General features: G+C 40.7%; 4 protein-coding genes across 5 annotated transcripts; all 4 read right to left on the bottom strand.

Moving 5' to 3' along the window:
• Positions 1-24,000: 24,000 nt before the first annotated feature.
• Positions 24,001-26,739, bottom strand: LOC6613311. Its single transcript, XM_002037751.2, has 4 exons — positions 26,170-26,739; positions 25,546-26,083; positions 24,672-25,420; positions 24,001-24,603 (listed from the first exon to the last, which is right to left on the bottom strand). The coding sequence occupies exons 1-4, from the start codon at positions 26,387-26,389 to the stop codon at positions 24,245-24,247; spliced, it is 1,866 nt and encodes a 621-aa protein (XP_002037787.1). The 5' UTR covers positions 26,390-26,739; the 3' UTR covers positions 24,001-24,244.
• LOC6613310 lies at positions 26,625-27,812 on the bottom strand. The gene is made up of 3 exons (XM_002037750.2): positions 27,574-27,812; positions 26,983-27,523; positions 26,625-26,926 (listed from the first exon to the last, which is right to left on the bottom strand). Exons 1-3 carry the CDS (start codon positions 27,803-27,805, stop codon positions 26,740-26,742), a joined length of 960 nt encoding a protein of 319 aa, XP_002037786.1. The 5' UTR covers positions 27,806-27,812; the 3' UTR covers positions 26,625-26,739.
• A 5,863-nt stretch (positions 27,813-33,675) lies between these two features.
• Positions 33,676-112,791, bottom strand: LOC6613308 (hemicentin-2). 2 transcript variants are annotated; one of them, XM_032722554.1, is made up of 10 exons: positions 112,610-112,791; positions 111,393-111,743; positions 73,173-73,371; positions 68,096-68,356; positions 67,836-68,032; positions 47,915-50,104; positions 46,853-47,359; positions 40,228-40,596; positions 34,812-34,858; positions 34,459-34,549 (listed from the first exon to the last, which is right to left on the bottom strand). In XM_032722554.1, exons 2-9 carry the CDS (start codon positions 111,484-111,486, stop codon positions 34,830-34,832), a joined length of 3,846 nt encoding a protein of 1,281 aa, XP_032578445.1. In that variant the 5' UTR covers positions 111,487-111,743; positions 112,610-112,791; the 3' UTR covers positions 34,459-34,549; positions 34,812-34,829. The 2 variants fall into 2 exon arrangements, with proteins under 2 accessions (XP_002037785.1, XP_032578445.1); XM_002037749.2 differs by lacking the exon at positions 34,812-34,858 and having other exon boundaries at positions 33,676-34,549; positions 112,610-112,790.
• A 21,828-nt stretch (positions 112,792-134,619) lies between these two features.
• Positions 134,620-135,028, bottom strand: LOC6613306. The gene has a single exon (XM_032727449.1). It carries the CDS (start codon positions 134,976-134,978, stop codon positions 134,691-134,693), a length of 288 nt encoding a protein of 95 aa, XP_032583340.1. The 5' UTR covers positions 134,979-135,028; the 3' UTR covers positions 134,620-134,690.
• Positions 135,029-135,286: the final 258 nt, after the last annotated feature.

The raw sequence follows: 135,286 nt of genomic DNA, 5'->3' as shown, positions 1-135,286 counted from the left end.
TATATGCGTATATGTTTAAACTTTAAAGGGTATATGCGTGCATTCCTCAATCTGTTTTTCTTGCGTGTTAACTTTTGTGTTGTATTTTTTGCGGTTCCTCGCTGTTTCGTTATATTTTATTTTTTTTGCCGTATTTTCACTGATAATTTGCACGCTTGTTGATTTGGCAGCTAATTACATAGTTGCTGCACTTTACGTTTTTTACATTCAACAATTTTATAATTTTACGAGTTATTTGTGTTTAATTTAATGTGCAATTTGTTGGCCGGCAAATGGCCCTCGGGGCCCTCAATGAGTTCACATGAAATCGGGCTGGTGGGCGGGGGGCGAAAATGTGGAAAATGTGAAGGAAAGCTCGGAGGAAATTGGGGAAAGCGGCGCCGAGTGGGAGTGGGAAAAGGAAGAATTAAGCCAAAGGGCAACAGTTACTGGCCGCTGGCTGTTGTGTCAAGTGCTTAAAGTGCCCGAAACAGTTGCGCAGCAACATAAAATAACAATTACGCAATTAATTGCAGCATTTCAATAATATTTAATGAAGCGTAAACAAAATTAAATGACAGCGGTACAAAGCCGGGTTCAACATGGCAAAATAATTGCAAATGACAAAAGTGGAAAACAAATTTCACATATTACTTAATGTATTTCATAGATAGGCGTACGTGCGTATTACTTTGTATACACACTTATTATAAATGGTGTGCCCAATTTATGTGTTTGGCTTATTATATAATATGTGAAATGATGCGCACGGAATGCTCAAATTTATGCACAATGGGTATATTTTAATAAATGACTCATAAGATTCAAATCGAATAAGAGATTGACTATTTTTCTCTTTTTGGCGGAGGATTCTTTTGAAGTTTGACTCATGGAAACTACAAGAATGTTCCTCGTCCTCGTGGCCACACCTTCACTCCTGCTGGTGGTGGTCACATAAATCTCAGCCACTTAATAGACGACTGCATAATTTAACAGATAAACAAACAGGCGAGCGAAGCGACGAGTCGGCAGAATGCATGTGCCAATTGAATGGCAGGAAAATGCTGGGAAAAACCAGGCGACAGGAATGGGTGGTGAAGTGGGAAATGAAGCCCGAGAAAGGAGAATTTCTTTCGCTGGAGAGCCGAAAGCAAAAGCTAATTGCCAAATACTAAATTACCCATTCAGCAGTAAAAACATTTCGAGCTGCAAGCTCATGCGGCCCGTTGAAAGCCCTGAAAATGTGGTGCAAAACGTGGCTGGAAAGGAAACAAGTCGGCCAGTGGGCAAATATATTTCGAATTTGCTGTCAATGCGAAAAAAACACTTCTCACAAATACACACACATGCTTCTTAGGCACTGTGAACAAAAATTGTTAAGAAGAGTCTTGATTTAATGGTATTTATTAATAAATTCAATGAAAATTTTCATCTTTTATAACTTCATGTGTGAATTTGAGTATTTGTTGAGCTATGAGATTTTATTTTCCTATTTTATATCGAATATAATCGTGATATTTCCCAGTGTACATACATACATAAAGAGCAAGTTCTGTCGAACGAGCCCAACGAGAAGGGCGTGGTATTTGGAGTGGTTTGGGCTCGGATTTGCTGATATGGAGTAAATGGCAGTAACTGCGGAAAGTAGCCAAAAGAAATGGCCGAAAGGGGGCCGAATCGGAGTACGGGCATGGGATTTGGCCAAGTGTTGAGCGCGTCCATGGTTGACCAAGCGAATGCGCTGCTTGGGCCAAGAAATTAGCCGTAGATTTCGACTCGAGTGGCTCGAAGGAATGGGCGAATATGTGCTCATTGATATCGATGTTTTATGACTTTTTTATGTCCACTAGCTCGGGCATAAAAAGTTGTCACTATCGCAATGATGTGGGTTTGGTATTTGCCGAGGATTGAATATAAATATATGATATATTCGGTTATCATTAATAGTTCACATAAAATACATGTGTATATACAAAGGGCGATCAAAGTATTTGATTACCTCTATTGTCGCTGAAATATGTAAATATTATTTCGACTAATTATTTGTTTAGGAGATTTTTCCCAACGTTCGCCATCTTTTAACCCATTTGTATACAAGCTGTTTGAGAATATGCGAATTCTTTTATAGAAGTGATTTGAATGCTTATAATATTATTTTCCGTTGGCTTTCTTCGCTTCGCTCTGCAGTTGAACTTCGGCCAAGTGGCGCAGCTGAAAGGCCATTGGAAGGACTCAAAAGGGTATTTCTGAGGGATAATCGCTCGTTCGATGGTCGTATAAGTAAGTGCATACTTACATGGGAAAGTAGTTCAAAGTGTAGTTTCCAAATGTAAAATTATAAGCAATGGCTATGCTATTTCGGTCATATCCGCTTCCTACCGCCCCGCTCCGACCACCCGCTTAATGTGCTTCTGGCCTCCTTTGGGTCACGAGCCCACCACCCCGCCACTCCCCTCCACACCCCGCTCCTGTGCAATCATCGACCCCTTTTGCACTCGGCTCGTCGCTTCCGTTTGTCAACGAGTTCCGGAAATGATGATAAAAAATGGCTGCTGCAGCTGCAGCTGCTGTTCAGCACTCTCTATCTCTCCCCCTCCCACTCTCTGTGTGTGTGTTTATGACATGTGTGTGTGTGTAAGTGTGTTTGTGTGTGCAGATAGAAAAATAGTTGGCCTCTCTTCTGATCATGACAGCCATAAAACTGATTGCACTTCTTTTGAACATTGATAGCGTTGCTTGACATTCGAAGATATATTCTTGACAATTAAAAGGAATAAATTCTTTGCATTTTCCATGCTAAGTAAACTGCTGATTGGCATGGCCTTTAAAATTAAAGTGATGGAGATAGTAGTAGTCGATTGCTAATAAAACACCAAAAGGTAAATCTCTTCCGGATATTGATTGTAACTTGAAAAATGTTTCCACGCTGGCATCTTTGCAGGCCCAAAATTTCGGAAAGTTTTTGGATTTTTCTACGTGTTCATGTAAGTTTGACTTAGTAGCTGTGCTCGAAACGCCAGCTGAGGCAGCAGCTAAAATTTCATTGCACTCGACTGCTGTGACTACTTAGCACAAGTGAGCCCCCGAAGGCATCTGGAATTTGTGGGGTGCGGGGGTTGGGGGTTGTGGACCTGGCTTAAACTTGAACGGGGCTCTTTTTCCTTCCTTACTTGCCATTGAGGAGAATTGGTAGAAAGTTAGGGGGCACACGGGGGGCAAAGCAGGCCAAGACAGCTGCTCATTTCCGCACGCTCAGCGACGATGACTTGGCAATGGAAAGCTGGCGAGAGGGGGTTGCATAATAAGCAACTAAGAAAGCTTAGAACTGTGGCCATGTCCTGCTCTTACAGCATGAACTCACTGGCTTTTCACAGATGGGGTGAAAGATATAGTTGCGACATCAGAAAGTTGAGAAATTTAAGGGGAACTATGAAAATTAATCACTTTAAAATGGCTTAAAACATCTGCAGATGTAACTGCTTTTTATTTAAGTTCAACTGGGAACTAGGAATTGTTTAATTTCTAAACTTCAACGAAGCTAACATTTTACATTCATCATAATTTTTTTTGCTGGCCGCTGCTGTTGGAATGCTTTTGGTTTTATTTTTGCTTGTGTGCCCCCCGTGACAGGCACTTTCGGATGCATTCCTCCGCCTTCAGATCTCGCATCCTCGACTGCCACAATAAATGTAAAGTGCTGCCAAGTGTCGGCTGAGTCCACAACCCCCTTTCTAAGCCCCTGGTCCACCCACACATGCATAGATTATTACCTGCCACTTGCCACTTGGCACCTCTTTTTTTTCTTCCTACAACTTTGAAGGAGTTTTCTTCGACATTTTTCTCTCGCCTTTCGACCAAAAAGCTGCCAACACATGTTGAAAAGTTTTCGCTTCGTTTTGCCATTTTTTTTGTTTGTGTGTGCGACATGAAAATGCTTTGAATCCATTCAGCAGACGGCAGGCGGGAGACAGCAGACAGGAAAGAGCAGAAAAGCCGGTGCAATGGGCTCGGAAAATTAAATTTGGCAGCTGCTGCCAAACTCTGACTAATTGACATGTTGCATGCTGCAACTCCAAGTGAAAAGTAGTGAAAAGGTGTTGACTGGCGAGACCCGAGAATGTGTTTAAACATTTCTTAGCATTTCAATTAGAAATCTCTTTGGCAACCGCAGACACATGAAGGGGCAAAAGGGGAGGGCTTGGTGCAGAGATTTAACTTTGAATGCCATGTTAATTACAAAAGACTAGGCAACTGAACTCGGCTTAAGGGTTCAGCTTGGCACTGCAAACAAATATTTTCACATAACACATTGCCATACATGTATACATGTACGCGTGTGTTCAAAGTTTTCTAGAAATAAAATTGTTGCTTTGCTAAAGAAACTTGAACATATTGTTTGGGCATTTAGTTAGTTATCCGCCTCATCATTTTTGTTTTTCGTTCAGTGCACACCAGTTAAGTGTTCCAGCTTCTGTACAAATGGGTAGAGGCCTTAAGCTTTCGCATTAGTCCACCACTAAGCGGAAACACAATGCACTTGGCCACATATCCACACACAGTTCTCACACATCCGAGATCCAAAAATTGCGAACAGGGGCTTCTAAAACATGTCCGACAACATTGGTTTCAAGTGAAGTAGTAGCCTTCGAGTGGAAATGAGGCTAAGTGTAAAGGCCGAAATGTTTACTTACTTTTCTTTGGTCTGCCCACAGCACTCGAGCTTAAACGAAAGTTCTTTAAAATGTTTGTGAGTTTGCATTCTGGGAAAAATGTAATCTAGCGATTTGTATGGGGCTTTTCAATTAACTAGGACTTTAATGAAATATATTAGACACAGCAAATTAATTTGAGCAAAACATTTACTCTATATCTTTGTTAAAAGGGTATATATTTCAATTTGTTGATTTGGTCTTGTTTTGTTGCACAGAATTAGATTGATATTCTATGTTATTATCCTATATTTGCATATACAATCCTCCTAGTTTTTTAGATCCATCTCAATCCCTCCTATCAACGGTAATCCCTATTTAGACCCGATGATTGCCTCGTTTAACTGACTTTTAAAAACATTTTGATGGACCAAGAACAGGAACATTATCGCAAACCAGCTGCGAAAGCCAAAGGCTCAACACCTGCAGGAGTCCTTAGCGGGCAATCCTTAAAGCTCCCCAGAAACTTTTGCAATGTCCTGCGGGTTATTTATGTCCACAGATTGACTTAATGACCTCCACTGAGGAAAAAGAAGGGTGATAGTGCAGGAATAATAAAGTATGGAAGGGGGGTGCGAAAAGGGAAAGACAAAGAAGCGGTCAAGTCAAAAGGCGTTGAAGGCACTTTATGAGCCGGCAGTCTGGAGTCCTGGTCAGTTTCCATGGACTCTGGACCCTGGACAGCGGTCTGTGGACTGTGGACAATCACTGAGCAAATCCCGGCCATTGAAATCAATAAAACTTAACGGCTTCGGACGTTGCAGGACGATGACTACGATTGATGTGCCATAAAAGTCGCAATTGAGTCGCACGCCCGCAGAGAACTTCAGCTTCGGTTGACCATCAGTGGTGAGGCGGGGAGAATCAAGGGAAGAGCTGGGGGAATGGAAACGACTCCGTAGACAGACAGGAATTGGCAACCGGAAACCGGGGAACCGGCCGGAAGTGCGTCATCATAAAATGCTTTCACAGCTCCTGACTTGCGCCAACTGCTTATTGTGGCGCATAATTTATTATTAAACTGGCTTAATAGTTCCGCTAAATTGAAAATCTTTTTGGTCAGGGGGGAAATTTGCGATTATATTTGTTTATATGGTTGTTCATTACATATAGTAATGTATATGTTTCAAGTAGTTATGATTTCTTATTAAAGAATCTGCATTTCTGTTATTGTCTTCTGTTGTGTAACTTGTGACCAGGCTACAAGTCAATTTCTGGTGACTCCCTCAGTTTGTTATTGTGGCAGTTGTCGAAATTTATGAACTACACATCCGTTCTGCTGTTGCTCTTTCTGTTTATTTGGCTACAATATCCGTTGTGACCAAAACTCAGCTTCAGTTTTTGTGAAAAACTGAGCTTTCAGTTGAACTCCGCACGTGTCCTAAATCTCAAGCGAACCGTCTACACCGACACCTGTATTCCCATATAAATACATATCTATAGGGCAATGTGTTGGAACTTACACGACCACATATGAAGGTTTTTGAGTTTCTGAGGAAGATGTTTAAATTAGTTATATGGATATACAATTTCTTAGAGCCAAAGATTATCCCTAGTAGCCCGCAGGTTTTTCGGTTAGTTGGTCAAATCCGTGCTGGCCGAAAGTCACACAATCACAGGGAAAGCGAGACCAAGGCAACAATTTGGCCACAGACAACAGAAAGTAATATGAAACACAAGGCGGGACGGATAAGACATAAGACAGCCCCAAGGACATTCACACCCACACATTGATAAGCAGGAAGCCGCTGCGTATGTGTGCGTACGTGTGCAGCCCATTTGATTGCTGAGATTTACGGCATAACAATTTATGGAATGACGAAATGATTTCCTGTTTTTTACGATTCCAACTGGGAGAAATGGGGCCACAATCGCAACGAAACGGGGAGCTCTGCTCAGGACCAGAGAGCCCACGCATGTACAGAGAAAAGATTTCTTTTGTAAAGAAAACTCACGCGGATTTATACTAGTACAAGTATTTGTATTTGGTATTTGTTGCAAGTCACAGGATCAATTGTAATAGAACGTAGATAAGCTAAAGTTTTAATCAAATATAAAATCTCTTAATCAATATATGTGATTTTCTTTCAGTGTATGCACACGTCTATGCCAATCAATTTTAAGCCAGGAATTTCTTTTTCTCAGCTCTCTCGTTGGATTCGGGACAGGGAATCGAATAAAATTAAAACGTCAGCGGCGTTTGGGAATCGGAATGTATTTCCTCTGTGTTAGCCAGTGTGTGAATGGATGTATAATGATATACATGCCACGTATGCAATTCGGGGTCGTGCCAAGTCCACTATTTCCTTTCATCCCCGCCCGGCTCTTTGGCCACTCGGTTTCGATGGAGGGCAGGAAGTTCAATCGAATTTCAACGGAAATTGCCGACATTTCATGAGGTGTGAAATGATTTTATTACATCATTACGTGCAGGGAGAGGCATTGCTTTGAAATCTCCATCCCATTTCCCTTTAGGAACCTCTGTTTTTTGCTGTCCTATTTCGCATCTTCTTGCATTTCCCACTTTCCGGCAAAAGGAAATCCCTGCTGCCGCTGTATAGCATACTTTCCAGCGCCGCGTTGCATGTCGACATTTAATTATGGCCACGTACTGTCCGCGGAGTGTTGCAAATGTTGCACGCAGCACACTAGTTCACGTACTCACCCACACACGCTACCCATACATTCAGCACAAGGGCACACGCACACACACAAAAGGGGTCAAGGGGGCAAGTACAGTAGGTACCATTTGGGTTAGAACAACCAACACTTTCAGATCAAAATTATTTAACAAGATTTTTCTATAAATATTATAGGTCTTCGGCAATCAAAACTAACTAAGTTTGCATGCCCAATTTTTCATTTTGATATACTATGCCATTAATAGCCAGGAAGTGTTGCTGCATCCTTCGAAGTTGAATAAATTTCAGTTATATTTTATTTAATTAACAAGGTTTTACTTGCCTAGAATTTGCTATCCCAGCTGTAGAGAAATATGGCAAAAAAAATTAAAAAATTAAGAGCTGCTCGGCTCGTGTAAATACACGTGAAAATTCTTTATTCCAGTGTTCAGTTCAATCGGGTATTGACACACCGGCGAATATTGGAAATAGCGCAGAAAGTAAAGCAATTCCATTTCATTTCATTCATTTTGCTGCTGTGTATTGTTTATGGTCGACAAAGTTATTGGAAAAAAACGATATTTAGCTAAGGACAAATTGTGATTTTGCCAACTGTACCGCAAAGGGAGCCAGAGGTTTTCCATTTTCGCTGTGGCAGTTCGCGGGCTAAAATTCATCAACCCTTCAATCCGGATCCCACATTATTCACACATTCGATCCAACAAGACTCTGGCATTATTTTTGGAGAGGCCAAAGCTCGCCCAACCGCAGTCACTTTTGCAATTAGAGCGTAATTATTTAATAAACCAAATGTGTGTGCATGTGGTTTTCGTCGAGTGTTTGAGCGTTGGCCATTGAATGAATCGAACAGCATCCATTTGGTCGAATCGAAATGGTTGAATGGAAAGTGGCGAAAGCACTTGGCAAATGTGACTGAATACGTTGAAATGTGACTAAATGGCAAAGTATCCTGTCTCACGAAGCTCCGGAAATGGCTGTCAGTTGCACAGCATCTGTGTGTCTGTATTAGTAGGTTAGTCGTCGTCCTTCACGTGTAATTATTTCGAAATGAGCTTTTGCCAAGCCGAGAACTGCACGACCAGATACATCAGAATCTGTTAATCACTAACCTCAATTCGAATTCAACGAAATTGAATAAACTCTTTAAAATAGAAACCAAATGTGATACTATGTGTATATTTTATTTTCTTAATTATCTTATTAGTTTATGTTATTTTGCATAAAATAAGGGTAGAATGTGTGTGTTCTGTTACAGAATAGTTGCCTTAAAGGCTCGGAAGTTTCCAGTTTCATTCATTAAGATTACAAATAAATATGTCGAACATCTCCCTTCGACTGGAGAGCATTATCCCTCTGCAGGATAATGCAATTTCGATTCCTCTTTCTCCGCACTCGAGCTCGGAAATGCATCCCCTGATTGGCATTCCATTATCTGCATCTCCTCGAGCATCTCCATTACAGTGGGATTCTTCATTATGCTGATTCCTGGTTCCTGAGTACGAGTGTTGCGTTTTGGGTAAATCGTTGAAGGTCGCAGGAGGCGTGTCGCACGGTGGTCGGGCGACGGGCGGGGCTGTCCTGTGGGCTGGCAGCCAAGTCTCATGTGCATAATTCAAGTTGTTGCACATGCCACACATGCGGGACACTCGAGAGTCCTGGGCTACAAGTCCCGGGCTTCGAGTCCTGCGCTGCCAGGATGCCAAGTGTCATTTGGCAGGCGCAAGATGAAAGCAAAAGGCGGCTGAAATTAAATTAAAATGAAATGCATGCAAAGTGCCACAGCGACAGCGGCAAAAAAAATATGACAGCAGCTGCATGGCCTTCGTCCTTTTTTTTGTGCACTGAAAAGAAAACTAAACGTATTTTTCAACAGAGCCTTAGGTACACAATAAAAATTAATAATTCACTGAGTTAATCTGAATTTTAAAGTCAGTGAAATATTATCTCAACAACATGGCATTTAACTTGTGCAAAACAGCCACATAGTTTGGGTATTTGCATTTTCCTCTGTATTGTCGAGGGTCCTGAGTGTGTACTTTAAGCTTGCAATTAAATTGCAGGACGAGTCGCACGGGGAATTGCGCACGAGAAGGGAGCAGCTGAGCGGGTGAAGTGAGGGAAATGCATATGCATTGCAATTAAGCAATCAATGGCATAATTATCGACACATGAGAGTCACTCGATTTATTAACACGCCCAGGGCAACAAGGACAACAACGTCGGCAATCGATTGCCAACTTGTTCAATTTAAATGCTCAATAAACAATGGCCACAAAAAACGTTAACGGTTTGTGCCAAACGTGCTATCAGGGGGTCACAGGTCGTAAGAAGCCCTTGCGTCCATTTTACAATCAGTCAACAGCCGCCGCCAGCCAGACAAAAACTGTCGCGACATGAATGCGGCCAAAGAAGTGCTAGCCAAGTGGTAAAAGTCAAAGGAATGGGCCAAACTCGCCGACACTCAGTGCAATGTCCTTTGGCGCAACTGGAAAGCCTTCAAATTTAGCAAATTTAAATGGAAAATAAAACTATATATGCAGATATAAATCTAATTCGCTGGATTCATTCGCTTTAAGACCCTTGAAAAAGGATCACAACAAAGGACTTGAAGCGAGTCCTATTCACAGTACTGTCTTGATAAATTCCACGGTCGATTATTCCGGCTAACTGGGGCATTAAAGAACCCGATGGCGACATTAATGGCTCAAAAATATCCAGCCAGCTGTTGGAATTGAACTCCAGCTTAATGCCCAAAAGCCAGGATGGCTTGCTTCTTATCTGTGCTAATTACAAGAGAGCAGCAAGCAGCCAGGTCTTGACCCAAATGCTGAAGCAGCAGCGATTGATTTTCCAGTTTTCCGCAGCTGGGGATAGAAGGGGTTTTCCCCAGGGCAGCCACCCTGCAAAAGCCATAAATGATGACAATAAAAAGGAAAATATACCACCAGGCAGCCAGTCAGCCACGCGTTGCAGCTTAGCTGGCAAAAAAAGCTGGAAGTTAGGGCTTTCAATTTGATGACAATTCCGCAGATGATTTGACGGTTGCCTCAGCATTTGGCATTTTTTAATATGATTCTGCTGGTATTTCAGTTGCTGGGCGTATAAAAAACCAGACGACGACAGCTGAGCTCATCCTTTCTCGGTTTCCTCCATCGCCATTCTTTCATTTTTTTATGTTGAACAATAACAGTTTCTGGTGCGGCTTAAGTTTCAACCCCACTGAAAAGTGCATTCTCGTACAACCCTCTGCTTTTATATCATATCACTCGTATTCTTAATCGCATAAATCGTCAAGTATGCGTAATAATCTAATCGTCGTAATTCCTTTTTTGCCGGAAAATCTCAGCATGAAAATGCGAATATATCCGGCGAAAATGGGGAGTGGCCTTAGCCTACTTATGACTTGCGGTCCGGGCCAGAATTGAATTACTTGCCCGTTTCGTATTTCGTATTTCGCATTTTGCAAATTTTTAAATGCTTTTGATGACATTTTTATTTATACTCAGTGTGTGTGTGTGTGGCGTTTGCCTTATTTATGTGCGGGATTTCTTTTCTCAGCTTTTCCCCGCTTAAGAGCCTTAAGTGCCATCTGGGGAAATCATTGCGAGAACATGTCCGAGCTTGGTTTAAATGGAAAATGGATCTCCGGAAATTGCCGGAAAATATCTCGGGCCTTTACGGTGACATTCGGTGGGATAATGAGTGAAGATAAGATCGTATAGTAATAAATGTATAGTATTCGATAAATAATAATAATAAATACGTAATGAAACAGAAAAACTATTGTCTAAATGTCAGCCAAAAAATATAAATATTTACTTAGTCTTAGCCTAAAAGCCTATTCATTTTGGTATTGATTTCAAAATTCAAATTGAAATCATTTTCCCAGTAATTTAGTGTCCATCCCCTTCTGTCCTGTTGTTTATACTGCTCTCATAGATTATTCATCCTTTGTTTAAACTGCAAATGATTTCTTTGCCATGCTTTATAATTAATGGCAAAACGTTCGATTTGCAACGCTAATTGCAACTTTGTATCCATTGTGCCGCAGGGGCGCGCCAAAGGGGGGTTGGTTTTGGTGGGTGGAAACTGGGCGGTGAAAAGTCTGCTGATGATTGGTTACATTTTCCGACTGATATTTTCGGTTGCTGCCAAGTAACAAAGCGAATGAAATTTAGAGCACCAAATGTGAGAAGTCCTGCGGCCATTCTGGTGCACATGCAAATAGACATTGCATCCCTTCAAAAATAGTCCGGTGGCATATGTTTGCCTCCTGCTCCTATTTAAGTTGCAGTGATTTGTTGACTTTGTTGCTTGCAGCTAATCGAAAGCAAATGCACAAAAACGAAGTGCATTGCTCTAATAAGCACAATAAAAGGCAGCACAATAAAGCTGGCATTTTCATTTGTCTCTTATTAAATTCTCTATGGTAAAAATAAGAAAAAAAATGTCAAAACAATAACCATTTTTACACAGAATTTTTTTTGGCCATAACCGGTTGCTCTCGAATGTGTGGCAATTATTTTGCAACTAATTGCTAGCTCTGCTATTATTCTGACCGCAGCTGTTCATGCATGATATATTTGTGGAGACAAAGGCATTTTTGCCACGCGTTGATTTTGGCTCATAATTAACGCAGAACTTTGGCAAATTGGCAAACAGGACAGCAAGGACATTCGCAATGTCCAAGACAGACACGCCAAATGAATGACAATTACCTTTGTGTGCGAGTGCCCATGGCAGTTTGCAGGACAAAGGACATGGGTGGGCATGGTGTTTTTCTCACTGCGGTATCGATCAAATATAAATATTTCAATTACGCTTCGAAATTATCAAAATTAGACCCTCTACGAAGCACAGTGTACACAAATCGTGAGCCCAAATAGACAATATGACAAAAGCAAAAATTCAATTAATATGCTAAATGTAAATTGATATTCTACGTGGCATTTGTAAATGCATTGATTACACTTGTTTGTGCTTGTTTCCTTTTTTTTTTAATCGTTATCATTATGTGGTCCATAATACACTTTTATGCCCCGCCATGAATATAATACGCTGAAAAGCACATTACAACGAAGCAGCATTTTGCATTCAAAGCTTTTCCAGCCATGGCCATTTTTGGGCGCATCGCATTTTAATAGAATTAAGCTAATTGCCACAGAAAAGCCGTTTTTCCCGCGCCGCCCGCACAAAATGCCAATGCGAGCGAATCAAATGAAATGGGCAAACTGATTGAAAACTGATTGAAATTCGGTAATGGCGAAACTTTGCCATATTTATGGGCAGATGAAGGTGTTCCCGCAAAGAAAATCCGCTTGGAAAGAAAATCGTATCATTTCAAAGAAGTGTCTACAAATATGCAACCTTTATATATTTATTAAATGTATAAAACTTTTATAGGTATCTTAAATAAAACATTAGACTCAAAAAGAAGTATTTTTGGGAACTGCAGGCCTGGGAAAAACATGCATGGTATGTACCAAGCTGAGCTCAGCAGAAAAAGAAAGCCATTTTCCTTTAGCCAGTATTATTGGGCCAGCTGCCCCGCTCGTCTCTAGATTTTATTGAAAGCAAATATTTTTGCAAATTACATATTGAAGGCTGAGCCGGAAAAGACGCGGCTCCAATAACAAAATACCCATTTCGCTGGCGAATGTAGAAGCGTCAGAGATCCATGGCAAAAGCAATTTGTTTGATTAATTTGCTGAGCAAGGGTAGGATGGTCAGGGGGGATCAGGAGGGCGACCTTCATTATGTAAATTGTATGCGAAATTTAAATAATCATCTGCAATTTAAATGCACAACAACACTTTGGCTAGATCCCCGACAATTAATCGTTGAAATGCCACTCGCTCCATCGACCCATTATGTATATCCTCATAAAATATGCCAAATGTGCGCCTTATGTTTATTTTCTATTTTAAGACAGTTAATATATATTGCTGCCGGTTGGCATTAACTGCCTACGCATATTCGTAGTATAAGCCAGTGTCTGTTTCTCTTGCCTGTGTCTGCCATAAGTAATTATTCATATTTGTATTAAATACACGCAGAATTTAATTAAAAATTGTTCGTTGCGAGCGAAAGGGGGAGGAGTCGTCATCTCCATTTTCATTGGCATTGGCATAATTCCCTTTGTCCTTTGGACACTTCCTTACACTTGTTTCGCCCATGTTTTTGTTTGTTTTGCCAGAGAACAACGATGAAGTTGGGCCAGTGGAGTGCCATTGCCATTTTGGCTCATAACAAAATTAAAACGAAATGAAACGAGATGAAAAAGTAATAAAGTCCTTATGGAAAATGCCAGCCAAGATGGTCAAAGCTTCTGTTTTAGCTCTCGCTTCGGTTCCCACTGGCTTTTCCTTTCCCTTTTCCACTTTTGTTTCTCTTATTGCCTGGACTGTAACATTAGCTCCTTCCTCCATCCTGCGATCCTGCCATGGCTACAAACATTGAATAGACGAGAGGACAGGACAGCAGACGGTAATGATAAATATGGAAGGAGTTATGCCGACCAGGCGACCAACCCTTCAGTCCGTATTCATTTTATATTACCATAAATATTCGGGGAGTATTCGAACTGTCAAAGATGGAAGTCCCTTACCAAATGTCATATATACAAATTATAATAATCCATTTGTATATATATATACAAATATGATATCATGCCAGATAGATATCATCGCCTTGATTATGCAGGGTATTCCAGTAGTTCGTACTTATCAGATACCGCCCTTGCCTTACACCCATTAATAATTGTTGCTAGTTGTCTTTGAGCCTTTGCGCACAAATTTTTGAAATGCCAAACCGTGTCCTTCATCCCACTTTTGAGTCTATCTGGGGGGGTTCCCACTTTTATATCCCGGTTTTTGGGCATGAGTTTTGGGCTTTGGGTTTCGGTCTGGCTTCTGCCTGCGCATAATTAAGGGGCAATCGCACTCCATTGTGAAATATCCTTGGCCATTGCGTTTAAGTGTTTTGCTCGTAAAAGCGAACAAAATGGGGACTTTCAATGGAAGTGGGTGGGAGGGTGTCCGGGCAGAATTGGGAGGCCAGACAGTGAATTCATTAAACCATTAGACAGACTCCTCCGTCTGTAATGGAAGCGATTAACGAAAGACGCTTTCCGGCAAAGAGCTGCAAAACTCTGCGCGAACAAATCAAACGGAAATCAAAACCCAAACAAGTAAATCAAGCAAATCCAGTGGCTCCCCGAATGGGGGCGGTCTATGGAAAAGTGGGCGCAACCGGCAAACATACAGGCTGCGTCATCAGAAAATTGTTGCAATTACGTCGTTGTAAGCAACCAACAATGAGTGGAGAAGCAAAAATGGAACAAGCTGGGGAAAAAGAGAAGCTGCCCGGAATTTCCATAAGCACAATGCCGAAATGATGCCCTCCGACCATTCAAATTGGAATCGCCCAGGGCTTCGAAAGAAGCACCTCCCGTCAAACGCTCCCAATATACTGGGAAAATAATAAGGAAGGGAATTCTTACAAATGTCTAAAACTTCCAAATATCAAATTCGATGAAAAATCAATAGTAATCAAAACCGAACATTGTTTTTAGAGACTTGGCAGAATTTCTATTGAAAGGTAAAAGTTATTTGGGCTTCGAGCAGTGTATTTTTGAAACCACTGACAGGGGCAGAAAACTGCCGTTCGCCGCCAGTTGTTGCTACGGTAAATATGGGTGCTTGCCACCCCTCTCAATTGTGGGTGGGGGTGGGGGCGTGCCAAGGGGTGCATACATTTGCGTGATTTACGAGCTGTCTCATATAGGCCGGCGGATCTGATCCGATGGAGATGAGTTGACGATGATGACGACGACTGTGACCGAGCTTTGGATCCAAGAAGGATGGTCACATCGCATGGAACATGCGGCGTGACACGAGATGATTAAAAAGGGGGATTCCCTCAAGGTTATAGGTCGCTTTGTGGTGGAAAATTACAATCAAACGAAAAGATAAGATGAATGAAAAGAACGGATATTATAATAAGCATACAGATAATTGTAGCTAAGCTAAGATGCCTGAGAATGTTAGGGTAACTATGATTTTACAGGAACTTCTGCAGGTCCTGAGTGATCTGATTGGCCCATCTCTACTTGCGTTATGTCCTGGCACACAATGTCACAAAGTTGTCAACGCAATCAGCAGCCCACAGTGGTAGTTGCTACTCATGTTGTTCGCCCCCTTGTGTTAGTTGTTGCAGAACAAAAGTGTACGGGACAAGTGGACAGAGGATAGTGTTCCTCATCGAAGGAGCAGCGCTGCAGATGAATGAATGCGTCATGCTGGGCAAATGTGGCTGAGCGGTGGAGTTACGACTTTCAAATTGAATTGTTGCCAACACGTGACCGGGCGGACGCCCCGTCAATAAAGTCGGAGTGAATGACAGGCCTACAAACAGTCTACAAGTGGCTTCCCTCGCATCTCTCCTGATGAATGGCATATTAAAAACTGTATAGCAAATGGTTTTGCCTTTTGTGGTTTTTTCCGCTCGGTTTTCGGGGTTGACCGACCAGCGCAACGCAAAATGTAATTTGCGTAAAATGAGTGCGGAATTTGGTGGGGGAGCTCAGCTAGTTGATGTTTTGTGAAGAAGTGTTCTTCCCATTTTACCCAGGAATAATACACTGCAGGGCAACAGACTATATACACCAAAATATTATTGCTTATATTACGTAGTATGCACAGTGACATATTCTGTTGGATTTAGAGTACTACATAAATTTGCAATATAAAAGAGAGCTCTTAAATGTTTTAGTAGGTTATGCTTTAAATTTGCTTGCGCCATTTCAGCGATCGCAAAGAATAGATGCATATGTGCTTTATTTTATATATGGGTTTTTTATGCACCAGGTGTTAATCCTTAATGCATCCATTTCGGCTTTTTTGCGGTGCACCCCCTGCACGCATTTGTCGAGTGCCTGGTGCAATCAATTCCCAAATCGCATTATGCCGCTGCCAGAAGCAAGAGTCCTGAGGAAAATTGCTTGGTGGCTTTTCCGCCAGCGAAAGTGGGCGGGGGAAAGTGGCGTCAGTGGGGTAAGCTGGAATATACCGGCAACAGACGCAGTATCTAAAGTAGGAGGAGCCCCAGCAGAAGCACGAGCACGAGCACGAGCGCCGCCATCGACATCCTTCACAGCATTTGGCATTTTATGTGCGTCAACATCAGCAAGTCGCCAAGTGCATTGCGTGCCAAATAGTTTACGTGTCAGTGGCGACAAGAGTTCTCGATGGCTGGGAGTTGGGTTCGGGAATTCGGTGGATGCTGCACTGTGGAGTGTGGTGCAACTGCGATGTTGTGGCATTATGCCTCTGCCCGTGGCAGATGCGCCCCAATACCCACTACTTTATGGCATTTTGTTGCCCGTTTCTAGTCATCTCCGCAATGTCCACACGGCAATTTTCCCCCAGAATGCAAATGGGAATGCCAAGTACTCGATTCCTCAGATCGAAGACTCTTTGGAGACGGACTTTGTTGTGCCCACAAAATCGTGGCCGAACGGCACTTTGTTGCACAATTGTTCAATTGAAAGTGGAGCTTATGATTATTTGATTAGTTTAACTATACACGGCACTTGTCTTGGGCACGAAATTGCAAACAAAGTTTTATCGAAGAGAATTATCTATGATACTTTGTAAGTGTTTTATAACCCTCCAAAACAAACATACATCATTGCGATATATTTACTTAGACTTCAGCAACTTGTCTTAAAATCTAAGATGCTGGAATCGAACACGAGGCGTATACTTAACCTTAAACTATCGCAGTGTTGGAAGTTATTATTATCTTTTTACCGCATTTTAATATCTCATAACATTACTTTTTTGAATGTTGACTGTCCCATTTTGCGGTATATTTCCGTTCCTTTTGACATCAGAGCATTTCCGTTGCTCGAGCACTTGCCAAAATCCATCATCATTGAATGACACATCATCATCAACATTGACATCTATCCATAGATGGTGATCCCCTGCCCGAATCCATCACTATTCATCTGTCGCCTTCAGTAAGCGTGTACGTTTTATAATTCATTTGCAGTTCCTTCAACAATTTCGTGAATATTTCATTCGGTTTCGTGTGGAACAATTTTTACAGCTCGTTTGTCACTTTCCCACCTCGAACCGCTCGTTTTCTCCGCTTTTCCCCCACATTTCCCATTTTCCGCCTCGGAACCGCATGCAGTCTGCATGAATAATGTGATCCGATCTGTGGGCGGAATCTGTCACAGATACTCAGATGCCCAGATACTCACCCACGGAACTGCATACTTATGCATCCGTCAGATACATTTGAATTGACTCGGTTTATTCACCGTCAAGGGGCAAAGACGATTAGCTAATGGACTAATTGTAGTTGTATTCATTAGGGCCAAAGCGGACAGGTGGTCAGCTATTAGGCATTCATAATCTATCAATTAATTAGAATTCCGGTTGGGTTAGTTGATGGAAGAGCGTCGTGTAATTTGTAGTGCTAATAGTTGCAGTTTTTTCTGCGATCAATAGTACAGCCCTTCCTTTTCTTAGCATGCAAACTGATGTGGTAAGAACTTCTAAATATTGTCATCTGATAACGGAATTACCAATTTCCTAATACCTGTATTTTTGGCTTCCCTATTCAGTCGGTGTACTTTCGCAAAAACCAATCCAATCCATTACACGACCACCTTCATAGATAGAGTCGCATGCTCGGGCCTTCCTGGACTTTTGCCTAATATTGAATTTGATTGGATTATTACGGAGTGCAGCACACTCCTGTGAGTTCTGAGCCAATCACCGTGGCATATGCACAATCCCAGACTTTCCTACAGAGTCGAACCGGGAGAAAAGCCTTGGGCAACTGTCCTCCCGACTTTCCTTCGCATCAATTGGCTTCTCACAGAATTTTTCATTCTGCTACTAATACTGGACACTTGGACATAACCTAATTATTAAATCAAACAAATTATTTACAAGTTCCTTAAATACTTTTGCACTTAAGTGAAAAATGCACATGAGTAATAACATGGTACAAAGGAAAACCACATTTTTATATCAATATTTAATCATCTTATTCCCATTAAGGTATTATTACTTGTTTATTTGTTTAATAATTTTATATTATTATTATATTATTCTCCAAGTGCATTCCGCTTTCACTGTTTCGGCCCCTTACTTTTAATTTCGCATGTTGGCTAAACACAAAGTTTGTGATGGCTTGCCGTAAGACTTCTCCTGCCTGCCACTTTCCTTCACTTTTCCTGCACCAAAGTATCCACCTTCATCTGAACTTTCATGGTTTTTTGGGAAGTTTGAGGTTCATGTATAATGCATGCAGTTGCAGAGGACCCAAAACCTCCAGCAAATGTCGAAGGCTGTCAACGCAACTTCGATGCGGAGACAATGTAACTCAAAGCTAGATACAATGTTGCAGGCTCCAGGGGCGGACAAAAGGGGGTGGCTCAAACCCCTGTAGCAACAACCAATCCGTCGAGCTGTGGAACAGAAACTGCAATGACTGAACGATTATGCCAATGGCAGGCCATGTCTAAAGCAAACGATTTGTCACAGTGCCAATGGAGTTGAGTCGGGTTCTCCGGCGGTGTGGAGTTCTGAATTTGGGTGGAGTTGGATGTGGGGCATCGGGTTTTATTGCCAATAACGGGTGAAGGCAGCGGGAGGGGAAGTGGGACCGTAGGGATGCAGAACCGCAAACACTTTACCCCAAAATGCGGCAGAGTGAGAACTTTCTCCTTGGCACCTGAACAGCAGCAAATGGAGATTACACTGGAGGAATAAACGATTGGTACGATTAAGACTTGTACTTTAAATAGAAAAATGCATATAGCCATATTCAGCACCCTAAAACCTTTGAGGCTTGAAAAATAACTCATCAATCTATTTCCAACAATTTTCCTACTTATACAAGTTTTGTTCCGGAGCTTCCACCTGATTTCTGCCAGTGCATCCTGCTCGGCGTGTGGGCGGGTTTTTGTTGAGTGGCCAGCCCGCTTCGATTTGAAAACTCCAGCTGGGACAACTGCAGGAGAACCACGTCCTTCGTCCTTCGTCCTCCGTCCATCGTTCTTTGCTGCTCCCTTGACTCCCTTTTGCAGCTACTCGAACATGACACCAAGTCCAAAGTCGTTGGCTGTTCATCCTTTTCATCCCGCTGCCACTCCCACGCCCAACGCTCACCGCTCACATCCCACATTTCCAGCCCTTTTCCCTTTCGGTTGTCCTTGCCTGTTGCCCAGCTGCAAGTGACAGTAATTGTTTTATTGACATTGATTGACATGGCAGGGGAGTGGGAATGCTGCAGGAGAATGGGAAACGGAGCTGGCAGCATCCTGCAGAACCAGGAGCTGGTTCTGGAGAGGAGCACAGTTGCTGGAGCAGCCAAGTCAGGCCAAAGACAAACTGCAATGCCAAATGCGAGTTTCAATCCCAATTTTTGTATCTTTCTTCCCCGACCCGAGAATTCCTTTCATCCCCGATTTGCAAAGCTCAAAAATGAGCAAAAGATTTCAATTTCATTTTGATTGATCGCATTTGACCACCCACTTTTCTGCCCACTTTTCCACGATTCATGCACTTTTTGGCTTTCCTTTCCCTTTGTTTGCCCTTGTAAGCTGCTGATTAAACCATGCAATGTTGCAGCTTCGTTTGGCTTTTCTCTCCGTTTCCCGGCTTTCCCGCCAGATTTTCCTTTGGCTTTTACAGCTACTTCAGCAGCTGGTGGAAAAACAACACATCAATTGCCGGGTGTGCCAGCACAATGAATGTTGTGTGCCATTGTAAGAAAGACAATTGTTTGATTTTCGATATGTTTTTGAAAGGAGCAGTGAGAGAAAATCATTTCAATTATATTTACTAAGCACGTAGCTTTGTTTCGCAAAATTAGGATTTTAATAAAATTAAGTTGCATCAAAATAAAAAAGTTTTACAACATTTGCAACTCAACAAGAACATTGACAATATTCTTCAAATTTAACTAAAAATGTGCTTATGTGCATTCAACCTTTGCAAATTCAAATAGCTTATAAACGAACAAATATTGATTGCAGTGTGGCCAAAACTCTTAGCAATTCTGCCTTCGCTGCATTTTTCGTTCTGTTGAGGCAGCGAGAGCAGATTAGTCCTTGTGTAATCCACATCAATCCGGAAGCCCAGACCCTGAAAATATTGAAGGAAGGAAAACTTGCGCACTCCCGCCATCCATTTTCCCTTTTCATTTTCATTTGTTGTCATGGCAGCAATGACTTTGCTACTTGCTTCTCCTTCTCCTGTTTTTCATATTAATTATGAAAGCGCATTTGGTGAACGGAAAATTTATTTGGCTTATATTTCGATTACGGTTTTGTTTTTCCTTTCCGCTGCTTACATTTTTTTTTTTTTGCAAGATTATTTTCCTGCCATTTGCGGATACTCAGGGGACCGAGATGCCGAATTGGAATGAAATGTGATGCTTAATTAGTTTTATGCTGCTCCTGGTGATTTCGCCGATGATCCTGATCCCGATGATGACGCCGATGGAAATGGCAAGTGGAAATCGGTCAGAAAAACTTGGTTTCCAAAAGATTGGTTCATTCGGCTTGGCCTGTAAGCGGATTTCTGACGAAATAAATAACACAATAAAATCATTGTGGTAGTAAACACTTTTACAAATTCGTTTGAGTATAAAAATTGATTTTAAATGAATACGAAGGTCAATTTTTCAACAATTTATTGGAAAAACTTCTGCCTCTATGTACATAGTTAAATGCACTCCACCGTCCTGTGCAAAAATACTGCCTGACATACACAAGAAGTGCAAAAGATCTGCAGTCGACAACAACTTTGGAAAACTGATAACGGACGGCAACAGGAAATGTCGAGACCAGGCAACAACAACAACTGCAGTTAAGGGGACGGTCGGAAAATCGGGGTGTAGGGAACTAGAACCTTTGGTCGAGCTGGCAAAGGGAAAACTGGCTGTGTACAGCACAAAAAAAAACATTATTTTATTAAGTCTTATATGCTATACTTTCTACTGATAACATAACTAATTGTATGTTTGCTCTTGAACAGAAGAGCGAAGTTCGAGATTCACTTATTTTGCACATGTTTTTTGCTGAATGTTTTTCTCCAAGTGTAAAGTCCCAGTGCCACCGATAAAGTTGCAGTCTGCTTCGCCATAACTTGAGTGCATAAATCTTGGCCGGGCTCGGTGTGTTGCCTGAAACAGCCCTGGCCAGCCAGTATCGTGAACCATTCTATCCCTTTGGCCCCCTGAAGGGCCGCACAAGGTGACATCTTTGGTGAGTGGCACGTTAAAGTAGCCAAAACTGGACTCCACTCCAATTTCGCTTCCACTTCCACTGACCAATGTCCAGACACTGCATAATAAATTGCAGCCGTAGTGTTATAAATATTCGCAGGTCCCCGCGTCGCCCATATTCCATATTCCTGCCTCGATTGCGATCTAAGGCAACAGTTTCGCACATGGAGATTAAAGGACGAAACTGAAATGCTGACGCAGCTGATAGAATTGAGAAAACAATAAAAACGTAATGCAGAGACATTTTTATGTCCTGGGACGTATTGCGGAATGATATATACCCTGCCATCGAAGCACATGCATAAATAAGTTGTTGCAAATAAAATTCAAAAACTTTGTTTTTAAAGTATAATTCTAATTCTTGTTACTAACGTCTTCGGATTGCCTATTCTCCCCATGTTGCATTTGCCAACTTGAAAACAATAATATTGCAGTTGCTGTCGTTTTTCCCCAAAACCCTAACATTTCCACCAGTTAGTGGACAAGCCCATTAAGGGAAAAAAAGTCTGAGTGGGTGGGGATTTTCACCGTACCGCCAAATATGCGGCGACAACAATAAATTAATGCGATTTATTGCCGCGATAAGAACGGGACAGCAAGAGGCCTAGGGACTTGGCAAGAAAAAAAAAACAGGGTGTCAAGGGTGCGTCCCCTTTTTATGGCAATGTGTGTGGGCTTGTTCGGAATGCGGCAGATAAGGTGAGCCCCTTGGTGCGCCCATTACCACGCCATTTTCCATGCAAAAATTTGTCCCCTGGAAATTAACGATGCTCCACAGGCAATGCAGCCAAATAAAATATACTCGTATACAGCCCAGCGATTCGTCAACCATCCTTAACCCCTCCAGTTCGCAGATAAGCCGACTTACTTACCATTTAATTAGGGCCTCAATGAGCATTAGGGTGAAAATGCGGCAACAGCAACTCGAGGCACGCCCCCTGTCTGGGCCATCAAAATGCCTTTTTAATTAAAACCCGAAGCGTACGAAAAAAAACAGGAAAATTTTCGCCGTCAAATGATGTGTGAGAAGTCGATAGAGAGCGACGGTGGGCGTTAAATCACAATGGCAAACAGGAAGTCATGGAAAAATCGAGCTTTAGAGAGGGGAAAATCCCAAATACCGGACAAGGGTGCATGCAAAACGCTGCGGAAAACTCAAGGCTGGAAAATCTTGTGTGAAATTCTGTTGAGCCTGCAAACTTGCTATTTCGTTGGGTTGCGTTGGGGTTTTCGGTCTGGGGATCGTCTGGCCAGGAGCTATAATTGCATAAAATGCCCAGAAAAATAATTCTGCTGAGAGCCGCACAAATCGTTCTTTCACGGAGAACAAACGATTATAATTTAGATACAAATTCAAAAATAGGAAATATTAATTGGAAACCAAACTTAATCTAGTTATCACACGTTTCATTTAAAGAAGAAACAATTTTATGCTGAAGGTTTTAAATTAGGCTTTTATTCTATTACTTCTCGGTATTAATTATTTCGTGCAGTGCATTGGAAGGGGTGTGATAGCGGTTGTCTGGTTGCTGGTAACTGGTCCCGTGCCAGACGCTAAGCTGCCAGTAAATCACAACCGAAAGCCGCTGTTAAAACACGAGCCTGCCCCGGAAAACTCGGAAAACTCTGTTGGTGGTTGCTTTGGCTTGGGTTTTCGGTTAGGTTATTGGGTCCTTGGGTCTCCAGCGTTTTCTTTTTACACGATGGCAGTCGGTGGTTGCAACAGCCGCTGGCAGGACACGTGCAACATCCGGAATCGAAGGAGGGGGGCGGTGAAAGTGAACGGTACGGGGTGACTGCCAGACAGCAGCATCAGAATCCGCAGGAACTCAGAGCCGGAGGGCATTTCCTAGTAACTGACACTCCCCACAAGATTTGATTATGGATAGAGATCGGGGAAAGTGCGGAACTCCTTCAATGCTCGTTTAATGCGCCCAAAAGTGATTCATATTCGAGGGGTTAACTTTCCGGCCTCATAACACACATACATATATCAGCTACTTTCCACCTGCCCTTCGCGAATTCAATTTTCTTGCCTTTTTCGCAAACACAATATAACCTAATTTGATTGGGTTATTCACATAGTTATTCTTAGGGGTGGTCCGATAGGGGGAACGAAGGTCTTGAAGGCACTTTCAACAAAATTAAATGGAAACTGCAACATTTTATTATGAATAAAGATGTAGACTTCAAAACTAGTGCGCTTTTATATACAATCGCCTCTCTCCCTATTCTTATAATGTCATTCATTTCGATTGTTAAACGCAAAGCGACATAAGAGAGTTTACAGCACGACGTCTGGGTCGATAAGGCATCCGCTACCCATTCAAATCAAAAAATGACAAATGACGCAATTCTTTAGTATTTGGGTTTCCAAAGCCATACGTTATCTCGTATCAGTGGTTTGGCAGATTTTATTTACAAATTATTTTTAAGCGCTCCAAAAGTGTAAAACAATAAAGTCATGAATGTGAGCACAAAATTATCTTTGCAATTTATCTGGAAAGTAGGCGTTGCATATTTTCTTTTATTCTATTCTTCCATACTCTTTTAGAAACTTCCTATACAATAGGCACAAGCAAAACGGAAAGAGAATTACCCTTATAGATCGGTCCTATGGCGTATGTCCACGCCCATTTCCTCGAAATAATCTCCATCCTCGTTATCGGAGTCGCATAACGGCTGATCCATGCTGTTTCTCCTCCGATGCTTCTTCAGACTCTCGAATGCCTTCTTGAATCTCACAGCCTTTTCGCTGCTGGTCCTCGATCCAGTGATTGGTATTATCCAGCGATTAACGACGTTGGCCAGAACAATCACAAGAACCACGCCGATGAGCAGGTAAAGCACGACTAAAGCTGGATTGGGGGTACTTTCACCCGTGTCCGTGTGACCCTCGATGTCCTGAGGATCAACCTTCCAAGTGATGCGGTTCCGTGTCTTCTTTGTGGTGTTGATGCCTAGGGTATCATATTAAGTTTCTGTTAACGCATAAATCATAAAAAACAAAAAAAGGCTTATGACTTACCTGTAGTCTTTTCCGTACTGGAAGTAGGGACTATTGTTGTTGTTTTCCTTGTTGTAAAAACATTTCTTGTGTTTGTTGTCGTTGGTGTTGTTGAAGTTGTAGACTTTGGTGTGGTTGACGTCGTTGTTGTTGGCTTCGGCGTTGTTGAAGTTGTTGTCGGTTTTTTAATGGTTGTTGTTCGCTTTGTGGTTGTGGCCTTTGTTGTTGTTGTTGTTGTGGTTGGCCTTTTAGTTGTCGTTGTACTTGTAGAAGTTGTGCTTGTGGTTGTTGTTGTTGGCTTCTTGGTAGTGCTTGTGGTTGTTGATGTGACCGTTGGTGGCATGGAACTTATATCATCCTCGGTCGTGGTGAGCAGCTCTTTTGTGCACTCCTCCAAATAGTTTAGGCAACAAGTCTCATCCAAAAGGCACTCGTCATTACATCCACATCCCATGACTATACCATTGATAGTTGCTCTGGAGGCCGAGATTGAGGTTCCGCATCGACCTGAGCAGCTCATCATGTCGTAGACCAGTGGTTGCTCGCTGCTGCCTGTCGGAGCTGGTGGTTCGGTGGTGGTGGTAAATTCGTTTGTGCCACACTCGCTGCCTGTCATTAGCTTTACATCATCGATGGCAATATCTCCGAATTTGGATCTTGCATCCGTTGCCGTGAAGATCACGTGGAAGTCCTCTTCCATCTCGTCAATGGTGATCGTGTGCTCTAGCCACTGGCTTCCCTGCTGACCAGATATCTCAAATTTGCTGCAACTAAGATAAAATAGAAACAGAACCAATCAGTATAATTGTTGCCATGCTTTCGAAATTATTTGCCACTTTTATCTAGTTGACTGCGCTCTTTAATCTAAAACCGCTTCCGCTCCGGCAAAACTCACTTGGCTCTGAACCTATTCCACATGGTTTCCATTGGCATCGAAACGGGCTTGACGGACACCACCAGACTATCCACACCAGCGCCAAACATGAAGTAGTGAAATCGGAAGCAGCAGGCGGTCTTCAGGGTGAGGGCTCTGGGATAGATCGGCGATATCAGATGGTAGCTTCCATAAGCCCCCAATTGGGTTTCCATGCGCATGTAGTGACCACCGGATTCGTGTTTAAAGGTGTGATCGTGGAGGGGTCCCGTTCTTAGGGAGTGAATATCGGATACCGTGCTGACCCGCTTCCAGGGTCGTCGGAAGGTCGTCTCCGCCTCCCAACCGCACTGATCCTCGCTCTCGAAATCGCAAGAATGATCTCTTGTGTGGTTGCTCCTACGACACGATCCCAGCTGGGTGCTCCACCTTTCTCCATCGCAGTAGGCAGTGCGACCTCCAACCAAAACATAGCCATCGTGGCACACGACATCCGCCCTTAGGAAAAGATTTTCGACGTGTCCGTTCTCAGGATCCTCGGGCCTCGTACATCCTCCACCTTACAAATACAAGTTATTAAAAGGCAAGAAACTTAGTAATTTTCCATAAAGAACCAATATATTATATGGATTTTGTGGCACTTACTGGCACAGAAAGGCTTTTCGCCTCGAAGGCGGCCATGTCGATCGCAAGTTTGCATTACTAATCCCTGCAAAGTGTAGCCGCGATTGCATCTGAATCTCACTAAATTTCTCGTTCGATAATTTATAATTCCATGATCCAAATCTATAGAGTTTTCACATCGTCCATGAATGTGACCTATACAATATAACACAATCACAGCCAGAGTCCAGAAAAATTCCATGCCGCAGCGATATTACGAACTTAATGTATAGATATGGTCGAAGGCTGTCAAAAGACTGAGAGTCGGTTGCAGCTGCAGCATTTTTTTCTCGTATCGAAACTTATCCACTCGGAGCAACGAAGAGCGGGAGACTCACACATTTGCAAGATGGATGAAGTCGGAGACCAGATAACCGCTCATTCGTTCTTTTTCCATTCTTAATTCACTCTTATTTTTATACAAATATATATAAATATAAATTCAAACCTCGTCTTATTTTCTTGCGCTGCACTTATACACACTTTTTAAACTTATACTATGGGTAAATCTTATAAGCCCAAAATGATAATAGATTTTACGACTCGTCCGTGTTAAAAATGAGGTTCGGTGGTTTCGGATTTTATAAATTTTACATCGTCGATACCAATGTCTCCATGTAGAGAACTTGGGTCAACGACTGTAAAGACCACCTGGAAGTCCGAATCCATCTCGTCGATGGCGATGGACTGGCTTTTCCAGTTTGAGCCTTGATCGCCAGAAACGATGAGTTTGGTGCAGCTGGAGGATAACATAGAATGTATTTAAAGCATTGGCGATTTGGATAGATCGCTTACATATCTCTGAAAGAATTCCACATATCCTCGACCGCCATTGAAGATGGTTTCACGGAGATCGTCAGGTTTCTTACTTCCGGGCCAAACATAAAGAGTTGGAACTGAAACCATAAGGAATGGCCCACCGTGAGGTTCCTGGGATAGATCGGCGATATGAAGTGGTAGGTCCTGGAAGCATGTACCTGCGATTGCAAGCGAATAAAGTGTCCTTCGACGTCGCTCTGGAATGTGTGATCCTGTTGGAGGCACTTATCCTTGCGAAAATCTGCCGCAGCACTTATCCGCTTCCATGGTTGGGGTATGGCTTTGCTGGCCCTCCAACCGCACATATCCTCCCGTTCGAAGTCACAGGAATGGTCAACGGCGCTGCTGGCCAACTGACAGGTTCCCAGCTTCATGATCCACTTCGTTCCATTGCAGTAGGTAACGGAATTTCCGCTGAGAACAAATTCTTCATCGCATTCGATTTCCGCCTTTAAGCCATCGGTGGCCGTAAAAATGGTTCCGATGGCTCGTTTCTCAATATCATTGCAACCCGCTTCTGAAAGTTTTACATTTTTATTTTATGTTTTATTGCTTATTTTAACTCACTGGCGCAGTAACGCTTCTTCATATTTCCATTGCCAAGGTGCCATGACTTTCCCTGCAAAGAAAATCCGCGATTGCACTCGAACTTGATGCTATCGCCTAGGAACCAACTAGATGACTCTGTAACTTGTCCGTTGGGCAACAGAATGTCGGGATCACAACTGGCAATCGGTTGGATCACGATATATATCATAAATATCAGTGCCCACAAAACTCCAACAGAAACCAATGCCATTGTATAAATTTGGATGCCAAATAACGACTGAACTGAGTAAAGCTTTTGTATAAAAATGTTTACGTTTCCTTATCTGGCATTTACTTTTTTGTACCAAAAATCTCATTTGAATTAATTACTCATGGATCTTAAAATTTTTGAGTGCTTATCGCTTATTTTTCGCGTATTTCCACATTATATTTGCTTGTACAAATATTGAACAAACCTCTGCGTACTTCATACTCTTTTTTTCTATATAAAATAAACACTTCTCTTTACTTTCAGAACTTGGCGATATTTGTATGCGAAATGATCCAAATGTTTCTTAATTGTAGCTGGGGTATTTTTTATTAGGCCATGTTAACAAATATTACCATCTTACCATATGTTATTCTCAATAAAATGAAATGAACTATGACCTAAATAATTGTAGAAATGTTACTTGTACGATATTGCAAAATCGCTGATAAACTTTATTGCTCCGAAAAGGGTATGGGAAATCCCTAGATCGGTTGAACCTGGGCGATATCTTATTATCAGTGAGTGATATATTATTCGTTTAGTTCATCCCCATATAACACCACTAAACTGGCTGTATCGTTTTGTCCTGGGACGCCATTCAAATGCAATTATTCGCATCTCCGGTCGGAATTGGATTGCAGGGCGATAGAACTAAATAGAAGCATCTTCTTCCTGTCGCCTGCAAGCTTAAATTACGGGCATCTGCTGGAAGGTCCTGGGAAATAATTGTCGAGGGTTCGGGTGGCGCTTCTTGCTGTGATTTATGTTTACTTCCGCTTAAGACTCAAACAACTCGCAATCATGACGGTCGCTCTCTCCGCATCTCTTTCCAAATCTCCCCCACTTTCGCAGTGTCGAGATAATCAGTCAATATTGACAACTACTTATTGGCACTTCCGATGAGCGCGGATTGGGGCGGAATGGGCGGAATGGGCGGAATGGTAGGGTTGGGGTGCCGAAGGACACGTGACCGGGGATCAGGAGCTGCCACGTGTCCGGCTATATGCAACGGAAAGTGTAGCGAATTCCCTTTCTCCGATTTCCCGATTCAATGTAAGCAATTCAAATTTCATTCATAATTACAATCAGTGCAAAGGAAAACGAAGGGATGGAACTTAAGGGAGTTTTCTGACTGTGGGACTCTTAAAAGCGAGCATAATTCTGAGTACACTGAAAAATGTTAGCCAGCGGCACATCAAAACAAAATTTATGTTAAAATAAGGCATATAATTGTTATTTGAAAATCCTAAAAGTTGTTATATACCACTATTTGTGATTTTATGTGCAATATTTGCAATACATCAGATAAAAGTAAAATAACAATTTTTTAATGCGGAATGTTTTATTTTTTTTACGGTGTAGCTTGATCGGCAGCTTGGCCCCTGACTGCCGCTGCTTCACTGATAAGTTCCCGGCTGCTTAAATATTTGCTCATTATTATTATTATTCTTTTATTTGCGGCGCAGCCACTGTTGCCAGTGGTTTTGAAACTCCAATATTTGCGCTCAAATTACGAAGCTCAACCACCGGACTGCTGGTTGTGTAGTTGCCGGGCAATGAAGGTGGTTCGGATGCTAGGAATCCTTTCAGAGGTCTCAGGATTAGCGGCAAATGAGCAGCTGTTGGCAGGGAAGGTCTGTTGATAGGGCAAAGGTCACTGGGGCTGTTTCCGAGAGGTAGAAAGTTTCGGGAAATGCCTGGCATAGCAACGCATCGAATCAAATTGGCACATTGTTGCTAACCATTTATAGAAATTACCTAAAAGTGGAATCTGTTCGGATAGAAATTAATACTCCTTTTTTATGAACGTATAAATTAATTATAGTAAATAGTTTAAACAAGACAAGTCGATTTCCTAATAATAATTGAAAGCTATTTAATTTGAATGTATTTGCTTGCTGATAATAAAATAACACGCTTTGTGCATTAATTTTATTCATACTGACTGAAGTCTTATTGCATTTAAATATAACTTACCCATCTTTCATTCTTTTGTTCATGTTTAGCGATTAATGTTTATATAATTCGCTTGAGTAAAAATGATGTCATTAATATTAAGCAAGTATTTGTAACAAAATCAAGCATACAGAAAATTTTCTCGGATTTCGCTTACGCTTTTTATTTGCATTTCAAAATAACTTGCCATGCATGCATAAATATTTTTATACGACTATCTTCGATTGGGTAAAAATGATGTGATTAATATAAAGCAAGAGAGATTTGTAACAAAATCAAGCATACAGAAAATTTCCTCGGACTTCGTTTACGCCCATCAAACAATATTTTGAAATCATGTTCTTTGCTCATTGTGTTATCTCTGTGATATCTGTGGTTAATGGCACTAAATAATGAATCGAGCATTAAATTGAGTTAAACCAAAACTTAACTTGCTCGTCAGCTGCTCACTCCTTGCATATGCCAAAAACCTAATTGCGTTTTGCTGGAACTTTCGCTTCCAAGTTGTGTAGGCGAATTTCACGCCCGGAACTGGCACACACGTTCGAATTAACACGTTTAATGGAGGCGCCTTGCTCATCGGAGAGATGGGAGGCGCGAAAGTTGAAGTTCCACGGGAGTTGGGTACGCAAACTTCAAAGATTACCTCGATAATTAATAAAATTAAACATAAAAGCACTCAACGAGCCATCGGAGGACGCCCCCTCCTCCTTATCACCGAAGGACGACCGCAGACAGCTGGTGGATTCCGGCAATTTGCTCCAACTCCGGCGCTTTGGGGTCGGTTCGACCCTTGGACCCGCGACGCATTAGGCCGCCTCGGGCGTGCCAAGTCCCTCTTTGGTCAGCTTCTGGTCGCATTAATTACAAAGCAATGACCGCAGAGCACACACAAACAGAATGCACGATGGGAATAGGTGACATTCCCTTTCGGAATACCAGCGGAAATAGAGCATGCAACTACCTTCTTTGTTTTAACTTAGACCTAAAAAAAATATTTAAAAAAATGAGAAAGTTAATTGCTAAAACATGTTTTAATATATGTGGTAAAATTTGCCTTTGTCCGCTTAATAATCACTATTCGTGCGGGTTCCAGGTGACATCCACTCGTGAACAAGGATGTCTATGCCTACTCAACGGGTCTTTAATTTGCGGCAGTTTATGGAACTCATTATGTTGGCGGGCGTGCCATCGGCTGCAGACGTGGGATTCGGTTGCCATACCGCGCGGCGATCTCTTGAAAAAGTTGCCATTCCTGATGGCAGTCCGAAAGTTTTCGCGTAATTTCATTTAAAGTCCTCGAAAGTTGCAATTGTTGCTGTGCGGACGCTGACGAGAAGGCACTAAGTTTGTGGTTCTTAGTGTTTTTCCCGCACCAACCGAATGGCAGCAGAGCAGTTCCTCGCTCATTATCCTGCTGATTTTTAGCACGATTCCGTGAATTTGCACCTACACACATAAATGTGGCATAAATCCAATTAGGCGCCACCGGCAGCGCTTTAATTGACGGTGGTTGCCGCCTACGTGCTGGATGAGCCACCCTTGGTCACGGGCGGGTTAAGGTGTTCGGGGGGACATGGGTTAAGGGGTAACGGATGGAGCCGAGCGGAGTAAATGAATTTCCATATGCCGCTTTTGTTTTCGCCACCGAGATATGAATGAATGAATGACTGCGGTGCGCTTCAGTTCAGTGTGGTGTGGTGCAGCAGTTCCCTGGCTCTTTGTGGGCTCATATGGGTCTAGATGGGACGACTGACAGCTCCTGTTCCTGTTCTGTGGCCTACATTTCACAAATTGCAGCTGGAGCACGACGAGAAATGGGAAGACATTAGTTGGCGTTCCATTTCAAACAGAATAATGGGGCGCCTTTAAAATTCATTGAATTTTGCCTTGGTACTTGGATTTGGTGTACGCGTACAATTTGTTTATCTTCTTAAATAAACTCAATTTAATCCACTTATCTGCTTGTTAATGCTTTCATTTTGATTTCGAGCCGACGCGTCAGCTGGAATTTTCCTCCGCTCGGATTTTTCCGCTTTTCCCAGCTGTCAGCGGTATTCGAAGTGGCTGACTTTCGTTTCTTACGCAAAACTGTAGAAGTGACACGAACAGGAAGGGGAAATCGCTGAGGAGGCGGTGCGCGGAGTGGAGAACCAGGTCCTGCGCTTGGCACTAAATTAAAATGTCAGTGTCGTGTTACTTCCGGCGCCAGGATTGCCCGCCAGGGTTGCCAGAGTGCCAGAGTGCCGGAGTGCAGCACTGCCACTTAAGTCAAATTGCATGCTATAAATTTGGTGCCAATCAACTTAAACATGGCACATTATGCACCGCCTGCAGCTGCAGCTGCCTTTCTTCTTTGTTATAAATGCGGATGTCTCCCGCCACGCCCACCAGCCTCTTTTCGGACGACCCATCCGTTTTCCCGCCTGAGAAAAAATGACTGCGAGGTCCCAAAACTTTCGTATTTTACGGAAATAATACATATATTTGTGCCTATTAACTTTAATTTCACTGTATTTATTGCAAATCAAAACTCCGGCCAATAAATTTGAGCTATACTTGCATTTGATTCCAATTTACCGCAATTTCGATATAAAAATGCCCAACCACAGCAAATCAAAACACAGGGCATTCAATTTAAATTCTTCGTTTTTGATGTTTTGCTTTATTTTTACCATTCGTTTTAAAACTGAATAAAAAAATATTATATGTTTTGTTTTTATGAGTGTGACTGCATGAGAGTGTTTGTGTGTATGCATAATAATTTTAGCTTATGTTTTCTTTTCTGTTTTGTGGGGTGGCAATTTGTTGAATTGAATGAAATCAGAAATGCATACAAAATAGTTAACAAAGTGTTTTATTGTTTGAATAGCCCTGGGGCCTCAAATTCTGTCTCTAGTTTTTTGTTCATGGATTTATCGCTTGTGTGCCACTTCCACTGCCGTCAGCCAAATTGCAAAAAATATATATGTATATATAAATATTTTTGCTAAATAAAACATTTACTTTGATTTTTGTTTCGCCTTTTTGTAGTGTTTGGAAATATAGATTTAATGGATTCCGATTTGTTTCGGGTGTTTTAAATGAAAAATTATGCTTTACTTATTTACAAATAATAAGTAGATGTATATGTAAGTGTATATGTATATATATATAATGTATATCCGCTTATCTGGTTTAGAGTGTATAATTTATATCATAAAGTTTCTCGTTTTCGCTCTTCTTGTTTATATTTTGTTTTGTTCATTCGACAAGATTTTCCTTATTTGCTTAAGAGTTCTTAATTCGTTTTTTCGCTTTATTTTGTGGCATTTGCTCTTAAACACTTGCTTACTAATTAAATTCATTTCAAAATTGTTTAAAATTAACTACAATTTAATTTAAGTTGCCGCTTCTGCTTATTTACTTTGCAAGTCAAGTAAATATATACAATTACACATGTATTTACATTTAAATCTTAGCTACATAAAATGTTGTTCTCTCGATCTTCTCACTTTGTGTCTGTGCCATTGTCAAAAAGTTGCAAAACACATGATAAGGGTTAAAACACAACGTAATGCACAAACAAAACATTTATATTAACTTAACCAATCCTTTTCTAGTTGACCTAACGATAATTACAATTAAAATTTTGAATTTCAACACAAAGTTCGAACAAATGGAAAACAGAACAAATAGTTTCGTTAGTTGGTAAAGTTTGTAAATTAAATTAAAGTTTTCAGAATGGAGGAGCTGGTTTCTTTTTTGTTTTACTTTTTATCTTAATATTTTTCAATTATTTTCAATAATTTTTTTAAAGTTTTCTGTACTTTTTTTGTATTTTTTTTATATATATCTTACTTAAAGCAACGTTTTCTTTTTTCTCGTATTTATTTAAAAGTTTAAAATTAAGTTAAGGTAAGTTTTGTTTCCTTTTGTTTCGATTTCTTTTTATATATTTTCTTGATTTTTTTGTGGCAGGTCGTACTGTTTATGTATATATTTTATATTGTCGATCTGTGCTGGTAATATTGCACAGAACCAACAAGAATCACTTACGAGTTAATTAATTAATTAATTAATTAGCCTAAGCCTAGGTGAAAAGTGAGATTTTGTTTTCGATCGCCTGCCCTCTGAAATTCCGCCTTACAATTTAAAGTTCGTTTGTTGCAACTGGGACCTAGATGACCATTATTATTAACTACTACTTAGCGCTATGCTACCTGGTAAATCGTAACATTTAGTGCTTGTCCAGTGATGGTTTTAGTCCGTGTGTGTATCTTGGGCTGTATTTCTCTCAGTGTATTATGTCAACAAAGTGCTGAACTAAAACAATGATAGATCGGAACTCTAATCCTATGGTATATGGTATTCGTTTCGTTGCCAATAAAACTCAACACACGTTTGTCTCGTTTCCTCAAACTAAGCTTACATCGAAGTCATATATTAAAAAGTATTCAAAATGGCCACTTTTCAAAAGATCTGCTGCTGGCAGTCGAGCAGGAATTAAAATGATAATTAGAATGGGTTTAGAGTCGATGATCATGATCATGGAATTTAGCGTGTGTGTGTGGAAAATATTTGAGTGCTGATTTTCAGTTGTTTGCGATTTCCCAACTAGAATTTCCTAGACAATAATCTCGCGTATGACGCGACGATTTCTGGCATTCGGCGTTGTCGAATATTCGCCCTCAAAGCTGTCGTCGTAGCTCAAGGACATGTGCTGCTGCGGGGGAAGGACCTCGTCCTGTTCCAAGTGCTCCATGTTGTAGGGATTGGGCAGACCGCTTACGTCGTGATATGGTGAATCTGGCGAGTGAAAAGATTGTGGGAATTGTTTAAATTAGTTTACCAAAATGGGCGGAAAAGAGGCAAAGTCATGCGCAAACAATTAAAAACAAAATGCTAATCAAAACCGTGTTTTTTTTTTTTTGGGTGTGCTGGGCTGTGTACTAGGCTCTCTGTGAAAAATCATAGCAAACTTAGGCAACTCAAAAATTCTGCATCATCACAGTAATGGAACCAAATTTTTTTTCATTTTCGTACGAAATCCTTGCCGACTTTAACTTACTTCAGCCTGCGCGCTCCGTTAGAGCGTAACATCCTGTATAATGTCCGCTATAGATTTGTTTATGGTATGTGATACATTTTTGGTTTTTTGATTTATGAGTGGGCAAGACATGTGTGAGAGTAGTAGAGAAAAATAGCCATGTTAGGGAAGATATATTACACGCTAATACTTAAGGTCTAGCTTAGAATGAAAGCAAACACACTTAAAGACTCAAAAACCTAAGAATGCAGCGGTGTTTTTCAATTAACTATTGCGTTTATTGAAGCTTTAAACTGTCAGCGGTTTTTTGTTTTTGGTTCGAAAAGCAATTGTTTTAATTTACCAGTTGATTGGTCTCACTAACGACATCCAATTGCAGTGCAGATTGCTGAATTTGTCGTCCCCATTGAAATGGTAAACGAATTAGAGGCATTTTCTGGCATTTGGTTGGTGCTGGTCGCACACTGTCTCTGGTAAACAGGACATTAATTTATAATCAAAGGACTTAGCTGTTGAAACGGCACTGTACCCAGCCCCCGCCACTTTGGCAAACATCTTTGTCTGCTACAAATTGTTGCATATTTAAGCGCATCCCCATCTCCACTTCGAGCCATGTCCGCAGCTCTTTTGGCCATGCAAATCCGGCAAAGGATTCAGCACTAACAACCCCCACGCATTCCCACACTTAAGCCCCCTTTTTTTTGGCTGCCCTGCTTTGGATTGCTTTGTGTGCCAAATCGTTGGAAAATTTATTGGAATTTGAATTTCAAAATAAGGGGAAAAGAGGAGCTGGAACGAAATCGCCGCATCGAAAGGTTTTTTGGCAAAATACCAATGTCTGAACTTCTCACTACTGGTTATCTTTTTTGACCTATTTGTGCACAGAGAACAAAACTAGGCATGTTGTTTGCAACATGATATTTCTAAAAATTTACGACTATGACCTGTTTTAGATTTATGCGCTTATTGAAGTTGAAAGAATATGTTTAACTACAGAGCTTTTTAAATTTGCTTAATTTTAGTTCTTTATTATAGTTTCGGGTTTATATACTTCCGAATCTTGATAGATATTTCATGCAGACTAAAATCAAACCATTTTATAGTAATTTGTTTCAAAATCTAAGAATAAAAATTCAGGTCCTTTCTCCCTGTGCTTGCAAATGTAAAACGTAAATCCTTTTTAACAACTGCTTTTTAACATATTCCGTCTCGTTCGACTAGCTTTTCTTCACCGAACTTCCTCCCGTTTTCCCGGCTTCTCGGTCGTGTGAAAATTCCTAAGCGCGTTTGTCGCCATCGCCCCATCTCTTCGGATTTTTTCCACTCCACTTTGGCATCTGCATAAACTTGACCCAAAAAGCGATGGGGAAAAAAGGGAAAGCCAGCTAGCCAGGAAAGCGAATCCTTTTCTCCCAACTATTTCCTTTCGTAGATTTTCAACTGTTCAAAGATTTGGCTCCTGTTTGCAATCCTCTCCTGCCCGCATTTTATGGCCAATACGTGAGCTGTGGATATTATGCGCATAACTTTATTGTGCCCATACCCCCTTTGGCTAGTGGTTTTTGCTGCTGTTTTTCAATTTCCATTCAGACTCTCTCTCTCAACAACTTAATCGTTTCTGCGTTAAGCATACGCACTGTTGCCTTTTTTCCCAGCTGTCTTTGCATGCAAATTGTGTTAGTGTGTGTTGGCCCCTTTTGGCCAAGTTTTTTGGCACAGCTAAGCTCGTAATAACCCATTCTTTTTTTAGTAAATTTTCGGAAACGTCGAAAGTAAACAAATTGCAGATGAGTTTATCCCAGCAACACACAAATAGCAAACTGGCTAGTTGCCTGGCAGCAACATTTTCTCATGCATAGAACAAGGGGTTAAAACGCTTATCATTTGTTGCCTTTTGGACAGTGGATTTCTCCGGTCTTCCCACCGATTCTTCTGGGCTTTGGGCCCCCTTCCCATTTCTCAAATCCACTTAGTGTGTGTTTAGTGCTGTGGAGTGTGTGTTTCGCCTCCTGCTGCTTCTGCCTCACTTTTTTCATGTTGCGAAAATCCTGACACATGTGATTTATGTGTTTCCCTTTTCCCACATCCTTGCAACTATTTGGAATCTATCCAGAAGCGAGGAGAAAGCGAATAAGCTGCGGCAGCCAGGACTAGATTCTTATAGCACTTTGAATAAGTTTTCTTGGCATTTATTATTGCTCAGCCCAAAAGCGAACTGCATTATGAGCCTTTCAGCGAAACGATAAGAAGGTAGAAAGATGTCTTCCAAGTGGCGAAAACAGATTTTTGCTGATATAAATCAGATAGTTGGCAAAGACCAGGAACAGGTTACTCATAGTTCTGAATTGAATATATAGTTACGATTTTATGAAGCACGAAGCCAGCGAAATAAAACCTCTAATTTTCCCGAGTCATACATTTGGCCCAATTACATTCCAGAAAAGAAATATGTCAAGCATATGTTTCGATATTAATCAAAATCGTTTATGTGTATATTCATGAAGTAGCAATTTGAATAATCTGCTAAAAGCCCGGGATAATCTCCGCCCCTGTGCCCCATCTTGTGGTTGGCTTCCTCTACTCCTTGCCCTGCCTTAATGATGAATTAAAGCCATTTCCTTTGGGCCAATGTGTGTGCGAGAGAGTGTTTGACAAAAGACCAAACAAAGGCGCTCAACCAACTGACACAAAAGTCTGCATAATCAATCAGTCGGTCTGTCGGTCGTTCGGTCTTTCGGTCTTTCTCACCCCCCCCCCCCCCAAAATTTCCCCTCACATACGTACGTATATATGCATGCCCCAATCCTTATTCTGTGCAGCCTTCTTTGCATGTTAACAGATGAGCAAAAAATTTGCTTACGCAGCTTTTTGGCGCCTTCCGCAGACTTCCTTCCGGCCATGGCCAGCACCCCCCGATCATCCCTTATGCATCCTCCGAACACCATTATACACGGGAAAATATATTCGACCTTTCTAGCTAACAATATTTTAAAAGAACCCTAAGAATATGTGAGTTCATTAAGGCGACGTAACATTTTCACAGCAGACTTTTGGGCAGAAGATATAAAAACGCAAGACTACAACATTGTTTTTATCGCACTTCAAAGTGCACATCTTTTCTCTCAATGTATTCTGACTGCATTTTGCATGGCGCAAAAGTCAGCTGGGGGTTTTGCAAGTCTGGGGAAGGGAATAGCAGGTCGTGGGATGAGCGATGAGGGGTCTCAAATGTGAGTTTGGCAAGTGTAAAAGCTTTTAAACATACAAACACAGACAGGCGGACACACATTCTCCCAGTCACACACACACACACACAAAGAGATACGACATTCAGTTGCATTTGCAAGCTGTGCATAAGCTGACATCAATGTAATGAAGATGTATTTGCATATTGTAGCACTGTCAATCTGCTGGCTGCACTCTTCCACTCCAAGTCCTTCTTGTCCTCCCTGCCCTACTCTTAACCCCCGACAGTCTACATTAACCCTCTTCAGAGGCACTTCCCCTTGAGTTTGCTTTGCTTTTTATGGCTCTCAGGGGGGATATATCTTGTATCTGCTGGATTGTAAATTGTGGGGTGCGCTTCTTCGATAGTGCTGTTTTAATTTATTGTTTAGCCAGTTTATAGTAGAGTTAAAGGGCCTTCTGTGTTCGTGCAAAAGTGTGAGCGTTAAAATCTTAAGAATTATTAAGCATGTAAATTCTAGAGATTATACATACATAAAAAAATAACACACACTTAAAAATGAGATCACTATACCCTCTGCAAGAGTATAAAAACGGGTAAGACACATAAAGGGAAGTCTCCAGTGTTTTTTGCCTCCCTTTTTATTGCATTTTATATGCAAGAAGTGAGTAACAGCAGAACTGAAAAAAAGGAGAGCAGTATTCAACAACAGCCAGCAACAACAAAAACAATAATAACGTCCTGCGAGTCCAGGGCAATAAAAAACGGCCAAGAACAACAAGAAGCTGCTACCAAAAATGTATTTTTTCGAGTTTTGGTGCTCATAAAGCGTAAAGATAACACACAAGCACACCGCTCATAGTTGTGGCCAACATATACACACAGAGAAACACAACCACACACACACTCAAAAAACGAGGGGGATATTACGCATACGACCCGTGGGCGCTTTACAGTCACCACTGCTGCTGATCCAACTCAAAACTCTCACAGTGGCTGTTAATCTTGGGTTTTCATTCGGTTCGGTTCAGTTCGTTTCGTTTTTTATTATTTAATATTTTAAAACACTTGCGGTGTTATTGGCATTACAATAACAAAAACAAACAATATGGAAAGTAAGTTACGGGTGTATACAACATTTGATTACTCTAGTACTTTGGCATTAAACAAGTTTCTGCAACATATTTAGAATTAATTCAGAACTGCTCAGTTAAATCATTTAAATTAGAATCAAACTTGTTTCCTTATCGAAAAAAAATACGGAAAAGTTAAGTAAGGCCATGTTATTATATAAACCATTTTAGAGTGTACAATGTACTTTTGAGCAAAGTAGAGTATACAAATAATAAAACACACATAACAACATGTGCCATGCGGCAGAAATGGATTCGACAAAAAATCGAGTACACACATACACAGAGGAGAGACACACTCGCACATCCATAGACAATCCCAAAAAACAAGCTGTGGATGCTAAAGGGCATCCTCATCCTCCTCGACCACATCCTGCCACCCACTTGGTCCTTGCTGCTTTTGCTGTGGTTGGTGTTTCGTGCTCGGCTGAACTTTAAGCAAGCTCTACGAAGACTTTAAGCCGACTCCAAATGTTCGAACAGCACGTTGCCGAATAATATTTACTTGCAACATGTTTCGCCCCCTTGAACTCCCATAATTAGCATGGAAAAGGGCGCAAAACATTTTAGATGCCCAGTGCTTAACTTGTCATAACTGAAAGCGAGCCAAAGCCCAAAACGCCAACAGAAATGTTGGCCAGAAAATGTTTCCCCCTTCACTGTGTTCGGTCCACAGCTTCTGACATAGGCTAACGAAAACTTACAGAATGTGGAAGCCAGGACCTTACTCTTTTCCTAGGACAGGCTCTGAAAGTCTACCAGCTTAATGTGTCAGAAAATAGAAACTTTGGGTAGTCGTTGGCTGGTTCCTGGGCTCGACAAAAGTTTATCAATCAAAATGAGGCAAAAGTTACTCGAACAAATCTCTTCGCAATCTATGTGTAATTTTCTCCAGTTTGCTTTCTTTCTCATTATATCATCGGCATTTCTTCACTAATAATAAGTTTCGTTATCCATGCTTCAACGGATTTTCCTTTGCAAAGTTTTTACACAGATGCAAATATGATTTTGCAAACTCATTTCTACACATTCACACAGAATGGAAATTGTACGGATTCTGAATCACTATCTCGCATTATGAATTAGTTCGTATTAAGAAAACACATAGATGACTTACCTAAATGCTGATCGACTCGCTTTTTGGGCTTTTGCACGGATGCATAGGGATCGCTGCAGTAGTCCTGCCGGGACGGATTCTGGCTGTTGCGCAAGTTGTGGTACTCATCGCCCACCTGGCTGGGCGTGGCCGTGAGGTGGGGATAGGGGGCGTAGTCGTCCACCGCCCCGTAGCCTCCATGGGTCAGCGGATCGTATCCGTAGGCGGGCTGCTGCTCCACATACTGATTCATTGGGGCCTGCACCATGCCCTGCTGGTTGCCCACCGCCGCGGCTGACATCTTCACCTGCCACAGAGAGTCCTGCGAGTTGACACTGCCGCCGTTGTTCGAATTCGAATAGTTGTTCTCCATGTAGCCCATGTTGACCCCTGGAAAAGCAAGAACAAAAATAACAGATAAATTATGAATGGATATTTATCGAACAATGCATGAATACATGAAGGAGTTGTACTCGTACGCAGAAAATACTGCGATACCAAATAGGCACAAACATTCAAGTTTATTTATAATATATTTTTACAGAATTAACGTTGGACGTTGCTCAGCGGACCGCCTACTTTTGTAACCTCCATCGCTCGCATGTAAAACATTGACTATTTGGCCTTTGGCCAAGAAAACTTTCCCTCGTTTGGCAGTAAAATAAAATTTAATTAAAATTAAGCCAAAGTTTGGTCCCAAAACAAAGTTGAAGTTCTCTTTTGGGGCCAACTTTTGGGCCGGATTTTTATTGATTAACACATAAAAACGACATCGGGATACAATTTATGAACTTCGAGTCGTAGACAAGGCGTAATTAATAGTTTATCACATTGCGTATACGCCGCGAGCGCCACTTAAAATCCATCCTAATGTCGTAAATCCTTGAGGAGCACCGAATTCGAATTCTTCTTCTTCTCAAACCACCTTCCCTCAGCCATTTTGACAAATTTTTATGGGGTAAGCGAATGGAGAAGCCTTTGTCCTTCAACAAGGAGCAGCTGGTGTTCCCATTTTCCCACTCCTGCCAACCGATTTTTCCATTTTCATTCATTGTTCCCTATGCCTTGGCTGGTGCGTGCTCGTTGGCTGGACGCATTTATTATTATTTTTATATCGTGATAAATCACTCATAAATATTAAACGCACGCTTGCCGGCAAACAAAAACTTTTTGAGTTTAGAGCTGCCAGCGGAAAAAGTGTTCCCAAAAGTAAATAATCTACGGCATTTTAGGGGATTTGTCACTTTTGAAAGGATGTGACGACTTTTCATTTTACGCAAACGGTACTTTTCTCGTTGCGTGTTTACGCAGAATCCCTCGTTATTTAATTATTTAAAGATATAAGTTAATTTTTTGTTCTAGAACAAACACCGCAACACCTTTTTGCAACAAAAAGTATGCAATAAAAATGTTCGATACTAGTGAGTTTCCACAGAGTGCCATGTAATCGAGGGTATGAAGTAATGGGTGATTCAGGATATGGGATCATATACCCTCACTTATGTGTGTTGCGTGGCCTTCTTGGCGACCATTTTCATGGCAAGTTTGGTCCTTTTTTGCGTGTCCTCAGCTGGAACTGCTGTTCGAGTTTAGGGCCGCGATTTTATGCCTCGTTTTGGTGGGCGTGATAATTTTTATGATCAGACATAAAACTAAAACAGTAATAATATTAACTTCATTTACATTTCATGCGGCCAACTTTTCCTTGCTCTTTATTTGCTCAGCCAATTTACATATTTGCTTGAGTAATTTTATTCCGCAACATTCTGCTTATACACATTTTCCAATTGCAATTCGCAGGAAAAAAAAGACTGAAACTTTTCAATTTGATAAGCATCAAATCTTTTGTCGGCGGCAACTTTTGATTGCTCAAGTTTGCCAAAATATTTGACCGAAATAACAAAATTTCCCCTCCCTAGCTGATGAAAATTTTAATGCATTTTCATTGTCTGGAGGAAAGCATTTTGCCTACTACTTATTTTGCATTTTTTTTAGCAATTAAAGTTTGTCAAAGTTTTGTGCATTGATTTGAGCAAATAACAACAACAGTTGCGGCATACTTCTGGCCCAGTCACGCCTCCATTTCCCGCCGTTTTCCCGTCCTCCTCGCCAAACAGCTTATTATTAAACCCACTCCCCAACTCGGAAAATCTTTTCATGTAAAAGTGCCTGGGCTGGTGGAAAGTTTTCCCTCTAATTCACTCGACAAACTTTTCAACCGGAAGCGCTTACAATTATGCAACATTTTTGTGCAGCAGAAACAGCAGAGCAGCACTACCAGCACCAGCAGACGCACAATAAAAACAGTTTCAAATGCCATTAACGGTTAACTAAATAGCAGGCCGTGGCTCGGGAACCACAAGGGTTAAGGATGGGGCTAACTCCTGCTGCCTCACTTTTGCTGCCCCAGTCACTTGGCCGGCCCAACTTAACCCATTGCATTCAAAACTCAACTCAACTCATTCGAACTGAACTCGACCCCAGTTCGCTGTTTTTGGGGTGTTAATAGCACCAGCTCGCTCCTTATCTAGGTTTCTCACCTTACACTGAGAGAAACTTGAACAAACACTTAATATATATTAGTTAATATATGACGATCTGAAAATTACATCATATTCGTATTCAAACGTTGCTTAGGTACTTTATCTTTGATTTTGTGCAACCTATTTTGGTTTGAGTTTTATAGCTGATTTTCCCATGCAGCTGTGATTTTCCTTACGACCTCACCAGCCCCTGGTGACCTTTTCCTTGTTGCACTTTTAATTAGCGACGCGACTCGCAGACTCCGAGATTCGAGAGTTGAGAGTTGGAGGCTGCTTGGCATTTGCCCTGAATGCGCTTAAATGTAGCAGGCACAACAAGGGTCGTATTTTGAGGGAAAACGGGCGCGGGAAAGCGGCGGGAAAACCGGGGAAAGTGCCAGTGGAAGGCAGCGCACTAGTGCCGAGTTCCTGCACTTGCCGTGTTGCACTTTTCCACCGCTCCATCCGCTCCATTCCTGCCAGCTCCTTTTGTGCGCCCGAGTTGGCCAAAAAGTTTGGCTCGCTGCGCTGCAACAGCTTCAGTTTCTCAGATTTTTTCCCTCCCCAGGATAATGAATGAAAAGCCTGTGGAGGCGCGTGGAAAGGAAAGTAACATAAGTTTGTTAGCGCAACTCTCCCCGGAATTCGCCTTGTTGTTCCTGGCCAGCTGAGCATGACAGAATTTCCAGCCCAGAAAGCGAGTTGATAGAAACGCCAGCGAGACAGGTCAAGGGTATTGATGAGTTTTCCAGTAATAATTTAAAGTCATCGTCTTTGCACTGCCCCAAAGGGTCTTTAGTTTTAAGCCAATTAGTTGGGCCAGCTGCAAAAAAAAAAAAATGCCAGCAAATTGGAACTCATAGATGGATGGATGGTGTCTTCGAAAAGTTGCTTGTGTGCGGTCGGATTTTGGTTTGTTTTGGTTTAGCTGGGGTCGGTTGGCTGTCCAGTTGGTTGGATGGTCGGTTGCCTGGTTAGTTGGTCATTCAGTCAGCTGTGCCAAGGCTGACGATGACCCCCCTTGAACCCAACGCGTTAACCCTTCACTACAACTGAACACAAGAAGAACAAACATGTTCGACAGACAATCACTGCAAAAAAAGAAGGAGAATTGGTTGGAAAAAAGGCTGCAAAATGCTGGCCTAAAACGTGGCATTAGGCATGCACTCAAAGAAATGCATTAAATGGGTTTGGGAAATGTTGTTGTGTACTAGTTACTTTTTAGAATCCATTTCCAAACTCAATTTATTATATTTTGTTTATTTGTAATATAATATTTTTTAGAACTTGTGCATGATCCTCTTTTTCTCTTATTTTGGGCTACGTTTTTGGTGCGCGCAAAACTATTTTGCGGCTATTTGCTTTGTGGGGCCGCATGTTAAGCCCAGAATACTGGAGACCTGAACTGAACTGAACTGAACTGAACAGCATGGAGCACCGAAACCCGAGCCCCCAGAATTGCATTGAAAATACCCCCCACCAGTAGAATCCCCAACGAACTAAACTAAACCAAACCCAACTAAAACATGGCAGACATTTGTTGGACCGACGCGCGGGTTCATGGCTTTATTTATTTAGCGCATAAATTTGCCGAGCGCGGGATTCCTTTCTACTGTTCGGTTTTTTTTTTTATTTTTTCCCCAGCTATTTTTTCCTATTTTCTATTTTTTTTACCTTCTCTCTATTTTCGACGCTTGGTTGCCTCTTCAGTGTGTGTGACGACATTTGTTTGCATTTATTTGGTTTTCCAAATTCCAGCTGCTTGTTTTGTTGCGCATTTATTTGCGGGAACATGTCCTAGCCGTCGTCTAGCCGTGGGCGTATTCCATATTTAAATGTATATACAGATGTAAATACAAATATGTGTATATGTACATACCCCAGAGAGCATGACTTGTGATTCTTTATCTGCAGAGTGCAAGAAACTTTGCAGCAAGTCTGACCGGCATAACTTACGCCGAGAGATTTGATAAGAGCTGGTGTTTAAGTTTATGGAAAACAGCACACAGAGTAAGAAAGTCTAATAGTACAAGCAGTTTGTTAAGCAATTCAATTACTGAGATACATTACTGGTTAAATTTCAGCTACACTTGTATGCCATTCCCAAACTCCAGTTGACCCCTTGCCCCACTCCCTTCATTGGCTGAACTTTCGCTTGATTGTTTTTATTGCCGTCGCCGGTTTACATGCAAAGTTCATTAGGTTTTTGGCCTAGGTCGAAAGCAATTGTGGCCAAGAGGGCAAGCAGAGGGGGTTCGAAAAAGGGGGTGGCACGCCAAAGGACCTGAATTGGGCGGCTGTTAACGAGCCCGAAAAGTGCAGGCAACTACAACAAAGAACCGACAGAACTCTCAGTCGCAGACAAAGTGTAAAATGAAGGGGTTCCTACACGCAGAAAAATTAATGGAATCAAGCACCAATAAATGTGAATAAAAAACCCATGAAACTTCTGTTGTATAGTTGCCACATTATTGTTATTATCATTAATATTAGTAATATTGTGTTGATATATGTACTTGCAATTAATTAAACAATTAAGTTACTTTTGCTGCAGTGCACACGACTTTGTTGGATGGACGCGGGGGGAGCATCTGCATCGGGCAAAGGACATTTTGGTCGGGAGCCGTGTGTTTTGGCTCTTCGCTTGTGGCTGCTCTGCTCCTTAAGCGGCAATTAGCGCTCACAATGCATCGGAGGGGGGAAAGGGGGTGCTGAGGGAAGTGGGGAAAAGGGAGCTTTCCGACACTCTGGCTCCTTTTTCGTTTCGTGCACTTGCAACCCTTTATTATTCATGCCACTTTCACTTGGCAAATTAGCTGTTACTGCAACTCCTTCTCTTTCCTTTCTCCCACAATCGTTTTTAAATGCAATTAAGTGGCAGCCCCCTTAGCCCCTTAATGCCCCCTAAGTGAGTCAGACTAAGCGCCTTAAAATTTTAATTGGCCTTCGAAAACAATTGAAACACGAAATTGGCAAAGCAAATTGCTGCTATTTGGAGGCTTAAAATATGTAAAAGCAAATTGATGCTTACGCCGTCCACTTATCGAAGATTTTTTCCGCTATCTGTGTGGTTGGAAAAAGAATTTTTAATTTTTACATTATTAGAAAGTGCCCTACGTTTTTTACCTCCTCCAAGTGAAAGGTTACAATGTGTGGGTGAGTGGGCAAAAAAAGGAAGTAAACGAAAACCAGCACAATTAATAATGAATTGTGTAAAACCGCTGAGGGGGAAAACGAGGGAGGTTGTTACTTTTTCTGAACGGAAAGCTTCAGTCCAGTTTTACGCATTCAAACCGAGTACAAGAGTCACGGTGAAAAGAAACAGGGGGATTCCCCCACTCGAAGGGACTCCAGAAAAATGGGAGGACAAGTGGGCGGAAAGGACGTCACGATGAATGGACGACAGCTACAATTGCAAAATGGAAAGTGTATTACAAAATGCTACCGACCAACAACAAACAGTGTGCGGAGGAAAAAAACGTGGCAGCAAATGTTGAAGCGTTTAGAAAAAATTGCTGTTTCAACAAATTTACATCGGAAGTGGAAAGTGCTTTTCCCCGCTTTTCCAGGTGCGTAGAAGGGGGCAGGGTGCCTGACAGAACACAAACCGCGCTTGATGAATGCTCTCGCCGCCATCGATTTGCACTAAACTCCATTTCGCACTTTTCCATTCCAGACCGTTTTCAGGGGCAGCATAATTTCGAGACAAAAAAAAATCGCCGTGGAAATCCCCCCTTCGGATAGCAGCACACCCCATCATTCCAATTTCACTCCGAAAATGTTCCTTTTAAACGTCAGCACGGATTTCATTTTGTGCGGAAGTGTACGTATTTGTGTGGACAATGAAAAATCACCGCAAACCAAACGGAGGTGAGTGCCCCAATACCTTTGGATTAAAAAAAGGACCCTAAGGACACGTCCCAACCGGAAGTATTTCACACTTTAGTTTTCGATCTTTTAGTTTTGTGTGTTGACACCTGCACGTGGGTAACACTTAAAGTTTTACAAAGGTATTAAATTAAAGGGGTTTGAAAAATCCCCATCCTATCTTGTCCACATAACATCCAAAAAGTACTGTGATGAAAATCCTGAAACCTTCTAGTGATTTTTTTGTATGTACTCACATTCATTTCCGGGCATCGTGTGTGCGCTCAGTCCAGGTATTCCATTGACGCCGACGCCACTGCCTCCGATTCCGCCCACTCCGCCGCCCATTCCGCTGACCACGCTGCCGCCAACACCCACGCCCACCACGCCGCCGCCCATGCCAACGCCCACCACACCACTTCCCGGGTGATAGCTGTATCCATTCTGGGTGGCGTACAGTGCCGTTTTCTGATCCTCCATGCTGAGGGCGAGATCCATTGAGTGTTCCAATGCCTTGTTGTCCAGCCCAGAGGCGGGGTAGTAGGGGGGTGGCGCCTGGTTCTGCTGGGCGGCCACAATCGAAGGACGCACCGAGTCCATCTCGTAATCCTTGGCGGCGGCGCTCTTCTTCGATTGATTGCGCTTGCAGCGGCAGAACATCAGGATTAGGCCGGCGAAGAGGGCAAAGACCACGCAGGACACGATTATCGCAATGAGAGTGGGCGTGGCCAGGGCACTAGCCTCCGCTATATACGGCCTGCCGACTATCGGGGTAAAAAAAGAGGAGGGATTAGTTTGGCAAGTAACATATATCAACATATCTTTTATAATATTGAAAATCGTGCTATTTCCAAGTCAAATTCTTAATTTCATTCCAGTTTTTGGCTCTGTAATCGAGAGCGGGTTGAAATGAAGCCATGAAAAATGCATCGCGAGGAGCTGAAGTGGATGGATGAATGGTTGGTTGCTTGGTGGATGGTTGGATAGATGGTTCCCAGTTTGAAAGATGGGTGGCAAGGAGTGAAGAGACCACTGACGGGATGAGTGATTGATGGTCCGCCGGCAGCCGGTCATTCAAGTGGTGCAATTGCTCGTAATGGCTTTGCATATAATGGAAATCATCAGCACCGGCGGGAATTTCCAGCCATCCAGCCAACCAATCCTCGCTATTTTCGTTAAAATACTCTATTCATTTTCCACCCACTTCACTTCAGCGCATTCCTCATTTCGAGAATCTCAATTTTTAACTGCGAGTCTTTGTTGTGATTGTTTCGATTTAAAGATTAACTTACTATAGTGAAATGCATTTTTGTACTCACTTTCTGCGTCCGTGTAATCGCCGCAGTGGTCTGGATTGGTCCTGAGGCACAATTTGACCCGCACAGTGGGACTGTTTTCGTCCTCGAGGGCCAGCGAGTTCAGACCATTGTCATCCTCGTCCTCGCTGATGGTGTGCCCCAGAGCACGTCCACCGCCGACTCGCCGGGCTCCAATTATCCTTTCGATGATCTTCTCCTTGTGGGTGGGTCCATTTCCGGACAGCTGCAGGTTATCCATGGTGGTCACCACCTCCCAGGCGGCCATCGGAGAATCTGCATTCACCATGGACTCCACAACGGCCACCAGGTTCAAGCACGTGGCCCCCACATCGATGCCGAGAGTTCGAGTACTCGGCTCATAGGTCACCTGCAATGGTGGCGGAATCCTGCTGACCTTTGTCGTCACCATGATTTCACTCGAGTACGGGGAATCGCTCTTGGGATTCAGGGCCTTGACCTTAAAGGCATAGCTCTGGTGTTGCTCCAGGGCTGTCACCTTGCAGGGAATATCCCGCTGGCAATCGACTTCCACCCAAGCCGAATTCGAGTTGGCCAAAGTGGCGCAATCCGGTATCAATTGTTCCTCCCTCGGCATGGCCACACGGCGATAGCTAACAAAGAACTTGGTCTTGCTCAGACCACCATCGAATCCGGGATCCCAGCTCAGTGATACGTAATTGTGACCCACCTCGGTGGCTCGCAGGTTTGTGGGTTTCTCTGGGGGTCCTTTCTGCTGCAGTCTAATGGGAGCTCGAATCGTATCCAAGGTGTTGGCCACCCGGCAGGTGTACTCTCCGTAATCCGAATGAGTCAGCGAGTTGATCTTGAGCACGGAGGTATAGATGTCGTTGTTATCGGTGGTGGTACTTATCTCGTAGTGACCATCAGAGGACATGGTCAGGGGCGATGGATTATTGCCAAACTGCCATTGGAATTCGGGTTTGGGATAGGCCTGAACCTTGCAAACCACCTCGGCTGTCTCCCTGATATCAAAGGCCACCTTGTTATACTGATGGAGTACAATGGGCTCATGTTCGATTCTCAGTTGCATGGATGAGTTGGCCGAATTGACCTCGTTCTGGTACAAGCAGGTGTACAAGCCACGATCTCCGGGCACTAAAGCATTTCCATTCGGTCTGGCCTTTCCACGGAACTTAAGTTGACTCTGCACCGTGACCATGCCGTTCAAACCCTGATCGGGATTGGTTTGCACTTCATAGAGATTTTCCTCGGGCAGAATTTCCACTGCGTCCTTCAGCCATTTCACACTGGGTGCTGGCTTTCCCTTGGCACTGCAGGTGACCGTGTAATCCGTATCGGCCACTCTTCGAGTCATATGCTGCTGTAACTTGGCCAAGAACTGCGGAGGCTGGTGGATCTCCAGGACAATGGTGGCCATCATTCCGATGCCCAGTTCATTCACAGCATGGCAATGGTATTTGCCCTCGTTACCCAAGTGAGCTTTGGGTATCGAGTACTGAGGGCCTTGTGCAAGGATTTTCTGCGTGCTGGAGAACTCACCATCCATATCCCTGAACCATCTGTACTGGGGCACTGGCCAGCCTGGAGGATTGGCGGAGCAGGTCAAGGTGACACCATTACCCACATGAACCACGGGCTTGTTGGGGGTGATGTACGCCTGTCCTGGTCGGTGGCGAACTAGCAGGGCCACCGTGGAGTTACCCACTCGTTCACTGCGCTCCATTCCCTGGCTCTGCATTATGTTCACGGCACGGCAGATGTAGTTTCCGGCATGATCGGCTCGCACGGAGTTCAGGGTCAGTACGTCGCCATTGTAGCGGAAGTCGGGGCTGTTCTCCTTGAGCCACTCAATGGTCACGGGTGCAGGATTGGCTGTGACATTGCAGCGAATGGTCACCGTATCGCCCTCTTCGGCCTCTCGCGTCTTGGACTCTATCACCACCATGGGTGGGTACAGGATGTCCAGGATGAGCTCCTGTTCTCCAGTCTTTCCAAGACCGTTGTCCGCAATGCAGGAGTACTTGCCGGCATCTTGAACGCTCACCCGATGGATCGTGTGAACTAATGAGGAGCTGATGAACCGACCATTGCGATTCCAACGGACATTGGGAACCTTCGGCTTGGCATCCACATTACACTCCAGCTTGGCAGTCCGGTCACGTTCCACCCGCAAAGGATTCTCGGGTCCAACCTCGACTCGGGGGTAATCTGAAAAAAGCCGAGGCAAAAACAGAAAAGTAGGCAAAATTAGTCAAGTCACACAGGCTGAATTGGAATCAAAGCAAACCGCTGGATGAAAATTAATAAACACGCAGCATTTTTGGCATAATCAGGCGGCATAATCCGAAACTTCTAATTGAATTAGTCAGGGAAAACGAGAGCGGGAGCACTGGTTATGATTAGCCTGCTGATTAGACACGAAATTTGTCAATTATTAATTAAACTAATGAAGTGTCTGAAGGTCGGCCAACGCCAAAGACTCCAAGAGACTCATTAGCAAAGTTGAAAGAGAGCAGGAGCCAGGGCTTTACGGAGATAATTTGTTGTTAATGGAAGTGGTAACCTATTTAGATGGGGTCAGCCTTTCGATATTTCCATGAACAAAAGGGGTAGGAATGTTTAAATTTATTATTATTCCAGTAAATTTTACTAAATATTCTGAGTAAATTAAATTACCCCACTTTAATGAACTTAAGGATATCCGTGGCTCTTAAAAATAAGTTTAGCACAGTAATCTTATTCACCTGCAGTTAATTTCCCTCCCACTTTCCCGGCTCCCTCGGCAAACTCCGCCCCTACACTTCATCGCCGAGTTAGTGGCCAAGTTGGAGTTGCTGACTGCAAGTCATAGTCCAGCATTAGCAACCTCTTGTGCACCGCAAATGGCGTGAAATTATGTCTGAGCCACCGCAACCACTTTGTAATTAACTGCTCCCTGGATAAGTGTCGCCAGCTGCCTAATGACTTTGCCCATAAGCCCGCACTCCGCACCATTGACGGCCGGCGAAAAAAAAAATGTGGAAATGTGGCGGCAGTCTAGAGAACTTTAGCAGCCGCAATCTTGAGAAACTGGAGCACGGTCTTCGACTAGGACCCTTTACCCCATCCATCCACCCAACCATCCATCTCCACTTGCGCAATCTCCTCCTGCAAATTATAGTAAATTGCGCGATTCTCTCGTGGCTACCTCTTATGAAAGCTCTAAAAGGTGGGTTCAGGTGTCTCAGCACTCCACGAAATTGTTGTGACAAAGAACTTCATAGAAGTACACTTCTTAATTAAGCAAAAAGTGAAAGCTAAACTAATTCTTAGTATAAGAGTAATATTTACTGAAAAATTAAATGTGGTTGGTTAGCAATCATATTTTTGGGACAATATTCAATGCTCTCCGAATTTTCTCAAAGTGTACCTTTAACCCCAGCTCAAGTCGCAGAATCGTCTTTGCGTGTTTATGTGCGTGTAATTACATTTGATTGTCTGGCTTTGTTCGCCGACTCGGCGACCATTAAAGCATTGTTTGGTTAGAAATCAAGACCTGCTTCTGTTTCACTTCGTTCTGTTCACTATATAAAGGGTATATACAATGTATTACCCGAACTTAATGCTCTGTTTTCAGTTGTCGAGCTTGCCACAGTTTTTGTTTGCGTTCTTGCCCGCTAAATGGCTTCAAATTGGCTTAATTGTCACTTTGCGAACATGTTTTCAACATTTGGGCCAGGCCGTTTCAGCACTGCATTCCACGGATTTTCCGGGCGGGAAAAACCAAGGGGTAGTGACCTGAAAATAGGCCCTTCATTCCCTTGATTACTTTAAAATGGACCCCGGCGAAACGGCAGTCGTCGAGAGAAGTGAAGTTCCTTCAATTATTTCCATAGCCAACGCTTCGTGTTCATAAATAATCAACCCAAATGAGAGAGACGGACGGCAGTGAAGTGAAAGAGAAGGAGCAAACAATTTTATGCGTGTTTTGCATATCAATTTTTTGCTCAACGCCCTTGGACATGGTCCTTAAATTATGTACGCAAATAATTGAATTAGTTTGCAGGATCACAAAAAAAAAAAAAAAAAAAAAAAGAAAAAGTGGAAAGATGCGAAAAATAAGGGTACCCCTGAAAATCGTGTTAGAAATATTTTTCCAATCAATTGCCAAATTGTTGCCAGGTCTCTGCCTTTCCCCCATTTACAAGTACTCAAAAAAAAAAACGACCCAAGCATTCACTTGGAAAATACTATTAGCAAACACAAAGGACCCTCAAACAAAAATAGATGGAGAAAAAGAAGGAAAACCATCATTTAAACAGAAAACCTAAGTAGAAAAAAATTAAAAATTTAGTTTAGATCTGTACAGCAATTCATTTAGCCAATCCTGAATAAAGAGACAAATAGGCTAAATTTAATTTGGTATTTTTCACATTCGCCTAACTCAATTTGGCAACTCGAATAATTGCGATAGGGTCTAACGCAATTTATCCCAGGATCTTTTTAGGCAATTAGCTGGGACTAAACTTGTTTCGGATGCCTAACGGATTTAGGGAATTAAACGACTAAATGAATGAGGACAAGTCAAGCTTAAAATATTATTTCTCGGGATCTAACAAAGCTACACCAAATATTCTTTGAAAAATGGGCAATTTGAACACGAGGAAAACAACTATCAAAAGAGCAATGAAATTAGAGCAAACAGCAGTCAGCTAATATTAATTTTAATTTTAATTACCAAAAGGCAAAAAAAAAGAAAAAGAGAATGTGGCGCGCGCGCAGCAGATCCATTAAAAATAATCGACAGAGCTCTAACTCCCTCAATGGCCGTTCCTTAACTTGGCCAAATCCAATTTTGATGTGTGGGCTGCGGGTGGAGCAGCGGGTGGGAAAAGCGGTCGCAGAAGCGGGAAAATTGTGGAAGGCACGCGCTGAGCCACAGGCCACAAAAGCCATGGCAGCCAAAGCAAAAGCGATTTGATATGACCAAGCAGCGCAAAACCAAACCGAACGAACAACTCGTCCTTGCCCCGCCCCGCCTCCTTCTCCGACTGATCCGCCACCGCCCCCTAAATCCATCCTCCAATTTAACCCACCATCCATTCAAGACACGCGAAATTGGCAGGCCAGAAAACATTTGGCCCGAGGTCCAAGATAAATGATAAGGCGACTACGACTTATCCCCAGTTCAGTTTTCCTCCACCTTCTCTTTTCGGTTTCGCCTCCGGCCTTTCTATTCGTAACTAATGAATGTTAAGTTTAAAAAGATACACAAATTTTCCAGTAGATTGCTAAAATTTAAGGAGAAGGCTTCTGAAAGCTCCAGAGGCCAACAACTTATGCTTAATGTAAAGTTGCGTTGACAAGTCATGAAGTCATTTTAAATCAACTAATGAATTATGGAACCTTTCAAAATAAATTGACATTAATTTATTACCAAATTCATTCAAAATAACCCATAAATAACACGTATATAAAATCGATAGTGAGTTCTGTCTGCCCGACATCGAGTTCACCTAACAAAAACAATTAACGCTTAACTTTAAGTAGACAAGTGTCTTAAAATGTTATTGACCCATCGAGAGTCGGCAGAGCTTCCTCTTCCAATCACAGTCTTATCAACAGGAATCTCTCCCGGATTCTCCTTTGTTCTTCGACCCTCTCATCCCTCCCCACCATCCAGTGCACCCCGCTGCCAGCCAGTTGTGTGGCATCTTCAAGTTGATGCTGCCATGATTTTCATCATCTACTAAATGTTTTCCTTGGCCTTTCAAGTTTTTCTTGTTTCCAAACTGCTACATATGGATGTGGATCCACAAACAGCTCCTCGAACTTCTTTCAGCATCTTCTCCAGCTGCTGAAGCTCCACTCCTCCTCCTTGGAGCGGGACTCATGCCATTGCGAACCTTGCCTTCTCTACCAGATGGTTTGCTTGTGTAACTTGTTAGTTTTCTTTAGTGGCCCTACACGGGTTTCTCCATCAGAGACACACACTGGCCAAACAGCTGCGGTCAAATTAAAAGCGCAGGTCAACACAATAGCGCCTGTTTAGATTTTTAATGTTTAATATAGCTTTTCAAACTATACACTCAAATTAAGATGACTCAAACATGCATGAATCTGGTTTTAGCACCTATCGGGCCAATTTGCGATTTTTATTCCTTCCGATTTAACCTATTCCTATTTTTTCAGCCGCAACTGTGTCTAGTCAAACACACTCCCGGCACTCGCATAGGAACGCTTGTTCCCTGTCTTGTTTTGCTATTAAGTCAAGAATTTTTATAGCATTTAGTTGGAAAAGCTGCACATACTTCTACCTACTCCATCCCATATTGTGCCTCCTCCGATTTCCCCAGACTCCTTCTTCTTTTCGAGTGGAGTGGAGATACGTACGCATAACTCGTGCCTGATGTCAGCGCATTTGAGCTATGAGCTCTTGTGGTTTCTGGTTCGGCTTTTTATTAGTTTCTTGTTTGGTTTTCGGGGACTTGTGCGGAGTGTGAGCCAAGTGACCAGCAGTACAGGCCATTTCTGGCTAACTAGTTACTAAATTGAGCGCATAAACTAAAACATCTGCGGTCCAGGAGATGGTCAGGGGGACAAAAAACACACACACACACACACACGGAAACAAGAACAGCAAATACCAGTAGCAGTGGAAAAATAGCAAAGGAAACTCGTTGGCCACTGCTCATAAATTACAGGAAGACATATTCAACGGAGACAAATAAACAAGATCCTCCTCCCGGGCCCTGTTATCCATCCATTCCCAGTTTGGCGTACAGTATTTAGCTGTCACATTAGGTTGGGTAACAAGAAAATCATTTAATTAAACAGATCTAACCAGTTGGATATAAAGAGTTTCAGCGGAAACAGAAGAAGTTACTCAGAAGCTGTGAACATACATGGCATGACTCTCTAAAGAATCTCCATTAATAGTAGTTGGCGATTTCTCAGCAATGTGATAATTGATTTCGAAGGCAAGACAATAAAAATCATTCTACTTAGTGGTATCTATATCTATATAGGTACATACGTTTAAATTTAGAAAAATATTCGAGATAAAAATTCATATTAAAGCTAAATTACATTGCTAATAAAAATCAAAGGTTCTTGTATCTTCAAATGCACAAATGGATCGAATCCATCCGAACGTGCCCAAAACCGAACCCGCACATAAAACACAAACTGAAAAACGTGTCTAAAAAAGCAAAGCACATAAAAAACACACTCTTGAGTTGTCCAAAGTGAAAACACTTTAAAGTGATCACGAAGCGGATCAAAGTGAAGCATACTGCATTCTGAAGATATAAAGATACAAAAATACATACACTTTCCGACCAAAATTTAAGGCTTTGTTGTTTCAGGTTTCTGTGTCATTTTCTAAGGAAAAATCTCCAGAATTCCTGGGTTTCCTCTTGCCCACCGTGGAAATGTGCAAAAAGCTTTTGAAAAAAGCAATAAGAGAGCAAAACCAACTGATAAACGGACAAATGTTTATTGTACTAAAAATTTTATTGGCCACACACATGCAGATAGCAGATACAGATACGACGGCCAAAGATACTTGTATATATACACATATATATGTATATATACTATGAAACTGACAATGGCTGGCCATAAAATGAAATCAAATTGTGCCGACCAAAGCAAATGTTTGGTCAAAAACAGACAGTATCCGAAGAAAATTGTTGGTAAAAATCAAGCAAAAGATTTAATAAATGTTGCATGACTTTATGGACTCCTCGGTTTCCCCGAAGGGAAAAACATATTGATAAACTACAGAGCCGATAAACAGAAACTGCTGCAAATGAACGTGTAAACAAACAGATGTATCTGTGCATCGGCTGTACAAAGATACAAATGAGCAAACACAACATAATTGGAGAGCAACGCATTCCCATCTGTCCAGTTTATTTTTATGGCACACAATTTGTGGCAAATCAATGAAAAGTTCTTCTAATTTTATGGGCCTCCACATGTTTTTAGGCGTAAACAATTTCGGATCTTCACCTCTGAGAAAAACAGACGCAATCAAAGCTGCCCCAAATTAATTTAAAAGGAACAAAAAGTTCCTGCCCCGCTATTTAAACATCACAAATTTTTGTAAATTGTCTGGTTGGAATTTTAATGGTAAACAACAAAAAAAAAGGGAGCTGGCAAATGGAAATGGGAAAATCCCGGAGCAGGAGCGGAGGCTGCTTTAAATAGGCAGTAAAATTATTGACAAAGTTTTCCAGGCGCACACATGGAGATCTGGATAGAAAATAGGGAAAGGGAATAGCGGAGCCCGCAAACGATATCATTAGTGTTGGGAAAATTGCTGAGGGAAAAGGAGAGGAAAATACGAAAGTAGCCGGTCCAAAAAGTAACAGTTCGAGTCGTGGGCCAAAAACTTTTGCTTTTATTTATTTACTTGACGCGCAACAAAACACAGACGTACAAAAAAAAAATAGGTTCTGAAACGAGGGCGAAAAAAAGTAGGTAAACAAAAGTTCTGGATAGGCTGGCGAAAAATTTAGATGCTCCTGGGAGTTCTTTTTTTGAGTGTTGGTAAAGTTTAAATACCCTTGTGGGGCAGAAATTTATTTTAAATACTGCAAACCCACATGAAAAGCAAAAGTAATTTAGTTTTTTTCAAGGAAATAAATTATTTACCCAACCACCTTAAATTATTTAACAACAAAGTATAATATGTTTAAACTAGACTTTACCCACTGGCATTTATCTTTCAGAGTATTCAATTTTATAGGCCGAGCGACTTGCAAAGCCCGACTAAATAAAAAAAATGAGAGCACACGTAAAGCAAATTCTTGAATGGCGTAATTTTCCAGCAGCAGGAAAAGCGATGATGAAGATAATGATCATGATCCCAATGATGGAACAGTTGAGCAATTGCAGCAGGCTGCTTTGTTTATCTTTCGAGTGAAAATATTTCGGCCACCATGAAAAGACTGCGGAAAATTGTATTCGAGAATTAGGCGCAAGACTTCACGAAAAATAAAGCAAATAAGGGAGGGGAAAATACGGCCAGAAAAGCAAAAGTTTTCCAACGAATCCTGCTGGGGGGCAAAAAGGAAGACGAAAATTGAGGGAACCCCATCGAGTCATAACCTTGCACCATAATAAACTCAATACCATCCTTCCTCTATTTTTGCTAATGCAAAAATGGCCAGGAATGAGTGGCATTGTCCTGTCCTTTGACCTAAATAATTAAATTCATTGGGGGCCACAAAAAGACAAGACAAGGAGCGCAGAAAAAGGAAGAAAACTCCAAGGAAATGCGAAACTAAACTTTGCTTTTAATTTCGCCCTTGCATTTTATTTCGTTCCTTTAATTTTATGTTAAATTAACTTGGCGCTGCAACTCCTTGGCTTCGTCGCAATAAAAAAAAATAACCAGACAGAATTTCATTGCCTTTGTAAATATTTAGTTAATTTGACAAGATTTCTGCTTCTTTTGTCAGTCCGGCAAATTGCATTAGGGCGGAAATGGAAATCTGCAGTGCGTATCTGCCAGTGACACATTTACTTTAATTTCCTCGAGAGGTGTCTGAAAAGGCAATGGAAAATGTGGGCGTGTGATGGAAAAGTTTCCGTCTGGCAGGAAGTTTAGTTTGGGTCTGCAGAGGTTACTGTCTCGCTGCCATGGCAATCCTGAATGGATTCTGTTTCACCAGATAGCAAACGAAGGTATACATACATAAATAGGGCTTGGACGACGGGCTAAAACAAAGAACAGATTATGGCTTAATTGGGCCACGTGGGCTGGCTAACATGAGAAGTGAGTGTGCCCATTGTTATCGGACCTTGAGTGTTCGGTGAAGATATTCAAAAAGTATGAGTATTAGCATAGAGAAAATAATTATTCGCCTACTAGAGCACTCACACTTAGACAGCTTTTACAGCAAGTTTAAAAATATTAAACTTAAGTAGAGAAGTGCTGAAACTTTCCTTTTTTTCCAATGACATTTCTTATTTTCCCATTCGATTTTCTGGTTTTCAGTCAGTCATGATTGCAACACCAGCTGCTTTTGTTGCCGTTTCTGTTGCATAACTTGGGGCGCTTCATCATCGTTGTGTGTGTGTGGCAAGAATTTAACCATCTGGGGACAAAACGCCGCCTACAAAAACCGTACTGAATCTACTGCTATTTCAGTTGTGCCAGTGTTGCTGTTGCTTCTCTCTTGCCGATGTTGTTCTGTTTTTGTTATCAGAGGCCAGCGGGCAAAGTCGAAACCAAAGTCGCCACCGTTTCAGCCTTTTGGTTTTGGCCCCCGGGCCACATCAGCTGCCATTGCCCCTCCAAAAGGGGGTAGGGGGCTCTACAGTTCTGCAGTTCTTCTCTGCTCTATTTGCTGCTGCAAGTCAAGTAGAAGCTGCACTAAATGTAAACAAAGCCCCAGTCCCCCAGTATTTCTCCTGCGGCTGCAGCGACAGCAGGCGAAATGTAAATAACATTTTTAAATTTACCCACTGGCTGGCACGTGTGCGTGCAGTAAAGTAATAATATTAAAGGTAGACGAAAATTTAAGAATTTGGAAAACTTCCATAAACATGCAACAATACATTTTGAACGCAAGAGTTCAATGGTCTTTTACCAACTATAAACTTTAATGGTACCTTTAAAGCATTTAAAAATGTAATAATATTTCTAATAGTAAGAAATGCGTTTATTTCACTATTTTATCAGAAGTTTCGGTAAGTTTCCTTTTCATTGATTGCTTTTTCTCGCAGTGCACTGCTTTCGCATTTTTCCAGTAATTTCTTGCGTTCAATTCTGTTTCAGCTTCGGTTGAGTTGAACTCCGGTTCAGTTGCATTTGCTACTGCTGGCAGAGAAGCATCTGCATCTGCCGCATTTGCTGCAGGAAATGTATCTACATATGTAAACGTGCAATATTCAAGATTGTTGTTCATATTGCTGCCAGTTGTTGTTGCCCAACTACTGTTGGTTGTTTGCCATTTTAGCTTCTGTAAGTTGTTCCATTTGTTCAGCACTTTGCGTAGTTTTCTTGCTGTGCGTTCGCTTTCCTTTTTTATATTCCATTTGCGCTTTTTTTTGCGTTCTTTTGGTTTTGGCCACCCTGCAACCTCGATAGTTTTGCAGTTCGTTCTGCCACATTTGCCGGCTTTATTTGCCTGCAGATTTTTCATACTTTCGTTCACTGCCTTGGCTCCATTTCCCCCAAGAAATTTTTTATATGTGAAACACACGCGACCGCAGAAGTAGGGACCTCCAGCCAGTTGGCTGTCAATTGTTATGCACTCTACTAACTTTGGCGGGGTATTATCCTGCGAGTTACCACACATGATAATGATGATTTATGGCCTCTCTAACTCAGGGGATCCACGAAGGAACTTGTAGGAAAAGAAATTTATGTAAGTCATTTTCACGAAGTTCGATTGGGGAACCAGGAAATTGACTTCAAATGCCGGAGGGGGCAAGAATTCTCAGTAAACCCCAAAATATTTAACATCAAATTAAGCTGTCCTTTTACTTAATCTATGTCCATTGCGTATATAACTTTAATTAGATTCTTATTTATATGCCCATGCATGCATTAAAGATCCTGCTCGTATGTTTTCCCAATACAATATTCTCATTTTGTGCAACCGTTCTTGTGGGAGAGTATTAAAATTTTGGCATAAATTCCTTAAAATTTGACTGCAACATGCCCTGAGCAACATGTGTGCCCCAAAAACTTTAGTACTCAAATGTTACGCCACATTCTGCTGCAGCTTCTCCTGCCTCATCGAAAATTCCTTGTTTGCAACTCTTTTACAGGCACAATAAATTTATATGTGCGCCTTGATATGGCTGTAAATATTTAGAACTTGGCAATCTTCAGCGAAGTGCAACAAGAAAAAATAACAGTGCATCAGAATTTAATTTAAGTTTAGATTTCTGTCCGCAAGAATAAAAGGCATTTTCCTGTTTGACCTAATTAGGTTGGTTGATATGTGGAGATTGTGGAAACCCACAAAAAAAAAAACACTTTTAATTAGCTTAAAAAAATGTTTGAGGCAAAGGGACTGACGGCAAATGTGCAAAATTTAATTAAAATGCAATTCATTGCACAAAACCAAAACAATTCATATTTTGGTCAAATTTACAATTCAATTTACACGAAAAATGGATAAATCCCTAGGCCAGTTTTCGACAAAGTGCGCAATGCAATTAATGGAAATCAAGTTTTGTGGAAAGAGACAACAATGGAACCACCGAACAATAAAATCTCAATAGATTTCAATTTATAAACGGAAATATATCTCTGATTCCTTTTGGTTTTCGGCTTCCACTTTTGCCGAAAACTTTTTATCAACTGCCAGAAATCCCTCAGATAGTTTTGGCGACTTAAAACGGATTTTTTACCAAATTCAATCTATAGGTATTGCGGTGAACATTTTGTGTGGAATATTCCCAACGGAATGGCCTTTTTCAAATTGTCAATTTTAACTGTAAGGATTGTACTCGTCTTAATAAAAATCCGTTACTTAGTTTGACCATTTATTTATACTAATACATTTACATTTGCCTCCGTTTTAAAAACTTTGGTCAGAAATTCCACTACAATTTGAAAAACTAGAACATTTTTAAAGAAATCGCAAATGAGGCGTGCATAATGAGCCTCACTCTTTTGACCAATTAGCGAGAAATGAATGGAGGAAAATTGGCTTAATTTTTTTCTGTGTACTATTGGTAAGCTGATCATCAGTTGCACTCGGTTTTTGGGTCCCCGTGCTCAATTCATTAGTCAGTCAGTGGAAAAATATTTGGACTGCAGCTGCAGCTGGAGAAGTGCAGAAATATCGGGCATTTCTAGTCCGCATCTCCCCATGACTTTACCATCATTTTGTGGAGCTCCTCTTGTGCGTTGGCAAAAGTCAAATTTTGGCACGAAAATTTTGTAAATAAAATTTTTGGTGCGGCTTGTGCAAATTTGCACACATTGCGCAAATTGCATTGCATTCTCCTCTCGAAAACGAGATTTGAGGAGGAAGTGAGTGAGGACGGTTGAAAGTGGCAAAAGTGGGAGGCACATAAAAAAAATACCCAGGCTAATATTAAGTTTAAATTTATGTTTGCATATTACATGCATATTACATAGCCAGTTTAAATGAAAAAATTAAATTATATTAAAATATACAAGCCGCCTTTGCATATGAAAGAAGTGGCAGTCGACAAAAAACCAAACGTTGTTCTCTGTGTACCTGCCTGTACTGCAAAAGTCAAACAAATGTGCAAAATTAGCATTTTGACATTTCAATTTTGAATATTATTGACATGTTTACGTACGTGCATGGATGTGTGTGTGTATTTTTTGGGGTATATGTACATACATATGTGTAGTGTTTTTGGGTGTGGGTGTGGGGGCGGCTAGTGATTTCAATGCTCCGTAGTTTGCGAGTCCCTCAACCGGTTTCATTGAATCGCAAAATTTACTTTAATTAGCAGCAGATATTTAATGATCATTGTCATTCCCGTTGCCATGGGTTTTGTGGGCGTGGCAGTTGGCGTTTGTTTTCCAGTCCATCCAAAACAATGCCGAATCATTGTCCATCCTTTGGCCCGCCCCCCCTGAAAAGCCCCCTCCTCAGCCCCAGAAACTGCGACAAGCGACGCGTGCTGTTTGCCCTGTTGACATCATACACACATATCCTCATCATCATCACCGTCAACGTAGTTATCATCGCCATATGTATGGCAACAATAGGACCTGATATGGGGGGATGGATGAATATACATACATATGCGTATATCGCCATCATCATGACTAACAATGCAAAGTTTGTTTTGGTCGTTTGGCATATCATCGAACTGAGGAACTGAAGAGCGCAGAAATAAAACAGAAGCCCGCAGCAAAATTGAAATGTTTTCCCCACTCCAAAAGGGGGTTGCTTTATGCGTTTGCTATTTGTTCAGTTGTCGCTGAACGCTATGGGTTATATATGTTTCAATGGCGGAGTTTCTTTCCCTATTGTGTTTTAATAAGACAGGTATCCGTTATGGAATTAAATTCATCAATTGATAAGGTTTTGCATAAGTATTTTCCTCCGTTTAAAATATGCATTTGGTTAGTGTGTGAGATTTTTGCCCCGAGGAATGTTGTCTTGGCTTTTACATAAGTCTCTAATTTTAATCGCCTCAAATGTCAAACAAAGAAAACATTTCAACCGCATGTCGGCAACCTTATCAAACTTCTTAGCCCTAGCCCAACCCCGAATCTTGGCCCCAAAAGCACAAATTTGAAACCTATCCCAACCCGAAACCCAAAACCCGAAAACCGAAAGTGACCTCAGCACGCAAAATCAAGAGAAATGGAAATGGAGCGTCAAAATGTGAGGCGGCATTTTTGGTTTCCCTTTCGGGAGGGAAATACTCTTTTCTGGATGGTTAAGGATACGTATTTGCGGAAAATTCCCACACACACACATGTCCTTACAAAGTTTCCTTTTATTTTTTCCGTTTTTTTTTTTTTTGAGGGACAGAGCAATGTACGATTATTTGTGGGGAAGCCTTTTTGTTTCTGCTCATCGAGAGGGGGTGGCAAAAAAAAAGTCTGACATAATGTGGCCAAATGTGTAGCCCAACAATAAATGAAAATTGTGTGCAATTGTCGTGCCTTTCATGGCAGCCTTTTGTCTCGAAGTCCCTCGAAGTATCCCTCGAATTTCCCCAACTTGGGAATGTCACTCAGCTTTTGTCTACCCCCGGTTGCCCCTCCCCCCGATTGCTCGCTTTTTTCGTTATTATTGTTGAGTCAGTTCCAGTGGCATTTTGAGTTGCCTGCGTGTCTCGCAATGCGCTCGTTATCCTTTTTATTTGAAGTTTGCTTAATGCCAAGTAAATAGTACCCAGCATCCACATGTCCTCTTGTCTTCCTCCGGCTGGCCCACCTCCGCCTTCCTGTTTCCCCATTGTTTCATCTTTCGTTCTGGCCGCAAATGGAAGATGTTATCCTGTGGCTGTTTTCCCCCACTTTTCCCTCCTTTCATGGCTTGTTGCGGACCGAAGAGCGACCTTTCCGCCCCTCAACTCCCGTTTATTGACGTTAAGTTGGCTGTTACCTATGACCCCATGGACCTCAGACCTCCTGAGCCCAGGCTCTCCCGACTCCAGACTTCAGACTTATCTGGCGCATTATCGTCATCATCTTCAATTTAATGCGTCGACGATGCCACTCGACAATCTCTTTTTGTCTTTGCGACACTTCCTGCCAAAGGACATGTTTGCGTTTATTTTCTGTGTGCATGGTTTTTCTTCTTTTTTTTGTTTTGGTTTTTACCCGGTTCGTACTCTAATGTAATGCCACTTTATATGCCGCAGTTGATGCCTTTAGAGGCTTTTGTGTTTACGCCATGTTAAGCCTCGAATCCTTGAATGCCACAGCCGCAACATCCTCGACCATTTCTATTTTCACACTTAAGCAAATAAGATGTGCAAGTACTGCATAAAGGTTCCAATTTTTCTGTAGATATCATCAAGATTCTGACGTTATTGATTCAAGAATATTTATGGTGAATCTAAAGAACTTTTATGTTTTCTTCCAATTTCGAAAAAATATTTTTCCCAGTGCGTGGCAGCTTCTTTCCGGCGTTGCATGTGTATTGGCATTTGCTTGGTTGATTTTCATGTTGTCTCGCCTATTTGCCTGTGACAATCTACCAATCTGCTCCCCCCTGATTTTCCCTCCATTTTCCGCCCAGCCCCACCCACTGCGGGTGTTAAGGCCCAAACACAGAGCAAGGTCGTTTCCCGTTTTTCCATATGCCGCATTTACATTTAACATTTCCATTCCCATTTGAGGACGTGCTTCGGTTCGGTTCGGTTCGCTTTGGTTTTGGTTCGCTTCGGTTTTCCTCCCGGCTTTTCCTTTGGCTGTTTTATGCATGATCTCATCGCTGACTGGCAGGTCATGTGACAGGCCTACTCCTCTTTGAACCCGGTCCCTCCAGCTTTTCCCCCATTTTCCCTCCATTTCGCACGCTTCTCATTCGTTTTTCCGCTCTTCTCGGGGGGCAAGACAAAAGTTAATTGCCTGACATTAAACTATGGAAAACGATGGACCCCTGGGAAAGGAGTTGGAAAAATTGAGTTTCCTGGGCTTGCAAGCCCTGCAGCAAGTATCTCTTAATTATGATTTTAAAAGAGAATCACCATTAAGGCAGGTCGAGTTGCTTTAAATGGTTTACGAACTGTTTCTGCGGCTAAATGGAAAGAGGTAAATTAAATGAAATTAAGCTGAAGTTATTATTTTGCAAATCCCCAAGCCGATAAGCTGGATTCAGCTTTCAATTTACATTGATTAATCTTTGAGCATTTCTTTTTCTTTAGTTTATTTTCAATTAGCAGAGAATCTTAAATTACTACCAAATGCATGGCATACAATAGGCTTCTAATAGGCTTCCTTTCAGCCCATTTCTCCCCATCTGTACAAATAACCTGTGAATTCCCTCCTATTTCCGCATTTTAGTACTTTTTTTGGGTAGCAGGCGCTAAGCCGGCAACAAACTTAAGCGGTTTTCGAGTTGAGACAAAGATTTGACAGCAAAAATGAAAAAAAAAAAAATAAAAATAAATAGAAAGAGGAGAATGTAAAGACCGTGCAAGATTTGGCCCTGCCTTGTCAGCTTAGAATCAAAAACAAAAGCCCCTTTCCATATATCCCTGCAGAGCAGCTGTCTGTTGCTTGCCTACTTTTTGCAGGTGGAAAATGGGAAACTCACCCACCATTATTCGGGTGTTTTCCCGCTCCTTGCTCCTCCGATCCGATTGGCTTCATCAGGAATAGAAAAGGTAAGGTAAGGAACGACCCTTCAGGCCAAAGGCAATACATTAGAGCCCGGCCAGATTAAACTTGACTTTGGCGCTTTCATTTTATCCAGCGGCCCTCTGAGAAATTTGAAATTATTGCCATCGTTGATTTTTCGTGGCAATTTTGTTATTTTGCGGTTATTAGCGCGACAATTTCCACTGCTTTTGCCTGCGATTTATTGCCGGCCATTTGGGAATGAGTTATTACGGGAGATTAGGCCAAGAACGTGGCTCATTTTCTGATTAATTTGTAGGTGTCAATGGGCCGAAGAGCGAGTGCCAGAGCCAGGAAAAGTGAATTTTTATTGCCCAACGTAAATCACTGTGGAAAAGGATAACAGACAAGATTGTCTCTCGTTTTGCCCCTTTCCCTCTTCTTATTTCAATTAAATTGCTTTTGATTTAATTTCAGAGCTCAAACTGTTGGCTAAACAAACAAAACCGGAGAGGGTTCAACTGTCTGGGTTTCAGTATATTGCACAGAGAAAAACAAGATATCAGTTATAAATTTTTCAAATCATTTATACCTGATTTGCTTGATTTTCATTTATTTTTTAGGTTATTACCTTTAAGCTTATTAGACTTTGATTGATTTTACTTGACAACAGCCCAAATTTTCCCAGTATACACCCTATTTCTCAGTAGCCTAAGTCCTTTTTTCTCTCCATTCACTCCACCCTGTGGATTTCTGGCCCGCAGCAACCGCAAAATGCCTGAAGGCTGGCAAAAGGAAAAGAGGACAGGACAAAGGCAGGACATCATTTCCCTGTTTGATCTACTCGGGACCCTGTTCTGCTTGCTTAAAAACGCATTACTGAGGGAAAAGTGAAATGGGGAAAATGGCAAAGGAAGCCCCAGTAAAAACCGGAGGTGACCACAAGTGGAAATCCTTAGCCACAATCAGAGTTCACATATCCTTTACGGTCTCGATTTGTTTGTTCTGCCTGCTGACCTTTTTTCTTATTTTTCCTGCACTTATTGCGGTTCCTGTTGTCGTTACGAAATTTATTAAAACGCCATCTAACAAATCTAAACGCTAGCAATTAATAAACATTTACAAATACAAAGCCCTCGAAATTTACTTTGCGGTTTCAGGGTTTTTCTCGACTGACTTTTTCTAACATTTTCGCAATTAAACCTTTTTGAGTAAACAAACACTTTAGATAAACATAATGAATTTGTTGTGTGTATCTATATAGGAACTCATTTAATGTGGCTTATGCAAATGTGGGCGGCTGTGGGCGTGGCCTGAGGCCAACTAATTAAACCGAAAGCGACCTACATATTTTACACAAATTCTTACACGTGTATCTAATTTTTGGTTTTGTAAATTCCCCCACATTGGATGGAATCCATTTTAAGTGGGCGTGGTCGTTCCAAGAGGCGGTTAATTAGCGTTGCGTCAATATGTGGTACATATGTATGTACATATATATCTATATATTTATGATGCGTTCGTGTAGTTTTAACATAGTCAGGTGGGCATTACTCATACGACATGTGTGACGACGTTGGCGGTTGCCTTTAATGCATTTCCAGCCACTGTTGTTGTTTACCATACAAATTTATTGCCTCACTGTGGTGGTGGGCATATGAGCCGTGGTTCGCTTTTATTTGTTTGGAATGCGGTTTTATAGAGCAGCTCATTCCTAATATGGAAAATTAGTGCTCGTTCTAGAGCAAAAAGAAATAGTACGACTGCCAAGCTATAAGCTATATTTTTGCATTATATATTGTAATTTTAACAATTTAATTATTAATCTTTAATCTTTTTTACAGACTATTATACAATTCTCACAAAGCTCTCTCTCTTTTTCTCTCACTTTCCCGGCAATTAGCACAGCCTTCTGACCACTTGCATTTTGTCCTCTTTTCACTACTAATACTAATGCGAGCACTAACACCAGCTCAGATTCTACAGCCACAACAGCGTCCTCTGCATGTGTGTGTTGTTTTTGAATTAATTACACAGTTGATAGCCATGCCGATAGGTAATAGTAGGGCTATAAAGCCAATGGTACAGTGAAAGAAAATGAGTTGGAAAATTTAGCTTTTCTACACTTTGACAGAAGTGTGGATAGATACTGGTAAAATTCTAGCATACTTTCAGACACCTTCCAAAGTAATTAAAAGAACCTAGTGATTTGATGTTTAACTGCCAGACTAAATTATCACCTTTTATTCGCCAAGTGCATAGGTGTAGGCCCAAACAGTCGATTGCCTTGCCACGGCGGCCGAGGCAATATTTCACTTTATTTGCCTTTTGATTAGCCCTAATAGCCAGCGTTAACAGCTAGCAGGTCACACACGCACGCACACTGGCGCAGTTTCACTAATACACCGCCACTTGTTGCAACAACAACAACAGCAGCAACAATTAAACAACAACTGCGACGACGAGTGGCACATAAATTTGTATTCTAATTACTTGCGTTCAGTCAGCAGCAGGTCGTCGGTTCAGGTCAGCATTTGTAATTTATGTGCCTGGGTTTTGTCGGCTTTTTAAAAAAGATATATGCGATTATGCGATTGCCGGTCGGTCGTGCTGTTCGTATATGCTAGTTGCTGTATATTGCTGGTGTGTTTGTTTCGTGGTGTGGCTGGTTGCATCTAAATACTTTAAACGAAATGTGTCATGTGCATTTGCGAGGGGAAATGCGAAAAACACAGGGTTAAACGCCGAGGACTGGCTGTTCATTGTCTCCTTCCTTCATTATGCTAATTTCCAGATATTCAGATGGTGTTGTAATTGCCGCATAGCATGCAAATTAAGCGAAGGTCGACTTGTCGGATGGATGACTCCGCGTGGAAAAGCACTACAAAATACCAAGACTCCACAATCCCCCCCCTCCATTGGCTCTAATTAGCAATGGTAAAGACTCGCCATTTATGGAAATTATTTTCCATGTCTGACTGTGGAAATTATTAATGATGCTCAAGTGGTTTGGGTGCGAATAATTGCAAAGTTTACCAGGGGATTGAAAGTGGGCGCATCGTATATCTATGCTGATATTGAGGGTTGGTATTAATCGCGATTTAAATGGACTCCCCCGTTTATTTCAAATTCAATTGCATCAGATGCTAACGCCCTGAGTATGCCCATAAGTATAAAGAGTATATCTAAGCTCGGTCTACTCACAGTTAACATTCAAAGTGGCAGTGGCCTCCAATCGCTTTCCCTCGTTCATGGCTCGATTTCTGACTACACACTTGTACTTGGCACCGTCATCTTCCCTGCGAGGAATTATGGATAGCGTGGCATTGGTGGGCTGATCCTTGGTTCCGCCCTTTAATACCGTCGCTGGCAGGGGCGTATTCGAACCCTCGCGATACCAACTGTATAAACGGGTTAATTATAAGTAAACTTATAGAGTAGTTCCAGATATATTCCGAACTTACGTTATGGTGGGATCGGGGGAACCACCGATGCTGCTGCATGTCAGCTCCATGGGCTTGTCCTCGGTGGCCACGGCTATGTTGCCGGGCGAGATAACGGGTGGATGAGGCGGTGTGAGCACCGTGAGATTGTGGAACTCCTGGTGGACATCGGCGCCCGTTCCCTTGGCCTTGATGCGGCACTCGAAGCGTCCATTGTCGCGGTTATAGGACACATTCTTGATCTGCAGATCGTAAATGCCACGCTCCGGTTGAAAGTCGAGTCTGGAAGGAAGGAGGGAAATAAAATCAGTGAAGAGTTCAATATAGGTAGTTAATGCCAAGAGCTGTGCATTTAAGTACTTAAATATATGAATTTTCTCAATGCTTGAGCTGCGTATTGCGTGTATTTTTCGGAAAAGCGGAAAAGGAAACAAGCTTCAAAGGTTAAATGTCAAAATCCAGTCAATCAATTTCGATTTGCCTCGAAATCAATTTATTTTTATTTGAAAACTTCCAGGCGACTTCTGTGCGCCATGCCCGACTCCTCCTCAGTGGCCGTCACTAATTGTGCTAATATTGGATTTTCCACTCTTGTCCTTGATTCGCTTCCTGTTTTCTGCCCGCAGGTGGCCAAACTTTAAACGCTCGTAATATAAATAAATACGAAATGGTAATATTTGACGAGGAAGGCGACACGACAAGGAGTTTTCAGGGGGATGCACGAAGGACCAATATAAATAAAATCAACGTTCGAATAAATGTTTGCATATTTTTCCTAGACAATTTTCAATAAGAACCTGAGTCCCAGACACTGGCAACTCGAGTGAAAGGTAAACAGGGAAAGAAGGAAAGTAATTTTCACACAGTCTTTGGAATTTTACTAATGTTTACCTTATTGTTATTTTTATGTGCCGGACTATTAAGCTCTGAGGGTTCTTATGGCGTAATTGCTTTGCAGCCTCGTAAACCAAATTAATTGCAAAAAATTGTATAATTGGAAAATCTATTTCATTTAGTATCATTTTGCATATTGAGCTAAACTCATTGTTTCTTGTTTAAGTATACAAATAGAGAAACAAATAGTTAGTATGCGACTATTTTCATTTTTAGGAAGCTTGCCATTTAATTATTCTAATTCTAAAAATTGAATAATTATTTCGGAATCTCCGTAATTTTAAAGCCTTAACAGGTCTTAAGTTCAATCTTAAATATATTGAAAATTCGCTTCCTTTTATCTATCCAAAGCATAAGGGGACAAGTATGTCAATTTGCTGCTTTTGGCTTCTGTCAGACATTCATTCCCCCTCCTTCATTTATCTTGGCTTCATTTTGCCAATGTCTTAATATTTCAAGGCCACTTCAGTGTCCTCCATTTACGATTTTTTTTCTTTTGCTGCCATTTTTCACAATTTTTCAATAGGATGATGATGATTATTTGGTCGTCATCGTCGTTGTCCTGGACAACTACAGAAAATTGATGCCGCCCGAATGCGCTTCGCTGGATTCTCGGCTTTTCCTCGCTGGCCAGTCAGCAGTTTATTAGATTGGCAAACAAGATGGCCCTCCTCCCACTGCCTACTGCCCACAGCTGGGAGATAAAATTTTCATTTTCCATTTGCAGAGACTATTCCGAGTTCATTTGTCAAGCTGCAAGTGGACTTTTGACTGACACTGAAATTGCTTCTCATCTCGAGGATTTTTAGCGAGGTGGGTGGCACTTTTCCGTTCGATTTTCTGAGATTTCTGAGGCATCTTAGCTTAGTGCACTTTTGGTCTAGACAATTTTGCGATTCTAATTGGACTGGCTTAGGGACTCACACTGATTAGCTCGCTCGCAAGTTCGTTTTATTTACTCACTCATTTTACTCTTGTGCTAATTGCTGCCAAAAACCGCAGTGCCACCAAAAAAAAGGAAAATAAAACACACGTTTGTGTGAAAATTTAATTTGCCAAGCAGCAAACCGCAGCAGGACGAAAAAAATACTAAAACTGCCCAGGTCTCATGGTCTTGAAATCCCTAAACAGAACGCGCAGACAGACCAAAAAATTTGGGGTAAAGAAGAAAAACACTCGCCAACGAAATCCAAAAGGGAACGTAAAGTGCACTCAAAGAAATTCAAACCTAAATTTTATTTTCCTCGATAAATAGTAGTTACATATAAAACTTATAAGCACTGCCTCTAAAATACTTTTACTTTCATATAGTTCCTCTAACTAAATGTTAGTATATAGTATCTACTCCCCTTTTTGCCTCTGCATCAGACAGCGAATTGACTAAATTCACCACAGACATGCCCGCTTACCTCCTTTGGCCGCCCAAAACCGCGTGTCCTTGTCTAGTTGATTTTTTTTTTATTACTACGAGCATTTTTCTATTTGCAGCTGCTCCGCTGCCTTCCTCCACTTTCAGCACAGTTTTTGGGGCCAAGTCTCTGGCGATTTGCTCATTTGCAGCTGGGATAGATAGAATTCTCAGGACACGTGCTCGGTGGAAATAAAAAAAGTGCAAATTATAAAAACTGCTGGCAAAGCGCAGTCATCGTCATCGTCATTGCCGTCGCTCTGGGGAATCCCCTCAATTTTCCACCTCCTATCGGCAAATGAAAAGCGCTTTAAACGAGCCGCGGAAAGTGGGGGAAAGGACGCGTGTCCTTGAGCGTTACAACAAAAAGCGTACTCTAGAGGGATAAGCAAAAGGCCCCCGGCTGCCTTATTCTTGTTGCAATTTTCAAGTTTATCCCCAACAGTCATCCCACGGCTTTATTTATAGCATCCCTTCCCCACCCCAAACAATTCTCCTCGTGCATTGCAATTTGTGATTTGTTGTTGCTACCACAGTGTTGCCCTCGATTCGCGTTTTTTGTTGCTCCCCCTGGGCAAAAAGTAAAATTTTTTTTATAATTTTCGTACCAGGACAGAGGACAGTTTTAAACGGCCGCCAATTATTCGCCATAAATATAAAGAAAGCTTCTTTCGGTTTTCAATTTTAAATTTTATACTAATTTCATTAATCGTCAAACCATTTTACCAGATTTTAGATACCAAAAATTGATATTTAAACATACTTTCTCCTAAGTATGCAACCGTACACTTTTCACTCAAATAATTCTTTACATGTACGAATTCGCAAACAAGGGAATCGTTTTCCCTGCGACTCGTGCCTTCTAAATGCCGCTCTCATTGTTTCTCAATCTCTGTGAGAAGAGCATTCCCCTGATGTCTCGTTAAATTAAATGTTCAGCGAAATATTAGCCCAGAGCTTTTCTTTTTCCCTTCGACCTGTCGCGACATTTTGGCCCAGAGAAAAAATCTGTAATTCTCTTTATTTCTTTTTTTTTGTGTGTGTGTTGTTTGGCATTGCCAGCAAATTTGCAGTAATTTCACTTTTGCACAGATAGGAATTTCCAGGGGGGTTTTCGGGTTGGGTACTATCTTCGCCTTCATTATGTGGCCAGTTTCGTTTTAGCCTCCTTGAGCCGTGTTCTCGTGTCCCGGCTGCTGTTTCTCGTCCTGTTATTTGTCCTTGTTGGCTTGTTTTCGGCTCCTTGTTAGCTTTCGGCACAAATTGCAGTAAAAATATATTTTACAATTTGCCTGGGCCCGCAGCGCGATTTCTTTGGCCCCTCAACGCCTCTTTACGCTGCTTTTCTATTTGTTGATTTGGTTTTATTATGCCCACTCTCATACCAATGCGTACAGATAGAAATTTCGGTGTTGCATTGAACCATTTCACAGAACTTTTAAAAATAAATTCTAAAACAAATATAAAAGTTATCGTGTGCCAGCAACTCATTGGAGGCACAAAACATTTTTTTTATATGAATTTTGGTTTAACCTCTTAGAGCTATTTTCCCCAGTGCACCCATAAAATGTATATAGCGGCGTTATACTAACGCTGGCATGTGGCAATTTTATTTGGCAAGCTGCATGCAGGATGAAACAGAACGGAATGAAACGGAAACGCAACGACACGGAATGGAACGGATGGAGGGTTGCATTCCTCGCGAAGAAGAGGAAGACGAGAAGGAAGAAGTTGGAGGCTCGTGTGGCACAGTTGGCACTTAAAATTTATGCGTTTCCACATAAAGAAACCAAACCGAACATTAAAAAGCAGGCGGCCAACGGGAAGCGGAAGTCGCAGGCACCAGGCAAATAAAAATACAATTGAAATCTGGGGATGAAAGGGGGCAATGAAAATGAAACATAAACACAAACACCAAGAGGTGGAAGGCCATGTGTGTATTCTGCAAGTCTCAACATGCAACACGCGGCTTTGACATTAAGGACACGGGCAATAGTGATGAGATTACGGATCGTGAGGAATCGTAAAAATATGCTTGATAAGGAAAATTGTAGGATACAATAATTGATAGGAAACAGAATGTTTTATTTCCTACCCAAAAATAGTTTTGAAAACATAGAACCCCTCCTATATTAATAAATTGTATGAATGAATTGCTCAATGCTAAGATTCTGTAACTTTCATTCGTATACGATGTTCACAACATTTTAACGACGATTTTCATATTAACTAACCATCATAATCCAATACAAATGCAAAGCCGTAGCCACGTTCGGACTTAACTGTTTCAGTCGCCTGGCATTTGTTTAAACTGCCAAGAACTTGATTTTAATTAAGTTGCCAGACCAGTCAGTCACATGCATAAATCGCATTATCCAGGTCGGGTGGGCGCAGAGAGGAGTGTGAAACATTTAATTAACTTAACAAATGGCTGCCAACTGCTGCTGCCGGGATAAACTGTACTTGCCGGTCGGCAAAAGGATAACCGTTAATGCCACAGAAGGACAGAGGCTGCGGGATTTCCCTCCACGTTTCACTTTATGACCCCACACACACACTCCCATTAAGGACATCAGCTTTATGGCCAGCATTTAACATCCCTCAAAGCGAATCGTTTCCGCAATTATCATCCTTGTTGCTAGGTCGTGCTTCGATTAACCGTTACCAACTAGGGTCGAAAAAACATCGATAGTATCGATACTATTGTACATTGTTGTCAAACTTTTACTTCACAACTATGTCAGATCCATACCAAATTATATAACTATGCTTTTGATGTTTTTGCAAATTACTCACCTATAGCCGGAACTCAACTGCACTTCACCGATGGCTACGTTATCGAACTGGGCGGGATTTGCTGTCCAGCGGGTCCAGAAGAAAGAGAAGTCATTCGCCTCATACTTGTCGTTAAACCGGCACTTGAGGGTTAAGTCGGCATTCTCACGTGTGTCAATGGATTCATCGGCCAGAGTCGTGGAACTCAGAGCTACGAGTGCTGAAAAGATATAGCGAATATTTAATAATGAGATCAAATGACGTATAACTATAATAAAACCTCGTTGGCAACAAATCACAAATCAAAGGACGTTTTCCCTTCCCAAGATTGTAATTTTTATTGTGAATAAAAAATATTTGCCTCGCCACCCATAAACATTACAAATTTTTGACCACCACACAAAACCTCTTTATCAAATTTTCATAAGACTTAATTCGAAAAGAATCATAACTTTCACTCCAATCCCTGAACCCAGACCAGAAAATAAAACCGACGACATAAGAAGAACTTTTCAGTGTTCATGAAAATTTTATCAGCTGTTGCTCTTTCTTTACCCAAAAGAAAAGAAGAAAAATCGGTTTAAAATAAAAGAGACCGTAAGAAAAACAAAGCACAAAGAATTTTGTTTAATTCTTAATAATGCATTATACCTCAAACTTGTCAAGAAAAAAGGAGCAAAATAAAAGGGAGTGCTTTGAATAAAGAAAAATGAAAACAATTTCAAGTAACTTTTTCACATGCTTAGGCGACAAAGTTTCAGATACATTGCCTACCTTTAAGCGCACCTTGAACACATGCGTATCCCAAGGATTCAAGGATTCCCTTCTCTGCTCACTTTTCCTTTCTTTTTTTTGTCGACCCCTGGCGCATTGCTCTTACTTTGGCGCGTAAATTTCGAGTGGAATTTATAGCCGCTTTATATTTGGCATCAAATATGCATGAGGCGGCGTTTAAGCCACTCCAGAAAAAAAAAGCGCAAAAAGTGTTTGAGAGGCAATAAATTTTTGTATTTGAGCTGCAGCTCCAGACTGTATTTCAGACTGTGCTTGTTTCGGTCTGTTTCGCTGGATTTGCATTAGGGCCAATAGTCGTTAAAGTCCCAAAGTTATGCAGCCCATGAAAATCGCATTAAAATTAATTTGGCACTCGGCTGAAGGCCCCTAAATATCCTTATCTAATCCGATGGATAATAGCATCACACGTCAAGGTTGCAACTCTGGCGGCCAAAAGAGCCTTCACTTCTCATTTTGTGCCCGAGTTTTCTATCTTTTTGGGCCGGGAATTTATGTCAAAAGTTTCGTTTCTTGTTATTTTTCCAGGTTCTGGGCGCTGTGCCCATTTCATTCATTTATTCTGGCCGTCTCTGTCTGCCATTAAAGTTACTTTTGTGGAGCTTTTGGCCTGGTTGTCAACGCATTTCTTTACTCATTTCACTTGACTGCTTAGCGGGAGGAATGACGAGGGAAAGCACGGGAAAAACCGGGGAAAATCAGGGGTAAGTAAGAGAAAGAGAGAACTCGCGCTGTCCATTTTCGCAGGATGCGTTTCTAATTAAAAACTTTAGACAGAGAACGAGACGTAGAAGTTCAGCTCGCTGCACTTAGGCAAATTGCCAGATGTTGTCCTGTTCCACTGAATTATGCCTCTGAATATGTTGGGTCAACTATTAAAAAAATGTGAAATATGCATTTCCTTAAGAACACATAAAAATGTGTTAGGTTCTTTCTTCCGTATTTTTTAAATTAGAAATTATTATTGTTAAATGCTTACAAGTTTAATTTTCAAAATAAATACGTAATCCGAAATAGTCGTTTGAAGGATATAAATGAATAACGAGCCATTCTCAGCGAATCTTTATAGGTTCGATTACTTCTTTTTTATTGTCTGACATTAGGAATTCACGAAATGTTCAGTGCAATTAATGGGGCGAATGCAAAAACGGTAAAAAGGCAACCAGCCACTTGCAACTAATTAAATTATCGTTAAAGAAGGCGCACGAAGGAAAAGCTGAAAGAAAAATGTCTTGTAATTGCTCGTAATGAAAAATAATATGCAAAAGGAGCGACGAGTGTAAAGGCAGTCCAGTAAAAGTCTAAAAAAAATTTATTTCCGCTCAGGACAGGGTCAAGAGCTAACAAATTTATCGCAACTAAAAGCTATTGGAACCGAAAGAAATAAGCTAAGTTATTATTTATGTATATTTAATGAAAGTTGTCCATTAACTTTGTGATAGTTAAAATAGCGTATTTGAAAGTGGAGAATAGGTACTTCACAGAAAATAGTAAATCTTTTCAGATTGCATTTTTATTCTACTCAAAAATTAACAACTGTTTTTAAGAGGCGAATTGAAAGTGCAATGTTTAATTCACCCTGTTAATTTATTGTACATATCATATTATTTAAGATCTAGATGTTAAGGATCTCGTTTGTTAAATGATAATTGGTCCAGAAAGTGATCTAACAATACAGCCTATTCGCATCATCTGGTTAATTTGAATTTTCTGAGATTTTCGGCAAAGTGGAAAATATATTCACATTTTCCCAGAAATTTTCATTTCAGTTCAAACGTAGCAATTGAATTTCGCCTGAATGGCAAGAACTGGAAAATTTTCTAGAACATTTGGTCAACGGCCTTTGCGTTGGGCATTGTTGTCTCTTTGGGCCAAGAATTCTCAGGCCAACACCTTTTGCTACAGTGGAGCTTCTGTTGCTGCAGCTACAATACGCAATTATGACGTGGGAATTATATTAAAATGGAAACAATGACGAAGGCGAAGGGGCCAAGGCGGCAGATGAGGTGGGAAAACCCAAGCTGTGAGCCCTTTTGCGGCTGCCTTTGGGGAAACTTGAGAACTAAGGGAACGTAGAGCATAGGAACGAATAGCGTACACTGATACAAATAAGAGGGTAAATCTTGGAGATTTTTGTTTCTTGGAGCCTTTTTGATCACTAACTTATTATCCTGTTTGCCTATATAGGATTCACATATCGATGTTCTGTTCGAGTTCCAAAGTTCATTTATTTTCAGTGTAGAGCCCAAGTATGAGAGCAATTCTACGGCACTGAATTTTGCCCTTGTTAATTGCATGTTCTGCATATCACTTATAAATGCACCCACACAATCACAGCCAGTCAACTTCCCACTTACACAGACACCTTGCCTCACATGTCAGTGTACACATACCCAAGAAAGAGACGGCGTTATGGAAAACGAGAGAGATAGGTATATGTATGGAGGTACGAAGACTTTGGGAAAAGTTTGCCATAATTGGATTTTCAGAGTTAATTACCAGCATTGAATTTGGCCATAAAATGTAAGAAATACCTAGGCTCGCCCTGTCTCTTTCTTTTGCTCCTCTAGCCATCTCGTTTACACACTGATTACAAAGTAAGTTGGCATAGATTTTAGATTTTAATTGGAAGCAAAAGTTGGTGAAATATTTTGTATTCTAGTTACAGTATGTAATAGTCGGAAATAAGATACGCTGTGGCTTATTTTATTTGTATTTACTTTTACGTTTTACGTTAGCAACGCTTAAGTACCTTAAAGTGTAAAAATTACTGATGAAATAGTTATTGCTTTTTTCTGATTGTTTTTCCTAGAGACGTGGTATCTTTAAGGTTGGGAATACCCTCATTGCAGCTACAGTGATACATATACAGAGAGTGAGAGGTCTGTAAAGTTATGCATAATGTGGACACAGCACAGCGAGGAGATGCCAAAGGACGAAGGACCAAAACCAGAAGCAGGACCAACAGAAGCTTAGGAATTATGTCTTATTATTTTGCCTGCAGCCTGTGGACGAGGCGAAGAACAATGGCAAATCACACAGCCAGGACCAAAAGCAGGACTCTAAAGCCGGCAATCGGGTTGTTGTCCTGGCACTGCACCAAAGTCGCAATCTCAACGCCTCCATTCCCTGTCTCTCTGCCTGACTTGTCTTTAATGTCTTTATGCTTCGGCCAAATGTTGGCTGGTCTAGAGAACCGCCACACAGCGAAAAACACTGGAGCAGTACGTCCAAATGAAAAAGGTAATCTTTGACTTTATTAACTTATTTTGCATTACGATTTTATTAAATGTGTGATATAAAATGATATGGGATTAAATGGTAATTTAAGCGCACTGCAGAGTCTCATCGTCAAATTAGTTTCTAGTTTTTTTGTTTACTGCACTAGAATACTTGGCCTTTTCTTCGGTCCTTGCCAACTTTAGAATCCTTTTGGCCAAAAGCAGAGTCGATAAAAACTGCAAATGCTCCTGCTCCTGGCCCATAAAATGCAACATAATTTTCTTATGACTCACACAGATAGACAAAAACGGAGAAAAAATAGCTGCGAGCAAAAAATCAAACCAAACGATTCCAAAGAGGTAAGAGTGGGTTACGTGTTAAGGGGTTAAGAGAAGGGGACTGAATGCGCTACTGTTACAATGAATGTTATCTGTTTTAAACGGCGCTCCCGTTTATCCTGGCTACCAAAAAGCAAGAGCCAAGGCAAATTCCAAATAAAAGCAAAAGCCAAGAGTCTGAGACAGCAAAAGTCAACGAAACGGAAGAAGATTGCAATTTAAAGGCGGCGCAAGGCGACCGTGGGGTCTGTGGTGGGTTAAGGTGCGGCAAACTGGTTTTTTCTGTGTCTGCAGAGGAGTACAGAGAAATATTGATGGCCAAGTTGCAAGCTCCTTGGGCCGAGAATAAAAATAATACGAAGAAGCCTCAGTTGCGCGAAATCAGAAATCTCTAAGAGGGGTGTCGGGAGAAACGTGACAGCATTTATGTGGCACACTTAACCCTCTGTGGAAGAGGAAGGTCTGTAGATGAAAATAACAAAATAATCGATGTCTGAATCTAAATAAAGCTATGCATGCTATTTATTAATTCACCTTTTTTTTTTCTCTGAAGAGTGGGTTCTTCAGCACCGCTTGTTCAATAATATTACTAAACAAACTTTTTATGAAAGTACAAAATCTTGAATTTCAGGTAAAATATAGTAATTAATTATTGCCTAAATAATAATTTCTTATCAAGAAATTTAAAACGTGTTTCCCTGAGAGAAGAACAACCATCGCAAAAATTATACATGAATAAATTAGGCCAGCTATGGGTTAAAAGACAAGAGACAAGAGAAATCGCATGTTGCAGCTGTTCCACTGCGAATAACGAATGTTCGCAAACGGGAGGCGGGGCGACAGGGGTTAAGACATTGGCAGATGGGGACACCTATATCTACCTACCGTTATTTCATTACAACTTTTGCATGACAATGCGGAAAAGTGGGAGAACATAAGAAGCTGCAACAAGAAATTCTGTTCTTTTCCTTTGGTGAAAAAACAGGCACAAGATTCGCAACCAAAGTCGAGGAGATACACAAGTTGTATCTCACAGAGGGAAAAATATCTACATGTGTGTATATATGAAAAGGCAACTTTTTTTGCAACAGCAGCGGCATTTATGCGTTTTTATGCAGCGGGCTCCAAATTGCTTTGGCCAAAGTGGAAAAACCAGTTCGAGTTGCAACTTTGGCTGCACGATACTCACACGAAACCCCTTAACCCCCGGTCTTAACCCTCTGGTGCGAATGTGTCTGGTTAACATGGCTTAAGAAACTTTTGTGCCCCCAAAAAAAGATATATAAGCAACAACAGATAAGTTGCAACTTTCGAAAGTTCCACAAGAACTGAAATGTTTTCGTAGCTCTTTATTCTTTCTGCCTTTTTTCTTGTTTACAAGGGACCTCCTCTTCGTTTTTCCCCCTCCTCCTTTTTTTGGCATACATTTCGGCAAGAAAAAGTCGAATGAAAATGCAATTTTCAAAAGCAAAACAAACACTTGTTGATATGCTGCCAAAGAGAAAGGGGCCGCAGCCGAACTGGTGTTGAAATATTAATAAATAAGCCTGGCAACTTTGGAAATTTTCGCCAGCTAACTCTAGGATTGCCACCCCCTCTTGACAAACCGCAAAACCAACGAGCCAAAGGCAGCTGAAATTTTTCTTGCTGCCACAAAAAGTTGCACATGCATGGAACGCACCCGCCCTGCACCCCTTCTCTTAACCCTCTGTCGACCAAATCAAAAGCGGGCCAAGTGCGCCAAACTTTTGCACTCGAAAAAGCCCAGAAGAGAAGCCAAAGAAGGCGGAAAGGAAAAAAAAAGGCAAAGAGATACAGGAAAAGTACACCAAGAATTTTCCTTTTTCGCTGTTGACTTTTGGGTCAGAGTTTTCCCCCAATTTTTCCACCGCGCCCTGCGTATCACTTTATCAACACTGGGGAAAATTCAATTTCACTTCCCCATATGCAGGCGAAGGCAGTGCCCCGGGGGGCGTGGCACTTATCATATTCGCGCAAACTTTTGGCATTGCAAAGTTCAACACTTTAGCAGGAGGAGTTTATTAAAAATGCATTCGAAAATGAAGCGAAAAACTACGTGGGGAAAAAAGGAACGGTGAAAGGGAGTACAGATAAAGAAAACATTTGTAATCTTTGAGGCTGAGAAATGTTTTTAGTTAGTCAAGACATTAGCGCACTTTAATATTAAACTATTAGTCAAAGAGTCAAATAAAATTCCTTGAAATCTGTAATCCCATTTTAACCGAACAGTTTGTTGCTAAATAGTATTATCTCCTTTATTTTTCCCACTGCACTTCATAAATTGCCTCCAGCTTTGGTGACCACTTTATCACTTGGCACTCCCCAGATAGACCCACACAAAATGCAACAAAAAGAAAAGAACAGCAGCAGCTGGCGAAGAAATAGAACAAGTCGAAGTAGTTTCGCTTGAACTGGAACTACTGAAAAATACCCCAAGGCAATCTGCAAGATACTTTTGTATCTTTTGTGCTGCCACTGCACTGGGATTGCGGTTGTCCGCTGGTAATGACCAGAGCACGTTTTGTTTTCCGGGGTGGCGGTGGAGGGCTGAAATATCTCTGGCAATATTTGAACATTTACGCTTCATCGATTGCAGTCCGCACAAATACGGCAGAAAGTATCTGGTGGATAGATACGAAGGTAGCAAAGTTTGCTGGCCAAACAAATAAACCACCAGAGAGCGGCCAGCAGAAACTTTTGTTTACCCAAGTGCAGGCGTACATGGCTGGGTGCATAGAGCTTCCCTTTCCTCGCAATCGAAGCCGAGAAAAACGATAAAAAGTCAGGTAAGGAATGGCCGGAAAACCCATTGCTTGACCAACTCCAAGTTGTTGACAATCTTCCCGAACGAGTGGGTGAGGTAGTCTTCTCCAGGGGTGAAAGGATTTTCTCATTACCGGGGAATCATAGCTTTCATTGCGCCTCAGCCACGTGGACACTTTTCCTCACAGCTAATTAAAATACTTCAACACTTTTCTCTTACTTCTGATTGAATCCGTTGCACTTGAGAAAGCAATTTGCAATTTCATTTACAACGTTACCTGCAGTGTTTTCAATTTAATGGCACTACTGTCAAAAAGTGATAACATTTAATGAACTTAAAAACTTAAATAGTTAATTCAACGCATTTAATTTGCGTAAAAAGACGCATTCATATCATTGGTTGATTAATCATAAACAAACAAATTAGGCATCGTTCTCCGTGTATATTTTGTTTGTATTTAATATTCATTTATGGCTGCCACACACGCTCTTTGATTCAGTTAAAAATCAGCATTGCATGTCATAAATATTTCTAAATGTTTTGCTTCTTTTTAAACACGAAAAAATCAACAACAGATGAGCAAAAGGAAAACCTGTATCTCCTCGCATGCAAAAGATTTTCCCTTTTCCACAAAGGAAGCATCATTCTAAGCACACAGGAAACAGGAAAGAAAAAGAAGGAAAGGCAAAAAAAAAGAACTTGAAGGAAAAATCACTGGCAATTTGCATAAGATACAATTGAGTGAGTGTCGTTTCTTTATATTTTCCTTCTCCATTTTTTGTCCTTTCCTGCCGCTTCCTTTTTTCCCGCTTTCCCTGCAGTATCTTGAAGCTCGTGTAATGAATTATCATATTTCATGTGGAAACGAGTGAGAGGAGCAACAACAACAATGTTTGTATTCAAATTTGTGCCGCCAAAGTGAAGTTGAGACACAAAAGGGGAGCAGACTCCAAAGAAATGCCGCAAAGTATGCCATAAAAATATATCCACACAGCCGAGAGCTGAAAACCAAGCTCAAGCGAAGACCATGATTCACGAAAAACACACAGATACGGCAAAACTTATAGAAACACTTTAAAACTTAATGAATATTAGTATATCAACATGCGTAATTTTAAATTAAAATTGTTATTTTTTGTGGCTTTATGCACACTTGAATAAATGCCAAGCATAAGATGATTTACGTCATAATTATGAAAACTATCTCCTCCACTATTTTATCCCATGCTGTTGTATCTTAAATAGAAAACCAGATTGAGTCGCCGTTGGAATCTTCAACATTCCTTGTTGATATGGGTCGGAACAAGGACTTAGCAGCTTTGGCTTTCGAAAGGGAGGAGTAGTTCTACACCCACAACAGCTGTTTTATGCGGGCTGCCTCTTCCTTTTCCATCCTTTTTTCCACTGGCATCCAGAGATCCTGGGAGCCGACACTGGGAATATGTCAGCAAAGCTTCGCTCATCCTCTGCATTGTTCCCCGTAGAAGGAGCACTCGCTTATAAACCATGTCCTGTGTCCTTTCCATGGCATTTCATTCATTTGTCCTGCGGTTCTCAACTGCAGCTTAGTGGCAAATTCACCGCGCTGTTTCTCTATCTGTATCGCAATTTTTGTTGCCCCAACTTTCCGTGTTTTTGCGTGGTGCAAATTTAATTTTCAGCCATGCCGGCACGCCCACACTCGCACACACACACACACACACACTCCGCCGCCCCTTTGAGCTGCCCCTTTACTTTATTTTTTATTCGCCCGCACTTATTTTTATATACATTCTTTTTTTTGCGCTAGAGTTTGGTTACTGACCACTCGACAAGCTTTTCCACGCTTGTTACTCATGGAACTTGGTTTTGGCCACGGCCGCCATTCACCTCGTGTTTTTGATTCCGAGTGCTGACAAAAGAATTGTGGAGCAGCAGCTGCGCCTGGAAAAGCAGGAAAAATCGGTGCGAGGGTGGAGTCAACGGCTGTGGAAAACCGCAGCAGTTCATTTGACCATCGCCTTTCGGATTGCCAAATTGCATAACCGAGAGACTTCAGTTTTGGAGCAGGAATTTTGGGTCAGAAAGTTGCTGGAGTACCGGATCCAGACATACAAATATTGTTTGAGTCTTGTTTGATCCCTTCAAGGAATGTGGATAGAGAAACTAATATATCAGATCTAATACTTAATTTCCAAACAATCACAAGAAAAAATTGCCAGAGAATGTGAAACAAAAACGGAAGAAAAGGGAAACTTTTGGCAAAGCTACTTTGGCGAAAAGACTCCTATCCCCCTAGATTTTCTTCACTTTTAAGACCTGCGTGCTTGCGTTGGCAATGTTGGCAAGTTGATTATTTTTTAAAGCATATTTTTAAAAAAAATCTCCTACGTTTTTCCTGTTCCCTGCCTTTTCTGGCATTTCCCTTCCAGTTGCTTTGCGTTTTGCGAGTCTCGGCGCTAAGTTGGCGCTAAATTAAAAACTTTTGCATTACATATATTGCACGGAAGGATCTGAGTCGTAGTCCCAGAAATGCAGCTGGGCAAAGCTCGAGGGAAACGCACGCGGAATCCGGGGGAAAACAAGCTCCCTTCTCTGGTGCATTTTTCACTCAACAAAAAGTTTGGCACGCTGTTTTTGCCGCTTGTTTTGCTCAACTTTTGCTGCTACTACTGCTTGTAAAACCAATTCCGAGGAAAATGAAAGTAATTTTTCCCATTTAGCATTAAAATATACATATAATAAAAGTCAGAGGGAGTCGAGAATGCTGGAGAAAAGGGCAAGATAAAAGGGAAAAGGCGGCAGCATAAGGAAACTTCAACAGTTGCTCACAGCAACAAAATGTTTGCCATTTAAAATTGCAATGCAATAATACTAAAAATCATCATAAAAACGCTGCAAACTATGCAGAACATATAGTGGAAGTAAGAAAAATTGGCGAAATGATGGAATAGCGCAGAACAAAGCATGCCAACATGGCGTATACACAATTTGCATCGCTCTTCCACCGGAAAACTAACCCGAAAACATCGAGTAATTAATAGGTGGAACATCACCGAGGGTTCGAAAGTAACCAAGTGCATCGTAAAGGGATTTGGCCAAACTCAGCTGCAAATTGTTGCTTAGGAAAGTTTTTAGCATACTTGGAAAACTGCTCTCGAAATATATGGTGCAAACTTCAAAATATACTCAGAAGAGTGAAGGAACATTAATTTTCGACGCATTACTTTACAAAATGTGTGTTTTTCAATATTAAAGTAGTTGGAAATTTGGTTAATATTGCATCTCCTAATCATGGAGCCCCCCTTCAGGGTTTCCAATTCATTCAAACTAGTGTTAAGTATCTCCATTCCGCTGGGCATTTGTCAAGTCGCTGCTATCAAGGAAAAGCACTCGGAAAACATTTACGAGCCGAGCCCAAAACCCATATATGGGCTCGCAATGGTTCAATAAAGCAGCTTTATGGCGTGACATCTTTTCACGCAAAAGCTGGCTGGGCTATCTCCATTTTCCCAGCCATTAGGAGCCGCTTACCTTTTCGATTTCCCCTGCTGACCACTTGGGCGGCCGGCTATTAATATTATCTCTATGGCACGGCGAACCAAAAGTGCCACAATAAATTAAAAACAAAATACCCAGCCGAGAAATTAGAACTCCTCGGATACGAAATCGAAAGGGGGGCAAAAACCCAATCCCTCTATTCGGGCCAAAATCCCCAATTTCTGTGGAAGTCCCGCTGTTGCGACACTCAATAAACCAGCGATAGACATGAAAGTAGAGAGAGATAGCTATGGGTTCGCAGAAAGAGATAGCTATGGGTAGTACGAGCGAGATGGGTAGAGAAAAGTGGAGCAAATGCATGACAACATTTTCAGTTGTTGGTGTCGCTCTTTTTTGGCAGCTCTTGCAGCAGCTCTTTCCACCGACACAAAAGTGAAAAAAATGAAAAAAAAACTACCGGCGACAATAAATTTTCCAACTGTTTTTCCTGTCGTGTTCTTCTTGTTGTTGTGCGTCAAGTGACCCACATTATTTTTGGGTTCTTCGTATATTTTTTGTTGTTTTTTCAGCGTTCTTTTTATACCAGTATTTGTATGTCCATGCAGTGGGCAGGGATTTGACAAGGGTTAAAGCACAATGACAACAACCGCAGCAACAACAAGTTAAAAAAAGTTAAAAAAAAAGTATCACGACCAAATTGTAACAAAAATCAACCAGCATTGCATTCGCCCTCCTGTTTTGAACTTATTCCTTTTACTACAACTTGGCCCGGGGTCAAGCTCAATTTGTTGGCCAGATATTTCTTGAATCTGGTCGGGGATAAAAAAACTTTATCATTCGTTAGGTTAGAGCTTATCGATGATTGTGTGGGGACCTTTCTCAATTTTTCTCGATTTTATTCGGAGTGATTTTATTAAGCAGGAGGATTTACTTAACATGGTGAGCATTACTATCTTTCCAACTTCAAAAGTTTAATTGAAATTATCGTTGACTTTTGTGACACCATGAGCATAATAAACACATTTTGCGTACAATCCCCTTTACCTTCCTTAGAGTTAAGTCCCATTTACACTCACTTTAATTGCTGTGGTCCGGAATTGAATTTGGTTTTCATTTGGCCAGGACCAAATCTGTATTTAAGCCCCATTTACACTGGCCCTCGCATATATGAGCTTTCGGCTTTGCGTTTTCCACACTCACAATCGCAATCACAATCCAAATGGAGGCTTAAAGTCACTGGATTTTTTGCATTTTAATAGCCATTTGCGGCACTTAAAAGCCCAAAAGCAAATGGGAAAATGGCAATTGTCGGGCGGGGCTTTGTTCTTTTTGCTCTCCTTTCCTGTTGCACTTACTCATGCTGCTGTTCTGTATTTTTTTTACCAGTCTGGGTCCCCTTTTGCACCTGTTTAAATAGCCAAGTTAGTTGCGCAGCTAATTAAGTCAAGTTTATGCAAGGATAGGGAGGGTCCCCAGCCTCACCTTTTCCTCTTTTGACCAACCATCGGTGTTCGCACGTTCTCACCTGGTCAAAGTCCCCATGCCTGTTTTTTTTTTATAGTCCTTCATCCACTGGTGGCAGCATCTAATGGTTTTGTTGCTCCCCCTTTTTTTACTGGTTGCAAAAACAGAGTCCCTCCCATTTATTTCCGCATTATGTCGCCACAAATGTCTAATGAGACTGAGGCAACCAGACCACATTGACAATGATGGATTTCCTCTGGTTAATCAATACGAAATAAGGCGAACAAGAGGAGGGATTGTACCCCTAATGGAGCAGAACTCACCCCTCAGCCCCAATGAAACCATTTCTGCTGTTTTGGCAGGGGAAACATTTTAATTTTTTAAGTGCGGACATTTTACGGCTTTGGTCAAAGTACCAAAATATTTTTCCCACTTTTACACAGATATTTTGTTTAACCATTTTTTGCCTTCCTGTTTTGTTTTATGAGAAAATACCAGTACCAGTACCAGTGTTTTAATTGCTCGCATAAAAAGTGTTCACTTTGGGTGCAAACATTTTTTACCCAGAAATCGATTTGCGGTCTCAAAGTTGATTTCCGAATTCTCACAGGCTTGAACTTGGTTAAAAGTGATTTAAATAAAATATTTATTGAGTCAAGTTGACAGAATGGAGAAGAAGCTTAATCAGCTGGCTCGACAAAGAATTATGTGTGAGTCTGGGCATCGAGAGGCTTGGGAAAAGTTTGGGCATGTATAAATTTAAATGAAACGAAGACGATAAACGCAGACATTTAAATTTGCATATTGCTTTGCTCAACACTAATTGAAATTCATTTACATTTAAGCCAGCAATTATGTGGAAATTCCCAAGCAAAACAATTTGTAAATGATGCATACGATAAAAATCCAAAGCAGAGACAAAAAATCTTGGAAAATTTGCATAAATTAAAACAAAGCTGCTGCAGATGAATGACAACTTAATCTTTCCTTCTGAGACAGAAATTATGAAACTTTAATCTTTTTTTCTGGCCAGCAGAGAGCTCGGAAATTCTAAAACTCCTGCTGCAAACTAGACAAATATCTTTAACACACTCTGAGCAAATTGTTTGCGGTTGTGTAAGACGGCAAAACATAACGCATTTATATATATTAAAGATGTAATCCCATAATCGATGCAATTCATATACGTGTGTGCGTTTAAATAAATTGCATAAGAGACGCCAGACTCTCCATCTAAATACCCGTTGTAATGCAATCAAAAACTTTGTTAAGCGCATTATGAACAACCAGACAAGTGGAGAAAAGTGAGGAAAGTGATGGAAAAGTGGCGGAAAAGGGGGCGGCCACCGACTGACCATGGATATCTGCTCATTGTGCATGAAGTTTACACGATTTTTGCTTTACATCTCATTCACCTGCGATTGCCACACATGTCTTGCCCCCTCCCCCGTCGTCCAGCGCCAATTTTCTTCATGGCCAGCTGAGCAGGTGGAAAACCGAAAGTGAACCCTCGCATAATTTGCTCAGCAAACTATAATTACCATCTTATCTTCAATGGTCATATATTTGGCCACTTTCTCAAAGTATTTGTACTGCTTAATTGGGATATTAGTCTAGACTTGAAAATATACTTTATGGCTCTACAAGATTGCTATCAAAATAATTCTGCAATTAGGTTATCTGTGACGATGATTGCGTAATTTGCTTAAAGTCGAACATACATTCCCAAATAAAATATTTAAAGCAATGAAAAACCGTTTGGCTGTATTAAAACTCAAAAGCCCATTTAACCGAACGATTAGCTTTCGTTTGACCGCGAACAATTTACACGAAAATACCAGTTTATATGACAAATGCTTCAAAAGTGTCATTCTTGCATAATTTAATTTGTGAAATATTTCAACAATTACAGCGCAAAACGGCGAATGTGTAATTGTGCATGCGAAATTTGTGCGCCCAAAAGTCAATTTAGTGTAAAATTCGAAGCGCTTTTCGGTTTTTTTTGGTCGGCCTATAAAAAATAGGGTTGAAGCATGTGTTCCAAGATAAAACAAAAAGCATCGCGAAATTTATGCACATGACACACAAGGTTGTGTAACTTATCCAACCGAAATGCTTTTCGCAAGCCCGCAAAGAAAACAAGAAGCTGTGTCTAAATCAACAATCAAAATTTCCGAATAAACGTACTTGAAGCACCCAGAATGCGAGCGGAAATTTTAAATAAACAAAAGTCCCGTGCTCTCGATAAGTAAAATTAATGTAAACATCGCGTTAAAGTCGGAGCAGCAAATTTCTGCTGAGCAACTAGAAAAAAGTCTACGTCAAAGCGAGAAGCGTAATTAAAAAGACCCAAAAATAAAGGAGGAAAATAAGCACGAGAACCGGGAAACGTGAGGAGCATTTTAGTGAGGGGAAAATGTTGCAGCAAATTGAAGGCAGCACGCAGCGAAATGATAAACAACAGGGGAAAAGTGCATGCTGCATGCTGCAAACTGCCAACTCCAAACTACGGACTTGACTCCCGAAAAAGTTGAGACAAAGAGCAAGCCACGTGCCAAAATGTATTGCATACTTTGTGGCGCAGACAACAGCATGTTGCCACGCCCCCACGCCCATCACTCATGCACTGGCACATCACGTGCACTGAGAAAATAAAAGAGGGCCTTAACATATGGAAAACATTAAAAAAGGAATATCGAGTGGGTAATCGTAATTTCTGAATAATTACTTTTGTAAGTCTGGATGCAATTGTAAAAAATGAATTAATTATAAAGTGTTTGGCACATTTTTAAATAACCTGTTACGCGAATTTAATTCTCTTGTGTTTTAACGCAACTGGGAAATATGTACAAAAAAGGATTTATGTTTTCCTTGTATAGTTTAGTAAAAACGAAAATATTTGAATATTTTTTCGTGTCTCCTGATATTTTTCAGTAACCTACGGGTTACACCAGGGTTGTCATCATCAACAAAGTAATCATGCATCGTCGTCTGGCGTTAAAAGTTTGCCCAGCTGTCTGCCTTCTTTCTCCTGCCGAACCGTCCTGTGTTTTTTTACTCCCACTTTCTTGTGCTTTCTTTTTTCCTACACTGCTGCTGCTGTGCAAAATTTTATTATTAAAATGCAAAATTGAAAATGGCAGCAACGTGCTACAGAAGTCTAGAGTGAGTTGTGGGCCCCATATAAGTGATGCGTGACAGAAGAGGCGGGGAGGGCGGTGGAAAAATGATAGTAAGGCAGCAGGACGAGGCACTTCAAGCTGCTTTGATATTAAGAATGAGTGGAGCACACTAAGCGTCCTTCCTTTGTTGATTCAATTTAAGTTTCACTCAAAGCAATGAACAAAATTGATTTTGCCTAAGCCCGCTTACACATATAACCTCAATCTGTATATTCCTCTTCGGTCCAATAAAGCGAAATCAAAGCTTACCTGCAAAGAGAAGATGATAAAAGGAGTGTAAGTAAATTGTATCAGATAAAAAGTGAAATTATTCTCCTAAGTCAGTGGAATTTGCATTTAATTAAAAGATTAGACACTAATAGAATGGAAACCAAAAAAATAGCGTAGACAAGGAGCAAAAAATCCTGGGTTGTCACCTCAAATGGCGAGTGTAAAATTTCATTTAATTACACACAATTTTCCCAAGTGCTCAGAGCGAGATGGCACGAGGGTGCGCGAAAGAGATAGCCATCTAGCAGGTATGTGTGTGATTTTGTATGGCTGACATTGAACAGGAAGCTCGGATTTCAAACCCAGATGCAGGCAAAACCAGCAGAAAAAATATGTAATGGGACACTACATGGAAAATGAACAAGTGTGGATTAGGGCCAGGAAAACGAGACCAGGGCTAATAATAACATTTACATGTGACAGACGAACAGGCAACAGGGTAGAAATGGCAGCAAAGAAATATGAATATGCATCATAATGCAGTGGGAACTCAAAAAAGAAACTCGCAAGCTGCAACACGACACTTAAAAAAACAATGTGCTCAAAAAAATAACACTTCGCTACGATGTGTACTTTAAATTCAACAGAAAAATTTATCTTTGATGTTATAAATAACAAAAGTTAGTAAATAAATATTGAACAATAGATGATAACTTTTTGTTTTCTTTTTTTTCTGTGCATAAATAACAATAGCAACCTGCCACCAAAGAATGTTCGATGGCGAAACCCCAGGGAAAACTCGACAAAAAGAATAGGGAACCGGCTGAAGTGGATAAAGAAAATAAGCCAGCAATCTGCACATATTCTCTTGGCCTGCGGTGTCTTTAGAGATGACAATCGTTGATAAACTGGAACAAAGAAATCAACAGAAGAAGGGAATCCACAGAGAAAACTGCTAACTGCAGCAGCAAGTGCAAATTGCAAATTGCAAACTGCAACTTCTGATGGGCCCGATAAGGATGACGATCCCATCTGACCCGCAATAAATATTTATATGCAGCCCTAGACCACAAATCATTTCAGATTTTCACCCGTTCTCCTTGCCCGCCAATTAAAAAACAATTTCCGGCAGATAGAGAAACGAACGCACACAATCGAGAAAAGAGGAGCCCAAATCAAATTAAAATCAAAATTAAATTTCGAAAAAGGGCAGCGTACACGTTTTCGTGGAGTCCGTCAGTTTCGGGTCGGAAAGGTGGAATGGAAATGTTTGATGGCCTAGGTAAATGTTTGGGGGCCTAAAACGAGATGAGGAATCCCAAACAGAAGCGGCAATAAAGAACAACAAGAACTACAAAAAGGGGCAGATGTTTTCTTTTTCCAGTTTTGGGGCAGCTGAGAAAAGAAGTGGAAGGGAAATGGGAATGGTAATATTTCGAACAGGTTTTCGAACATTTTTAATTAATTCGGTTTGTATTACAAAATCAATTAGTTGGTCTATCTACCAAATAAATATATATATCCTTTGTTAATATTAGCATTAAATTTTAAAATTTAAAGTTACTCTGTACTTTCCTTTTTGGACGGATTTTTTTTGGTTGGTTATCCACTTTTCAGATACTTGGAAGGCCCCAGAAATAATGCAGGAGGTAAATATTTGGCAACCAGCTAAGATATAAAAAAAAGCGCAAAAAGTGATGCTGACAATGAAGACGATTATAAGGAGTTCGTGGAAGGCGTATCCTACCAAACTGCCCCGTTCCATGAAAAAGCCCTTCTCTACCCCTTTTTAACCACTTTAAACCGAAGCGAAAAATTCCACAGGCAGATGTTTTGCCAGAGCTGAAAAAAAAAACTTAATTACACTTTAGATTGGCACTTTAAAGCCGAGATTGAAGGCCGAAACGGAGACAGGGAAGTGTTGCACATACAAAGAGGAGATCTGCGGAAGGAAGGGGCGCCACACTTTAAATATCTTTTAGGGCAGCAGCTGCTGCAGTTGCCTTTTTATGTAAAAGATATAACAGCAACAACAACAACGAAGCAAACAGGTAAGAAAGCTGCAGCGGAAAATGCAACTGCCTCAGATGTTGATGTTGCTGGGCTGCATCATCAACGAATCTTAATAAACGCCGGCGACAACAGCAGCAGCAGCACCAACAACAATTTATGTTTGTCTCCTTCGCTGGCATTTTTTTTAACAATTTGTTGTTCGTCTTTTTTCTTGGCTTGAACGTTTTTTAGGTCAACGAAATGCCAACAGATGAGGAAGAAGCAGCAGCAGCTGGCGAAGAAGATGATGACGATGCCAACATACATTCATACATACATAGATACATACATACATATGTACATCCTCATACAAAAAGAGAGTTGGGCCAGAAGAAGAAGATGAAGGGGCAGCTGGAAACAGGTAGGTAAACGAGGAAGAGCCAACAAAAGTCAAGTCATGGACCATATTTGCGGTGCACAGAGAAAAAATCTGATTCAATTGAATGAACTTTGTGAAATGTTTTAATAATCTATTGCTTATTGTTAAGATACAGTTGTAAGATTGTTGTATTAATATTTGAAATATTATAGCGAATATTTTGATAATAAAAACACGTTATTCCATTTGTATTCATTTTTTATCCAACTGTAGTTGTATCTGTTGTGGAATCTATTGTTGTTGTTCCCCCTTTTTTGTCTGCTGCTCGTCTATAAATCTCTTGGAGAATAGAACTGAAAGCCAAGAGGCAAAGAAGCCCCAAAGAAGCGAAGAAGAAAGAAGGAGAATGATAGGCAAGCGATAAAGTCATTTGCATAGTTCAACAACAACAACTACCACACTAGTGGTGTAATAGAAGTGGGGGAAGAAGAAGCATCTTCTCTCCACACCTACAACAAATAGAAAATGGGGAAAAAAACTAAAATAAGGCCCAAACGGCGCGATAACCTTTCCAAAATCAAATTAGAAGTTGAAAATAAATGAAGAGGAAGCCGGCGCACAAAAGGCCAACAACAATCAAATTTAATCAAAAACTGGGATAGTTGAAATTGGAGAAAATAAAAATAATGAGTCAACTATACAAACAACAGCTTAAAAGGTAAATATAAAGGAAGTAAAGATATACTAAAAAGGAGATGCTCTAATGAGAAAGTTTCGAAACTTATGATGCTTTCTATAAGGCATGATATATTGCTTTGCCCCATCTGACTTTATATACAAATTCAAGTTGCCCAAGCTGAAAATCTTCAACTAAAAAGTAATAGCATGGCAATTTTCCACTAGGTGTTGCCCAACTTCATGCCACTTTTAACTCAGCCAATCTTCCGAAAATTCAACCATCGATTAATCCATCATAGTCATCATCTATAAGTCAGCCCCGCGGCTCCTGCCTCCCACTCCACTTTTAATAGCCCGTTTCTAATTTGATTCTTATGTGGGTTTATTTGGTCCCTCGGTATTCCTCCATCAAAAGTCATCAGAGAAGCCGTCTGAAAGCCGTCACAACACATGGCAACCCATTGCCTCACTCGGCGGTAGTATTTCCACACTTTTTGTATTTTTTCCCCAATTTTTTGGCTTTGTCTTTTTTATGACGCTTCATTTTACAGATACGAAAAAAATGAAGATATGCATGCGAGGTAGTCGCATGTGTATGGTTAAATTTGAAGATGATATTTTATATTTTAATGGTGCTCCAGACAAGGGGCATTATTATACAATTTAAAAGTGGTTTGCAGCCATTTCAGAGATGTTCAGTTGTGGCGTTTTAAGTTTTATATTCGGAGGAGTTTTATTCAAGTGCAAAGCAATGCAATCAGGTTTGCAAATTAATATACATCAAAAATTAGGTAATCTCTTGTTTTGATTCTTATATCATATTTATTCCACTAAATTGTGTTGAAGTTTTTATTGTCTAGCGCATAAAGCTCATGTTTCTGTTATTCAGACAAGCTCATCTTTTGTTTGGTTTTGGGGGACGTGTTTTGAGCGATTATGAAACCGCCATATAATAAGCCAATGTCTCAAAAATGTGATATTTTCGGCGCACATACACATCTGTACATACATATATGAAATGAAAACCGAAGAGCAGGTGTAACCGAAATCATCATTAACAAAAGAAGTCGAACGAGGCAGCGAAGTTGAAAAGAAAAACAGCCAAAAGGCGCTTAAAGTTAATTAGTCATTTTATGGGCTCTGCGAGATATTTTTGGTCATCGACTGACTGGCTCTAATGGGAATTTTATAGAATTATGTAAATTCTGGCAATTCCGATTCTGACCTGCTGCTGATAGGCATTTGATGGGTCACCGAGACAAAGGGCAAAAGAAGTTGGATCCGAGAATTCCCAGTGCGAGGCTAATGCTAATTGCGCCTTAAAGTTAATTTTCCCACAAAAAAAAAAAACACAGAAAATATGAAGCAAAAAAAAAACTGGGAAAGCCAAGGAAGATCCTTGAGTGAGAGGCAGACACTTTGTTATGGCACCCAACAAATCCTTGGGCTACCTGGGATTTCCCCCACGATTTCCCCAGCTTTTCCTTCGCTCTCGTCCAGTTGGAGGCCTGAGGCTCCATCTTGCTGCTTATCCTTGGCTCAGCATCCTTGTCGCTCCATTTGCGTTTAGATTTTCTCGCTTTCACTGCGCTCTCCTTTTGACGCTTCTGCTCGGTAATTGCATGTGGAAAGGGTAGTTTTCATATTTAGTGGGGAATGTAGAATATAGTTGGTCTTTCAAAGAAATCTACAAAGTTTACAGTAACTAAAAGTCCATGAAAAGACTTCTTGCGTTAACTTTAGATCATTTAACTTCTTTTCAAATATGCATCTATTTTAATCCTTTTTTCAAACCAAGCCCCAATTGCATCTCACATCATCTAAAAATTATAAGTAACTAGCATTTAATTTTATGGGGAACTACATATTCGGTCTGTAACTGTTTTTCCTAGACCTTCCGCTTCATTTTCGCTTTCTTGTGGCTTTGCATTCGCTCGCTCTAAATACTTCCTGGTAGGTTCTTGACAAACAATCTGCACCTGCACCTGTGATTTCGCAGCAGGTGGGCTTTCCACCATTTTCTCGCACTTATTCCGCATTCCCCAACTGCCTTCGCTCTCATTTCGCTTTTCCTTAGATAAGGATAGAGCTGCCGCAGGCTTTCCTCAGCAATTTCCACGCGTGCCGTCCGTTTTTCACCCTTTGTGTAGTAGTTGTGTCTGTTGCACCTTCTTCTCGTGTGGCATCCCGGCAAATCCTGCGGATCCTTTGCATTTAATAATTAAAATATCCTGGGCCAGCACCAAAATGATTTAAAGTGCCAACGCCAAAACGGCTGGGCCAAAAGGGTTTTCCCTTCGCCGGATATCTTGGTCCTTGGTCCGCTTTTCCCGGAATACTTGCCGTCTTCTCTTCTCGCTTAGTTTGTTGTCATTTTTAACGCCTTTTTAATTATTTTTCACTTTGGCAAATGAAAATGGTGACAAAGAAAGGTTGGCACAGAGGAGCACGAGGGGAAAATGGTGTGCCGGTAAAATAGTGGAAAATGAGTAGGGCAGAGGAGTTTGCTTACAGGGGTTATCCCTCGCATTCTCCCCGTGTCCAGCTGCGCTTTTGGTAGCTTTTCGCCGCTTTTCAACTGTCATCAGTTGCAGCTTTTCAGCAACAAAAGTGGCGAACTCAACTTTAGTTAATTTCGGCTAAGTGGCACACCCCTTTGCACGCCTCCCAGGCAACCCACTCAGTTTCCCACCCATTTTCCCCCATCCCACTTCTCTCAGCTCTTTAACCTAGTATCCTGAGGTGTTTTTTAATATTTGAATGCACTCATGTGACTCCTTCTCACCTTCGCTTCCTCACGCAGCCATCCCATTCGCACTTACGCACATGTGGAGCAGCCCGTGCTTCCTCTTCGTGATTTTCCACCCCCTTCTCTACACCATTCTACCTTCCATTTTCCTCTTATTATGCATGACGCGCTCGTGAAAAGCGAGAGACAAGTTTTTTCTTTTCTTTGGCAGACAGACACACCCGCCACGCCCCCAATTCAAATGCCCACCTAAACGAATTTTCCGACTTGACACGGTTTTTCCAACAGCCAGAGCAGCTTAAAGAAGCCATTTTAAATTTCAGCAGCATTGTTGGCCAAATTAAATGTAAAAAATTTACCACCTATTTACTTAATTTGGTAAGAAATATGACTCACACCACACATTAAGCTACAAGTTTAAACAGAAAGTTTCTTTCTGGGGTTTTCGCAACTCTGTGACTCACTGAAAGCGGAAATGTCGGCTCGTTTGGTTTTATAATTATAAACTTTATTATTATTATGTGTGCCATCTAAACTTGGTCTAAATAGCCAGCTGACTAAGGCGTAAAATATTTTTCTCTCTTTTTCATTACTTTTTGGTAACTTGTGTAAGTTAAGTAGCCGTTTGTTACGTTGAGTCAGTGTCACGCTGACTAAGCCAAGAACAAATATTCCATTTGCAGATCAGACAACAAATTTAGTTTGATATTGAGTCTAAAAATAGAACCTACACATTTTTAAAAATATATTAAATTAAAGTTGGAGCAGGCAGTAGTGGAAATCTGATTTAATTCCCAAATTTATTTGATGACATCTGTGGTTATTGCATTCAGTTCTTTATGATTGCAATTCGATAAACTGAAGTCAAAATTCAATTCTTACCAACTGGAAGCCAAAATCATATCACAAGTTTTTACTGATTTTCTAAGTTTTTTCCTCTTTTTTTAAAGTTGTGTTTCGTGATCATTGTAATTGTGTTTGTGTGTCAATCTGCTGTGAAAGAGATGGCACACAAAATGCACTTGCCTTAAGATTAAAAAGAAAAACTTTAGCAGCTTAGGAGGAAAATTCTCAGCAGCATTGTTGCATTGTTTGTGCAGCAGAGGAGATAGGAAAATATCTAGAAAGAGAGACAAGTGCCTAGATGCAGAAGAAAAGACCTAATGACATTTGTACACAAGCAGGGAAAAAATCATGGGAAAGAAACAAAAAATAAACAGTCAACAGATTTATATCAGCATTAGGCTTGGTTTCTACATTTTAAGTTTTATTTTTTCTCATTTCAACAATTTTTTTAAGTGCTTGTGGGAAACCAACATCTTAAAAACATTTTCCTATCTTAATCCAACAATGCAGGTAAAGTGAAATCACTTGGCAGATGCACTGCGACTAAATCAGAAGCTTTAATGAAAATATAACATTTAGCAAATTGTTTGCCAAAGAGTAATTAGCAGTAAAGCAAATTTAAAAAAAATCTTAGGACAGGGTATAATTTGTGCCAACGGAGAGGAAGTGCATATGAATCCAATTTTGTGCTAAAATTACAAACGCCCAACAAAAAAATTGAATGTAAAAGGATAATTTTTTCACTCAATTTTCGGGTAGGCAAAGGATTTTGTATGTCACATTTGTTTTGTTTGCCTGGAAAAGTGGGAAAACGTAGGCGTGGCCGGAAAATTGGCAGGCACCTGTTTTTGGTGCAGCATTGGAGAAAAAAGTGCAGCAGCAGAGGGAAAATTTTACGAGACACGCATTCCAAAAATGCAAAAATAGGGTCGAAAAAAGTGAAAGGCCCGAAAAGTGGGCAGTGCACGGGTTGGTGCAGCCAAGCGGGCGTGGTCCTTGTGAAAATTCGCATGAAATTGTGGTTTTGTGTGTGGTTGGGGGCTCATCAGGGGCGCCACCGAAAAAAAAGCCACCCACTTGGCTTCGAGAGACCATCGAACGTTGGCTGCCAGTTTGAAGTGGCATCCTTTCAGCCCACTTAACACCCAACGTACCATCCCCAACCCACCGCCCCCTTTTCGCCCAGCCCCGCCCACTAGCCGAATGTGTTCATGTGTCCATTGACAGCGACGATTTTTGCCATAATTATTATGATGATGCTTGGCATTTGGCAAACATGCAACGGAAGGCGCCAAAGGGGGGTCAAAAAAGGGGCTCCAAAAAGGGGTGGGCGGTTGTAGATGGGCGTGGCGCAGCAAGGACAACGCGAATCGCCAGTCATGGCAGATGAGCCATTTTATTGCCTGTACATTTGCGGTTAGTTGGTCGCCCAAAAGGGGAAAACACATGGACGGGTACAGGACAAGTTTCGGAAAATGGAAAGGGATGCAGCCGCGGGTCAATTGTTTATGCGCGAATTTGGAGCGAGCAGCAAAACAGCAGAGAAAACATGGATGCTAATGGGGAAGTGCGTGCAGAGTGCATTGCTTTCTCTGATTTACGGAACTGTTTCTGGGTCAGAAACTACGAATTGAAACTGAGGAATGAAATTGAATTCGAAACTAAATTGCGTTTCTGAGAATGTTTTAAGATACAATTTAAGAATTTCGATTTTGTTTTCTACCATTGCTGGTAATTTTGATTTTATAGATTTCCATATTTCTAAAATACATGTTTTCTTTTTCACCGTGCAAGGAAAAGTGTTTGCTGCACTGCAAAACTTGCAAATGTTTGGCAAACGATGGAAAACAGCGAGAATCATTGGTGATTTTTCGAATGCAGCAGCACGAAGGAAAATGCACTGGATGCGTCTGGTTTTGATTTGAAAGACGTCAAAGAGGGAAATGCAAAGGGAGGGTGTTGGAAAATGAAAACCCGGAGTGAAGATCGTGTACACTTCCAGGAACGAGCGGAGCGATAGATAGCTGCGCTAATTATTGCGCATCATTGATTCGAGGGCAGCACAGAGGGGGCTAAAAGGGGCTTCGAATGGGATGGTTAAGAGGGGGATAAAAGGGGGCTAAAAGGGGCTAAGACTCATATCAATGATGGCAACTGTGCTGAGATGAAACCAATAGCAAGCAAACTCAGACTAGCTCGTTCACAGCTCTCCTTTTGCAGCGTTTCGAATTTCGAAATTTGAACTCGAAGATAGCTTGTTTTGGAGGGGGTGTAGAGGGGGCAGAGAGAGGGTTTTCCGGCGGGTTTTTCATGGGGTTATTTGTCATGAATGAAATGAGCTCTACGCATGTGACGAAGATGAGGAGATTGATGTCTGTCGCATCCATTTAAAACGCCGCAGAGCGAAAAACGAAACTAATTTTTGCTACGCCATAATCCGATTTACTACTCTTTTCCTCTTTTGGTTACACTTGATTAGGATTTATCTATGTTTTTCTATTTCATCTATATATCTTCTTTTCTGCCAATTACAATAACTTTGAGAGCAGCTGCTGAAAGCTACTTAGTGAAGAGAGGCGGAGCGACAACTTTTACTTTTCGCTTTTGTAACAGAGAAATATTTGGAGTTGATTAGTTATTTTTGTACTGCTTTTCAGCTATTTTATAGTTGGCACTTTCTTTTTTCTGTGAAAATAATTCATAAATCTTGGAAAAGCATTGTTAATTTAACAAAGTGAAATGGAAAAACTTACGACAAAAAACGCCTTTCACGAGACATTTTAGGGGCTTTTTATTTTGATTTTGCATCATTCAGTGAACTTACCTAAAATGAGATGGAAAAATAAATAATTAGTCAATATTTCATCTTTAATTACTTTCGCAAACGAAATGTATAAATGCCATATTAAATATTACTAAAAATACAGCTTACAAGCTTTTAAGATGCGAAAAGCGTATAACTGGACCTTTAAGATAATGAAACTTGCTATTTTTGCGACATTTAGCATCAAGTATGTGAATACCACATTGATTCTCTTGCTTTGTATAAATATAAAGTTCATTCAGCACGAGAATGTCAAGACTGTATTAATTATGATATCAGCGCAATTATCTCTAGAGAATTAATCGCACACGTTTAGAGCAGATCTTTTTCGAACCAGTATGGGTCTTAAAAATGGAACCCATAGCAATTACGGAACTGTCTTTCATCCCCGGGAATTTTCGACCATAAAACACCAAAAACCAATTTACCAGCAATTTTTGCTCGATCTACGGGCGGCGGAGGAAGCTGAACTTTATAAATAGCCAGGAAAACAATGCAACAGGAAGGCATGGAAGATGTGGAAGGGGGGATGGATGCATATTCCCCTCTGTGGTGCATTCCTCAATCAATTTCGTTGGTTTCCTCTGGCGTCTCCTTCGTTTTTCTTATTTACTTTGCATTAATTAAACATGCCCTGCCACCTACTCAGAGATCCCCCTCCACATTTCCCGTCCCCCATCTCATCAACTTGGTGTAGATTTTTCGATTCTTCCTCTGAAGCACTGAGAAAAAAGCAGTGCATCACAAGCGAAATGATCACTGTACTTCTTGTAATTCAGATGTTCAAATAATGCTTTAAGAAGCTTAGATTTAAGATATGTTCTAAAATACTATTTAGTTTTTAAACTTTGCTTTTTTTGTTGCTTTCAGATTTATGTTGGCTACATTTTCCTGAGTGCATCTGTAGCATCTGCAGCAATCTTTGGTTATATTTAAATGTCTGTGTGCCAGAGACGCACGTGCAGCACTTCTTGCCGCTCCCTTCCACCCACTATGTCCCTCTCTTTCACCATTCGTCTCTGTCAAGTGGCACAGCATCGCCCGTCTCTTTCCCCGCAGCATCGCCCCTCTCTTTCGCACCGCCTGCGCCACATTGCAGTTTGTCATTGTAGCAATTTCAATGTTGCGCTTGTCAATTTTGCTGTTTCTCATTCTGCTTTCTCTGTCGCCCCCTCTCGCATGGGAATCCCCCTGCTAATATAGCCACCCACCGCCTCCTGCCACGCCCCCCGCCCCACGACGCTCATGTGGCTGATGCTTTTTCCAGTTATTTTGCCACAGCAGCAGCAGAAAAGCCACTTAAAGTAAGCGGCAGCAACACAAGTTGCATGTTGTCAGTTGCAAGTTGCTGGTTGGCTTTTTTGTGGATTTTCTACTTTTCCATTTGAGGTACAGATCCTTTTGTAGAATTGCAGACAATTTTTTAGTTCTATTTAATGGGGCTCAAGAAATTTTCATAACAAATTCATTGTGAATGCAAAGTATCTGTATCTTTAGCCCGAAAGCATTGACAATCAGTTTTAACCGAATAATAATTCAATTATTTGATTATTTTAAAAAGTCTGCTTCTGATTTTTCGTACTGCCCATACAATTATTGTCAAATAAACGTAATCAAAGCAATTTATTTATAATCTACTTATGTGTATCTAAAGTTTTATAATTCGTTTTTGCACAGCTTTTTTGGCTCATAGCAAAGCAAATAATTCAGCCAACAAATAAAACGAACAAAAATGCACCCATTGATAACATTTTTGTGAGTGCTGTGAATAAGTTTGCACTAAACTCATTCATAATGCGCTTTATCACTCCAAATTGGTCATTCTTTTGGCCAAAAATAGCCGAGCTGGCAATTTAGATGAGATCTTGCCGACTCTACGAATAATTCTTCATTGCCGCACAGCAGCACTTATTTTGTGCCCAACTTCCCCCTCATTTTTTCCAAGACTCCACACAGACAATTTAATTTCAATGTCGCCGCAATTTAAAAAGAAATGCAACAAGGGGGAGAAAGTGGGAAATGGGGATGCACTCTTTGTCTTTGTCCGTTTCGAGTGAGGGAAATAAATAGTTTTGTTTTGACACTCTTAAGGCGGAGATGTCAGCGGCGCATCTCCGGCTCCCTTCTTCACTTAATTCTCGGATCTCCTCTGTCCAGTTCTCCATGTGGAGCCACCAGAAAACACAAACCCCACCCACCAACACCACCCCTTCTTTTTTTTTGCCGTCTGCATTTGACAAGTGGATTTAGCATTGGTGGCACTCAAAGAGAAGAAGCTGATAAAATCCCCAAAAGCATAAGAGCCGAATTACGAATTGCGAGTCACCCTTTCTTACTCTATTAATTAAAAGAAACTATTGATCTTTCCAACACTACATTTATACTTTTTCAAATACCCCAAAAAACATAAGATACTAATCACTGAATGCATCACTTTAGCAGACTTTTAACCTTCTATACCCCAAAAAGAAAGGGTATTTACATTTAGAGATAGAAAACTTGGTTTACTAAACTGTTGGCCAACTGTTTTAGGCAGCTGCTAGAAGCGTTCTTTTTTTTTTTTTTGTTAGTTTTCATTTCCGCTTTTTTTGGTTTTTGCTTTTTTGTGGTTTATAGGCGTTATGATTGGGTGTGTTTTCCCATTCATGTGTGTGTGTGGGCGTGGCTGGCGCAACAAGTTGACAATTTAGCTGGATTTTGTTTCCTCTTCTGTTGTTCTTGTGCTGTTTTCCCAATCTTCCGCTCGCTCCTTCGTTTTGCTAATGATCTTTTAAGTGCCACGGGCGAGGGAAGAGATTCTTCGGTCTTCAGTCACCAGTCTTTTCGGTCTTCTCGCAACGCTCCGTTGATAAACACAAACTGACTAAGCAAAACCAGCCGCAACTACCGTATTCCCACTGATTCTTTGAGCCACTTCTTACAAGACTTCTTGTATGTTCTCTTACTTTATTTATTTTCCCGCTTGTGACATTCTTTTTACTGTTATAAATCAAGCGCAAGTCACGTACAGTGTTCATTGCCTTTGGAGATTACTGTAAGTGTGGCGAAAGCTAAAAAATGCTGTTTAGACTGTACACCGCTTGCCAAGTGGGACAGCGTATTACCAGTAAATTCTTAAATTACCATAATGAATATGTTATGTATAACAATGAGGATTATAAGAACCACAATAATTACGAGTCTGTGTTGATACTAAAGTAGAGATAGTTCAAGAATGAAACCGTACTGTTATGATATCTCAATAAGAAGGGCTATTATTGGTATCATTTTATTTTCAGTGTACTAATCGATGGTGGGCCCGTATTCTCCCCAGGTGCTGCGCTTAATTTTCACACCTTTTCCCGGTTTTCTGCTTGGACAGCTGCTTTTCCACACATGTACAGGTTTCTCCCTTCGTGCTGATGCGCTGTAATAAACCCCATTTACACCGACAATTTTATGCTTTTGTTTATTGTTTGCTTTCTCTACCAGAGTTCGGGTTCGTTTCAAAATTTGTAGCCAGAAAAAGAAGCCCAGAAATTGGGGCACTTATAATTGGAAGGTGAGGCACGTCATGGCAATTGGTTAGAGCCTTTTAAATATTTATACACTCTACTAATAAACAATGGTGTAGAATTTCTAGTATTGCGGTTTGTTTATTTATCATTTCGCCGGCTGCGAAGTGTAAAATTCTTCGCTTTTTATACTCCCCTTGTCGCTGGGGCGTAAAAAAATCCACCAACAATGAATAAATTAGCAATATAGCGCAAGTTTTTTTATGATTTGCAGTAAAACCACTAATAAAAGTAGTCAGCTATTTTGTTGCAATTATCTTGCCACCGAAACATTTACATTAAATTTGAAAAAAATTAAATTTTATAATAACTTTGAAAAATAGTTAAAACATAATTGCCATTTAAACATTTTGTTAAATGCTTTTAGCCACTCATTTGCCCCAATAAAACCTTGAATGTGCACTGCACGATCATTAAATATTCACACAAATCTTTAAAGCCTTTGGCAATTATTTTATGCATAAAAAATTCACGTAATTTCGGCTTTTCCCTGTTTAAACCAGCGCAAAAACGGAAAAATTCAGGCACCGAATACGGAATTTCTATGAATAATTGCCAAATTCTTTCTTTTGGCCAGTTTCAGCTCGCATAATTGAATTATTCTCTGTGTGAGGAACAAAAAAAGGTCAAACATTCGATAGATTTTTAGTTATAATTAAACAAGCAAAATAAACACGCATTATGGGCAAATTAAAGCGGGGAATATCCCTATAACATGGTAAATATATATGTATATATAATTGGCAAACAAACTAGGCAAACTTTTATCTTTGCAAATAAATAAATTAATTTGCTTATGTCTGGCATTAAAATGGCTAAAGTGTCTGTTGCAAAGTCAATTCATTGAAATTTATCTGGTCTATTAAATATTTATGTAAACATTGACAAACACATAAAAGTGGGCTTGAATGGTGAGTTGAGGGCATTCACAGCCCCTGAAAAACGCATCAAATTGTGCAAAATTAATTAAAATGCATTTTATTTATGAAATTTAACCTGACTGCTGATTGAGTAGCAAATGCGACCTGCTGCATACCCTAAAACCAAAATGTTCTTCTAAAATGATCCAAGGTTAAGAGAGTTTGCTCGCAACCATGTCACAAAATATACAACAGTCTGCATTTCTTGTTGATTTAAATCAACTTAAATTGGTAAGTAACCAATTAACACAAGTACGCCTCTAGATATCAACATAAAATCATATGCGATTATAGTGTTGCACATCACCATCACAAATGACAAATTAATTGAAATTAATTCATATTTAATAAGCTTTTGCCGCAAAAAAAAAAAAAAAAAACGTGCTATGCTTAAAGGTAGCATTTATTTTTAATTTAGTGAATATTTTCTCAGTCTTTTTGATATTTTCCACGCGTGTGTAATCAATTTTCAATTATGTGCAAAATTAATGACAAACGTTTTGGCGGCATGTTTGTTAATCAGGCTTCACTTCGCTTATCCCTGCCACATCAACCCCCTTATCTCATCCCTGCGAATCCCTAGCTATCGTAAACTGACTTTTGATTGATTTTGCGGCACTAGTTAAGCGTATTTTGGCTGGAATGTCTTTGGGCACGCAACAGCGATTTCTCGTTGTACCCTCTTCGTCTTTGAAGTGTTAAGGATTATGCTGGTTAGCAGGCACCCTCAGTCCTCAACTCCCAACCCAAAGCCCACGAAAACAATCCCCCCAAGCATTCTAGTCGGAAAAGCAGACAAAGACATATTCCTCGAATAGATGGAAATCAAAGGACAAAACACACAGACAGGCAAACGCGGGAGGGAAAATGCGAGGCGAACATATCGATGACTGCCAAAGAGGGGTGTTTAAATAGCAGGTTTAAGGGTATTTGGCCCCCAAAAAACATTTCCCTAATGGCAATTGACATAATTACGCAAAGTAGTTCCTCTCCATTTCTCAAACTTTCGCTCAAGGTAGGCAAAAGTTTTTCAACTTAGATTAGACCTGCCCCCAAAACACCTTCCCATTCACCTGCAGACCCAGGACCACCAAGCCCAAAATGGAAATTAGGCTTTAAAATTGCCCTGGAGGCGTCTTTAAAATTTATTGCTGCCTTTGCTGAAACTGAAATTCCCTATGCCAAGCCCAAATTTATTTAGCCTGCTAGAACATTTACCACGATTTTTGGGGGCAATACACTGGAAAAAGAGGGGCCAACAATTTTCAGGAGTAGCTTGTAAACTGATTGTAGTGTGTTTATATGATTATATGTCTTAGTTTTAGTTTTGATAGCTATTAGGTTTGGCGGCTAAAGTATTTTCTGTTAAATGCATTTTCCCTGCCTTGAGGTTAGTGTAATGAAAATTACTTAAGCAAGAAAAAAGCGGGCAGGAAAATACAGCCTTGTACTTCTAAGCTGCTCTGCAGCCCGAAGGAGAAAATGTTTGTTAGCCCGAAAAGCGATGGAAAATCAGTGGAACGCGGGGGTTTTAGTAAGCAGCAAAAGAAAAGAAACTGTTCGACTTCACATTCTGTTTGTTTGTCCTTGAATTTAGCTTTCTATGGCCGCAAAAGCCAACCCGAATTTCCCCAACTCCCCTCCCCCCGACGAAGTTATTATTACAAGCGCATTTTCATGGCCAGACAAAGGCGGGGGGAAAATCAGGGCTGGGAAATAAGGGCGAAAACCAAGTCAAATTGGCGCCGAAAAAAATGTTTCGCATACATTTTCACTGGAAATTGATTTTTATCTTGGTTGTCAATTGAATTCAGTGCGCTTTATTTGCACTCCTTATTTTATTTGTATTTTTTCTGGCTTAACTTTTTTTTAAGAATCTGATACTCGAGCAGCCCTCACTTGTCAGCGCATTTTACGCTTTTGACAGGTGATTATATATAATATATTTATATATTTTCTAAATTAAAAGCGCAGAAGCGCAAATTAACACTGGATATTACATTTAAATATTAAGTTGCACAAGTTACACAACAAGATGAACATAATTAAAGGAGATAATTGCCATCTAAGTTTGGCGTCGTAATCATAAATTGAAATTTGATCCGGCACATAATTTACATTAATCATTTTGATCTTTAAACCCAGCTGAGCAACAATTATTTAACGCATTCATAATTCATCTTTAATTTATCGAGGCAAACTTTTCTCCCACCCACCATTTTCGTATTCTTATTGTTCTTCCGCGTCTTGCGGATTAATTTAACCCCCCAACTTGAACTCACCCCTCCATCCACCCGCTGATTAAGGAAACTTTAGAGTTTTTAATTAAACGCACATTGCTCTGTATTTCCATTTATAATTCAAAAATGATCAAGTGAAAAAGAGCGGGCATAGAGCTGGGTTTTTATCCCATTCATAGACTTTTATTGCCATTTCATGCGCTTCACTGAAACTCAATAAAAATACACTTTTTTTGCCAGTTTAATGCAGAAATTTAAAAATAAATCGTGGCAAGGGTGGTTGCTGGAGTGCAGAGAGTGCCATGAGTGTTATATAATAAATGCAGACGACAAACAATGGATAGAAAAAATATTGGCGAAATGATTAAAAATGGAAATACGCAAATGCAATTTTTTACACTTTTCCCGCAGGTTTTTTTCCACCATTCCCAGCAATCTTTACTTGCCGCTTTCCCCGTTTGTGTTTTCTGTTTGATTCCGTAGTGAAATCAATTTTGTGCAATGCATAAAAATAAAATATAAATATTCCGAGTGCAAAGTGAAATTAATAAAAACACTTCTGGGGGTTGCCTGATCGATTCGATTCGTTTCGTGGGGGTTGCAAATTTATAACCCAACCTTTTTTTTTTAATTTTAATTTCCAGTTTAAGAATTTATTATTTGTTGAAATATTTTCACCGAGTCTTAATTTCTGTCGGACAAATGAGCATTACGAGGGATGCTTTTCCCATCCGAATGACAGTCGGCACAGCCTGTTTTCAAATGAGTTTTTTACACTTGAGACGAAATTAAAACTTCAACTGTGGCCAAAGACAAAAACCCTTGAAACACAGCCACCCTTAGGATAAATCCTACCCCTCTTCTTCTCGATTGAGCAAATGAAATGGAATGTTTGATTAGAAAAATGTTTTGCATAGCGTAAAATTTTATATTCCTTTCCCCATTCGTAATGGGCGTGTCGAAAGGGGGCGGGGGCGGTGGAGGAGTTTTAACCCCTATGTGTGACGACTTAAACGTTGGCCACGAAATGCGTTTCACAAAAAAAGGTTTTCACAGTTCATTTTGCGTAATTTCTACAATGTTGCTTTGCATTTTTCTCAGACGGATACCGAAACGGGGACACCCCTTAACCCACCTAGCCCCTTAACCCATCGCTGGCACCCCCTGCTCTTTTCAGCCAGATGCACAACCCTAAAAAAGCGAATTGATATGCTTGAGAAACCCGGCAAAAGTAACAAAGGCATAGGATTGGATTGGATTGAAGCAAAGGGGATTGCATTTTGTCCTTCGTTGGGGGGTGGAGTGGGTTAAGGGATGCACTGATTTCGGTGTCTTCAATTTTCCACCAAGGGTTGCAAGCCATTGGGAAAAGTTTACACGTTTTCCACCGCCTCTGTTGTTCTTTTCCCTGTTCTGCGGCGATTTGAACAAATTCGAGTGCTAAACGATCATTATGAGGTTTTAGCCAGACGGGGGTTGCCGAGGGTTAAGGTTTAGTTGCCTGCAGGCTGCGAAATCGAAACATTTGGATGCGGTCTAATTAATCTATTTATTTAGGCGGATTTCAAAGGTATTTTATGGTAATATTATTAAAGACTTATTTCCAAAAAGGGGTGACTTTGGGAAATGTATTTATTTGAGGATTAATTATTTGAAATTGAAGGCAACCTTTAAGTGAAGCTATTAATTATTCTCAGTGCTGAGAAATATTCTTTTTAATTTCTTAAGTACTTTACAGTGAAATAAACAGATAGACCCTCCTCATTTAAAGCTCATCCCAGTTGATCTAGACTTGACCAACTTCCCCATAGATACTCAACCTTCTTCAACCTGAAACCAGCCTTTTTCGCCCCTTAAACCCCAAGTCCACTTAACCCGCTAACTCCAATCAAGGGGAAAAAAACCGGTGGCGAAAAACAGTCAGCCATAAATTTATCAGCGAAACATAAAACGTGCGAGCGGCCAAAAAAAGATACTCAGATATGTTTGTTCAGTGTGAGATACTCCGATGGCGCAGAGATACCCAAAGCAGATATAGATACGGATCCAGATCCAGATAAACAGATACATGCAAAAGCAATCAGTGTATTGACCACTACGATTTTTGACATGTTACGCATACAAATTAGAGCAGCCTGCCCCTTCATTTCTGCCACCAAGCAACCAGCCTTTGCAATTTTCTGATTTTCTCTCTGCGCGGGGCTCATTTGAAAGCGAAGAAGCGAAAAGCAATCCCCAATAAAGAAGCCAACAAAAGGCAAAAAGGAGAACTGAAAGCAGAAAGCGGCAAACAGAAGCCAAAGAAAGATTGAAGCAGTTAAAGAAAGAATTATATATATAAATAAAAACAGCATGGGCAAAGAAAAAAAAGAGACGAGTGGAAAAAAGTGCTGAAAGGGTACGGAATAAGTATTGCAAAATCCAGAAAAAACAAACATTGAAAAGAACCCACAACGTGGGCGAATGAAAAATGCTCTTCAAAAGGCAAGCTCGCACTCAAACATTTTTTGTTATTGATAAACAGAATAAAAGTTTCAAATTTATGTGGAATAATTACAAAAAGGGGTTATTTATTTATTATTTTTTAATATTTTCATAATATTTTTTGTCAACTGATAGTGAACTTTTTGCATGCTTAAAGAGCTTAAAAATGCGCAACATCCCTTTGGCCAAGAAAATTAACATTCAGAGGCAAAAAGAAAAGCAATAATACCATGGCTTTGAGCAAAAACACGCAACGCTGCCATCTAATCAAGAATTTCGCATAGAAACTGAGCAGAGCTGCAGAATGGCTATTGGCATCATCAAGTACCCAAAACACAAGCCATGCTAATGATCCAAAGTGTCTCGAAGACAGGTTCGCCCGATTCCAATTCCAGTAGCCAAGGCAATTAGCAAAAGGTGAGACAGGTGAGGGGATCTCTGGGTGAGGTTGGGGCACGGTTATTGAGGCATGACAATCGCCGTGGAGCTGGTCAAGAAATGCCATCACGTCACGCGTCGTCTTGCCAGCGACTTTAATCGCATGCGGAATGCAAAAATAAATAAAAATAAATAAATAAAATGTAGAACGAGAAAAAAACAATGGATAAATCAATTAATATTCATAAGCTGTGTGTTGAGTCAGTAGCTGCTGGTCAACTTTGGTGACTGCAAACCTGCAGCTTGTGTGGAATGCAGCACACCATTACAGAGATTATTCAGCATTAATTGAAATTCAAAAGCGCTTTTCTATCAACGCTTCATGCAAATATTTACAGAAATTAATTCTTCACATGCTGCAATCGTCAAAGCGACGAGCAAAATTGACTTGGTGCGACAAAAAACTATAAAAATCATTGCCATGTCGATTCAAAAAGTACAAAAGTTTAGAAAAATATTTATTTTCTGCAAATGCTGGTGAAAATTTTTCTGTAAGCGAAACCAATGACGAGGTCGCTCGGCGGGTTAAACACAATAAAACCCAACTGCCTCGTCATCAGTCAGCGAATGTTATTGAATTTTTATTATAATATTTATTCACTATTTTATTGTCTTCGACCCGCGGCGAGCAACATCATTTGTATGTTGGCGATTTCTGACTGCATTTCGGCTGCGTATGGAAGTTGTTTAAACAGCTGCGAGTTTAAATCCGCCACCCACCTCAAAAAAAAAAAAGAAGGGGTAAATATGGAGTGCATAAACATGACTACAGATACACGAACCGAGAGATATAAATTCTCCGCTTGCGAGTTATAAATTCCATATGCCAAAGCATCAAAACAAAAAGGGGTACTCTTTTATTTTTTTTAGTTCTGCCAAAATAAAACTTTGCGGGATTTGCAGAGGGGCAAAAAAGCTGTGGCCGATTCCATGGGTTTAGATTGAAATTCGTGGAAACATAAACTAAATGTGGGCCACTTTTTAAATTCCTAACTTGGAATACACAGTATTAGTTCTCAAGCTATAGAACTTGTTTCAAATTCCTGCCTGCATTGATTTTAATGCCTTTACAAATTGCCTCTTTGTGCACAAAATAACTGCCATAATTTGCTGGAATGCCCAAAACACATTTCAACTTTAGTTTGTCATTTCTTTTGTTTATTTAAACCCAACTCTCTAAGTATCAATATTGCCACAACGGACAACAAAGTTCCAGCTGGCTAAACCAATTTATTGTATCTGAACTGAAATCCCCTTTGTAGCCAATGCCTCTGGCCTTCTCTCCTCTTTTCCACTTTCCTGTGGAATCCAGCTTTGATTTTGCAAATGCACATTGTGCATATAGATAAATTTCCCTCTGCAGGAAAAGCGCTTCTCATTTCCACCGCATCTGTTGCCAGCCTGTGCGCCACCTGTCTCTTTCTGCACCCTTCTCTTTCTTTCGCTCTTTTCTTATTTTTTGGGGCAACCCATTTCCGCACACGTCGCTGAATTTTGCACGTAAAAAATGTTTGAAACAAACAAAATATTTGTTTAATTTATTTTAATTTCAAAGTTGCAGCAGTTGCAGATATTTTTGCAGCAAGCGTGTGCGAGTGTGTGTGTATGAGTGGAAAATGATATGACGGGGGGACAAAAGAAAAAAAATAAAAAACAGGGACAATAACAACTCCGGAAAAGTGAGAAAAACTAAGCCACAATCATAATTCACGCGCTAAAAACACGGAGGGAAAAGTGGGAAAATGGCGGGGAAGGGGAAGTTTTAGGAGCGCAGGCATTTGGAAAAGCCAGGAAATGAAATGAATGGAAAACTCAAAGGGAAAGCGGCATGAAAATAAAGGAAAAGGGCGACAGTTAGCAGGTAGACAGACGAAAATAAAAACAAAAGGCAGGCGAAATAAACATAAAAACCGAAGGAGACGCACACAAATTGTTGCCAACTGCCTTTCGAGCACTTCTTAAGCAATATCCTGTGCTGCTCCTTGAGCATTTTACTGTACGCACAGAGGCAGCGGGGATTTTCCAAGGAAAACTCAGCCAAATTGGAATGCACTTCAAGGATCAACAGGATAAATGTGTTGACAATCAAGTGATGGCGTGTAGGAAAAAGACACAAGATTGGGCTAAAAACAAAATAATGTTCTGAAAATGGTGGCTTAGCACCTTTAAATATTTTTAAAATATTTAATTATATATACGAAACCGCTAAGGTTATTAGTTCATCCTATTTGCCATTACCAAGTAATTATTATCCTAAGCGGCCAAAGGTCTTAAGTTTTCCACCATTCCTCGTTCGCTAATCTTTTAATGCGTTTTTAATGTCTGATCCCTCCGATCCCCGCCAGCTTTAAATGTCAATTCCCTCTTGGCCACTGTCATCAAATCTAATAATGCCCCCGAGTGGTGCAATTCCCCAGCTTCATGCCTAAAAAGCCTCCACAGAGAGTTCATTGATTTCTGTTTTTTTTTTTTCTTTCGGTCGGAGGCGTTGACAGTTAAAGCTTCAAAGTCGACTTTTACGAGTAGTTCGTATAAAAGCGTTGGAAAACGCGTGTCAAAGGCCCAATTAAGATGTCAAATTAACACGTTTTGTTTATTAACTGATTGCACACACAAAAAACACGAGCTGAAAACGCGCAGAGCGCCATATAGTTAATGGTGCAATATATCTTTTGAGGGGGTGATAAACTCAGGGGGACTAACCCCAACTAATCGCAGACAAATTAATAAAGGAAGTGCTGCTCCCCTTTTCTACTTCCCTTGACTGATTTGCCCGATTGGGTGAATATAATTCACATTTAAATTTAGCCCCTTTGCCGGCTTTTCCAGGGGTTCTTTAAGTATTAAAAAGCATTTTGTAAGCAAAGCATTATGTGTGAGGAGGGAAAAACTTTGCCGAAGCGTGCCAAACTAAAGTTTTCCTATACTTATCCCAGTGTGTCCCCCGGTCTTGCGCCCTTTATTTGTGGCACAGTAAATATTCTTGCATAATAACAGCATTTTTCCACTGATGCGGAGCATCTGGAAAGTGGAAAATTATGCCAGAATTTTTAATTAAGGCGATACTTATTTCTTTAAGACTGGCAAGTATAGATAGAGTAAATACTTGGTGAACCAGTTTTTTAATGGAATATCGACTGTACTTCCGATTCACTATCTTCCTAGTAAATGCTGCCAATTGACAGAATCCAACAAAGGAGGTCGGTGCGGAAAATTGTGTGGAAAATTGGGGAGGCTTGGGAAGCAGATAAAAAACTTTACGCTGACGTCAAGCTGCAACAACCTAGATAAACAAAAAACTAAAGTGACGTCGCAAGGTGACAACAGCAAAAGCGACTTGGAAAAACAGGGGGGAAAACGACGGAGGAAAATTGCGGAAAAAGGGGAGTTGTCATAAGCAGGGGATGTCAAGGGCGGAACCGAAACTTTTAATTGATTTGTGATATGCGTGTGCCGAACACAAAGGGTGAGCAGCGAATATATTGGGATTTATTTATCGGGAGCTATCAATCTTGCTGATAAGCAAATGAACTCAGTGATAACCCCCCTTTAGATATTTAAATTCTGGAATAATGCTCGAGAAAAGCTGGGTAATCTTCTTAGCAATTATATATAACTGTATTGCAAACAAAAAGCTTCTTATCAAACGAATAAGTAAACTCACCGATGAGAAAAAAGTTGCATATAGTCGTTGCTGCTCTCCTCGCACTCCTGCTACCGACTATTGCCGTCCCTTTCATGGCAGTTTTTCGCCTCATTTTGTGACTATATTTTGAATATATTTTATATGTGTTTCTGCTGTTTTTGCTTATCTTCGGGTGTTACTTCCAATTCCCTTTGCAAAAACAATGTTTGCTACTTTTGCTGGACTTCTTTTTATTTCGATTCGCAGTTACTGGTTTTGTTGCAACGCTCCATTGCGTTGGTAAATGTTTTTGTGCGTTCGACGATATAGTATTTTATTATTTATTGCACACGAAACTTTGAACGGGTAGCCGAAAACGAAGAAGAACAACTGAAAAGGGTTAAGAATGGTGATGTTGATTAGAAATTGCTCGGCTTTGTGGGGTTAAGATGTTGTATGTGGTTCCTCGGGCATTCTTGTATTTTATTGGTTATTCAAATGCAGTTTTAGTTTATAATCCATGTCCTTATGGCAGTTGTTGTATTATGACTACTTCCTTTAAATTATAATCCATTGTTTTTTTATAAGTTCGCACTAATTATTTATATATTTGATATTATTAAAATCATTTTTGTTGATGCTAGAGATTTAGAAAGAAATGTAACAGGTTTTTTTAAGTTTTCTTTTTCATCGCATTTATCCACATCTTTCCTTCACCTTTATCTACCTCTCCTTTTTCACAGTTATAACTGCATTTATGCTTCACACTTTTTCGTGATTGTTGTTGCTTTAGAGTTGCAACATGTTTTTATTGCTTTTGTTGTACTTTTGAGCAGGTAAGAAAATCACTTAAAAGGTTTCCAAGAAACACACCAATACACGTTAGCACACAATCACACGCACACATACACATGCACACGAAATGGACGCTAAACCTGTTTCCCAGGTAAATCGGTAAAGGTGTGCGCGTGCGAGGGGGACAGAGCGATCGTCAGAGATCGTGGATGGAACGGGAGGGAGGGAGCGAGATAGAGATGACGCAGATGCTGCGTTTTTTCTTATTTAGCTTAGCTTCGTTTCCTTTTCTTAAAGTTTTAACTGTTGTTTATTCGAAATAAATCTATTATTTAGTATTTATTGTTGCTTGCTTGCATTGTTTTGATTTTGTATTCCGCTGATTTTGGTCTTTCGCTGCCACTGAAACCACACACACACACACTTTGCACAGTTATTTTGTATAAAATTTAATTTTATACCTCAAATTTAGTATATTTTCTGCGTTTTACCCAATAATTTGGGACTGTTGTTGTTGCTGCTGCTGAGTTGTTGTTCGCACACACGCGGAAATCGACGAAAAACGCGGCGGGAAATTCAGACAACGCGCACTCACTTTTCCACGAAGCGTTCGATCCGAAATGGGAAAACACACAGAGAAAGAGAAACGAAAATTTGAGCCGCAGCCGCAAAATTCAAGTTCCACACACAGTCCGCACAAGTTCGAGTCGAACACGTTCGAAGAGAGCCGTTAACAGCGCTGTTAAGTTAAGCTAACATGTTCGACTCGACATTTATTAAGAGAACATAATACCGAATTTCTCTTAAGTTGGATTGTGTTCAGAAAACAAATTATAAATGTTTCCCTTAATATTTCAGGCATGTATTTTAGGCCGAAAAAACCAATAAATTTAAAATAATTTTAAAATTATTTTTAAGTTTTAGTTACCAGCATTGTGGTTACATTTATAGTTAAATTAAGAACCAATAAATAAATAGAGAAGTATAAGCATTTTGGTTATTAAAACTGTTCAATTTTGTTTTAAAAAGATTGTATGTGGATTTATATATTTTATATTTTTTTTCGATGGTAACGGACCCAAATGGTGAAAATGAGCCCGAAGCAGCGACGAATAGATGCAATTTTGCATGGAAATTCAACTTGCCTTTAGCAACATGTTGCATTTTGCTAGAGGTTTCGAGTGCCTTTTTCCAAGAAAACTCGTTTCTGTGGCCAACAAGAAAAACCAGTCGGGAAATTAGTCAAGAAAAATAAAGCTAAGAAAAGCCAGCAACAAGTTGGGTTTAAGCAAGAGAGAAATAATGGTATAGACGAGTTCCCCGACTATCAGATACCCGTTACACAGCTAGTGTAAAGGCGAAATTTCATCATCCTTCTGCCTGTTACATACTTCTCTACGAATCTGGTATACCCTGTAACTCTACGAGTAACGCGTATAAAAGAGGTGCGAAAGGTGCGGCGATAGTGTACATGCAACAAGTTCGAGCTTGAAGGCAAGTAAACTTCGTTAAGTTCGCACATATCTATGACCATCTCTTTCACACCCCCTGTAGCGATCTACATTAAACCAGTTATCTTAAGATTTTGTGAAGAGACCTCCTCTTCCACACCTCAAGTAAACCCGTTTTCCATAAAACACGTTATATGCGAGACGAACAGCTCGCTGATACGACACTCGCCAGCTTAAACCTTTCTTAGACTTTTATATGACCACACCCACGAGCCAGGTTAAAGAAAATTTAAACTTTGTTGTACTTCAAATAACAATTATCTCGATCGTACATATATGTAGTATATATATATAGTATCTAGATTATCCACTGAAATCTGTAAATGTACTTAACGCAATTGTTATAATTTACCCAAACAGTAGCACTAAGTCTTGGTATTATGTAGTGTTTTTTCCTTTTTTTTAGAAATACCGCGAATGATTGATTTTTTCCGCTTGGTTTGTGAGCAGCTGAAAGTGGCTCTGCATATTCAATATTTTTATTTAGGAGTCAGGCCACGCGCTTTGCATAATGAATGCATAGGACTTACAAGCAGCCCAAGAATGGTAAATAATTTTAAAACAGATTTTCTGCTCGTTCTGTCTGGTCTCGTCCGCTGCTCAATGTTTATTGAATTTTTGATTTGGGCCCCGAGGCGATTTCTCCTCATCATAAAACGCCGGACATGTCCCGCTACTAAAGACGCATACAAATGACCTCTGGGAGGGCTGGCCCCGCCCCCATTTCCCTCAGGTGAAAAACCGACTAGACAACACGCCCACCCGCCCCCACACTTCGCTCACTAGGAGCACACGAAAATCCAGCTTAATTATCCCTATCCCCTGCTTAATGTGGCTGGTTTCTCGTAGATCCTGGTAATTTCCTTAACATTATTTTCCTTGCATATTAATCGCCATAAATTTGGGTTAAAATATGTGTGTTTCATGGGGACAAACATTTTTATACTTCCGTAGCTTTATATGTGACAACTACAACTCTTCCCCTATAAACCAATTTTGATTACTTGGTATCTTCGACTTCTTCTCGTCTTCTTCTGAAAAGCGAGGATTAGAAGATGTAGTCCATATGAAACCCAACTCTTAATTTGAAAAAACATTACAGAATCACGATGAAGATTAAGAAGGAGTTGAGTTTGGAAAATAAACTGGCGGGCAAAATTAAGAACCCCCAACATGATCTGCGGTTTTGAAGTCTGCTTGAATTACAAGTAGATTAGGGTTAATACATATATAAAAAATAAGAATAAAAAATAAGTAAAGTTGTAGGAGGATAAGATGAAAACAAAAAATAAAAGCAGGTAGTAAACAAGACAACAACAAGAAGCACCACAAAAAGGTACAATAAGAATATCCATGAAGAAAACGAAATAAAGTGGAAGATGAGAGAGAGAGAAGGAGCAATTCTTCTACCTAAGCCACTTCTTTTTATCTTCTTATTCTCCTTTTGCCTACCACTTCTTGTTGAACTCACTCCATGTAACAAAAATTGGTAAGAAGTGAGGGCGAGGGGTTCAGGTGTGCCAGGTGAGTGAGAAAGAGAGGGAAGTACTATGAGTGAGTGAGATGGAACAGCCCTGTCAGTCAAGTTCAAGAAGTCCGAAAAAGAAGTAAAATAAAGCGGCTTAAAAGACAAAAAATACAAACAAATACAAAGCGCTACACTCAAGTGTTTTAGAAGAAATAATTTTCATAATATTTAAACATTAGTCAAAAATAATTTCTTTGCTTATTCATAGTATACTCTCGAAATAATACTGGAAACTATCTTTTCGCCTGCATGGTTAGATGTGCACTTAAATCGCTTGTCTCAAGTACCAGTCTTCAGTCTTCAGTCTCAAGTCTCCTGTCTCCAGTCTCCTGTCTTTAGTCTCTTGCCTGCAGTCTTCTGTCTCCAGTCTTCTGCTCTTCAAATTGCAGCCTGTCGTCTGCCTTGGCCACTTCGCTTTGGCCAAGTTAATTATGGGTTTGAGGTTTTCGAACCCAACTCCGTTTCGTCGGCAGCTGGCAGAAGGAGAAGAAATTGCGAAAGAAGGAGATGGATGGTTTCGGGGGTCGAACGAGAAGGAGCGGGGCATTGAGGTTAAGGTTTGGGGGCTAAATTGCAATCTCTATGAAAATTGGTTCAGCCTGCGGTCGGGGGTCGAAACCATATGCCACATAAAAGTACAGTAGAGCTAAAAAAGAAGAACAACATACATTTAAATTTGGAAAGATTTCAAACATTTTCAAGGCAACACTGCTAACTAATTCTCTAATTACTTTGCATCGAAATCTTCTACGATAATTCAGAAGAACGATGACCACTGTAACCTGTACCTGGACCTCCGACCAGGAACAGAGTTCTATATAATTGCTTCGTGTGCGTTTCTGTTTCCTATGTTTCTTTTGTTGTAACTCGATTCCTGAAACATTCAGAAAAAAGAAGAATCACTTGAGGGATGCATTTTAATGGCTGCAGGGGCGGGGAAGGGGGAGGGGCTTCGGAAAATGGGGCTGCTTAAAAGGGGGAGGGGCTGCTCATTCGCTTCGATTAGAACGCAATTTTCTAGGTTATTTCAGTGCTTTTGTTGCTGCTGCGTACCGACTGGAAATTGCTCCATAAGGAACTCAATGGGAATTAAAATGTTTGTTTTCTTTTTCAAGCAGAAAATCGAAGAATACGAAGCTGGTGGAACAATAACCAACCGCACACACAGTGGTGTACAAATTCTTTTGGGGCCCACTGTGCGCGCCACTTGAGATCTCCATTGGATTTTCCTTTTCCTGCAAATCCAAAAATACAACCACTCATCACCCCTCGATTTTTTCTCCACCAACCAGCTCTCTAATTTAATTTCCAATTGCACATAATCCGTTTTGGGCCTTTCAAGTATTTGTCGTAAAATTTGATGCGTAAATAATAAAAAAAAACGGAGGACGTAATAGGAAAATTCTGTAATTGCCGAGGGAAATGCGTATAAAGAGAGTTGGTAGGTATTTTCCCCATTTTCCAACCATATTTTATTTTTATTGTGTAGGAGCAGAGAAAGCTTATAGCAAATAAAATAATACACAGAATGTGTCATCCACAGAAATTGCTTAGATTTATTTTATATAATAAACAAACGCCAATTCATACAACAAAGTTTTTAGTTAATTTTTAGTTACACTATTCCCATGGTATCAAAACGTAATAAAAATTAAATAAAAACTTGCAGAAACTTTGCTGGGCAAACTAAAAAGTAATTGGGAACTTTTTAGCAACTGACCAAACGTCAAACCATCTACCACGCTCCAAAATATATATCCCCTTGTCATTTCCCTTGGAGCGAGTTTGATGCATTGATGGTTCTCGTAGCCAGTTAATCCATTAGATGCATTGCATATTTCATTTGACATTTGCGAAACACAATTTGCCAGGCAATTTCCCCTTGAAGTCAGCTGCTCCAAGGGATTGGGTGTGGAAAATGGGTGAAAGTGGGTTGGATAATGGAGATGAGTGGAAGTCTATTTGCAGCCACAAAATTGTTGTGTTATTAGATGAAAGATAAACTTAGTTTCTGGGAACTAATGTTGCATATTTCTCAAAATCGATAACTAATATTATGAACTCAGATATCGAATGTTAACTTATTTACATAATTTAAATGTTAGAAAAGTAGGGTTTTTCCAACCAACAAGGGCCAATGGCCTTTTCCTCAAGATAGAGTTACCACAAACCGCTCGTAATCTTTTGCGAACCACTTAAATGGCCTTTCATACCTCAATCTCACCTCTCCCAAAATGCCTCCCTCCCAGAATTACAGTGTAAAACTCGGAAGAAGTTTCCCAGACCGCCCACTCACATGCAAAAATGGCTAATTTCCACACACACGATGAGGATGGTTCGGAAAAGCGGGGGAAAGCAGGGGAAAAGTGGGCGTTGGTCAGCGGAAGCAACTGCTATTGGCCTTGTGCAAATTGGCCCGCTTCGAGTTGCTAATTGCGGCCCCCGACCACCAAAAAAAAAACGAAACTCCCACCTCAATCGATGCTCACAATTATCCAAATGCAAGGAGGGGCTGATGAAAATGCGGGGAAAATGGTGGCCAGAAAGGGGCGTGCCTCGTATCAGTTTTTCGGCTAATTTTACTAATTGCGAGAAGGAAAACGCAAGTGATCCACACGGTTAGAACATGGGTTAAACACGAAACACGTTGTATTTTCTGGAAATTAATAATTTTCCTTGGCTTAATTCAGCACATTTTACGTGATCGAAATGCCCAAACAGCTCGGCAAGCTCAAGGCAAACGAAATGGAAATGGAAGCTGGCGAACGGGATGTGCAGATGTGGAAAATGGAGATGAGGAAAATGCCTTGGTCAGAGCTTTTCCGTTTAGTGTGCCTGCATAATTGGATTGGCTCCTGCAACTGCAACTGAAACTGGCGCTCAATTAGAAGCAAGTGGCACAATACCCAGTATTTTCGGGGCCAATGTATCAACAACTTTGTGTGTCTCGATTTTCTCGATTTTATCGATTTTCCCCCTTTCCCATTTCCTTACCCTTACAATCGAAAAGTACCTTCCGATTTAGCCTACGAAAGACCCCAAAAAGCGCCTAATTTCGGTGAAGAGTTCGCTCCGTACACTTCGATTCTCCCGAGAAATGCTTTTCACACCCAAGTGACGGCATTCTGGAGTAATGCTTTTGAGCACATTACCAGTCACCAGTTAATTGCACTCCTGCCGAATTGGCCATCACATCGATGGTGCTCTTAGCTATATGGTAGGGAAATTTCAAGAGTTTCAGGGTAGAAAATACAATTAACCAAGAACATTGTAGATAAACACATAACCAGCTATCAAGTTGCCTAAAATATAACAAATACAAAAGATCTTTTATAAAAAATAAATAGCAAATTTTACGAAAAAAAAATAACAAATTATATTATAGAATAACCAAAATATTTGCAGTACAAGAATATCAAACTCAAGATACAAAAGAATAAATTGAATTTACAAAACTCAATATTCTTCCACTCAAAATTTACAAAAATTTTCCTTAATCTGAAAGTAATTTTCAACCAACTGCACTTATTAGGAAATGTAATATTTGCTTATATTTTTCGCAGTGTAGGAGCATATTCATACGACCGGTTGCCGTTATGAGACGCATGCAACAATGAAGAAGACTCGTTTTTGGCCAACGGCAGACGAACGAAAATGGAGCCAGGTGCGGAAAAAGGGGGGAAAACCGGCGTCCCGTTAGCTGACCTCATATGGGGACAACTTTGGAAGGAGTAGCGCGGGGATTACCGACCGATTCGAGACTCGTTATTGATACATCAAAGTTCAGCAAATTGCGAGCCAGAAAGCCGCAATATCGCAGATCGCACGTGAAAGTGGCAAAAAGGGAGGAAAACCGTGGCATTTTGGTCGAAAGAGGTGCAAAAATAGTAGCAAAAAGTAGAAAAGATGCATTTACAGTCAGCATAATCGTTAATTGTGTAATTTTCCCTCTTGTATATATTTTAAGATGCCAGTTTCCTTTCTCAGCTCTAAACGTTATCATTTCCCCGGATAAACCTCTTAACGCGCAGGTTCCATTAAAGGCTTTTAAAAAATGCTCCTCTTTCCAGGCCTTTGATACTTTTATAGCCTTCGTCATCCTTATCACTTCATCCACTCCTCATTTTTTCCCACCGCACCCTCTTTGAGGCATTGACTCCTTTCTGAAGTGGAAAACTCGATGCGTCCTTAGTACTTTCCACTCCTCGACTCCGTCGCCCATAATCATCAGTTGCTTACTTAAGGAAGACCGGCAACTGTTTTTCCATGACTGCAATTAATTGGTCTTCAGGTTGTCGGGACAACCCCTTGAGCACCCCTTACTTTTTGTTATTTTTACCTCTGTTTATTCACCTGATGACCCTTTTTGGCATTTGGCAATTGCAGGCCAGTGTTTTTGTTTATAGAAATTTTATTTTGTTTATTGTTGGTGGCGAAGAAGAAGACAAACTAACAAAAATCCCAATTGAAATAGTCGCTGCACTGCGAAAATAAATTAAGTTAACAATTCATACGCTTGAAATGTTGAGAAATGAGATAATTACAGCTAATTTAAGCTACAAGTTCGGAGATTTTAATAAAATTAATAAAAGATTTATTAGTTATTATTTTAAGTTATATAAACGTCTGGCCAATAATTTTTTCCTTGTGGCGATTGTGGTTCTCACCGTTTACTGTGAAATTGATATTTTCAGTGATTTATTTTGCCGTGTGACCCAACCACCACCCCCTGTCGACTGAAAACCACCCCTCTCGGCCTCCTGTAACCCCCTGTTAACCCATTGTGGCCCCCCCTTTTTCCACCTTGTGTTGTGTTAACATCTATTTTGTTTCAGCACTGTTGATGGCGGCGATGATGAGGAGTGGACCGTTCCCGGAGACTCCCCAGGGTTAAGTAATATGTCTTGCGACCCTCGCACCCTGATCATTTGCCTTAACCCCCTGCCGCCGCTTTGCCTTAACCCATAACCTCCAGCACAACGTTCTGGCAAGAAGTCAACGAAGCGGTACGAAAACGTCGTCCAGCTCAACAAGTTTTCCTTGGGTTTCTTCACTTGGGTCTTACCCACCCTCACCTTGGCCAGTAGCCTTAACCCTGCAGCGCCCCTGCACCTGCTACAGGTCCCACCCCGTAAGGCGGAACGCCTCCACCTACCCAAAGTGCTTGTACAGCTGCTCTTTCCTCGAGGGAAACCTTCTCGAACTGTGGGAACTTCTCAATTGTTTATGGTTAATAATTGCTCTTGTTGGCTTCTCTTCACCTCGGGGACAGACAACAAATGCAGGCGTTGGCAGGGTTAAGGGCGGGATAGCGGGGCCCAACGGAGGGTTAAGACCGACGAGGGGTGGTCGAGTGGTTGTGCAATTGTGCGTGACTTATTACGATGTGCATGTGTCTGCAGGAGTGACTTCATTTGCGGTTTAATAGCAAACTCAACAAGGGCAACAAACAAATCGAAACCTTTGATTTCGAATTGGGCAATGAAAACAAATCAAGTTACTGACCACAATTTCTAGTTCGAATTCTCCGGGAAAATGCAATTTCCTCTAGAATAGCAGAAGTCAAGATACATTTTCATTTAGAAAGTCTTCAAACTTTGTAAGGTTTTAAGACATATGAGTGACTAGAGGGGATTCAGTTCTTTCTGCTAAAGTGTTCACTTTTCTGATCAATTAATTACCATTAACATGCCATTAGACCATCTCTAATAAATGTGGTGGCAAAGTAAAAACTGGCGCCAATGAAAACACCATCAAAAGATCAAAGAAATCTAACAAAGAAAGTGTGAGCTAACCTGAAGGCAATAACATTATTCGAATTCAGGGATTAAAGTCGGTCTGTTTTAAATAATTATGCCTGAAGGTGGAAAGTTCTATCTCTGATTGATCGAACATGAGATGCGGGTAATTAACCTACTTGAAAAACTTTGAGATCAAATTCTTAATATTAATGTATACACTTTTAGGTTTAGAAATCGATAACGCACATATTCATCCAGTTCGTGTATCTACCAAGTTAATTTCAACCCTAAACTAAAGCCTATTTACTATCGCACTCAAGTTCAGGGTCACTGATCGCATCTTCAATTTTCTTCTCCCTCCCGAGAGAACCCAGTTAATTTCTAATGCCATTAAAAACCCATCTCAACATCCTACACTTGCAAACTGGAAAATGATACAAGTTTTGGTCCAAGATCGAGGAACACGCAACTGTCGTTAGAAGATGCCATGTATTTTCTTCTTTCGAGCCGACTTCAACTTCCTTTTCACAGGGGGCGCACATACAATTATCAGCATGATATTGTCTTAAGGAGGAAAATTTGTAGTCCAATAATTATGTTCCCACTATTTTCCAGGGCGACGCGCGGGCGAGGGTGAAATATATAATTAATAACATGAAAAATACATAATGAAATCATTATCTTACCGTAATGTGAAATGATTATCGTATGTGTGTGAAGTGTGCAACAATGGCGAAAGAGATGGCGATAGCCTAAGAGAAAGAGAGGGGCACAGAGAAATGGACTGACTTTCAACGCGCTTCGAGAAACCGGAAGTTGCCGTTGGTTAGGTCAGGTTTTGTTGTCTTTCGAATGGCTGTCTCTCGTATGCAAAGCATTCCATTTGTAAGTGCATCTCAAGCGGAACGGCGATGCACCTCGCTCTAGCCGTCTCTTTCGTGCGGTGTGCTGCCCTCTCTTTCGCCGGCCACAGGTGGCCAGGTTCTTTGCCACTGATGAGTGACTGACTCGCAGTTATGTCAGAGGGTCGCCCAAAAGCCTTCTCTTGGCTTCTCACTTTTGTTTAGAACGCCCTTTTGGCAGTTAGTTTAATGGGCGTGCTCGACTAGCCAAGTATCTTGAAACAAGTAAATCTAAAATGCTTAACTAAAGTAGAAGACGCTTTGCTACATTTTAGATTTAAAGCAAAGAAACAAATCTTAGTTTTTTCTGAAAATGTTCAACTATATTATTAAAATGTTATAATATACAAATTATTTGTAATTAGTCAAAATCGACCATAGATCAGTTTTCCACGGTACAAGCTGTTGTAAGTATTCCACTCAAACTTTTTTTTGGTTCTTCAGAGCCAACGGCCAACCAAGCGGAAGTTGATTTATTTCAGTCGACTCTTCGCTTCTTCAATTCGTTTTTTGGTGGGAGAATTTTCAGAAAAGTGCTGCATTGTTTCCCACCTACACCGCAGAGGAGTCGTAAAGAAAAATTGTTGGAGCATAACTTTATTTTGGACATTAATTTCGGCCCTTTCAGGTGTTTCAGCTCCTTTCGTTGAGCTCATCAAAATTAGCAAATATTTGTAATTATTAGCGTGGTTCGAGTTGGAGGGCAAAGTGAAACTCGAAATTTTTAAGTCCGAAGATAACTTTAATAAGGGATCGAATTAAGTTGGCAGAGAATGACTTGGCTTACAAACCAGGTGGGTTATTCCTGCCACCCCTTTATCCATTGCAATTCACTTCCATTTTCAATTCATTTAGCTTCGTTTGTTGCTGCTATTTTTTTTGTGTTCCATTATACTCTCTATGTTACTTCCTCCTTCTATTTTTTATAAGCATTTTTCAATCGCATTTCGATGCGCATTTTCATTTGGGGTCAAGAAAAATCCATTAGCAGTCAGTGGAAGTTAAATAGAATCCATTAGCTGCTGGCCCCTCGTCTCCTTTTTTTTTTTTCTAATAAAAACTGCTCAGCCTCTGGGAAGGAAAACCCGTAAAAGGCGTCTAGCACAGGAAAAACAGGGAAAGCTCGGGAAAACTTCACTCACGCAATGCCCAAATCTCGAATGTCTTTGTTGAAGGAGTTGAATCTGGAAATTCCAACGTCTGGCAATTAAATATCATCAGATTTGTGCCCCCCTTAACTTAATTTTCGGTTGGCCATTGATCAAGTTTTGTTATCCATGGTATATAGAATTTATAGAATGTAATCATGTCATTTGTCTGGGGGATTTTTGTAAAGCTTAAAAGCCCATTAATCTTTGATTAATATTTAATGTTTAGAATACTTAAAAATAGCATAAGTAATTTATGGCATATGATTGTGATTTTGCTTTAGTGTTATTAAGCTTATTTAATCCAGAGAAATTACAAAGTTTGCAACTGAAAAGGCTAGTGTTCTTTGCCTTGTTATTTTTCTGGCCGAATGTGTAGCTTCACTTACCCCTTCACCACCTCACACTCTCTCACTTCAGGGGCATGTGCCCCTTTGTCCGTTTTCCCATTTTCCTGCTGGCGTTTCCCCTGACCCCGCTGACACGCTAAAGGAAAATCTATTAACCTCCAGTGACATATTGCCAACTCACATAGATACTCCCGCACGCACACACACACTCGATCACACACGCACACACTCTAATGTGACACAATGCATATTTATGGCCCCATTTGTGCAAACTGTCGATAGATAGTCTTTGGCCAGAGGGGGGTGAAACTGTGGGGTTAAGACTGCGTGGAGTGGGTTAAGGAGTGGCCAGTGAGCTATGGATAATCATAAAGAATCTGAAGCCAACTCGATATTTACTAACGCAAGAGAGGTAAACTGAATTGACTTATTGTATTAGGACAGAGTTCAAGATGTGGTACTTTGAAAGTTTCTTAGCAAGAACGAGAGCTTGTTAAAACAACTATATGCATATTACAAATAACACTATGAACATATAAAATATATAAATATATTTTTTGCAGCTGTATTTTTACGCTAGCCTTTGAAAGTATGCTACACTTTTGTAGCTCAGCGAAGAAATGAACCGTTTGTTGGGTAAAAACTAAGAAGGCTTGCATACTTTTCAGCGCATTCATGCCATTTTGAATGATTTTCCAACACGGGAAATATATGTACAAAGAACATTGATAGGCATTTTCAGAAGTACACTTAATGGCGACCTTACTCCCCATCTTTATAACGTTTTTTCCTTCATGTGGAGACCAAAAAAACAGAAAGCAATTGCGAGAGCTTACCGAAAACTGCGCTATATGCGCACTCATTGCCCAGATGTCACCTATGGCGACGGGTGCGGGTCGGGAAAGTGGGGGCGTGGCACATCTCCAGCTTGCAGCTTGGCATTTAACGCATTGTCCTTTTAGCCATATTGATGATGATGCCAAATGACACCAAATGGCAATGGTGGGCAAGACAATGACGCCGTGGCTTCCAGCTAGGATTTTCACTATCACTTGCATGGTGTCCAACTCCGGCAAAAATCTGTCCCTCCTCGATTTTTTTTACACAGCGAGAAACAAATTTTAATACATGTTACCTAATAAAAAAAAAAGAAAATCAAACATTATCAAGTCAATAAACATAACGTATTGATAAAGGATGCATTTCCAACTATGATGATTCAATATAATTTTATAAAATAATTTATATGTCCAGTCCCCGTGCTTACAGTGTCCTTTCTTTTTCATTTTTCCCTACTGCCCGACGATTTCCCTCCACATCCTTGGGCTCCTCGTGCGTTGTTGTCGCAGTTGTTTCCATGTTGTGTCTGCCATTATTTCGTGGATTTTTGGCTGCTTTAGCATTTCACTTTGATAGTCCTCCTCGTCGTGGAGAGACGTGGGCAGGACCATCGAGGGGTTTTCCGCAGACTTCGTCCTCCTGGCTCGATTCCACTTCATGGCAGCCTTCTCGCTTTATCTGGTGACAGACATAAGTTTTGCTTTGCCCTCCATTTTTATTTCGCTCTACAGATGATACTCCCCAGTAACTCATCAACGCGCATATGTTCGCCTTTTGGGTTTTTCTTCCTTTTTTTTGGTCCCCACATCGAGTAAGAAATTTATTTTTATTTGTTAGCTGGCTGGGCTGCTTGACTTTTCCTGTTGCTGTTTCCGTTTGTTGTAAATTTTAGTGGATTATCCTGCCGATTCCGGCTGCTGCTTTTCCTCCCATTCGTTCGGTGAATTTATTCAAACTTCACTAAACACAATCAATTTACGAATTATTATTATGCCTTGCAAAGTTCTTTGTGGGCCAGTGCAAGGAAAAGTTACGGATACCCATTAATCCGGTGGTCAGAAGGACACACTCTTTTACGGTTCTAAGAAATTAGAAAAAAATGTATTTTGAAATGATATATCTAACCTTACATAAGATTATACAAATATGAAAACATATAAAGTTTTGTCCCTGGTTTATCCTACTATCTGTGAGTATATGATTATGAAGCTAAAGTAATGAGTATGCCCAAGTTGAATACTTCATTTCGGTGCCAGTCTTTGATTTCCTTGTCGCCATTTGTTGGCGAGTCCTTTTTCGCATTTATTGCATTTGTTACGCAGGACGAACCCTCTTCCTTTTCCTCTTCCTCTCTTCCCCTTCCACTTCCCCTTCTCCAGCCATTGAGAGCACTTTGCGCTTATGATCTGCTTAGCCTGACCGGCCCCGCCCCCTAAACGGCCGCCCCTTCTATATGTACTCCTTTCGGATCTGGCTCATTTGCCAGCCGCCTCTTAGCTTTATGTTTATGATTTCCATTTCCATTTCATGTGTGGGCGTGGCGGCCTGTAATTACCACTTAAAGTCCACCCACAAAGGCGGGAAAATCCATGGAGGGGCGAAAAAGTAAGGAAGAACAATGGGGCTGTAATCATAATAAATAATAAATGAATGAATTTTATTGCTTAATGGATTGCAGTTACACTCGGTGGAGTTGAAGTTCTGCCCTGGGTCCTCTTTCATTGGCATTAGTCACACTTTATTTATGAATTATGATACGCTTTTCGGGTTAAATGGCTTGCGGACGGCATATTGAATTAGTGAAGGGATTGGAGCTACTTATTGAAAACTTGTTGGGTATAATACGACTGATAAGACTTTAGACTTTATAAATGGAAGCAAAATAAAAGAATCTCGCTGCTATTCGTTGAATCAGCTGAAAAACTTGTTAAAAAGAGACACAATATAAAGGGATCGAATTTGTTTTTCCTGAATATAACAAATAGTTACAAAATTGTCGATTTCTTTTATTTCTTTGTCTGAATAACAGGGTATTTTCAGTTCGTACTATCCTTAAACCTTTTCAGAATTTACTCGCATGTCTTTCAGTGGTCAGCACACGACACTTTGAACGGATTCCCAGTCCATTTATGTCGCTCGTCAGCCGTTCCGCCTCCGAATTTGAGTAATAATGATTCATTGCCTATTAGCCGTTAATTAGACTTAAAAGGGGGGCCATCAAAGGGCTTATACTTGAAAAACTATTGGGCCAAGTCGGCTTTGAACTCGTTGCGAGCCATTACGAGAATATTCGGCCAAGCGTTTACTGCAATTAGGTGAGGCCCAAAATCTTGGCCAGAAATTCGGTCATGGACCATTGAGGCAATTACGAAATTTACGAAATTTTCGGGCACCGGATTAATACTCGGCTGAGGACCGTAAATAACTAATATCTGTTTATGATTATTACAGTCTGCCACTCAATTGGATTAGCATTTTGCATTCACCATTTCGCATTGTAGTCTGTCTGGAGTTTTTGTTCTTCTTTTCTGAGAGGAGTTGTCATTGGTTTTTATGGCTATTATTGTCGTTGCCATTAGGCCGATATTGATTTGGTCTTTGGATATTATTTAAGCCATACTCCCACAGAAGTCTTCCCCTTTTGCTTTGGCGCAAAATCTGTGAGGTGTCATGTTGGTTTAAATGCCCGGGGAACTCGGGACATCCTTGACATGCCGCTGTGGCAGTTGAAGTTTACGATAAATGCCAGTGTATCCGTCGTTGGAGCTCTAATGCGCTCTAAATATTTTCTTTTGGCTTTGCCCCAAGGAGAGGTTTTCAGGTCTCGAGGCATCGAGAAATCCGTTTAGAAATAAACTTATGTTTCGGCTTCTTGGGGCTCCGTCATCAATGGATTTTCGGGGGCGAAGGTAAAGGATTCAAAAGCCGAAAGGATCACCGTGGAGACATCGTTTCAATCGTTTGCCAGGCACGTTCCTAAATTCAGGCAAATTGACAAACAAAAACCCATTGCCTGGCTGCACTGGCCAAAAACATTCGAAACTATTAATGATTTCAATGCAATTATCTGTTTTCTTTAATCAAACGATAAGAACCAACACTTTATAAGAACACCATGAGTTGGTTTAAAATTTCAAATGCTTTGTTTTCCTATCCAATGATTATTATTGAATAAAGTGAATAATTTTAAAACGCAACCTTTTGTTTCGAGTGCAACCAAAATTGGGCTCATCAAGTGCGTGTGTTTTGGGGAATAGCATTTAAGGTGGAGCGAATTGACAAAGCCAAACGCAATTTCCAGCAAATATGGATTGGATTCACTTACAGGGAATCGACCTATAAACCCCTTCAGACGCCCCCACAAATTGCCAGCCCAGGGGCGTGGAAAAGGGGGGTTAAACGCGGGATGCACGGATCGTTGCCCTGGCAACGGTAGTCGCTGTACTCTAATTGACTTTGCATGCCATAATGCTTTTTAGCCATGTTTAAGCGTCATCATATAACCGCCAAAAACAAAACCGATAAACGCACACAGTCACACTTACTAACATATGCTCACGAAATCGATAATCGATTTGCTTTATTTGTTTTTCTTGTTTGCCTAATTGCATATATTAGTATTTGTTTAAAGTAAATATTTTTAATATTCGTTCTGTAATGTTTTAAGAAGAGATATTAATATCTAAACTCTGGTGAAAGAGTTTGCAAGGCTGCTAAAATTTTTAAGTTACTAACTGACTAAAGTTTTATAAATTTCAAGACTGTTTAAAAATATTCAAAGTTCTTCCCAAATTTCTAGTGTATTTTAATCGCATTTCCAGTCGCTTCGTTCAGTTGCCTGTTTAGCCTTTCAATTCAATAAAATGCATTCCACATTTTGGACCCAATTGTTGTTTGCAGGCATGAACAAGGCCCAGAAAATTCGCGAGTCTCGTTGCATTTTTATAGCCCACACATTTGGGCCTGGTCGACTGCACAGTTAAGTAGCCAAAGCGATGGACACGAAACGGAAATACACTGGAAAAAACTAGCAATACCTTTTAAAGCCATTAATTAAAATTTACGATTTAAAACAGATGCACGCTCTTAATGAATACGAACACAAGATGTCAAAACCACTTCCAAGAAATCTGATAGCGCAATGTTTTAATTTTTAATAAAATGATGAAAAACATTTCCAAGTGTAGTTACACATCTGCAATGTTGTATTTAAATAAAAGCTTTATTTATATATTTTTCAGTGTACAACTCTACAGCTGCTGCCGTCGTTGTTGTTTGGTTTTCTGGTTTGGTTCGTTGCGAAAACTTTGTTAACTTTGCACTGACCTCGCCCATATTTGACTGGCCCACATCCTCCGCCCACTCCACCCACTCCGCCACCCCCCTTAACCCACTCAACTTGGTTGACAATATTTGCCAAAATATTTGTTGTTGCTGCTGGTGGATCGAGTCAATTGAATTTAAGTGGCTGCAACGGCAACGAAGTCAATGACATTGCTCGGCCACTTTTGCGGTCCTCAAATATGTTGCATAGTTATTGGCCAACTCAACTAACGCTTTTGGGTCCGTACTTCTCGCATTTCGTACTTAGGTTTAGATTTTCGCTGCTATATTTTTTTTTTTTATTTTAGCCAAGGCATCATCAATTTTCATTGTAACGCGATTAGTTTGCTGGGCACTGCAAACGGATATGAGACAGCGAGGCTAACTTCATTTTTCCGACCGAAAACGCTGATGACCATAAATGCCAAAAGCAGCAGAGCAATCGCCCAGCCAGGGATTTTATAAATGATGAGTACACTCGAAAAAAAGACATTGAGTGCAATACCAGCATCACATTCATTAAATGCGGTATTTTGAAGGTAACAGGTCGAGGGAAAGTTTATACAACTTGTATCTTGTTTTTTTTTTTCTAATGTAATATTTCAATAAGCAGGAGCTTCTTTTTTTTGCAGTGTAGCATGCCTTAGCTAAATTTTTCGCATCGAAATATGCCAGGCATCTGCGTTATGTTCGCGGCGTATCATTTTTCTATGGGCCATGTGTAATTTATGCTCCATTTGCTGGCCGCCTCTCTTGTTGCTTTACTTTCACAATTTTCGCCTATTTATTGTGTTGTGGCCATTTCTATATAATCTCTACGGTCTTCTATTGTTTGCTTTTTTGGAGAAAAGTTTGATGGGAGCAGGGAGGGGGGATTGGGCAGGGAGGCGGTACCATGATAGACACATGCTCTTTTGATTTATGAATGCAAACGAGCTACAGAACACCAATAAAAGCAACACAATCAGCACGGGCCAGTACAGAAATCTCCATTGAAATAGAAATCGTTTTTCCTGTTTGGCCACACGCATTTAAAGCAATTAGTCTAAAAGTGTTCCACCTTTAATTTCATTAGGCCAAGGCAGTGCGAAAGTTCTCGGGTAAAATACCCTGGAAAACATGTAATTATTTTTAAGATAGTATCAGTTTGCATTTTATTGTATAATAAAGTTCACTTTTTATAATATACTACTCCTTTTCCATGGTTGTACTATATATTGATTGGAATTTTTTAGTTGCAGCAGCTAGGGATTAATATAGAATCCAATTACAGGATAACCAGATAGTTTCATCTGAATCCAGATTAAATGTAGAACCTTTGTTGCAATTCGGTGCAAAAAGTGCAACTCAATCCTTTGCCGCAGTTCTAATGAAGCAATTTTCATTAAAAGCAGTCACCACAGCAGCTTTTCTTTCTATTTCCCGATTCCGCCACCCCCTCCCCCTCCCTTTCACTTTTCCCGCACCATCAAGTGTGTGCGGATTCGTTTTCAACATTTTTAGTTGCTTCGGCGCGTGTTTGTTTCAAAAAGCTCAAATTGCTAGTGCCAGGAACAAAATCCGGACCGGTGGCCCAAAGAAAAGGAATTACAGCTGACTCTGGCACTGACTTTTCGCAATTATCCAGCGCACCGAATGCCCTCTCCCTCCCCTCGGAAAATCCACGCCCCCTGGAAAACTCGCTGCCCGCTTTTCTCGGCTACGTGCGAATTTATTGATAGCGATATTTTGTGTGGGGATTCGGGAATGCAGGGTAGCGGGAAATGTGTGCTAAGTGCATTTTACATTTCCGGTCAATGGCGCTAACCTCACGAAATCTTCGGGACTTAGTTTCCAGCACTGCAGGCAAAAAAAAAAAACAATGTTAATATAACTAATTAGGAGTGCTAAGTTTATATTTAATGAATGTGCTTTGCCTTTTTGTAACTTAATAATCAAATGCGAGCAATGTTTACTTATACTTGCAGTTTGTACATATATGTTATTTCCGGTTCCTTAAATATTTGTTAGTGTATGGGTTACGTTAACTTTTAAAATGTGTAGTTCATACAATTACTTCAAGTGTTGACCTGACCTCCCTCCCTCCCCGCCTCACTCTGATTACATTTCTTATTATATTCGAGCAGTTTTCGCTTTGGTTTTCATTTGCTTTTCATTTGCCATTTGCGTCACGCTTCGCTCTGACCCGCGTTTTCCGCTTTTCCCCCATCTCCCCTCTTGGGGGCAGGCTATTGAGACCTCAGCGATCCTAGATGGTACGTGCCACGGCGCACAAGGGTTAAGGGCGAATAAAAGAACGCCAAGGAGGAGACACTTGGAAGTGTCGACACTTTCGAACTTTTGCTGCTTCATGTTTTTTATCTTCCTTTATTTGCAATTGCCCCCCACATCTGCAATTGCTGCGTAATTTTTATTAGCTCTGAATGAGCATCTCAAGTGGCGCTCTATTTATCTTGGAAAACCCCGCGCTCATTTCCAAATTGCCAACATAAATTTATTTGTTTGGCAAAACAATTTAGCCCCATCTACCGCGCCACTTTGATGCGTGTCTCGTTTTACATTTTTTGACAATTTCATTGTTCCTCGCCTGCCTTTTATTTTGAATGATAATTTTTTGGCGCGTGTGTGGGGGCAGTCACGTCATGCGACAAAAAAAAGGGGGCGGGGCGGCAACGCTTTTATGCCAAAATAACAAGCCATAAACATTTGCCGTTGCCATTTGCCCATTTTCGCGCTCGAGCTTTTTAAAAAGACAAAAGGACGCGAGTAACAAATAAAGAATGATAAAGAATTTTATTGCACACACGCAATGTGCACCGAAAAAAATGCGCTAATTAAAAATGATAATATTCTCAATAAGAAATTAGGAATTTTGTTGCAGTTATCAGCTTGAAATTGAAATTAAACATCTGCGAATTTCTTCAATTTAAATCAATTGTACTATTATTTTTTCTTGCAGTGCACAAGCAAACAAATAAAGCAAATGGCTTTCTCGCATTAGGATGCAATCCCTCTACTTTACTACAAATGGCCGACAGTTTGATATTTTGATTGTTTGCCTGCCTCAGGTATTTTCAGCATTTGTGGGCCTTTGATTAGTTGACACATTTTATGTGTCATTGCCAGGAAAAAGGGATATTTAAATCCAGTAGTGAATACCACATCTCAAACTGTTGGCTGAATATAAAAGTGACTGACAAAGCTGTTTGGTTTAGCTATAAATACATTTTTTGAACATTCACCTTGCGGGTTACATCCGGTGATTTTTGGCGTTCGATCTCTTTGGGCTAGATTTCAATTGTATATTGATTTACACGTGACTTAACCTTGTCCTGGTGATGCATATTCATTTAACCCATTAAAAAATGGCCAAATATTATGAAGTACCTAAACATAAATAAACTACTTGCTCTATTTGCTTGTTATAAGTTGGGATACACCAATTCTAGGAAGCAGCTAAATAAAAGAAAAGAGAATACCTAAATCCACCAAGTGTCTGTAACAAGTAATTAACCGCACTGATAAATTCACAGGCAATTACTAATTTGCACTCGATTTGGGGCAAATGCTGTTCCTGGGGGAATTTCCAAGTATTTTGTTGGGTTAAGTTCTGGTCAATGTGAAACTCATGCTGCTGCTGCAGTTGGCCGATGAGCTCACCATAAATTAAGCATATAGACATGTGCTCAACTATAGTTATCCCCCGTACATATAGACCAACTATCGTTGGGCAGGGAGCTGCATGTCTGACCAAACATTTTGTATAGGACAATTTCTAAATGGAATTTAATTTCCGGATTAGAATAGACATTTCATGCATGCTGTACAGAGGAAGGGGTAATGCACTGGACTCACTGTTCGTCTTGCCTGTATTTCGCCCACTTTTCCCTCCCTCAGCGTTTAATTTCCCAGATTCACTGCTCGCAGACACTGAAAAAAAGATCTTATATTTGCAAAAGATTCTATTAGTATAAAAAAGGTTGTATTCAACTGATTTTGAGCTACAATTCAGCTAGTTGCATCATGTTTCGTTGGCACAATTCAAGTATTAGAATTTTCTCTAAGTGCTCTACTCATTGAAGCTTCTTCTTTTCAGATTCCTCAATGCCTCAATGAACAATCACAACAAAAGGGTTGGCCTGTGTGTGGCAAGGAGGCGGCAACTGGTGGGCGTGGCTAGTAAAATGTTGGAAAATGTGCGGCTTTCCCCCATCGGCTTCTTTTTCTCCACCTGCTGTTTTTGGTCTTTTGGCTTTTGTTTAAAATTTCGAAACAATTTTTCCCAGCAGATTTGATGAGTTGAGAGTGGTAAGGGAAGGGATCATGATTGGCTAAGTGAAAAGGGGGAAAAGCGAAGGCGACTACGGGAAGAGCAGCTACCTTTGTGGGCTTGATTTAAGCCCAACTCGAGTTATTAATGTAATTTGATTTTGGCAACAGAAGCTGAAGCAGACAAAAGCCAATGATGTTTAGGCACTGGCTGCTCAAAATTTCGATGATAATGACGATACTTTTGATGAGTTGACATTGCAAAAGAGCAGCCAGTGAAGGGTATAGGCTCACTTTGGGGAGAAGTAAATTTTTTAATAGAGTGTAAATTACCGGAAACACAATTAAAATGTTCCAGGCTCAAAAATATCTGAGAACGAGTAGACAAAAGCTAACCATAACAAAGGCTAAAATCAAAATGAGAACGCCAAAGGTTTATGGGCAAGAGTAAAAGCAAAGGGTTGAGTTTAATTAATGGTTTAAGGCTGGGGAAATCATTTGGGGCTAACTGCAGGTTTCTCAATCGTCAAGAAAACGAAGCAAATAAGGGGTTAAGGACTCCAGCTACTTAACACCCTCTAAAATCCACCCCCTTAATCGTTTTCGGAATTTTCCAAGACGCTAAACGGTCGACAATGACGTTGACGTTGGCCTAGGGCAGGCAAAAATTGTCGGAAACTCCTTGTTCTTCCATATATTTTCTAACTTGTTTTCCAACCCCCCCTAAATGCTTTTCCACCCACGGCTATTGTTGTTGCCCCATACATAATATGTTCTTTGTTTATAACAACAGCGAAAACAGGTCGCCGGCGTCTGATGAAGCGAATGTTTAAAGGAAAACATTAAGTTAGCGGTGAAAAGTGGGTAAGGATTTTAAAAGAGGTGGCATTAAACTTATACTTTGGTATAGTATAGTATACTTTGAAAGCAGAGAACAGAAAACCTTTAGAGTACTGTTGATCTTGTGTAATAACAATTGAAAGGACAATCAACATTTAATTAGGTTGTATATAAAATGTACTAGAAGAATGCATGTCACGCGAAACTTAATATAAGCCACTGAAGTTAAATTTTAGTCTTATATTTCGGATTACCACAGACGATCCCAACAAAATATATTTAGTCCACTGGTAATGCAGCCATTGTTTTTGAAATGAATGAATAAAGGAGTCGGGGTGACCCTAGTGACCCTAGCTGAGAAATTATATAAAAATACAGAGGCGTCTGGAAAGAAAGGGAAAGAGGGGTAGCCGGAGCAAGTTTAATATGAATTATTATGTGCAGAAAAGTTGTATGATGCTGCTAAATCTGGCTAAAGACCTTTGTTAAGGTGCCAACAAAGCACACACAGCAAACCAAATGAGTTATCGAGTCTGTTGTTTTAATACCCTTCTAAATGAATAATAATAGTTAGGGAATTCATAGAAATATTTTACAACATATATATAGTTGCTAGTATCGCCGAACTTATCAGTCATAGAAGTGAACAGCAATCTCCTCATTTATTCAACATTTAAAATCATGTGTATTATAAATTACTTGTATCTGAAAGCAATTTTAACTAGGGTATACAAACTGCACGAATGCAGGGGCTCACCTGGCCAACATTTAAGTTAGGTCTTAACATGCCCCGTGTATCTGTTAGATACAATTTGTTTTAATTGCACAAGTTGGCAACCCTGGCTTGCAGCAGCAGCGCGCCAATTAATTTCTATTTATCTAGGTCTCAGCTGAGATTTTCGCCCAGTGTCACACTGTCAAGCGATTTTTTGAATTTTTGGTAAATAATAACCGTATAACAGCTCTTATAAATAAGATTCGTCTTATGTTTAAAACATCCAAATTGATCACTAATGCAGTTTTGCAATGTTCTTGATTGTATTTTATTTTGGTTTTTATTAAGTTTCAAAAAAGATCCATCAGTTGTCGTTTAGTGAGCTGCCACAGCCTGATCGTACTTGGGCGGCAAAGCGGACATAGTCTGTGGCTCCTGCCAGTGGGTTGCACACTGGGCAGGCATCACTGTGGTGGTGGTGGTCTGCACTGGCACAGCCATCTGGTTTGCTGGCACGGACACCACAATGTTGTTTCTGGACATCATGCGACGACATCTGCGGCAAGGACGACCCCAAGCCCAAGGATTCGCGTAGTAGAGAAGGCCACGACGATGGTAGCATTCGCACTGGACGTTGATATTAACATTATTAACGTTATTCATTTTTCCACGTTAGTCTTCTTTCTATGACTTCGGAGCGCTAACTGACCGTTTTCCTACTGGTCTACACTTTATATATTTTATTTGGTTAGTGGTTCGATACTCGTTGTGATAAGGAAATCCTCTTAGCCTTTTATCAGCACATTGATCGATCAACGTTTTTGGCACCCCCTAGTGATTCAATTTTTTCCAGGGCTGGCTCATTGCATTATACAGTTCACTGGGCTCGCTGATTCATAAATAAGCTATTGAGATTGATGCACTTGATTCCACAAGCAAACTGATAAGGATAAATACGTAAAAGTAGGTGG

The sequence above is a fragment of the Drosophila sechellia genome, chromosome 2L (assembly GCF_004382195.2).
Source record: "Drosophila sechellia strain sech25 chromosome 2L, ASM438219v1, whole genome shotgun sequence".
Lineage (NCBI taxonomy): Eukaryota > Metazoa > Arthropoda > Insecta > Diptera > Drosophilidae > Drosophila > Drosophila sechellia.
Note: the sequence above shows the minus strand (reverse complement) of the source record. Positions and strands in the feature narration are given on the sequence as shown.

What these genes read in the sequence shown, in the direction of transcription:
- LOC6613311 (XM_002037751.2), bottom strand. Translation starts at nt 26,389, where the DNA reads ATGGAATTTTTCTGGACTCTGGCTGTGATTGTGTTATATTGTATAGGT. An exon ending in TGGAATAGGTTCAGAGCCAA is followed by an intron (nt 25,421 to 25,545) that starts GTGAGTTTTGCC and finishes ATTTTATCTTAG; the next exon opens with TTGCAGCAAATTTGAGATAT. An exon ending in CAGTACGGAAAAGACTACAG is followed by an intron (nt 24,604 to 24,671) that starts GTAAGTCATAAG and finishes ATGATACCCTAG; the next exon opens with GCATCAACACCACAAAGAAG.
- LOC6613310 (XM_002037750.2), bottom strand. Translation starts at nt 27,805, where the DNA reads ATGGCATTGGTTTCTGTTGGAGTTTTGTGGGCACTGATATTTATGATA. An exon ending in GAAGAAGCGTTACTGCGCCA is followed by an intron (nt 27,524 to 27,573) that starts GTGAGTTAAAAT and finishes TAAAACTTTCAG; the next exon opens with AAGCGGGTTGCAATGATATT. An exon ending in TGGAATTCTTTCAGAGATAT is followed by an intron (nt 26,927 to 26,982) that starts GTAAGCGATCTA and finishes GTTATCCTCCAG; the next exon opens with CTGCACCAAACTCATCGTTT.
- LOC6613308 (XM_002037749.2), bottom strand. Translation starts at nt 111,486, where the DNA reads ATGAGGCGAAAAACTGCCATGAAAGGGACGGCAATAGTCGGTAGCAGG. An exon ending in TCCCCCGATCCCACCATAAC is followed by an intron (nt 68,033 to 68,095) that starts GTAAGTTCGGAA and finishes CCGTTTATACAG; the next exon opens with TTGGTATCGCGAGGGTTCGA. An exon ending in CGATTACACGGACGCAGAAA is followed by an intron (nt 47,360 to 47,914) that starts GTGAGTACAAAA and finishes TTACCCCGATAG; the next exon opens with TCGGCAGGCCGTATATAGCG.
- LOC6613306 (XM_032727449.1), bottom strand. Translation starts at nt 134,978, where the DNA reads ATGAATAACGTTAATAATGTTAATATCAACGTCCAGTGCGAATGCTAC.